Below are 103,500 nucleotides of genomic sequence, written 5' to 3' on the forward strand. Positions count from 1 at the left end.
GACAGTTACTGTATTATTGACAAATAATGTGTCATTCATGTGCTTGTTATGTAAAGTGGGAGACTGAAACAAAAGTATTGGGTAGATTGATATTGATTGAAGTTAAAGGTCAAGTCCACCCCAGAAAAATAATGATTTGAATATTTAGAGAAAAATCAAACAAGCATAAGGCTGAAAATTTCATCAAAATCGGATGTAAAATATAAAAGTTATGGCATTTCAAATTTTTGCCTATTTTTCACAAAACAGTGATAACTCAGTGACGTGCAAATGAGTCAGTCGATGATGTCAATCACTTACAATTTCTTTCGGTTTTTATTGTTTGAATTATAGAATATTTCAATATTTACGGATTTTAGTTGACCATAAGGACCAACTTGATTGAACCATATAGTATTAAACAATGCTAATTCCACATGTTCAGGGAGGAATTAATCGTATCACTTGACAATGAGGAGAAAATTAGAATATTTCATATAATGAAATACAAAAGAAATAGTGAGTGGATGATGTCATCAGTTTCCTCATTTGCATACCGATCGGGATGTGCAAATTAAGCGAAACTTTAAAATGTCATAACTTTCTTATTTTACATCCAATTTTGATGAAATTTTCAGTGTTATGCTTGTTAGATTTTTCTCTTTTTATTCAAATCAACTTTCTGTTAGGGTGGACTTGTCCTTTAAATGACTACAGCACATCCCGGAAAGAATATCCCTCTGACAAAGGGCTCAATTAATTCCAAAATATGGTAGTATTCTCAATTAAATGTTCAGGACTAGTAATGTCATATTCTAATTTCTATGAAAATTTTGTTGACCTCGCTTCAGCGGTTATCTGCATTGTTCTGAGCATGTTAACCCCCTGCCTTGTTACATCCAGGATCTGAGCAGGGACATTTCCCTGATCTATCCTGGCTGATCATCTAATCATAAACTTGAGCATGGACAGAAGGGCAAGAAATATCCAGAATGAAGTTGTTGTTTGATGACTGATACTAGGGAAATCAGCATACAAACCTGAAAGAAAATTTGAATGATGGATGAGTACTATAAGCTGTACAATGGAGTTGAAGCACAAGTCTATCTAGACTAAAAGCTTCAGTCTCTGTATTTGGTTGTTCTGCTGAACAGCGTTGGCTCCACTCACCATCGTAAATGTTGGAAATTGTTAAATAAATCCCCTGAAGCAACAGTTATTCCTGTCTAAAGTCTATCACACTTTGTGATAGCGAACATTATCAGTGGAAATTGACTTTTTTATTCTCACAAGTACATTTACAGAAAATTAACTTGACCTTAGTAAGTTGTGACGTGTTGTCTCCATCAGTGTGCATTTCACATTATCAAACTTGAATTGGACTGTCAAGCACTGCTGTTGCCTTATGAACATGCCCAAATTTGCGATTTGATGAGCTTTGTTAGATCATGGTTATTTTCCTGATAAGATCAGGGAATTCCCTGTTCAGATTCTGGATGATCCAAGGGGGTTGATAATTATGATAGACAATGCAGATCATACAGCAGTGCAGCATGCAAACTTGGAATGGGCTGACCACTGTTACATAATAGATTGTTTATTCAAAACCATTGAAGCGAGACTCATTGAATTTTTATAGAAGTTAAAGTTATAGAACATAAAATGAGATTCTGAGTTCTACTCATTTCATTGAGAATAATATTCAATTTTGGAATTGATCCAGCTGTATACCAGAGGGATATTTTCTTGGGATGTGCTGTATGTGAAGTGTCAGAGAAGAAGGAAGGGGAGGGGGAGAACCAGAGAAAGAGCAAGAGAGGGAGGAGTAAAGAGTGATTGAAAGTGGTGAGGGGGGGGGGGATAAAGGGGAGGGGGGCAATGAGAGGCAAGCAAAGGAAGAATGAAAGAGAGGAAGGAATAGAGTGATAAAGAGAGGGCTCATGAGGATGCCAGAAAGATGTGATGTGTATTAACGATGGGGACAAAGAGAGGGAACAATTGAGAAGGGAGCTGGACACCAACTCCAAGAAGAGAGAGGGTGGGGGGTTAGTTTTGGGTGCAGTGGCAAATGGCATATATTGTCTGTCTCTCACCCAGCTATCCTCACTATTCTTTACCCTACCACTCTCACTATTATGTCACCCAGCTATCCTCAATATTCTCTACCCTACCCCCCCCCCACTCTCATATTGTTTATCACTCTGTCTCTCACTATTACCCCAGCTATCCTCACTATTCTCTACCCTACCCCCCCCCACTCTCATATTGTTTATCACTCTGTCTCTCACTATTATATCACCCCAGCTATCCTCACTATTCTCTACCCCACCCCCACTCTCATTGTCTATCTCTATTATGTCACCCCAGCTATCCTCACTTTTCTCTACCCCACACCAACTCTCATTGTCTATCACTATTATGTCACCCCAGCTATCCTAACTATTCTCTACCTCCCACTCATCATTGTCTATCACTCTCTCTCAACTATTATATCACCCCAGCTATCCTCACTATTCTCTACCCCACCCCTCCCACTCTCTCTCATCATTGTCTATCACTCTCTCTCTCTCACTATTATATCACCCGAGCTATCCTCACTATTCTCTACCCTACCCCTCCCACTCTCTCTCATCATTGTCTATCACTCTCTCTCTCTCACTATTATGTCACCCGAGCTATCCTCACTATTCTATACCCTACCCCTCCCACTCTCTCATCATTGTCTATCACTCTCTCTCTCACTATTATATCACCCGAGCTATCCTCACTATTCTATACCCTACCCCTCCCACTCTCTCATCATTGTCTATCACTCTCTCTCTCACTATTATGTCACCCTAGCTATCCTCACTATTCTCTACCCTACCCCTCCCACTCTCTCATCATTGTCTATCACTCTCTCTCTCACTATTATATCACCACAGCTATCCTCACTATTCTATACCCTACCCCTCCCACTCTCATCATTGTCTATCACTCTCTCTCTCACTATTATATCACCCGAGCTATCCTCACTATTCTATACCCTACCCCTCCCACTCTCTCTCATCATTGTCTATCACTCTCTCTCTCACTATTATGTCACACAGCTATCCTCACTATTCTCTACCCTACCCCTCCCACTCTCATCATTGTCTATCACTCTCTCACTATTATGTCACACAGCTATCCTCACTATACGTTAACCCCCTCCACCCCACTCTCATCAGCATTTCTTTTCAGACCAAATGCATAAAATACATGAGCTCAATTTATGTTTATTACTAGTCTTTCTTTTTAATACAACATATAATTGGAAGATGATATATCCATAGGAACTTCTGAAAACATGAAAAAACATAATTCAAACAATACAAAAAAACCTAGTATGCAGTGTATTTAGCAGTTGAAATCATAGTCTTCAAGATGTCAATGGCAAATTATTATTTCTTTTTAGAAACTTTACAATAAAAAATGTGTTATATACAGAGAAAAAAGGACAAAGCAGAGCTGTCAACCTTCCAAAGTAAAAGTAGTAATCCAGAAGAGCAAAAGTCCTAATTTTGAAATTAAAGTCAGAGTTTCATATACGCCATGCAGTATTAAAAATTTTTCTGAAGAGATATAAAAAAAAATCCTTGAAAAGAAATAAATCCTCTCTTTTAAAGGCACAGATTCAGCATCATCTCTGCATGGTACTTTTGCATAAATCCACAATAAATCCACTAATAACCACAAGATCGAGTTAGTATGGAACATCTGATATTCAGAGCTTGTAAACAAAGATGCATGTTCATGTGAAAAATGGTCATTGGCCATCCCAAGATGAGCCCCCAAAAGTGGAATAAATAGGGTCAAAAGCAAAATTTGACATGAAAATCATAATATTCATGACATTTTACTAATAGTTGGCAGCACTGATAAAGGATATGGTCATGCATGGTTAAAAGATTCTCTTAAGGATTTCACTGAAAATAAAGCATATTGGCTTTTATTGGCTATCAATTCAGGGTACATATTCTAACCTCTATCCTTGCGTTTCTTGGGTTATACCTGACATTGAATTACAGTATCTACAGTAGGCCCAGTGGCGGACCGTGACCCGTAGCAGACAAAGCATTGGAGGGTCACTGTATTGTTCATGAACACAATGCTGTGCCCCTCCAATGCTTTGTCTCCTCCGGGTCACAGTCCGCCACTGAGTAGGCCCAATTTACGTGTAGATAAATACAAATTTTTACTGGCATAAGATTTATTGATACAAGAAAAAGCACAAAATCCACACTGTACTGCACTCGACCCAGGTGAGGTAAATGGTTACCTGGCAGGATTAATTCCTTGCATTCTCTGAGTGACGGTGATGGTAGCTCGAGCTAAAGCCAGGGTAATATCCTCTGGCAAAAAGCACTTTATAAATCCAGCTATTATTATTATTAAATTCTGTTTTTAATAAGTATATGGAGAACAAAAATTTTCCATGCTCTATTATAATATAAGATGATCTGTGACATGACACATAAATGGCAATATACTGCCTAAAACGTTTGACACAACGAACGTAGAGGGCAGCAACACTTTTGTTGGCATGCCTACCAAATTGTGGCCGTACTTCAATTGTATGTGCCTATCAAGTGGACCTTCCTAATAGCAACACTGATGTGTCTTGCTGTCCTCTATGTTCGTTTGTTTGACACAATTTTCCATTTTTTGTAAAGCAAGTTCAATATTCAAATTCAGCATTAAAGGGATACTCCGGGCTGAGAATATTTATATATCTAGAGTAAATTCACATGACAAGTTGCTGAAAGTTTTCTCCATGATATTCTAAAGTTCTCCACAACTTCCAGATATTTTCCTCATTACAGAAAACTGGGGACTTTACAATACAGTCTTAATCCTTCTGAAACACTTTTTACCAACTTTTTGTGATCAATGTTTTTTTTCAATGGAAATAATTAATGACATAATCTCAACAATAAATAACATTAAATTAAAGACTGATCAATTACAGTAAAAAAAAAAAAGCAATGAGAGAGTTATCAATTTTGGTTAAAAGTAGAGTGAGCATATCGGATTTGTCCGCGTGTCTATGAAATTTTGGTTTATGAGCAATTACTCCGGGGGCCGTTTCATTAAGCTGTTTGTAAGTTAAGAGTGACTTTAACAACTGGTGATCCTTTCTTGTGGTAAATGATATTCACCATTAATTGTTCATTGGTGATTATTTAGTGTGTAAGAAAGGATCACCAGTCGTTCTTAAAGTTGCTCTTAACTTAACAGCTTACAAATGAAACATCCACCTGGCTTATTAATATACAATTTCATAATATGGCTTAATTTCGTAACCAAGTTTCTGGGCCTTGCGAATTCAGTCTCAGAAGTTGAACCTGACTAGAGAGAAAATAGCCGCAAACCTATGCAGTGGAAGCCTCTCATGTTCTGGATTTATTTTGATAATGCCTCCAGACTGATAAGGTTGAATCACAAATTTGTGTGGATTTTTTCCAGTGTTAACATTAATATGACATCTCTTTCAGATGTACGTTTATGACTTTTTTAACTGAATTTCTTCCCAAAATGATGACATTCATAAGGCTTCTCCTGTGTGGGGGTTCTTATGTGTTGAGTAAGATAACATTTTCAAACGAATTTTTGCCCCAATACTGTCATATATGGCTTCGCTTTTGTGGAAAACTTTCATGTGTTGACTTAGCCTATTACTTTCGATAAATTTCTGGTCACAATATTGGCAATTATGAGGTCTTTTGTTCGTGTGAATTCTAATATGAACTTTAGATAATTTTTTTTGTTTTGGAATCGTTGCCACAATTCTGGCATTGCTAAGGTTTTTCTTTTGTGTGAATTCTTATGTGTACATTCAGATGGCTATGATATAAGAATTTCTTGCCACAACGGCACATTAGACAGTGTTTTCATCTTGGTAGAGTGCATCCAGAAGCTCCTTCACAAACTCAAATGGTAAAGCACCTGGCCTGGATACATAAAGTCTAGGATTTTGAGGGTACACTGATACTGGTAAACTACCACCTCACAGGAAAGATGATGAATGTATTACTGGTATTCAATGGAGAATAGTGGAATTCTGCTTCTACAGAATGATATCTCTGAGCAGAATATGTTGCAACATGCTTGAAAATGTCCTAGCGAGCACATGTGATCTGGAAACTCATATCTTGTGTCCACATGCAACATGTAATCAGAAGGGGAACTGATCTTGTGAGACCCAATAGTCAAGATTCTTGGATGAGCCATGTTTCACAACTGCATATCCCAAGGAAAGCAGTCATATGATCTCATGATGGATTTCACCAAAGCTTCCAACCAATTACGTTAACTACTGGTCTTTAAGATCAGCAGCTATGGTACCAAAGGGGTTCCCAACATCTGTACATGTATTTTTTATTTCCTCCATTAGATGACAGCTGTTGTTATAAACCGTATCAAATCTTATTTTATTGATGGCATTGGCATACAGATAGGTATGGGAAAGAAAAGGGTTAACGGTAAAATATATTATTTTCTGAATATTATGTCAAAATCTATCACAAACTTGGATTTTTGTAATAAAGATGTTAAAAGTTCTGCCAGCGAGCAAATTTTATGCCATATACTTTAGCGAGGCGCCTCATTTTTTTGTTCATTACACCACTGATTGATGGCCTCTGAGGAGACCAACAGGATAGTGTCCTGGGCACTTGTTTGTTCCTCATTTTGCAACAAAATGAATGAGGCAGCAGGAAACTCTTGATGCTATGTCTTTCTTATGTGAAGTCTAATATGACCATTTAGATTACTTTTTGAATTGAATTTCTTCCCACAATGATTACATTCATAAGGCTTCTCCTGTGTGTGAATTCTTATGTGTTGAGTGAGAAAATCCTTTCGACTGAAGTTCTTCCCACAGTACTGACAAAGATATGGTTTCTCTTTGGTGTGAACTTTTATGTGAATACCCCTGTTTGAACTTGTGGCGAATTTCTTGCCACAATACTGACATTGATAAGGTGTTTCTTTAGTGTGAATACTTATGTGTCTATCAAGATGACATTTTTGGTAGAATTTTTTGCCACAATATTGGCATTCGTGAGGTTTCTCATTTGTGTGAATTTTTACATGTGTTTCTAGATTACTTCTTCGGCTGAATGTCTTTCTGCAATACTGACACTCAAGAGACTTTGGGTCTCCATGCTCTTTATCATGCCTTTGTATCTCTTGTTTGTGATCTCTGGTGATGTGTCGACTTAGCTTACTACTCGTGATGAATTTCTGGTCACAATATTGGCATTGATGAGCTCTCTCATTCTTGTGAAATTCAATATGACCATTTCGACCATTCTTTGAGTTGAAATTCTTGCCACAATACTGGCACTGATAAGGTTTTTCTTCAGTGTGAATTAATATGTGTACATTCTTTTCTCCTGTATGAATTCCAATGTGTCTACTAAGATCATTTTGTGTGTTGAATTTCTCGGCACACTGTTCACATTCATAAGGCTGCTGCAAAGGGTGGATTCTGATATGAACATTTAAATTATCTTTTCGGTTGAATTTTTTGCCACAATGTTGGCATTCATAGGGTCTTTCATTTTTGTGAATTTTTATGTGTTTTTTTAGAGTACCTCTCTCACTGAATGTCTTTCTGCAATACCGACATTCAAGAGGGTTTCTGTCTCCATGCTCTTGTTTCATGACTTTGTCTCTCTTTTATGGATAAAAAAGATTTGCTACAATAAGAACATTCATATGATCTTCTTTCATGTTTTCGTTTATGATTAGCAAGACCACATTCAGATGGAAATCGTCTATCACAAAGATAGCACTGGAAAGAATTTGGAGAAAACTCTACTTTATCATCTTTAAGTTTTTCTCCATCTAAATGCTTGGCTAATTTTTTCTTGGAAGAAAATATATCATTACAATGAGAACAGGGAAATCGAAGCTCTAAATCTCCTGCATGGTCACTATGTATCTTATCACCATTAATTGAAACAAATGAAATTGTATTTTGAATGCATACATCAGGCTTCCTCTCAGTACAAATTCCTTCATGTTTCGCAAGGTCAGAATTAGAAATAAATGACTCCTTACAAGTCAAACATCGAAATATGTCTGAATTCAGTATACCAACATGATTTTGGAGATGTTTTGTAAGCTGGTTCTCTTCAGAAAAAGAACAATCACAAAAGAAACATTGAAGAAGCATTTTGGCACATTTGCCGGTTAGTTCAAGTTTCTTCTTACAGTGTGAACACACACTTCCTGTAGATTCCGTCTCACATTCACAAGATCCACTGTTTCCACCAAGGGCCCTATATCCTCTTTCTTCCTTATTTCGCCAAGATCCATATGCTGTGCATTGAACAAAGAGAAAAGCATACACGATTTTAAGTGTCACCCAACTAATGGTTAAATATATGAAGACTCTATATCTACATGTACCAATATGGAAGACTATAACTTTTGCCACATGGATAGGGTGCAAATATGCTGTAAGGAGGAGGAGTACTTGTTAAATTGTTTGCATTATCATAACCCTACAGCTGGATTTCTCATTTTTTCATCAGATCTTTTTCATTGTTTAACAGTGTTGTGTGTCTCAAGGTTGATCTTGGCCTCGAGGCCGCAAATTCATCCTCGAAGCCGGAGGTAAATCCTTAGCCTTGTCCTTGGACTTTATCCTCGAGCCAAGGCCGGTCGAGGCCACAAACATTTTAGGGTGAGCGCAACGAGTTCAATCTTCTTTCATACTTTCATTTGTTTTTCTATTTTGTTCTTGATGTCAAATTTGCACTGACAATGATGCGAAGGATACTTGACTTTGCAATGCACATGCGCATGATAGTACTGTAAAAAAATCCTAACTTGCACATTATGTGCCATCTGGAAACTCATGTCTTGTGTTCACATGCAACACGGCATAAGAAGGGGAACAGATCTTGTGAGACCCCATTGTCAAGATTCTTAGATGAGCTTTGTTTTACAACCACATGTCACAGGAAAAGCAGACAGATTATCTCATTATTGATTTCACCAAAGCTTTTGACCATGTTAACTACTCACTCTTGGTCCATGAGCTTAGCAACTATGGTGCCAAAGGAGTCCCCAAAAGGGGATCTCTGATCTCTTAAGTTATTGATGACAGTTGTTACAAGGATCAAATATAATTGTATTGATGGCCTGTCAGGAGACCCACAGGGTAGTGTCCTAGGCCCTTGCTTGTTCTTCATCTAGCTAAAAAAAGATTGATCAGGTACCTCTTGCATTATGGATTTATCATGAAAATGCGAAAGGACTGAATAGCTTAGATCACAATTTTGTATTGATTTCTTTCCACAAAGTATTAACATTGATATGATGTACCTCATGTGAATTCTAATATACAGGTAATTTAGATGACCTTTTTGTGCTGAATTTGTTGCTACATTGATTATATTCATAAGGCTTTTACTTTGTATGAATTCTTATTTGTTTAGTTAGAAAAATAATTTTGACTGATTTTCTTGCCACAATACTCACATACATGTGGTTTCTTTTTTGTGTGAACTATTGTGATGTGTTCACACTTAGCTTATAACTTTAGATTTTCTTTTTTTTTTGCTACAATGCTGGCATAGATGGGTCTCTCATGTGAATTCTAAAATATCCATTCAGAAATAGGATTTGTGCTGAATTCTTATATGATCATTTAAAATATCTTTGGGGTCTCTCACTTTTGTGAACTCTTATGTATTCTCTTTTAACAGATTACTTCATTGACTGTATTTCCGCCTTAAATACTGACATTCAAGAGGCTTTCGGCCTCCATTCCCTAAGTCATGCCTTTGTCTCTCTTTTGAAGATGTAAGACATTTGCTCCAGTAAGAACATTCATAAGATCTGTTTTTCATGTTTTCTTTTCTGATTAGCAAGACCACATTAATAAGGCTTCTCTTCTGTGTGAATCCTAATGTTCATTTAGACACCTAATACGTTCATATCTTTTTGTGTTGAATTTCTTGCCACAATAATCTCATTCACAAGATTTCTCCCGTGTGTGAATTTTAACATGTGTATTCAGAACCCATTTTCTGTTGAATTTTTTGCCACAATATGTGCATTCAAAAGGCTTTTCTTTGGTGTGTATTCTAATGTGTTCATTTAGATGACTGCTAAGTCTGAATTTCTTCCCACAATGTTTACATTCATGAAGCTTCTCCTGTGTGTGACTTCTTATGTGGTTATAAAGATTACTGTTTTTGTTGAATTTCTTGCCACAATACTGACACAAAAAAGGGTTCTCATTTGTGTGAACCACTGTGATGTGTTGATTGAGCTTAGAATTAGTGATGAACTTCTGGTCACAATATTGGCATTGATGAGGTCTTTCGTTTGTGTGAATTCTTATATGAACTTTTAGATCATATTTTGTGCTGAAATTGCTGCCACAATACTGGCAATGATAAGGTTTTTCTTTTGTGTGACTCCTTATGTGCACATTGAGCTGATTATTAAATAAGAATTTCTTTCCACAATACTGGCATTGATAGCGTTTCTCTTTTGTGTGATATCTAATGTGCCAAAAGAGATTGTCTTTTTTGCTGAATTCCTTGCTACAGTATGTACATACATAATTTTTTTCTCCTGTATGAATTATAATGTGTCTACTAAGACCATTATTTGTTTTGAATTTCTTGGCACAGTGTTTGCATTCATAAGGCTTCGCTTTCGTGTGAATTCTTATGTGTCTACTTAGAGAACTTTCTACTTTAAACTTCTTACCACAATATGTACATTCATACGGCTTCTCCTGAGAGTGAATTCTGATGTGAACATTAAAATTACCTTTATGGTTGAATTTTTTGCCACAATGTTGGCATTCATGGGGTCTTTTATTTGAGTGAGTCTTTATGTGATTTCTTAGATTACCTCTATAGGTGAAAGTCTTTCTGCAATACTGACATTCAAGAGACTTTGGGTCTCCATGCTCCTTTTCATGCCTTAGTCTCTCTTTAGTAGATATGAATGATTTGCTACAGGAAGAACAATCATATGATCTACTTTCATGTTTTCGGTTATGATCAGCAAGACCACATTCAGATAGAAATCGTCTACCACAACTTGAGGACTGGAAAGGTTTTTGTGGAAACTCTACTTTATCATCTTGAATTTTTTTTCCATCTAAATGCCTGTCTAAGTGCCGCTTGGAAGAAAATATCTCATTACAATGAGAACAGGGAAATCGAAGCTCTAAATCTCCTGTACCTTCACTACATATCTTATCACCATCTATTGTAGCCAATGAAATCGCACTTTGAATGCATTCATGAGGCTTCCTCTCAGCACAAATTTTTACATGTTTTGCAAGATCAGAATTAGAAAAAAATGACTCCTTACAAGTTGAACATTGAAATGTGTCTGAATTCAATATACGAACATGATTTTGGAGATGTTTCGTAAGCTGGTTTTGTTCAGAAAAAGAACAATCACAAAAGAAACAATGAAGAGGGATTTTGACAGATTTGTCGGATATTTCATGTTTCTTCTTACAGTGTGAACACACCGTTCCTGTAGATTCTGTCCTCTCACATTCACATGATCCACTGTTTCCACCAACAGCACATTCTCCTCCATCTACTGGTATTCTCTCCTCTTTAATGCTTGTCCCATCTATTTTCTTATAGTGTGAACACACAGTTCCTGTAGATTCTGTCATCTCACATTCACTTGATCCATTGTTTCCACCAACAGCACATTCTCCTCCATCTATTCTCTCCTCTTTAATGCTTGTCCCATCTATTTTCTTATAGTGTGAACACACAATTCCTGTAGATTCAGTCATCTCGCATGATCCATTGTTTCCATCAGGGACACAATCTCCTTCATCTATTCTCTCCTCTTTAATGCTTGTCCCATCTACTTTCTTACAGTGTGAACACACACTTCCTGTAGATTCTGTCATCTCACATTCACATGATCCACCGGTTCCACCAAGGGCCCTATCTCCTCTTTCTTCCTCATTTCGCCGAGATCCACATGCTGTAAATTGAACAAAGAGAAAAGCATACACAATTTTAAATGTTACCCAATGAATGATTCAATATTAAGACTCTATCTACATGTACCAATATGGAAGACTATAACTTTTGCCACATGGATAGGGTGCAAATATGCTATAAGGATTACTTGTTAAATTGTTTGCATTATCATATCCCTATGGCTGGATTTCTTATTTTCATCAGATATAACAAAAACTATTTCATATTGAACAGTGCTGAAGGTTTCGAGGCCGCAAAATCGTCCTCGGCCTCGGACATTATCCTCGGATCAAGGCCTTTCGAGGCCAGGAAAATATTAAGGTGGGCATTCCAAGTGTTGCTAACCACAATGGACTGGTCTCTTCTGGCATTGTGCAGACAAATACACAGAAATACACACAATTCACACGATGCATCTCCATACCACATGCACAGGATATAATACCACACTGCAGGCTCCAAGCAGAGAAACATTTGTCCTCTGCTCAAAGTACATGATTCTGTTGGCTCCAAATTCCAAATTTATTCGACCTCAGTGCTTGGATTTGGCGCAAGGGCCGATTCTCGTACATAAATGAGAGAGCATGGCAAAGACTCGAGCCCCTTTATCTCAGAATTGCCGCTGCTTGGTAGTCTAGTCTCCAGAGATTAGGGTCGGCTCCCCAACTCTTGCATTGAGAATCGGGTAGACTCCATTACTCGGAACAGGATTCTAAGCCTAGTGTCTGACTACAGAGTATATCTGACCAGAATATGTTGCAACATGCTTGAAAATGTCCTTACACCATTATGTGTCATCTGGAAACTCATATCTTGTGTTCACATGCAACATGGCAACAGAAGGGGAACGGATCTTGTGAGACCCAATTGTTAAGATTCTTGGATGAGCTTTGTTTTACAACTACATGTCACAAGGAAAGCAGTCAGATAAACTCATTATGGATTTCACCAAAGCTATTGACCATGTTAAGTACTCACTCTTGGTCCATAAGCTTAGCAACTACAGTGCCAAAGGGGTCCCCAAAAGGGGGATCTATGATCTCTTAAGTTATTGATGACAGCTGTTACAAGGATCAAATATAATTTTATTGATGGCCTGTCAGGAAACCCACAGGGTAGTATCCTAGGCCCTTGCTTGTTCTTCATCTAGCTCAAAAATGACTGAGCAGGTACCTCTTGCATTATGGATTTATCATGAAAATGCCAAAGGACTGAATAGCTTAGATCACAATTTTGTATTGATTTCTTTCCACAAAGTATTAACATTGATATGATGTACCTCCATAAGAATTCTAATATACAGGTAATTTAGATGACTTTTGTGCTGAATTTCTTGCCACAATGATTGCCTTCATAAGGCTTCTACTTTGTGTGAATTCTTATGTGTTTAGATAGAAAAATAATTTTGAATGATTTTCTTGCCACAATACTCACATAGATTTGGTTTCTTTTTTGTGTGAACTATTGTGATGTGTTCACACTTAGCTTATAACTTTAGATTTTCTTTTTTTTTGCTAAAATGCTGGCATAGATGGGTCTCTCATGTGAATTCTAAATTATCCATTTAGAAATAGGATTTGTGCTAAATTCTTATATGATCATTTAAAATATCTTTGGGGTCTCTCACTTTTGTGAACTCTTATGTGTTCTCTTTTAACAGATTACTTCATTGACTCTATTTCCGCCTTAAATACTGACATTCAAGAGGCTTTGGGCCTCCATTCCCTAAGTCATGCCTTTGTCTCTCTTTTGAAGATGTAAGACATTTGCTCCAGTAAGAACATTCATAAGATCTGTTTTTCATGTTTTCTTTTCTGATTAGCAAGACCACATTAATAAGGCTTCTCTTCTGTGTGAATCCTAATGTTCATTTAGACACCTAATATGTTCATATCTTTTTGTGTTGAATTTCTTGCCACAATAATCTCATTCACAAGATTTCTCCCGTGTGTGAATTTTAACATGTGTATTCAGAACTCGTTTTCTGTTGAATTTTTTGCCACAATATGTGCATTCAAAAGGCTTTTCTTTGGTGTGTATTCTAATGTGTTCATTTAGATGACTGCTAAGTCTGAATTTCTTCCCACAATGTTTACATTCATGAAGCTTCTCCTGTGTGTGACTTCTTATGTGGTTATAAAGATTACTGTTTTTGTTGAATTTCTTGCCACAATACTGACACAAAAACGGGTTCTCTTTTTTGTGAACTTTTGTGACGTGTTCACTTAGCTTAGTACATGTCATGAACTTCTGGTCACAATATTGGCATTGATGAGGTCTTTCGTTTGTGTGAATTCTTATATGAACTTTTAGATAATGTTTTGTGCTGAAATTGCTGCCACAATACTGGCAATGATAAGGTTTTTCTTTTGTGTGACTCCTTATGTGCACATTGAGATGATTATTAAATAAGAATTTCTTTCCACAATACTGGCATTGATAGCGTTTCTCTTTTGTGTGATTTCTACTGTGCCAAAAGAGATCGTCTTTTTTGCTGAATTCCTTGCTACAGTATGTACATACATAATTTTTTTCTCCTGTATGAATTATAATGTGTCTACTAAGACCATTATTTGTTTTGAATTTCTTGGCACAGTGTTTGCATTCATAAGGCTTCGCTTTAGGCTTCGCTTTCGTGTGAATTCTTATGTGTCTACTTAGAGAACTTTTTGCTTTAAACTTCTTACCACAATATGTACATTCATACGGCTTCTCCTGAGAGTGAATTCTGATGTGAACATTAAAATTACCTTTATGGTTGAATTTTTTGCCACAATGTTGGCATTCATGGGGTCTTTTATTTGAGTGAGTCTTTATGTGATTTCTTAGATTACCTCTATAGGTGAAAGTCTTTCTGCAATACTGACATTCAAGAGACTTTGGGTCTCCATGCTCCTTTTCATGCCTTAGTCTCTCTTTAGTAGATATGAAAGATTTGCTACAGGAAGAACAATCATATGATCTACTTTCATGTTTTCGGTTATGATTAGCAAGACCACATTCAGATAGAAATCGTCTACCACAACTTGAGGACTGGAAAGGTTTTTGTGGGAACTTTACTTTATCATCTTGAATTTTTTTTCCATCTAAATGCCTGTCTAAGTGCCGCTTGGAAGAAAATATCTCATTACAATGAGAACAGGGAAATCGAAGCTCTAAATCTCCTGTACCTTCACTACATATCTTATCACCATCTATTGTAGCCAATGAAATCGCACTTTGAATGCATTCATGAGGCTTCCTCTCAGCACAAATTTTTACATGTTTTGCAAGATCAGAATTAGAAAAAAATGACTCCTTACAAGTTGAACATTGAAATGTGTCTGAATTCAATATACGAACATGATTTTGGAGATGTTTCGTAAGCTGGTTTTGTTCAGAAAAAGAACAATCACAAAAGAAACAATGAAGAGGGATTTTGACAGATTTGTCGGATATTTCATGTTTCTTCTTACAGTGTGAACACACCGTTCCTGTAGATTCTGTCCTCTCACATTCACATGATCCACTGTTTCCACCAACAGCACATTCTCCTCCATCTACTGGTATTCTCTCCTCTTTAATGCTTGTCCCATCTATTTTCTTATAGTGTGAACACACAGTTCCTGTAGATTCTGTCATCTCACATTCACTTGATCCATTGTTTCCACCAACAGCACATTCTCCTCCATCTATTCTCTCCTCTTTAATGCTTGTCCCATCTATTTTCTTATAGTGTGAACACACAATTCCTGTAGATTCAGTCATCTCGCATGATCCATTGTTTCCATCAGGGACACAATCTCCTTCATCTATTCTCTCCTCTTTAATGCTTGTCCCATCTACTTTCTTACAGTGTGAACACACACTTCCTGTAGATTCTGTCATCTCACATTCACATGATCCACCGGTTCCACCAAGGGCCCTATCTCCTCTTTCTTCCTCATTTCGCCGAGATCCACATGCTGTAAATTGAACAAAGAGAAAAGCATACACAATTTTAAATGTTACCCAATGAATGATTCAATATTAAGACTCTATCTACATGTACCAATATGGAAGACTATAACTTTTGCCACATGGATAGGGTGCAAATATGCTATAAGGATTACTTGTTAAATTGTTTGCATTATCATATCCCTATGGCTGGATTTCTTATTTTCATCAGATATAACAAAAACTATTTCATATTGAACAGTGCTGAAGGTTTCGAGGCCGCAAAATCGTCCTCGGCCTCGGACATTATCCTCGGATCAAGGCCTTTCGAGGCCAGGAAAATATTAAGGTGGGCATTCCAAGTGTTGCTAACCACAATGGACTGGTCTCTTCTGGCATTGTGCAGACAAATACACAGAAATACACACAATTCACACGATGCATCTCCATACCACATGCACAGGATATAATACCACACTGCAGGCTCCAAGCAGAGAAACATTTGTCCTCTGCTCAAAGTACATGATTCTGTTGGCTCCAAATTCCAAATTTATTCGACCTCAGTGCTTGGATTTGGCGCAAGGGCCGATTCTCGTACATAAATGAGAGAGCATGGCAAAGACTCGAGCCCCTTTATCTCAGAATTGCCGCTGCTTGGTAGTCTAGTCTCCAGAGATTAGGGTCGGCTCCCCAACTCTTGCATTGAGAATCGGGTAGACTCCATTACTCGGAACAGGATTCTAAGCCTAGTGTCTGACTACAGAGTATATCTGACCAGAATATGTTGCAACATGCTTGAAAATGTCCTTACACCATTATGTGTCATCTGGAAACTCATATCTTGTGTTCACATGCAACATGGCAACAGAAGGGGAACGGATCTTGTGAGACCCAATTGTTAAGATTCTTGGATGAGCTTTGTTTTACAACTACATGTCACAAGGAAAGCAGTCAGATAAACTCATTATGGATTTCACCAAAGCTATTGACCATGTTAAGTACTCACTCTTGGTCCATAAGCTTAGCAACTACAGTGCCAAAGGGGTCCCCAAAAGGGGGATCTATGATCTCTTAAGTTATTGATGACAGCTGTTACAAGGATCAAATATAATTTTATTGATGGCCTGTCAGGAAACCCACAGGGTAGTATCCTAGGCCCTTGCTTGTTCTTCATCTAGCTCAAAAATGACTGAGCAGGTACCTCTTGCATTATGGATTTATCATGAAAATGCCAAAGGACTGAATAGCTTAGATCACAATTTTGTATTGATTTCTTTCCACAAAGTATTAACATTGATATGATGTACCTCCATAAGAATTCTAATATACAGGTAATTTAGATGACTTTTGTGCTGAATTTCTTGCCACAATGATTGCCTTCATAAGGCTTCTACTTTGTGTGAATTCTTATGTGTTTAGATAGAAAAATAATTTTGAATGATTTTCTTGCCACAATACTCACATAGATTTGGTTTCTTTTTTGTGTGAACTATTGTGATGTGTTCACACTTAGCTTATAACTTTAGATTTTCTTTTTTTTTGCTAAAATGCTGGCATAGATGGGTCTCTCATGTGAATTCTAAATTATCCATTTAGAAATAGGATTTGTGCTAAATTCTTATATGATCATTTAAAATATCTTTGGGGTCTCTCACTTTTGTGAACTCTTATGTGTTCTCTTTTAACAGATTACTTCATTGACTCTATTTCCGCCTTAAATACTGACATTCAAGAGGCTTTGGGCCTCCATTCCCTAAGTCATGCCTTTGTCTCTCTTTTGAAGATGTAAGACATTTGCTCCAGTAAGAACATTCATAAGATCTGTTTTTCATGTTTTCTTTTCTGATTAGCAAGACCACATTAATAAGGCTTCTCTTCTGTGTGAATCCTAATGTTCATTTAGACACCTAATATGTTCATATCTTTTTGTGTTGAATTTCTTGCCACAATAATCTCATTCACAAGATTTCTCCCGTGTGTGAATTTTAACATGTGTATTCAGAACTCGTTTTCTGTTGAATTTTTTGCCACAATATGTGCATTCAAAAGGCTTTTCTTTGGTGTGTATTCTAATGTGTTCATTTAGATGACTGCTAAGTCTGAATTTCTTCCCACAATGTTTACATTCATGAAGCTTCTCCTGTGTGTGACTTCTTATGTGGTTATAAAGATTACTGTTTTTGTTGAATTTCTTGCCACAATACTGACACAAAAACGGGTTCTCTTTTTTGTGAACTTTTGTGACGTGTTCACTTAGCTTAGTACATGTCATGAACTTCTGGTCACAATATTGGCATTGATGAGGTCTTTCGTTTGTGTGAATTCTTATATGAACTTTTAGATAATGTTTTGTGCTGAAATTGCTGCCACAATACTGGCAATGATAAGGTTTTTCTTTTGTGTGACTCCTTATGTGCACATTGAGATGATTATTAAATAAGAATTTCTTTCCACAATACTGGCATTGATAGCGTTTCTCTTTTGTGTGATTTCTACTGTGCCAAAAGAGATCGTCTTTTTTGCTGAATTCCTTGCTACAGTATGTACATACATAATTTTTTTCTCCTGTATGAATTATAATGTGTCTACTAAGACCATTATTTGTTTTGAATTTCTTGGCACAGTGTTTGCATTCATAAGGCTTCGCTTTAGGCTTCGCTTTCGTGTGAATTCTTATGTGTCTACTTAGAGAACTTTTTGCTTTAAACTTCTTACCACAATATGTACATTCATACGGCTTCTCCTGAGAGTGAATTCTGATGTGAACATTAAAATTACCTTTATGGTTGAATTTTTTGCCACAATGTTGGCATTCATGGGGTCTTTTATTTGAGTGAGTCTTTATGTGATTTCTTAGATTACCTCTATAGGTGAAAGTCTTTCTGCAATACTGACATTCAAGAGACTTTGGGTCTCCATGCTCCTTTTCATGCCTTAGTCTCTCTTTAGTAGATATGAAAGATTTGCTACAGGAAGAACAATCATATGATCTACTTTCATGTTTTCGGTTATGATTAGCAAGACCACATTCAGATAGAAATCGTCTACCACAACTTGAGGACTGGAAAGGTTTTTGTGGGAACTTTACTTTATCATCTTGAATTTTTTTTCCATCTAAATGCCTGTCTAAGTGCCGCTTGGAAGAAAATATCTCATTACAATGAGAACAGGGAAATCGAAGCTCTAAATCTCCTGTACCTTCACTACATATCTTATCACCATCTATTGTAGCCAATGAAATCGCACTTTGAATGCATTCATGAGGCTTCCTCTCAGCACAAATTTTTACATGTTTTGCAAGATCAGAATTAGAAAAAAATGACTCCTTACAAGTTGAACATTGAAATGTGTCTGAATTCAATATACGAACATGATTTTGGAGATGTTTCGTAAGCTGGTTTTGTTCAGAAAAAGAACAATCACAAAAGAAACAATGAAGAGGGATTTTGACAGATTTGTCGGATATTTCATGTTTCTTCTTACAGTGTGAACACACCGTTCCTGTAGATTCTGTCCTCTCACATTCACATGATCCACTGTTTCCACCAACAGCACATTCTCCTCCATCTACTGGTATTCTCTCCTCTTTAATGCTTGTCCCATCTATTTTCTTATAGTGTGAACACACAGTTCCTGTAGATTCTGTCATCTCACATTCACTTGATCCATTGTTTCCACCAACAGCACATTCTCCTCCATCTATTCTCTCCTCTTTAATGCTTGTCCCATCTATTTTCTTATAGTGTGAACACACAATTCCTGTAGATTCAGTCATCTCGCATGATCCATTGTTTCCATCAGGGACACAATCTCCTTCATCTATTCTCTCCTCTTTAATGCTTGTCCCATCTACTTTCTTACAGTGTGAACACACACTTCCTGTAGATTCTGTCATCTCACATTCACATGATCCACCGGTTCCACCAAGGGCCCTATCTCCTCTTTCTTCCTCATTTCGCCGAGATCCACATGCTGTAAATTGAACAAAGAGAAAAGCATACACAATTTTAAATGTTACCCAATGAATGATTCAATATTAAGACTCTATCTACATGTACCAATATGGAAGACTATAACTTTTGCCACATGGATAGGGTGCAAATATGCTATAAGGATTACTTGTTAAATTGTTTGCATTATCATATCCCTATGGCTGGATTTCTTATTTTCATCAGATATAACAAAAACTATTTCATATTGAACAGTGCTGAAGGTTTCGAGGCCGCAAAATCGTCCTCGGCCTCGGACATTATCCTCGGATCAAGGCCTATCGAGGCCAGGAAAATATTAAGGTGGGCATTCCAAGTGTTGCTAACCACAATGGACTGGTCTCTTCTGGCATTGTGCAGACAAATACACAGAAATACACACAATTCACACGATGCATCTCCATACCACATGCACAGGATATAATACCACACTGCAGGCTCCAAGCAGAGAAACATTTGTCCTCTGCTCAAAGTACATGATTCTGTTGGCTCCAAATTCCAAATTTATTCGACCTCAGTGCTTGGATTTGGCGCAAGGGCCGATTCTCGTACATAAATGAGAGAGCATGGCAAAGACTCGAGCCCCTTTATCTCAGAATTGCCGCTGCTTGGTAGTCTAGTCTCCAGAGATTAGGGTCGGCTCCCCAACTCTTGCATTGAGAATCGGGTAGACTCCATTACTCGGAACAGGATTCTAAGCCTAGTGTCTGACTACAGAGTATATCTGACCAGAATATGTTGCAACATGCTTGAAAATGTCCTTACACCATTATGTGTCATCTGGAAACTCATATCTTGTGTTCACATGCAACATGGCAACAGAAGGGGAACGGATCTTGTGAGACCCAATTGTTAAGATTCTTGGATGAGCTTTGTTTTACAACTACATGTCACAAGGAAAGCAGTCAGATAAACTCATTATGGATTTCACCAAAGCTATTGACCATGTTAAGTACTCACTCTTGGTCCATAAGCTTAGCAACTACAGTGCCAAAGGGGTCCCCAAAAGGGGGATCTATGATCTCTTAAGTTATTGATGACAGCTGTTACAAGGATCAAATATAATTTTATTGATGGCCTGTCAGGAAACCCACAGGGTAGTATCCTAGGCCCTTGCTTGTTCTTCATCTAGCTCAAAAATGACTGAGCAGGTACCTCTTGCATTATGGATTTATCATGAAAATGCCAAAGGACTGAATAGCTTAGATCACAATTTTGTATTGATTTCTTTCCACAAAGTATTAACATTGATATGATGTACCTCCATAAGAATTCTAATATACAGGTAATTTAGATGACTTTTGTGCTGAATTTCTTGCCACAATGATTGCCTTCATAAGGCTTCTACTTTGTGTGAATTCTTATGTGTTTAGATAGAAAAATAATTTTGAATGATTTTCTTGCCACAATACTCACATAGATTTGGTTTCTTTTTTGTGTGAACTATTGTGATGTGTTCACACTTAGCTTATAACTTTAGATTTTCTTTTTTTTTGCTACAATGCTGGCATAGATGGGTCTCTCATGTGAATTCTAAATTATCCATTTAGAAATAGGATTTGTGCTAAATTCTTATATGATCATTTAAAATATCTTTGGGGTCTCTCACTTTTGTGAACTCTTATGTGTTCTCTTTTAACAGATTACTTCATTGACTCTATTTCCGCCTTAAATACTGACATTCAAGAGGCTTTGGGCCTCCATTCCCTAAGTCATGCCTTTGTCTCTCTTTTGAAGATGTAAGACATTTGCTCCAGTAAGAACATTCATAAGATCTGTTTTTCATGTTTTCTTTTCTGATTAGCAAGACCACATTAATAAGGCTTCTCTTCTGTGTGAATCCTAATGTTCATTTAGACACCTAATATGTTCATATCTTTTTGTGTTGAATTTCTTGCCACAATAATCTCATTCACAAGATTTCTCCCGTGTGTGAATTTTAACATGTGTATTCAGAACTCGTTTTCTGTTGAATTTTTTGCCACAATATGTGCATTCAAAAGGCTTTTCTTTGGTGTGTATTCTAATGTGTTCATTTAGATGACTGCTAAGTCTGAATTTCTTCCCACAATGTTTACATTCATGAAGCTTCTCCTGTGTGTGACTTCTTATGTGGTTATAAAGATTACTGTTTTTGTTGAATTTCTTGCCACAATACTGACACAAAAACGGGTTCTCTTTTTTGTGAACTTTTGTGACGTGTTCACTTAGCTTAGTACATGTCATGAACTTCTGGTCACAATATTGGCATTGATGAGGTCTTTCGTTTGTGTGAATTCTTATATGAACTTTTAGATAATGTTTTGTGCTGAAATTGCTGCCACAATACTGGCAATGATAAGGTTTTTCTTTTGTGTGACTCCTTATGTGCACATTGAGATGATTATTAAATAAGAATTTCTTTCCACAATACTGGCATTGATAGCGTTTCTCTTTTGTGTGATTTCTACTGTGCCAAAAGAGATCGTCTTTTTTGCTGAATTCCTTGCTACAGTATGTACATACATAATTTTTTTCTCCTGTATGAATTATAATGTGTCTACTAAGACCATTATTTGTTTTGAATTTCTTGGCACAGTGTTTGCATTCATAAGGCTTCGCTTTAGGCTTCGCTTTCGTGTGAATTCTTATGTGTCTACTTAGAGAACTTTTTGCTTTAAACTTCTTACCACAATATGTACATTCATACGGCTTCTCCTGAGAGTGAATTCTGATGTGAACATTAAAATTACCTTTATGGTTGAATTTTTTGCCACAATGTTGGCATTCATGGGGTCTTTTATTTGAGTGAGTCTTTATGTGATTTCTTAGATTACCTCTATAGGTGAAAGTCTTTCTGCAATACTGACATTCAAGAGACTTTGGGTCTCCATGCTCCTTTTCATGCCTTAGTCTCTCTTTAGTAGATATGAAAGATTTGCTACAGGAAGAACAATCATATGATCTACTTTCATGTTTTCGGTTATGATTAGCAAGACCACATTCAGATAGAAATCGTCTACCACAACTTGAGGACTGGAAAGGTTTTTGTGGGAACTTTACTTTATCATCTTGAATTTTTTTTCCATCTAAATGCCTGTCTAAGTGCCACTTTGAAGAAAATATCTCATTACAATTAGAACAGGGAAATCGAAGCTCTAAATCTCCTGTACCTTCACTACATATCTTATCACCATCTATTGTAGCCAATGAAATCGCACTTTGAATGCATTCATGAGGCTTCCTCTCAGCACAAATTTTTACATGTTTTGCAAGTTCAGAATTAGAAAAAAATGACTCCTTACAAGTTGAACATTGAAATGTGTCTGAATTCAATATAACAACATGATTTTGGAGATGTTTCGTAAGCTGGTTTTGTTCAGAAAAAGAACAATCACAAAAGAAACAATGAAGAGGTATTTTGACAGATTTGTCGGTTATTTCATGTGTCTTCTTACAGTGTGAACACACCGTTCCTGTAGATTCTGTCCTCTCACATTCACATGATCCACTGTTTCCACCAACGGCACATTCTTCTCCATCTACCGGTATTCTCTCCTCTTTAATGCTTGTCCCATCTATTTTCTTATAGTGTGAACACACAGTTCCTGTAGATTCTGTCATCTCACATTCACTTGATCCATTGTTTCCACCAACAGCACATTCTCCTCCATCTATTCTCTCCTCTTTAATGCTTGTCCCATCTATTTTCTTATAGTGTGAACACACAATTCCTGTAGATTCAGTCCTCTCACATGATCCATTGTTTCCATCAGGGACACGATCTCCTTCATCTATTCTCTCCTCTTTAATGCTTGTCCCATCTATTTTCTTACAGTGTGAACACACACTTCCTGTAGATTCTGTCATCTCACATTCACATGATCCACCGGTTCCACCAAGGGCCCTATCTCCTCTTTCTTCCTCATTTCGCCGAGATCCACATGCTGTAAATTGAACAAAGAGAAAAGCATACACAATTTTAAATGTTACCCAATGAATGGTTCAATATGAAGACTCTATCTACATGTACCGATTTGGAAGACTATAACTTTTGCCACATGGATAGGGTGCAAATATGCTATGAGGAGAATTACTTGTTAAATTAAATTGTGTGCATTATCATATCCCTACGGCTGGATTTCTTATTTTCATCAGATATAACAAAAACTATTTCATATTGAACAGTGCTGAAGGTTTCGAGGCCGCAAAATCGTCCTCGGCCTCGGACATTATCCTCGGATCAAGGCCTATCGAGGCCAGGAAAATATTAAGGTGGGCATTCCAAGTGTTGCTAACCACAATGGACTGGTCTCTTCTGGCATTGTGCAGACAAATACACAGAAATACACACAATTCACACGCTGCATCTCCATACCACATGCACAGGATATAATACCACATTGCAGGCTCCAAGCAGAGAAACATTTGTCCTCTGCTCAAAGTACATGATTCTGTTGGCTCCAAATTCCAAATTTATTCGACCTCAGTGCTTGGATTTGGCGCAAATAAATGAGAGAGCATGGCAAAGACTCGAGCCCCTTTATCTCAGAATTGCTGCTGTTTGGTAGTCTAGTCTCCAGAGATTAGGGTTGACTCCCCAACTCTTGCATTGAGAATCGGGTAGACTCCATTACTCGGCACTGGATTCTAAGCCTGGTGTGCAAATGCTGAATGTTATTAGTTTCTCTAAAACACTGTTGAAACTGACAAAGGTTGCCCTAATTCTTGCTGTGATATACCAATCACCAATTGACACTGGTAAAATACCATCTCACAGGAAAGATGCTTAATGTATTACCAGTCTTCAAGAAGGGAGAATAGCAGGATCATGCCGACTACAGAGTATCTCTGACCAGAATATGTCGCAATATGCTTGAAAATGTCCTAACACCATTGTGCCATCTGGAAACTCACACCTTGTGTCCACATGCAACATGGCATCAGATGGGGGAACAGATCTTGTGAGATTCAATTGTTAAGATTCTTAAATGAGCTTTGTTTTACAACCACATGTCACAGGGAAAGCAGTCAGATTTTCTCATTATGGATTTTACCAAGGCTTTTGACCATGTTAAGTACTCACTCTTTGTCCATAAGCTTAGCAACTATGATGCCAAAGGGGTCCCCAAAAGGGGGATCTATGATTTCTTAAGTAATTGATGACAGCTGTTACAAGGATCAAATATAATTTTATTGATGGCCTGTCAGGAGACCCACAGGGTAGTATCCTAGGCCCTTGCTTGTTCTTCATCTAGCTCCAATATGATCGAGCGGGTACCTCTTGCATTATGAATTTATCGTGAAAATGCCAAAGGACTGAATAGCTTAGATCACAATTTTGTATTGATTTCTTTCCACAAAGTATTAACATTGATATGATGTACCTCCATAAGAATTCTAATATACAGGTAATTTAGATGACTTTTGTGCTGAATTTCTTGCCACAATGATTGCCTTCATAAGGCTTCTACTTTGTGTGAATTCTTATGTGTTTAGATAGAAAAATAATTTTGAATGATTTTCTTGCCACAATACTCACATAGATTTGGTTTCTTTTTTGTGTGAACTATTGTGATGTGTTCACACTTAGCTTATAACTTTAGATTTTCTTTTTTTTGCTACAATGCTGGCATAGATGGGTCTCTCATGTGAATTCTAAAATATCCATTTAGAAATAGGATTTGTGCTGAATTCTTATATGATCATTTAAAATATCTTTGGGGTCTCTCACTTTTGTGAACTCTTATGTATTCTCTTTTAACAGATTACTTCATTGACTGTATTTCCGCCTTAAAGTAGACACCCGAAGAATCAAAAGTATTTTATAATGCCTTTTTGTGGTCATCATTGTAAAGGGGAAGTATTACTAATCAGATATATAACTTCACTTTTCAAAATAGTTATTAGAGTTTGCAGAAATCAGCTCTCAAAAATGATTTATTTTCATGCCATATTTCTGCTTTCCACCAGTCCTCTTGCGAGCTCCAGCTGAGTGACGTCACACAATGAGCGGTGAGCAGCTGAGCTGACAGCAGCCCATTGAAGACGATCTTTCTAATAAGCGTTTTTGCTCTGAGAATTGTTTATTCCTCACAAGATCTGTCTTGTTATATAGATAAAAGTTTGAATTTACTGAACAGTGAAATAAAGTGCACATTTAACATATTTTGGTAACCGATATTTAGCATAGAAAAAATGATTTTTTTTCAAGAAATATATTTGAATAAACAAAGCGTTTTTTCACTAAGGAATCACACTTGCGACAAATTAATATTATTTTATTGTAATCAATATAAAGCATAAACATTCTTCTTAACGACTGAAAAAAAAATTATGAAATTTCACAATGTAACAAAGTCAGGAACCACAAAATAACTCGGCAATATCCAATGCGAAATGATTGAAATTGCAGTTGAATTGCCGTAACATGAATAGCCCACAGCAGCGAGTGGACTTTGTTTCATATATCTTAAAAGCCTAACATACAGAAGGAAATGGTCTGTGGCCAAATGTGATGGCCATTGTTTTGTCTTGTGCGAGGACCCTGGTTCAAAACTCGGATTCATTTGGATATTTTTTTTATTCCTTCTCGTCCCTACCCAGCTTTTTTTCTTGTGAAATCCTATTCAGACCTATATTTATCAAATCTTACTTAATTGCTGCTTTTGATTTTCAAGTTCTTGATTAGATTCTACTCTTATTTGGGATGGGAGGGGTAGAGGATGAGTCAAGTCCACATCAACTAAAAATTATTTGAATAGAGTAATTTCCCTTGTTTTTACTCAAAACAGTCACAAAATAATGATATGCAAATTAGTGTTGTCACTCACATCACATTCCTTTCTAATTTTTGTGGCATTTTGCTTTTTCATTCTTTGCAGATTTGAGGATAGGAAACTCTTCATCCGATCACAATAGGTTACATTTACGGAACTGTAACTCTAAATGTTATTTGGAGGAATTAAAATCCCTCCGAAAATTTTTCAGAAAATAATTAAAAATTAAATATTTAATCTACATGTCATGTAAATATATCAAACAACAAAATACAAAAGAACTTAGTGCGTGTGACATAATCGGTTAGTGTAATTTGCACATCGACACAGATGAGCATATCATCGTGTTATAAATTAGGCAAAATTTCTCAATGTTAAAATAGTAATTATATAAATTTGAATCAAAGTTTTTATGAAATTTCCTGCAATATCTTATTTTTCTTTAAATTCAAATGAATTTTTGATTGTGTGGACTTCTCCTTTACTCTTAATGTAGGGAATGCATAGCAATATTTACCCAGAAACAAAATTGTCTAAGAATATGCAAATCTGTAATTGGGCACATGTTCACTTTTCTTTCATCCAGGCCACTTCCTCACACCCACCAGGCTTACAGTCTTATAACAAAAATGATGAACCATCACACAACAGCACACAACATTCACAGTGCTTCACAATAAATATTTCACTTCTGTTCATACATGTACATGCAATAAATATTGTGGAAAACAAACAAAAGGCGTACCCATATTCAAATACCGTTTAAAAGGACAAATATATTATACCTTTCGAGAAAAATCAGCATGTTAGATATATGATAACAAAAAATAATTATAAGGCACTGCGAGAAACTTATGTTCCATTGCAAATCAAACGCAAGTCTTAAATTCTAATTCAAGCGTAATAAGGTCGCGTTGCAATAGCAATTCAACTACATGTTTGTCTTTAATCAAAGGACTTACCCTCGATTTGGGACGTGTGATTGATTAGAAAATTTCTCGCAAAATGCCCTAGTAACATTAAAATTGTTCTTTCGTTTTAAGTTGTGTGTTCTTATTTTCAACAAGCTGTATTCCTGTCCAAGTCAAATTTTTTAGTTCTCTCCAAAACTGTGCTCAAAATTATTTCCAAGATCGATAAAGATAAATTTTCTGTTGCATCATTATCAGTCCAAAACTTGCACCGTAGCTCCTTGAAAGAGTGAAGAAAAAATAGCTATATCCAAATCATAGTAAGAGGAATCTCCCAGATTGAAGTAGCGAGCAGAGACCAGAAGTCACCAGAGTCAGCAAGTGTGCAGATCTGTGTGTAGAAGAGTGAGAGAAAAAACAAAGAAGAAATAATTTAAATAATCAAATTAAAGTATGAATTTCATTATCTTGATGATTGATGACGTGCGGTGGCATGTAATTCCCGGTCAACAAATAATACTAGGTTTAGACACCTGAAAAATTCCACTAAAAACACTGGTGCTCTACCTCAAGTGATGTTTGTGTAGGCCCCACTCTGCTTCACTACTGCTACACTACCATACATGTACGCCACACCTACCCGGGTAGGTGTGTAGCATAGTGTAGGCTGTAGTGGTAGTGAAGTGGAGACTACGCGAACATCACTTGAGGTACGGTACTCTGTGTCATTACAAAGAGTGCATTTATCTTCATTGTTGAAGGCAATATGCATTCATATGTAGCAGCACTCTAATCAGAAAGAAACACCAGACTCTAGTTTTGGCAAGGAATCAGCATGATCAGGGTAACCACTGCTGAAAATTTGTCTTGCTTCATGACATCGGCATTATGGTGATAATTCTGTGTATCTGGATGTATACGATACAGGGCCCTCCTGAGCATAAACGCACTGGGTACTAGACCTGTGTATAATAAAAACTTAAACATTTGGCCTTGTCGTGAAAACATTCGGCCTTATCGTGAAATTTGGTGTTTGTGCGCTAGTTGTGTACAAAGTCAATGGAAGTGGATCACTGCCTTTGACGAAATAAACGGCAGTGAATGGACTTAGTCTTGAGGACGCAATGATGATGATTTTTTTTAGATATGTCATATATGACATAAGTTTTTTATGTAAAAAAAGACATCATTGCGTCCTCAAGACTAGAATGGACTGGTGACAAAAACTACGATAATGCCAAACATTCCTCTGAAACAGCAGATTTTCAGCCATGGTCCATGCCAGTGCTCCTAAATAATTTAATCGCCCGAGTCCTGACCAATTTATTTAGAAATCTGAAGAAAAATCTGCTGGAATTGTGCAAAAACATAATTTCTAAAATAGAGACTTGTTAATTTTAATAGTAGAGGCCTAGTCATGCCAAAATGCATGATTCTAAAATTAGATCAGATCTGCATCTGTCATCTGACCTGAATGCATCGTCAGAACAAGTACAGACTACTGTTTCCTAACATGCTTACCTTGACTTTTGACTGGATCAAACAGCGTAACCTGCAACATGCATCGGCAGCAAGTGAATGGGACCGTACAGCTTGGTGTTTTTCAATATTCAGAGCAACACAACGAAGACTGTCGAGTGGACAAAATCGGTCTTTCCAGTTCACAATTCAATAAAAAAATGGACAAAGTAACACAGTTCTGGTTCTCTTATAGTCTGAAGTTGTCGAAAACAGAAATCGGATATCACAACACATGAAGAAAACGGTAAATTCAAAGAAAAATAGAGACCAGGAAGGTGTATTATGCACAGAGAGATGATGTGCGAGTCGATCATGTGACGTCATTATTCTCGACTGTTTTCGATCGCGTGATTGTCTGCCTAGGGGCGGCTGGGGGGCTGAGAAGGGTCTCTATTAATTTCATTCCTTGCATTTCCACGACATCTGTAAGACTTTTTAGTGACATATATGTGTATAAAAAGACAAGACCTTTCCATTCATATATAATTTGTCTATAATCATCACTTTCGTGAATTTTCTTTGTGTGTATACTTTAAATACTGACATTCAAGAGGCTTTGGGCCTCCATTCCCTAAGTCATACCTTTGTCTCTCTTTTGAAGATGTAAGACATAAATTTGCTACAGTAAGAACATTCATAAGATCTGTTTTTCATGTTTTCTTTTCTGATAAGTTAGACCATATTCATAAGGCTTCTCTTCTGTGTGAATCCTAATATGTTCATTTAGATATATTTTTGTGTTGAATTTCTTGCCACAATATTCTCATTCATAAGACTTCTCCTGTGTGTGAATTAGAATGTGTTTATTTAGATTACTTTTTCTATTGAGTTTTTTGCCACAATATGTACATTCAAAAGGCTTTTCTTTGGTGTGAATCCTAATGTGTTCATTTAGATGACCGCTATGGTTGAATTTCTTCCCACAATGTTTGCATTCATATGGTTTCTCTTGTGTGTGAATTCTTATGTGGTTACGTAGATTACCTTTTCTGTTGAATTCCTTGCCACAGTAAGTGCATTGAAAGGACGTCTCTTTGGTGTGAATTCTAATGTGTTTATCTAGATGACCACTATGGATGAATTTCTTGCCACAATGTTTGCATTCATAAGGCTTCTCCTGTGTGTGAAGTATGATGTGTTTATTTAGACTACTTTTTCTGTTGAATTTTTTACCGCAATATGTGCATTCATAAGGCTTTTCTTTGGTGTGAATTCTAAGGTGTTCATTTAGATGACCGCTATGGTTGAATTTCTTCCCACAATGTTTGCATTCATATGGTTTCTCTTGAGTGTGAATTCTTATGTGGTTACGTAGATTACCTTTTCTGTTGAATTCCTTGCCACAGTAAGTGCATTGAAAGGACGTCTCTTTGGTGTGAATTCTAATGTGTTTATCTAGATGACCACTATGGATGAATTTCTTGCCACAATGTTTGCATTCATAAGGCTTTTCCTGTGTGTGAAGTACGATGTGTTTATTTAGACTACTTTTTCTGTTGAATTTTTTACCGCAATATGTGTATTCATAAGGCTTTTCTTTGGTGTGAATTCTAAGGTGTTCATTTAGATGACCACTATGGTTGAATTTCTTCCCACAATGTTTGCATTCATAAGACTTCTCCTGTGTGTGACTTCTTGTGTGTTTATTTAGATTACTTTTTCTGTTGAATTTTTTACCGCAATATGTGTATTCATAAGGCTTTTCTTTGGTGTGAATTCTAAGGTGTTCATTTAGATGACCACTATGGTTGAATTTCTTCCCACAATGTTTGCATTCATAAGACTTCTCCTGTGTGTGACTTCTTGTGTGTTTATGTAGATTACTTATACTGTTAAATTTCTTGCCACAATGTTTGCATTCATAAGACTTCTCCTGTGTGTGACTTCTTGTGTGTTTATGTAGATAACTTATACTAATGAATTTCTTGCCACAATATGTGCATTCATGACGCATTTCTTTGTTGTGTATTCGAATGTGTTCATACAGATGGCTAATGTGGTTGAATTTCTTCCCACAGAGTTTGCATTCATGAGACTTCTCCTGTGTGTGTATTCTTATGTGTTGAGTAAGACAATTATCTTGACTGAATTGTTTGCCACAATACTGACACAAAAAAGGGTTCACTTTTGTGTGAACTATTGTGATGTGTTGACTTAGCTCAGTACATGTGATGAACTTCTGGTCACAATATTGGCATTGATGAGGTCTTTCTTTCGTATGAGTTCTAATATGAACATTTAGATGACTTTTTCGGTTGAAATTCTTGCCACAATACTGGCACTGATAAGGTTTTTCTTTTGTGTGAATTCTTATGTGTACATTGAGTTGGCCATTATATAAGAATTTTTTGCCACAAAACTGGCATTGATAGAGTCTCTCTTTTGTGTGATTTCTAATATGCCAATCAAGCTGGCGTTTTATGCTGAATTTCTTGCCACAGTATGTACATACATAATTCTTATTTTCTGTATGAATTCTAATGTCTCTACCAAAATCATCTTTTGTATTGAATTTCTTGGCACAGTGTTTGCATTCATAATTCTTCTCTTTTGAGTGAATTTTTAGGTGTCTACTTAGATGACTTTTTGGGTTGAATTTCTTGCCACAATATGTACATTCATGGGGTCTCTCATTTGTGTGAGTTTCTACATTTTCTTTCAAATTACTTCTTATGTTGAATTCCTTCCCGCAATACTGAAATTCAAGAGGCTTTGGGTCTCCCTGCCCTTTTTCATGCCTTAGTCTCTCTTTTGTAGATATATAAGATTTGCTACAGGAAGAACAATCATAAGATCTCTCTTCATGTTTTCTTTTATGATTAGCAAGACCACATTCAGATAGAAATTGCCTACCACACCTTGAGCAATGGAATGATTTGTGTGAAAACTCTGCTTCACCATCTTGAAGTTTTTCTCCATCTAAATGCCTGTCTAAGTGCCGCTTGGAAGAAAATATCTCATTACAATAAGAACAGGGAAATTGACGGTCTAAATCTCCTGCACGGTCACTATGTATCTTATCACCATTCATTGAAACAAATGGAATTGTATTTTGAATGCATTCATCAGTTTTCCTCTCAGTACAAATTTTTACATGTTTTGCAAGGTCAGAATTAGAAAAAAATGACTCCTTACAAGTTGAACATTGAAATGTGTCTGAATTCAATATACCAACATGATTTTGGAGATGTTTCTTAAGCTGGTTTTCTTCAGAAAAAGAACAACCACAAAAGAAACATTGAAGAGGTATTTTGGCAGATTTGTCAGTTATTTCATGCATTTTCTTACAGTGTGAACACACAGTTCCTGTAGATTCTATCATTTCACATTCACATGATCCGCTGTTTCCACCAAGGTCACAATCACCTTCATCTATTCTCTCTTTAATGCTTGTCCCATCTAGTTTCTTACAGTGTGAACACTCAGTTCCTGTAGATTCTGTCATCTCACATTCACTTGATCCATTGTTTCCACCAAGGGCACTATCTCCTTCATCTATTCTCTCTTTAATGCTTGTCCCATCTAGTTTCTTACAGTGTGAACACTCAGTTCCTGTAGATTCTGTCATCTCACATTCACTTGATCCATTGTTTCCACCAAGGGCACTATCTCCTTCATCTATTCTCTCCTCACTAATGCTTGTCCCATCTATTGTGCTCTGCTGACGTCCAGATGCTATAGAAATTAGGGGGAAAACCCAAAATGATCAAGAATGGTCTTGTTGTGTTGATACAAGTGAAATCATTGTCTAGGAGCCCGTCTTACTAAGAGTTATGATTGATCCGATCAATCACAACTATGGAAAGCCAGCAAAGTCAACATATAAAATGCATGTGTATTCAAAAACTTTTCTAGATATACATGTATATCCATAAATTCATTGATTTCTTGACAATTTGGTGTGTTTTCCATAGATATTTTGCACATTTTCTGTAGAAAAAAATGATGACACACAGATGGATTTTCATAGAGTTACGAAGGATTGGATCAATCATTGCTCTTTGTAAGATGGAGCCCAGGAACTGTTATTACAGAACCTTAAACAGGCCTTCATTGTACGTATTTCAATCACATGAAAAACAAGTGATGTCATAATTTACAACTAAATGATATGCACAATGGCTGGATCAACCTGTTAAAAACCCTATTTAAACAACCATTATTTTGTTATTTTTTAATTTTGAATATTTTACATTTGATGGATTCATGGATAGCATCCGACAAAATCAATAAAGCCATTTTTCAGTGGTCATTCCTTATTTTGAATTTCACTCTATTTCATGATATGCCAAGATCATTTATGATCTCTATGCAAGGACTGTATGCCACAGGCCTAGTATGGCAATGACCTCACAGTTACACTTCGTAATTCTGAAGGTTCTTTATTCGAAGGTTCGTAATTCCGAAACAAGCTAATTGCCTATACCTCGATGTTCATTAATCCGAAAACATGAAAGGGTTTGTTAATCCGAACATTTGTGGCGTTATTCCGGAGGTTCATTATTCCGAAGCTTTGATAATCCGAAAACGAAATAAGATTCAATGTTCTGAAGGTTTGTTAATCCGAAACGAAATAAGGTTTGTTGTTCTGAAGGTTCGTTAGTCCGAATATGAAATAAAGTTCGTCAATCATTACATTTTTTGACTAACGAACCTTCAGAATTACGAACCTCATTTCGTTTTTGGATTAATGAACCTTCGGAATTACGAACCTCACTTTGTTTTTAGACAAACAAACCTTTGGACTTACGAACCTCATGTTGTTTTCAGACTTCGGAATTACGAACTTTCGGAATAACGAAGCTTTGGAATTACGAATGTGTGCGGTGTTCTCACAGGGGTCATCAAGTCATCTGATTACTCATACCCTTTATAGGAGGGGTGGAGCCTAGCAGGAGTGAGAAATGAAAAAAATTGCTAATCTTTGTTTTATTTAGAGAATTTCTGAGAAAAAAAATCAAGGCTAGAATATTGATGAAAAGGTGTTTTGACATTTCTAAAGCCCATTCAAATTAAATTCAAAATTTAAACAAGTGGAATGCCTCTGGCCGTCTCACCTGCATCACGCGGTTCAATATAGAAGCAGTGCTCACTTTGAATACTACTCTAACTCGCACAAGATGTTCAGTGATACATGGTTACTCTTATTTCCCTTTTTTATGAACTAGACCAATAAACTTACAGAGATATGATGGTTATTCAACAAAAAACACCAACATGGCCAAAGTTCATTGACCTTACATGACCTTTGACCTTGATCATGTGACCTGAAACTCGAACAGGATGTTCAGTGATACTTGATTACTCTTATGTACAAGTTTCATGAATCAGATCCATAAACTTTCAAAGTTATGATGGTAATTTAACAGATACACCCAATTCGGCCAAAGTTCATTGACCTTTGACCTTGGTCATGTGACCTGAAACGCGCACAGGATGTTCAGTGATACTTGATTACTCTAATGTCCAAGTTTAATGAACTAGACCAATAAACTTTCAAAGTTATGATGGTAATTCAACAGATACCCCCGATTCGGCCAAAGTTCATTGACCCGAGATGACCTTTGACCTTAATCATGAGACCTGAAACTTGCACAAAATTTTCAGTGATGCTTGATTACTATTATGTCCAAGTTTCATGAATCAGATCCATAAACTTTCAAAGTTATGATGGGAATTCAACAGATATCCCCGATTCGGCCAAAGTTCATTGACCCTAAATGACCTTTGACCTTGGTCATGTGACGTGAAACTCATGCAGGATGTTCAGTGATACTTGATTAACCTTATGTCCAAGTTTCATGAACTAGGTCCATATATTTTCTAAGTTATGATGACATTTCAAAAACTTAACCTCAGGTTAAGATTTCGATGTTGATTCCTCCAACATGGTCTAAGTTCATTGACCCTAAATGACCTTTGACCTTGGTCATGTGACATGAAACTCTAATAGGATGTTCAGTAATACTTGATTAACCTTATGGCCAAGTTTTATTAACTAGGTCCATATACTTTCTAAGTTATGACATCATTTCAAAAACTTAACCTCAGGTTAAGATTTGTTGTTGACGCCGCCGCCGCCGTCGGAAAAGCGGCGCCTATAGTCTCACTTTGCTTCGCAGGTGAGACAAAAAAAAATTGTTCAATCAGCATAAACTGCAATACATGATAAACAGCCAAAATACTGAAATAATTCATGTTCACAATAAAAATATAGAAAGTTCATCAATGGGCAACGTTAAGACAAAGAAACAAACCCATTATATAGGTACATGGAAGAAATTATTGTATTTAAAAAGTTAACATAAAGTAAAATACATTTCTTAAAAATATTATAATATAAAGCTATTCAAAATAGAATAACAGTGAATGTACAGAATTACTACATGTATGTAAATAAATACATTTCAAAAAGTGATAAATATTCAAATTAGATTTAAATAGAATTGAAATGGAGTCTAAAAAGTAATTTTTATGTAATTTTAAGACAGTGAATACTGATTTGAATTCAGTAAATCTATGAATATGGTATTGCACTTTTCCTGTAACAATCTGTTGGCAAAATGGCCAAGGAGCCAGTGTGTTATCGACTGTAGCAAATTTGTTTACCTTCCAGAGTCTCATTCTCACGTTTGATCCTAGTCTCTGAACACTGTCGGCCTTGCAGTACCGTCTGACAAGATAACTCAAGACTTGACATTTCAACAGTCTCTTTGTCTTTTGAGCATTGTGGGCCTTGGAGTACCGTCTGACAAGATAGCTCAAGACTTGACATTTCAACAGTCTCTTTGCCTTCAGTTGAATGTTTCCTCAGACCCTTGATAAGAATTCTACCATGACCAGGATACTGTTGATGTGATGCAGTGAAATGGGTTGGATGCAACCTCCTGTTCCTCCTAGACTTGTCAATGTGACAGCAAATTACCTTCAAAAAGGCAAAAGATGGAAAACCACTCACTATAGATAGATATCTGTCAACAATGAAATAAAATGTGAAACAATTATTGAAAAAATGCTCAGTTTTTGTGGCCCATATTGGGCATCCAATTTTTTTTTAAGTAGCGCAATTTTTCTCCATCCATTCCCTTGGCTCTGTCATTACCAACATGACCTTTGAGTAATTTTCTCAATTCGCTATACGGCAGTGTCATCAGAAAAGCATTCAATGAATTCATGTAGATGTAGCTAAGGCTGGGACTAGATGAAATTAAATTTCGATTGAATTTTTATATTATTTTTGACACACTTTACTTTTGACAAAATAAGTGACAATATCAACTGAAATTAGTAACATCTAAATTACATTGCCCAACCCAGTAACCCATGGTACCCTTCTCTCCTCACTTTATTTTTGAGCGTATTTACTACCATTTTAAAGACGTTAATAACGTGAGCAATGTGATATGCAAATGCGAGGATATCATTATTGCTATTGATACTTTCGCACGCAGTCCAAAGGAATTTTGGCGACCACGTAGATCTATTCATGACGTGATCGCTGCAACGAGATGGTTTAACCGTTGTAAACAGTCTATGGACAATTGCCACTGTGTTGAGAATATGAAGACTTTGAAATTAATTATTGACCATTTAAAAAATCTTTCTACTTTCTAGATCTAGAGTCTAGTCATCATGGTCATCTTTCAACCTTAACAACAAACAGTGAACTTTAGATCTAATGCACTAACTAACTTGAATAAGACAAGACTTGATCTCCTCGCCTTGGATAATGCAAACAGCAAAGCTTTAACCTTTAAAGTTTAACGTTAGGTCTATTCATAGCCGCGTATACTATAATCCGTATTGAAATCATTTGTTAAATTCTGATGTGTAAATCAATGCGTGCATTCACTAATACAAGGCTGGTAATACAATCACTCACTAGCAAGACTAGATTCTTAATGTATCAGTAGAGGCGCATGGCAAATATGGGAGACAAAAGCGTAATTTTTTCCACCCAAAATTTTTGTCTCACTGAGGTCCGAAGCCCGGTGTGAGTGAGTGTGTGGATGACAACAAAAACCTTATCAACAAAGACAACATGAACAAAACAAAAGTATATTGTGAATTTTTAAAGTAGACGATGAAGACGGGTAATTTTTCATGAGGAATCTGCTTATCACAATTTTATATGGCACCAAGGTAATCCTTTCTCAGCAAATGTAAACAGAAAATTGGTCTTCCAAAGGTGAAACTGGAGTGGAGTGGAGACTGTCTCTGAAATTAATTGCATACAATTTCCTTACAACTTACCACTCATTCTGCTCAGTGAACAAGGTCATGATATAACTTTGTTCTCCATTACATCTCCATGTGTGGCAAAATAAGGTTGGCAATGTTTGACTTATTTTCTCTTTTTCTTTGGGACAAATGCTTGATTTTTTTACACTGTCACTTTCCATTATAGCTATTCATCATATAACTTGGCTCTTAAGAAAATTTGATTCTTTGAATTATTTTTCTTAACTAAAAATAGAGACTGAAAAATGAAAATTTTCTTGGCATATTACTTTCCACCAATAGACGGCGTACACAAAAATATGCCAAAATTAAAGTATTTGAGCGCTCTGAAGAATAAAAAAATTATTGGCCTTATCGTCATCCAAGTCACTGGGGACAAACTTTCAATGGAATCCACAGTTGGAAGATTTTCAAAAGAAATCTATTGTTCGGGATAGCTTCTCACTGAACAGGGACTTCCTTCCATGCACCACCTGTTTTCCCATTGACACAATAACAACTGACTCGGACACTCTTTTAAACGAGAAAAATAGTTTTTTTTTCTCTCCTGTGGCTGTATAGTTTTCCAAGTTGATGAAACAATGATCAAAAACACTAAATAAAACAAAATGAATTACACTACAAACACTATTCAACTGTCTAATTACTCCTCGAGAGACTACCAATTTCCCCATAGTAGGGGAGTCAGATAACGAGTAATAGCATATTACTTGTTTTCCGAGTCCCCTCCTATGGGAGATTGGCAGTCTCAACACGGGAAGGGGACTTGGATCACAATGAGTAATTAGACAATTAGTGTTTTTAATGTGATTTTCATCGATTTTAATGATTCTTATAAAAATATATTCATTTATCATCTCTAGGAAACTGTCTAAATGTGGCAGAGTGGTTTTGAAGAGTAGGGAAATGAGGGGTAGAAGAATATCAACAGGTTAATTGCTGTTTTATTTTAGAGGGGGACTTGGATCATGAGAGTAGTTTTATACTGTTTTAATTCAATTCTATTGATTTTAATAAGTCATATCATCAAAAATAGGAAACTGTCTAAAAGTGACACAGTGATTTAATTCAGATGAAGGGGTACTTGAATCACGAGGAGTAATTATACATTCTTTTTACCTGACGAAATAAACAGACAGTTAAGATATGCATTTGATTTATTTAGCAAAAACGTGACAGACGAAATAAAGAAATAATCATAAGAAACATATACATAAAAAAGAGATTTATTTAGCATAAAAAGTATGAAATAAAGCTATACTGAAAAGGAAGTTGATGCAATTCTGATTTATGGAGACTGAAGAGGGATAGCCTACTCTAGGCCGATTTAATTAGTAAAAATATAGACGAAATAAAGCAAATGTTTTACATTGTTTTACATTGTGAAAAATTGTCTGTGGATCCGATTCACCGGGGAATTGGATCACAATAATGCCAAATTATTCTTAAGTTACAAATGAAACATAAATTGCGACTGTATGGAAATTTATATGGTCACAAAAATTATACATGTATGTAATGATTTTTTTGAGCGCGTGCACTGGACAGCTCGATAGCATTGGCATACCATGTCAATAGTCCCACTACTGTAGACTCCACACAGCCACAGCCGCACAGGCAGGATGGTTGCAGTCACTTGTCCACTGCAACCATCCTGCCTGTGGGGAATCTACAGGTAGGACTATGGTATGCCAATGCTGTATATATAGCACACACTTTAACAAATCAATTAAAATATCACTCTTGTGACCAAAATTACTATTTTCCATACAGTTGCAATCTATTTTTCATTAGTAACTTGGAAATAATTTTTGTATTCACTAGAGCGCTCAAAATCTTGAATTTTGGGCACATTTTTGTGTACGCCCTCTATTGGTGGAAAGTAATATGGCAAGAAAATTTTCATTTTTCAATCTCTATTTTTAATTATGAAAAAATAATTTAAAGGATTAGGTTCACATAAGAGCCAAGTTATATGATTAATAGCTGTTAAGAAAACTGACAGTGTAAGAAAATCAAGCATTTGTTCTATATAAAAAGAGAAAATAAGCCAAACATTGCCACCCATGGAGATGTAACCGAGAACAAGGTTATATCATAACCTTGTTCATTAAATGAGTGGGTACGTAGGACTGGTAATTGGTATAAACAATTTTTATATACCGCAAAATCGCCTCTAAAGCGGTTGAAAGAGAGGAAAATGAAGTATAAAGGAAATTGAAATACTCAAATAGAAATACTTTGCACACAAATGTATCAAAACTAATATTACAATTTTTTTACAACTGTCTCACCAGATCATGAATAAAAAATACCATCAAATGGGCCAATAAACATATCAGGTACTATCAGGTATGCCAATGCATTACAGAGCACACACTTTAAAAAATCATTAAAATATCAGTTTTCTCACCAAAATTACTAATTTCCTTGCAGAACTCAATTTATTTTTCATAACTTGGGAATAATTTCCAGAGTGCTAAAAGACTTGAATTCTGGGCATATTTTTGTGTACGCCCTCTATTGGTGGGAAGTGTGTATGGCAAGAAAATTTTCATTTTTCAATCTCTAGCCTATTCATATTTCAAATTAAGAAAAAAATAATTTAAAGAATCAAAAGACTTTAACAGCAAGTTGAATGATGAATAGATGTAATGGAAACTGTCAGTGTAAAAAAGACAAGCATGACATTTGACAAGCATTGTCCCAACGCCAACAAAGAAAAAACAAGCCAAAGACTGTCAAAAAAATGAAAAAGACAGTCAAAAGTCTCTGATACTGGAGATAAAGTCATGGCCATGCGCCTCTACTGTGTATGAATGAATTGAAGGTGGGGAGCCCTTTTCTTCACATCTAACGAAATCCATCCACGTTATTATGCTAGATCCCGTTATATAGGTAACCTCGCATGCAATGTGTGAGTGGCTATATCTATTATCGGCGCACGCAATCATTATGCACTAAAAGGCTATGCGGCTTTCAAAATTCTGTGTTAGAGTCATGACTATAGCACACGGGCTAAATCCCGGAAAAGCACACACGTTGGTTATCACAAACCGGTAGAACTTGAGCAATTAATCGCATTTCATTTGTTCATATTTGCTGCGTGATTTCGACCTTTCACAGTGTACACATTCATCTCATCGATAGATGGTTTTCTGTTTCTTTATGGTCGATATATTTCAACGTAAATTTTGATGTTTTAAAACCTTCTTTACCTCAACTGGGCTTTTCCTCCGCTTCCAGTTAAAGCTTGTTTGTTGTTCTTCCATAAACACGTGTCGAAAGCGGATTGTGCCTGCGCCTAGCGCGCGCCCGGCGCCGGCGTGCGGCCCACTGATATGATCTCTTTCAGTCTTTGGCGCCTGGGTGTACGTGTGGGGAAAGAATCCGAAGTGATATTATTAGGCCTAATTTGCTTTATTCGGAACTTGGTCCGGAACAACCTAGTGAAATTTGAAAATCATGCTTGAAAACCTTGGTATGTATGACTTTCTTGTAAAATACTCGTCGAAATTAAATTCAACAATGATTATACCGGTACCCGTACCGTACATTTTTTTGACATGACTTGTTTTCAATGGTTTTAACCATTTGTTCACTTGATACGGATACGGTGCGCGGTCGTGTTAGGTTGTACTCTCATGTAGCTCTCTTTCTTGACCTTCTTTAGGTCTTATATTTTGTATCTTGTTGGATTGTTCCAATCAATCCATTCAAACTTTTGTATATTTAAGGCATAGTATAGTCAAAACCATAAAATCGCAGGTAATTTTGCTGAAATTTCAGCACAAGAGATGCCAAGAATCTGCCAGTGTGTCCTCTGGTCCCATGCACTGATAGTGGTGTTGGCTGCCTACCTCCAGCTCTTCTGAAGTTTTTTTGGCGGGAAATTGAACTGAGGACAAGATTGGATTGACTTTTGAACCTCTTGCACATCAGACATCTGCAGCGAAGGCTTCTAAAAGCGAACCTCGAGGTAAAAAATGTCCATATTTGCTGTTCTCTTACCCAGACCTGTGTGATCTGAATGAAAAAAAAAAAAAGGAAAAAAAAAAAAAAAAAAAGTAGGCCTAACTCAGTCAATTGTAACTTGTATGTAAGCAGCTGAGAGTGAGACCTGAGTAACGTTAACGCGTTAGTCTGCCAGACTATACTCTTTACCACCATTCCTGTATTCTACTGCTTGAAAATATCATTGCCTGCACTCCTGTCTCCCTCTCTTCAATATAACACTCCCTCACTCTGTCTGTGCCTGCTTGCATGTCTCCCATCACCCGACACCTGTCTGTGATTGCATGTCTCCCACCCATCACTAGTTCTACAGTCTGTATTCGCAACTGCATGTATATACATCTACCTTTCAACACCCAACGTACTGTTTGTGATTGCATGTCCTGCTGTCTTCATGCTCCTGTTTGTGCTTGCATTTCCTCCCTTCTTCTCTTCTCACACCTTATCTTGACTCAAAAGCTTAACTATATAGCCAAAAGCATAAACCCTATCCCTTTTATAGTAGGCTGAGTGTATATTTATCCTGTCAGCAACTCTGCATGCTTCCAAATAGTCTTTCTAACGCTACGCACTTATCAAAAAATATTTCTATAAGCATGGATGACTGTAAAGCAGTTTCTAATCAGGTGCGCACTAATGGTGAAAGGGAAATCATGTTGTCACTCAACCATGATGCCTTGCTGTTTCTACGAGAAATCATGCTGAAATGTTTGGATTCACAGGAAATCAAAAGCTCACCTATTTTAAACTTTTCCAAACCAAGCAGAAGAGGCCGAAAGCAAGATGGTGAATGGGTTGTAGCATATAGGAAATCCAAGGGCAGGAAAGCCTCTCATAAAATGTTCAGCATTGGTATTCATGAGTCTGCTCAGGAAGTCAGGGTTTCAGGAATCTGCATCAAACTGTTCTCAGAAGACATGCTTCCACTAATGATCAAGTCATTGGATGATCTGCCTCAGGGAGGTCTTTCTTGTGCAATGGCCCGCTTTCTTACTCAAGACGTCCCAAAAGCCATAGAAAAGAGTTATGAAGTCTTACCACCAATCTACAAAGGCACATGCTACTGTGAACCAGATGACAAAGCAGCTATCTGCCCTAAATGCTCTGATCATGCATGTCAAGACACGATAGAATGCTGTGACTGCAATGAATGGTACCACTTTCCATGTACTGGACTCGAGGCTTTAGAATTAGAAGAGGCAATTGGAAATAGTTCAAAACCGTATTCCTGTCCAAAGTGCAGGCCGAAACTGGGAACAATGTTTCTCAATATCTCTACGGACACTAATGATACCTGTAACTCCAATGTTTGCCCAGTCTGCAGTGAAGACACAGGAGGAAACCCAGTTATCTGTGGGGTGTGCGAAATAGCATTTCACAGTAAGTGCTGCAACAGAGACCCAAGCTTGGATGCAGATAAGTCATTTACATGTTTCTCATGTACTGCTTTATGGAAAGATAATGAGAGCAAGGAACCAAGTACTCAAGAGTATGGAACGCCTATGTCTTCGAATGGAGATGGTACAAGTGAAAGTGATCTGAACGTCATGCCAATTATGACTAATATCCCGTCCACTACTAACAGTGAAATTGGGATTCTGCCCAAAGTAAAGATGAATGAAAAAGATCTTGTCACTGCAGATATATCTGTGCTGCCTGAGGTTAAGTCTGCCAGCGATAAAAGAAGCTTGATGGATAGTCAAACACAGACTGAGCAGGAGAATTCAGAATGCACACTCTGCAAGAAGAAAAGCTCTGAAATTAGTAAACTGAAAGCTGAAATCAAGAGTCAGTCTGCTTCCAATGATGTGATGATCTCAGAAAGCGAAAAACTAAGACAGGACCTGAAGCAAGCACAGCTGGAAATCGAAATGTTGCAGAAGAAGCAAACAAGTCAGGCTGACATCCTCAGTAGCAAGGAGCTGGATTTTATACGTGTAAAATCTAAGTCTCTAAAACAGGATTCTCAATTTAGAAAATTAGTGGCTGATAATGACTACCTTCGTGAACAATTATTGAAGAATGGCATACCCACAAACTTGCCGAAACATCACAAATCTCAAGCAGATACATTCAGGTCCCCTAATAGAGATCAGTCCTCGGAAGTAGACAAGACCCTGAATGACAATGCTTTGGATCGCAGTACATACAACATCCCAACAAGTAATAGCTTTGATCTTCTCGGGAATATTGCACCACATAGCCATGGCTCTACACATATTGATGGGTCAGGTGATGGGAGGAGTTCTACATTACAGCATGCGGGCAATAGTTCTTCTAGAACAGGTGATCAGCACTCGCCTAAAAGATATCCACCCCAGAACAGTGTAAACAGAAGTATGACAACCTTAACTTCCAAGCAACAGCAAAGCCCAAAAAAGCAGCATGGAGCAAGAAGAAAAGGGTCACCAATCAAGAACAGCAACTCGACAAAAGGATTGTTCCCTCAGCAGTTTTTGCCCGCTAGCTCCCGTCCGTCTGTAGTGGATCATGTGTCAATCCCCAGTTTGACCTTTGTTGGAAGAAAAGGACCCCAAGGGTCAAATGTATGGCGTAGCCCGGAAAGGAGAACTGAAAACCTCAACCGCCCTCCGCGTAGGAATTTACAGGCATCTTACCCACCTGTCAAGCTGCAATCAATGTCCCAATTCCCACCTCTACGGTCTAACAATACAGGTGATATACGAAAGGGGAATTCTGATAGTTCATGGGTAAACCATCCAACGAATCCCAATCAGCATGTTAAATCTACCTATGAGCTGCCCCCAAAACCGCACCCTCACCAATCCGGGTCTACCTCTAACTTGCATGAACCCCAAAGCTATCATCTAGACCTGAGGCTACAGCAAAAGCAGACAGGAGACTTCTCTGGAGCTCAATCTGATATCAATACAGGCATCCCCCCACAGGATCCTGTAACCTGCCCTCGTGAACCACCTCATATCAACCCACCACCATCGGTGCCTAACAACCCCATCCAGCGCAAGCCAAGTGAAGTACATAGAAAGCCTTCATCACCACCTCCAAATATGAATCATAGGGAAGAAGAGATGTTCACCAGTTCTTTTCATCAAAACTCGAGGCCTGTTCTACATTCTCCCTCGTCGAAACAGGTTTTTTACCCAGGCCGAGCATCAACGTCGACTCACATGACAATACTAGATGCGGCTTACCACTCACTGATATCCTCAATCCAACTACTAGCAGTACCAGATGTGTTGAATCAACCACATCTGTCACAGATGCTTGCCAACTATCACTACCAGATCCTAAACCTCACCCACACCAGCCTTCAGCTCCTCCAGCAATAGTACCACTTGAGACTATACGCCTCGGGACATTTAATGTACGCGGGTACAGAAGCATTGCTCCAATGCTTAGAAGGATTTTATTGAACGTTGACATTTTATGCATACAGGAACATTGGCTTAGGGAACATGATGTGCATAGCCTCCAAGAAGCAAGTAGCTATCATCATACACTAAGCAAGATTTCAGAATGCCTCACCAACCTTAATATTGTTCATTGGGGAAGAGGCAAAGGTGGAGTGGCCATATACATCAGAAAGAGTCTCATATCAGATTTTAAGGATATTCCGTGTCAATCTCCAAAAATTCTGGCAGCTAAGCTTAAACTTGCTTTTTCTGGGAAAGCAATACTCCTTATCAACTGCTACTTCCCTTGTGGCACCAGCTCATCAGAACTTACAGAATACCAGATATGTATGGCCAATATCGTCCACTTACTCGATACGCATCTCTCGTCAGCTGAAGAAACAGTCGCAATTATTGCAGGTGACCTGAATGTAGATACAGTTAATTGCAATACAAAGAAGTCCCTTGAGTATCTCAGACTTCTAATGTCCTCTCATCATCTCCTGAGTGTCACAGAAGCATTTTGCACTGGAGAACAATACACCTACCAATCAGACAATGGAAAGAAGAAGTCTTGTATTGACGGATTTCTCATACCTGAGACAACTCTCCCGCAATTCCAGAACCTTAGAAAAGGTGAAGAAGATCCCCTGAATACTTCTGACCACTTTCTAGTGACTGTGGAATATTGTGTACGGCAAATCCTTGCTACAGAGGAAGCCTCTAAGAGTGCTTTAGCTCAAGCAAATAGGATCTCTCGCACTAAAGTCAAGTGGGACCAGGTCAGCAGGGATAGTTTACTCGATTTGTACACCAATCCGCTGGAACTACTGGCAACTGATATTTTCTGCCAGATCTCTGACGGAGATGTCGACACTAGCTTGGCCGAGTCACTCCTTCAGGAACTTATTCATGCAATGCTGAGAACTTCGCTTGAACTTCCTCATAGCTATCCATCTCGTAAGAAAAGGGGGAGGACAGAATGGACTGGGGAAGTGTCAGAAGCCTACCAAGCAGCTCTTCAAGGATGGAGGCAGTGGAAGAAGGCAGGAAAACCCAAGTGCACTGAGATCCATGAGATGTACTTGAGATGCAAGAAAGCTTTCAGGAGTAAGTTCCGTCAGTCAAGAGCACAGCAGAATAGAAGGCTTCTTACTAGTATTGAGCACGCATCTAAAGCCAATACAAAGCTCTTCCATCACCTGATAAAGAAGCAGCGCCCTGAGAAGAGCAAACAACTCCAAACTGACAAGCTCCAGTATGATGGAAAGGCGTACCAAGGAGAAGCGATGCTTGATGGATGGAAACAGTACTTCATGGATCTGGCTCAAGCACCCCAGGAAAACAGCATAGATCTGCATTCCCATGAAACTGGCCATCACGAAAACAAAGAGTATTTGTCCTCTATGCCAGCCCTCGTCATCACATCAGATGAGCTGGATGAGGCGATAGGTAGTCTCAAAAAGGGGAAAGCGAGTGGTCTAGATGAAATAACCCCAGAGCACATACAGAACCTTGGAGAAACTGCAAGGAGACTGCTACTCTTTATCTTCAATGTGTTCCTGACTAATGCATACACCCCACTTAGTCTTAAGAGTGGAATTGTGATACCAATCCATAAGGGCAAAGGCAAGAGCATTCAGGACCCCAAGAACTACAGAGGAATAACCATAACATCCTCACTCTGCAAACTACTGGAATTGGTATTGAAGCCTCATCTTGAGCTTTCACTTCACCTAAGTGACATCCCGGATGAACTCCAGTTTGGTTTTCGGAAACAGCACTCGTGCATCCTCACATCACTCTGCCTGGAACTGATTATTGAGCTTAACACCATCAACAACCAGCCTACCTTTGTGGCATCATTAGACGCAGAGAAAGCTTTTGATAAAGTTTGGCATGAGGGATTGTTCCAGAAACTAGATGCATCATACATCCATCCACAGTATGTTCACATGATCAGGTCTTTATACAATGATCTTCACAGCCAAGTCCTTTGGGATTGCATCATTAGTGAGGCCTTCCAGACAGAGCAGGGAGTGAGACAAGGAGGAGTCCTATCTCCACTCCTCTACTCGGTATTCATCGACGACCTGATGAAAGTCCTCCGGGAAAAGAACTTGGGATGCAAACTTCTGGATAGGTACTCCGGCCTCCTTGTCCTAGCAGATGACGTCGCACTGATCAGCTCATCACCAAGTGAATTACAAGAGATGTTGAATGTTACCAACAGCTATTCCCAAAGTTGGAGGTACAAGATCAACCCTAATAAAAGCTGTGTAGTACCTTTCAACAATAAGGGTAAACATGCAATTCAGCTCCCGTCATGGAATCTTGGAAATGACACAGTACCAACATCTTCCCGTCATCCACATCTTGGCATCATAAAATCAAGTGACAAGAGAGACCCAACATAAAAGATCATCTCGAAAGGCTTACACACTTTCTATGCACTTACAGGAAGTGGAGCATACACAGGAGGCCTTCTACCACAACACTGTGCATCCCTGTGGAAGGTTTATTGCATCCCTCGTATGCTCTATGGAGCAGCTGTAGTACACCTCACGAAAGGAATGGAGAAAAGACTTGATCAGGCACAACATCAGCTGTTCAAGCAAATCCTTGGTCTGCCTAGAACAGCAGCAGATGAGGTTGTCTTCCTTCTCACTGGGCTCCTTCCTCTTCGTTCTCAAGTTGACCTTGAGAAGCTCCTCCTGATTGGACAAGCACTGGACCTCCCCCACACTAGATTTGAGTATAGGACTCTTCTACATGCTGTAGCCAAGACTACTCCCACTATCAAGTCCTGGCAGCTCATCTTGGACAAGTATAATCTCCCTGACCTTCACTCTCTTCTGCTCAAACCCATCTCCTACATCACTTGGAAGAAGATCTCAAATAGGGCAGTTACAAACAAGGTTAAAGATGAGGTACTGGCTGCTATTGAGTCAAAATCTACTCTTTCTTTGTGGAGGAACATAGATCTACCAGCGGCAAACACACTATACCCCAGCTCCAGTAGCTCCCAGTTCCTAAGACGGGCTGTTGTCATCAGGTCACAGTTAGTGAGTCAGACGTACCCAACTCAGTGCAGGCTCGTCTTGATAAAGAAGGCTACTTCTCCAACTTGTCGCCTATGTCATCAAGGTGATGAAGACACCATCCACTTCATAGCTAGATGCCATGTGTTTGACACTCAGCGTGATGAACTTCAAGAAGAAGTCAGAAAATTAGGCCTTCCTGCATCGATCTGCTCCTTATTTTCCCAAGACTGCTGTGAAGACTATGCTAAATCCATTCTATTACCTGTCCATCCAAAACTATCTTCTTCCATGCATGACAAGCTGACCACTAAACTCTTACTCTTCCTGCACAAAATCCACATCTCTCGTACCTCCTTTCTCTCTTCTCTCTCTTGAATGTGTATTAAATTGTATTGTATCACCGATACTACTCTGTGGAAGTGCTTTGTGCCCTTATAATCATTTATGCAACAATACAGCAATCAGCTGTAGATCTCCGGGATCAGCGGAGGAAGAAGAAGAAGAAGAAGAAGAAGACTGCATGCAGTGCTAGTCTGTGGGGTTGTTTGTTGTTGTTTGTTGAAAATTAATGGCGACCAGTCATATTTGACTATTATCGCCAACTCGTTAGGCCAACTATTATTTCTTTTCTTTTTTTCGACGTGTCTTTAAAAAAATCGTTCCTCTCCTTCTTTTTTTTTTCTTTTCTTTTTTATTATTATTATTATTATCATAAAGACTATCGTATCTTACAGGTTACAGGGGAATCTTCAGGTAGGACTATTAGGCGAGAGCGGCGAGAGGCCAAAATTTGGGACTTTAATCCCCCCGACTGGATCAAAGCAAAAACATGCATCATTTTGAAGGAAATTTTCTGAGTTTTTCAGAACTGAGAGTTAAAAGTGTCGCAGAGTGTAGCTTCACCATGGAAACCAGCGTTGAATAGGCCACGCCCATTTTTGTGATATATGCAAAGCAGCAACTTATTATTCAGATTTGTTAATTAATTATACTAATTTATATATAAATATAGAATTTTCAAGGATAAAATCACTACAGATTGAATGATATGATAATGCCTAGCAACCAAATATATATTTCATACATATTTGATTTAAAAATCGTTGCCTAGCAACATTATTTTCCCTAGCAACCATATTCACTTTTCAATATTCTTTAATTTTTTTACCAGATTAATTCATTTTATAATTTTTTAAAGTTTTTAATTTGTAAAAACTAATGAAAAAGGTAAATTTTGATGAAAAAGTGATAAAAGAGGAAGACTAGGATGTATAATGCTTATATGATCATGAAAAGTTACCTTATTGCCGTGTTTGATTAACCCTGCATGTGACGGATTATCACTAAATATATATGTTTGTGTGTATTTACGACTATATGAATCATTTAATGGATATTGTAATATTGTTATAAATCAAATAGATACCCTACTGTGTCATGTTATCTGTTCTAATCTAAATATTTGAGTATTCACAGATTTTTCTGTTACCTATGGAAACCATTTTATGTTGCCTAGCAACAGTATTTTCCCTAGCAACCATCACTTTTTGGTGAAATTTCAAGCCTGTAACCTCCACAAAATTCCTGTTTTTGGTCCTCAAAATGCATCTTATACTATTCTAAGCATTTATTGTGATGATGACAATTAATTTCAACCATCTGGCCAGGAAGTCAGCATATTGAGAGAGGGCATGGCTGTATACAGAAAACTTTTCCTTGGGGGTGGCAAGAAAGTCTCCAAGAAACAAAGCGAGGAAGCAAAGCGACTGGGTTTGGCAAGGGATTCCTTTTCATAGTAAATGGAAGGATATCATGCACACTTAGTGAAATTTGTGAAAATTTTCAGTTAGATACCCTGTGTCAAGTTATTTGTACAATCTAAATAATTCAGTATTCATAGAATTTTCTGTTACCTATGGAAACCATTACGTTGCCTAGCAACAGCATTTTACCTAGCAACCATCACTTTTCGGCGATATTTCAAGCCTGCAACCTCCCCCAAATTCCCTTTCTTAGTCCTCAAAATGCATCTTATACTATTCTTAGCATTGATTGTGGTGATGACAATTAATTTCAGCCATTTGGCCAGGCAGTCGGTATATTAAGAGAGGGCATGGGTGTATACAGAAAACTTTTGTTTGGAGTGGCAAGCCGACTAAAAGTCCCTGATTAACAAAGCGAGGAAGCACAGCGACCAAGTTTGGCAATGGACGCTTATTCATAGTAAATGGAAGGATATAATGCTCACTTTTGGTGAATTTTGTGAAAATTTTCAGTTTAAAAATGCATCTTTTCGCTGCGTACGGCCATGGTAGAGGAAATGAGTATTATTAACAGTATCATTTAGTTTGTTATTTGGAACATTTTATTATACATTTTAGGAAAAATAATATATATATCCAAGACCAACTAATAAGTCTTAAAGTGTATCCAAGACCAGCCAATAAGTCTTAGAGTGCCTGCCATGGGAAAACTGAAATATTTATCTTGTGGAAATATAGTGATTGTGAACTCGAAAGCTAAACTTGTACTTTATGAGGTTTCTACTAAAATATGTAAATCACAATGATCTATCAAAGTTTCTATCTGCAATTCTGGCAACTCTGTACATTGTGAACTCAAAAACTAATTACTTTATGAGGTTCCTACTAAAATATGTAAATCACAATGAACTATCAAAGTTTCTATCTGCAATTCTGGCAATTTTCCTGTGTTGTTGGAAGTTTTTTTTCTTTTTTGTTGTTATTATACCAATGGATGGGCAATAGGGCAGTTTAACACAGTAGTATACTTGCAGACCTTCAAACATGATTGCTGGTTTATCTGCACAACTTGATGAAAAAAACCTTTTCAATGATCACCTGCCATGATTTAAACACAGATCAAAAGATCCTCAGTATGTCGAATGTACCAACTAGACAACAAAAATTACTCTAATCTGTGCCTGTTGCTCACTAGAACCGATTAGTCTCTGTACATTAGTGGGCATTACATTACTGATTCCAGCAGTTCATTAGCAGGTCAAATATCTGTTTAAGTAGAATTAATTAGGTGTAAGCCCTGTTATTGTCTCATCAAGATAAATGGCAAAGTCCTAACCATAGAACTTATGAGTATTCCCATTTAAGTTCTTTCTATAACTCCAAACCAATCTCTCTCCCTTTCTCGAGAAGCCACCTCCGATCAAGAAAATGTAATTATTGGGGATTTCAACAGTCACAGCATTATCTGGGGGTATGGAGGAACCAACGAGATGGAGAACTTGTGGAGAACTGGTCAGATGCAAATCAGATTGCATCACCCAACAAAATGACCCTCTCCCGCACACTCAACATCAACCTATTTGGCTGAAGGTGAATGAAGCCATCACTCTACGCACACTTCCCTTTCACAGATGTTTCACCATGAAGAAAGCAATCTGGGAGCAGTTTGTCATAGATCCGGATAACTATCCACAGGATCTTCCAGCACTCCCTTCTCATTACGACACATTTGAAAAGCTATTGAAGAAATCATCAGAGAAGAATATTCCACGAGGATGCTGTACAAACTATTCTCCGGGCTTGACGAATGATGAAGCTGCTGTACAGTAAATATTTCAGGAGCTTTGAGAATGACCCCTTTGGTGCCGATACACTTGAATGTGGGGGAAATTGACAACTGCCATTATGGATAATAAAAAAGAAAGTGACAGTAATTTAATAAATCAATGGACATGACTCACAACAGCGAGAAAAAACGGAGAAAACAATTCGGATCCTTGAAAAACGATTCAATATATACCCATAGTGACCACCGACCAAGTGGCCCACTACCTTCTTGTGTACAGTCAAGGTAACCCTATTTATTGCCCACGAAGGGCCAACCTCCCTTAAATAAAAGTGCAGTGACAGTCTCCCAACTAAGAGTCATTTAAATTCACAAGACCATTCAGCCTGAACGTCTTGTCTGCTTGTGCTAGGCTATCAAAGGGAATAATTAAGAGCAACAAGGTACCTGGATTAGATGATGTCCTCTGTGAGCAGATCACCCTCCTTGGACCAATGGCTGCTGACATGTTAAACCACTGTTTGCATGAAGAAAAAAAAACAATGGCAAGAGGAAAGTTAGGGTAGTTGCCAAAGTCGAGCCAGGCAAAGACCCAATCAGAGTTACAGAAAAATCTCTCTACTCTGTCACACATACAAGCCCTTTGAAAAGCTCCTGCTTAACCGCATTGTTCCCTTTGTGACTGAGTTCTTCATTCCAGTAGAATCAGGCAAGTACTGAATCTGACTCGGTACATCAGATGGTTTGAGGAAGGTCTGAAAACTAGAGCAGCCTTTGTTAACTTAACTGCAGCTTATGAAACAGTTAATCGTGGGGTAGGCCTTCTTACGAGGAAGGTCATTGTGGTGACAAAGGAAGTCAAGTTGACAAGGCTAATTCAAAAAATGCTGAAACCGGTTGTGAATCTCAGTGGTTCCAGTAGCAAATGGTGGAGGCAGAAATGGTCTCCCACAAAGAAGTGTCCTTGCCCAACTCCTCTTTAACATCTACACAGACGACCAAGTAATCCGTCTGTATGCTACCATAAAGAGTAGATGATCTTTACCTATTGTGTGGCACAGTCCCCCAGATATAGAGGTATCAGCACGGGTGGAAAAAAGAGCAAAAAGATGTCCTTCTTCCACTCTCTAACTATGAACCTGACACAAAGAGACTGGAATCAAGACAATTTCCTTCACTTGACTGAATCCCTTGATAGCTATGCACACAGTCAAAGGATTGCCTAGGGACAAACCACCTCCAGTCTGTGACGCAAAAGCTTTCCATGTGACCTACGAATCACGACCCAGGTTCAAATGACAATTGGCCATCCTGGCTATGTCTTACATGGCTATGTATTACATATGGTCTGGAACAAAAAGGTGCAAAGTCCTTAATATGCAGTTCGGGGCTACAGCAGGGATGCAGACACTATCTACGACTGAGGAGAGGATCAGACAGTGCATCACCTTTTGGTCTGCCCCCCCCCCCCCCCCCTCCTACCAGAGCCGTGCGCTGCCAAAGATCTGGAGTCACTCAACCCAAAAGCCAGATCATGCTTGAACCCTCTACTACAAAGGACTTGTGTCGTTACCCGAGAAGATGGGCACAGCGCAAATATTGCCCTTTAAAATCATTCAGTACACTATGACCAAATGAAAGCAAAGGTGTGCAGGAGTTTGTCTCTCCAATAGGTGGCTTTTAAGGGGGTATGTAGATATTGGGTAAGATTGTTAGCATCAAATATCTTTGCTCTTTCACTGACAAATTGTAAATTTCCCCTTAAAACACTAACATTCAGAATATAGGCACCGTTTTCAGCAAAGTTTTGGCCTCACCATGGACCTAGGTCCATGGCCTAACCGACAACCCCATCAGGAACCAATTAAGTCCCTGTCCCCTCCGCCATCCAACAACCCATGACCAAATAATAATTTTTTCCCCCAAATGTCAGATTACCATAAATAGGTGTATTCTACCAGTCAGATAATTAATGACAGACTTCTTCTTAGCTCATTAAAGATGTCATGTCCTGATAATGGTACATGATCTACACATGTAGCTTTCCTGTGAAAAGACTCGAGTGCAGTGGCAAAGGCAGTGGCAGTTCAAAGCTCTGGTAGGGGGGTATGCCAAAAAAGTGTTGTATCCTGTGATCATCCTTACAGTTGCAGGAAGTTTCTGCAATCCTATTGTAGCCCCATGGGCTGTTCAACAAGATCAGGTAGGCCATTCTTCACTTGGACCTGGAGAGTAACGTACTAAGTCCGTAGGTGAGATTGTGCATCACAGACTGGAGATTGTTAGACCAGTGGGTGACGCTTTTATGCGAGCAGAGTCATCAAGGGATTCTATTGAGCAGAGAAAACTGTGTCTAGATGTGAGTCTCGTTGCAGGCTCATGATTGACGAGTGGAAAACTATGTTCTTGATTGTTTTTTTTCTTTCATCTGTGCTGATGACTTCTCTTCTGACGTACGGTGGGCGCAATAATACCTAGTAGGTAAAGATTACCCACTTTTAGTCACAGGCAGTCTGACAGTCAGTGATGGCTCTGCAAGCTCCATTCAAGATTTGGGGTCAATATTTAGCACCAAGGGCTGCGTACTCAGCAGTGCAGAAGCATAAAGTCAGAGCTGTGGTACAGAGAGATTTGGCATCTATCAATTCCCCATATATTTCCCAGCTTCTTCAGAATGATATTCCTTTGCTCCAAATTTTGCATTTGTTTTGGCAGCATGTTCTTTGTATGAAAAAATAACGGTCTACAATGACGCCAAGGTAGGTTGGCTTGTTACCACCTGACCCTCAGTTTTTGATCTGCTCTCTGTTCTTAAGGTGGAATACACTAAGTTTGAGTCTTTCTGGATCGGAACAGAGATGATTTATAGCACAGTAAGGAGTTAAACTTGCCAGATCATCACTGAGTCCGTTTTGGCACACTGAGGAGTGATTATTACTTTAGAGATTATTGTTCAATTCAATGTTTTTCTACTCCATTCAAGTAGTGATACAAAATTATGGCTGTAATTTAAATGTTCCAGCCTTATCATTTGAAGAATCATCATTACAAATGCAGATGCATTTGTATTATTAGTATCAGCATGTTTTACCAATACTGTAGATATATCATCCCAATTTTCAGTTTCAGATATTTTCTCAGAAATATTTCTTATACCATGGATGTGTTTGAAGATTTACATTGATCTAAATCTCCACGGAACGAACAGTAGCGTTAGTTTGAGCCCAACAATCATGACAATAGAGGCATCTGTACCTGTTTTCTGAAGCTTTACCCATGTCAACGTCCTTTACATATGTATGCATGTTGAGAGGAATCCTTGTCTATTCTTTCAGACATCTTTTTTTTAAACTGAGTATTTAAGGCATCAGTTTTTAACCATCGCAGTCACTGACACTATCGCTGTAGCAGAAAATACCCGAAAGACAACATCAAAGATTACATAAGCTGATATGCCTCCTCTCTATATTCTGGGACTTTTGTTGTATGCCCCATCCTGGTTGTCTCTATTCAGCAGATGTGTGCAAACCTCATGACATATTACATGACACTTAGACATCGAAAACATTTCCCACTTTAGTAAGCCTTTCTATCCTTAATGGTTTTATTGTCCTTTTCTTGGCCTGATCGGGAATGATAGCTCAGTCGATAGACATGATAGATCGGGGGTTTCGGATTCCGGTGACCTGGATTGATTCTCACTTGGTGTATTAGTGCTCTTTTTTAAGGCACATCCTCATCTCATTACCAGGTCTTGGAGAGGACATTAAGCCGTCGGTCCTCTAGTTGTTTGCTTACAAGCATTCATGCTTTCTTAGCAATCGGGTCAAAAACATCATATTAAGGTGGTGCCGTGGCCGAGTGGTCTAAGGCGCCTGACTAAGGCGCCGCGGCACCTATTCCCGTGAGCAAGGCAGTTGATCTACAATGCTCTTTCATCCTGCTTTCAAATAAATGGAAATGCTCTATGCATTATTGGTAACTAGGTGTGCACTTGTTTTAAAAAAAAAAATATTAAGGCTTAAGATCCCAAGTTTTCATACTTTCATCCTTCTGATTTCTTGACAGTTATCAGATTGAAAGTGACATAATAAATTCCCTGTGATTAAACTTCTGACACATATTAATAGTATTAAAGTTTCATCAGAAACTTGTCGAACTCACAGCTTTGGCATCTTTGGGCTACAACCTCAACACAGACACAACTTTGGAAGATGGATATGCATGGGTGATTAGGTACTATTTGACAAGAGAGATCCATTTGTTAACCATTCCATATTCACTCGAAGAAAGTAATCTACATGTAAATATGCAGCCAAAAGCCTTTGCCAATGACCTGAGTACTAGTATAGGAGGGCCCTGAAATTGAAAAAAAATATCTGTACAAGCCTTAGGTGAAGGCCCACTGTATGATCCAAGTTTTAATCAGGGACTGTGCCTAAATAGTAGTGTTGTCCATTTTATCATATCATCAATGCTATACCTACTGTAACAAACTAAAAAATAAAGAAAAATGCTATGTACCTAGCAACTATTTCAGTTTCAGTTTATGAATCATCCAAACCATATTATTCTATTTTTATCTGCAAAAACATTTAAATTTCTCTTTGAAGCTGCTCTTTTTTAAATGATAAAGTTTAAATACCATGCCCATGTTTAGAATAGGTAGACAAGCAATATACATACAAGGATAGATGATTTCTTTTTAGAAATAAGAGAAATAAAGGGATGTCCTTCAATTTACCATTGCCAGTATGCATGTAGGTATATTATTGTACAAATGGTACTGTACACTTAAAGGTGGATTATTTTCCCCCAAATTCGTTGGGGAGAAACATATCGTTGCTAAGGTAAATAGTGTTGCTAGGCAATGAAATTGTGTCATTACATAATGGTAAAATCCGGAATATTGTTTGCCAATCGATAACAAACTATGATATGTTAATTCTCTCAATATTTTTACTCTAAGGCACAACTTCATCAACACATTTAGCCGAGATGAAGAGTGGTAACATAGCCGTTGCTAGGGAATATTGTTTCTGGGCAACACATTTGACTCCATGGAAGCTATAAAATAGACAGTTTGTTGAATGATTACTGAAAACGAGTTTGTAGACATCTATAATGATAATTGTTTCAGGATTATTGCTCATAATGGACTATTTTCCACAGATTTGTCCAGGGAAAAGAGTGTTAATATAGTCGTTGCTATGGAAAATAGTCGTTGCTAGGCAACAAATTTGTATCCATGGATAATGTGAAATGGTCATTTTGTTGTTGTTCTATTGAAGACAAGATAATTGATCAGGAATTATTCACTCAATCAACGTTTTCTCCACAAAATAGTATAAAGTATGTGCCTTGTACGTACATGTATCTGTAACACTGTAGTCAAAATGAACAATAAAATGGCGATTTGTACGATGTGAAGGGGTGTGTCCGGTTGAGCATAGCAAATTAATTTAAGGTTCTCAATAGCTTGAATGGGGGTTTTCAGTTCTTTATATTATTTTTAAATAATAATTTATGTAATTTCATTGGTGTAACTTACTAGGTTTAATTCAACCTAGTTAAAAAGTTAAAAGTTTGGTTTGAAATGGAAAAATAAGTGGTTTCCTTAAGGAGCTAAATGGTTGCTATGGAAAGTTATGTTGCTAGGCAACAATTTCTGAGAAAATGTTCATAAAATTCATGCTAAGTTGTTTTTCAGTAATTCTTCTTACAATATATAGTAGATCTAGCCTTTGAAAATAAGAAAAAATACCTGATAATCTAAATTAATAGGTAAAAAATCAATATTCGTGATAAATATTCAATAAGTATCTAAAATGGGCGTGGCTTGTTCAAGGCTGGTTTCCATGGTGATGCTACACATTACGGCATTTTTAATGCCCAATTCCGGAAAATTCAGAAAATTTCCTTTAATTTGATGTATGATTTTGCTTTGATCCAGCCGGGGGGATTAAAGTCAAGAAATAAGGCACTTTTTGGCTTCTGGCCGCTCATCTATATGTACTAGGCCTATGCCAATGTTGTACAGAGCACACACTTTAAAAAATCGTTAAAATATCACTTTTGTGACCAAAATTACTAATTTCCATACAGTTGCAATTCATTTTACATTAGTACCGGTAACTTGTAAATAATTTTTGTATTCACCAGAGCGCTCAAAAATTTGAATTTTGGGCATATTTTTTGTACGCCCTCTATTGGTGGAAAGTAATATTATAATATGGCAAGAATTTTTTCATTTTTTGATCTCTATTTTTGATTAAGAAAAACATTATTTAAAGTGTCAAATTTAAATAAGAGCCAAGTTGTATTAATAATAGGTGTAATGGAAACTGTCAGTATAAAAAAAATCAGGCATTTGCCTCAAACAAAAAGAGAAAATAAGCCAAACATTGCCACCCTTATTTTGCCACACATTGTGTAGGTATGTTGCAAAAAAGTAAATCTCAGAAATAAGATGTTTTCTTCATGGCATCATTTAGGGCTCATCAAGACCTTTAATTTAACAATAACACCTCATTTATCTCAATAGCCCCAGAAATAAGAAAGTTATTGTAGTTTTAAGGTCATATAAATCGCCTATTCAATTATGTATTCCTTTGTTTTTTAAGCCAAAAGTTCTTAAGTGATCTTAACTGGGACCAAGCCAGGTGCACTAATAGAAAATGGCAATGCGCATGCATTTACATATGGAAGTGCCCCAAAACACTCCAAAAATAACAGACGCCGCCGAAACAGGGACATAAAAAAACACTTGGCGTCAGTAGATTTCATTAAAATTTCACCACAATATAGTTAAAATGTTGCTCTATCGGTATGAACACCTTTTAAAGTGGTATGAAACCTGTAAATGTGAATAGCAAGAGGTTGAAAGCAAGGCCAAAGTTCCAGTAGCACACAGAGTCCCAAGATCGCCGAATTATTTTTTTTTCAAGTCTAGAGAGCTGCTATAAACATTCAACTAAGTAAAAACAATGATGCCATGCGCAATAACCTTTCCTTGCACATGCAAAAACAATACAAAGCAATGCCCCCACAGTCGCTCTGCAATTCTAGCCAGCACACTCAGTGCCTCATTCAGAATGCACCTAGAGGGCGCTTTTGCAACATACCTACGACACATGACATGGAGATACAACTGAGAACAAGGTTATATCATAACCTTGTTCATTAAATGAGTGGTTTTAACTTTTATTCTTGACGAGATTGTTAGGGTTGAAGTGCAAAAATTGCGTGTTCCAGGCCAGGCAGCCGCAGCCCACCCAAGGGTATACCGCTTGCGCTTGGTATATATTAAGTTCCCAAGACCCGTATTTTACCCTTTTCGTCAGTTCCTAGACCCCCATTTCAGAATTTCGATTCGTGAGGCACGCCCCCATCAAAAAATAATTTGAGTGCCCCCGCCCCCCTGGGTAATGGTATATATGCCAATGGCAATGCTATACACAGCACACAATTTAAAAAATCATTAAAATATTACTTTTGTGACCAAAAATACTAATTTCCATACAGTTTCATTTTCTTTTTCTTTAGTAACTTGGGGCACTTGTTCACTGCTACCATCCTGCCTGTGGAGAATCTACAGGTAGGACTATGGTATGCCAATGCTGTATTGAGCACACACTTTAAAAAATCATTAAAATATCACCTTTGTGACCAAAATTACTAGTTTCTGTACAGTTGCAATTTATTTTTCATTAGTAACTTGGGAATAATTTTTGTATACACCAGAGCACTCAAAAATTTGAATTTGGGGCATATTTTTGTGTATGCCCTCTATTGGTGGAAAGTAATATGGTAAGAAAATTTTCATTTTTTAATCTCTATTTTTAATTAAGAAAAAAATAATTCAAAATATTGAATATACGTAAGAGCCAGGTTATATGATGAATAGCTGTAATGAAAACTGACAGTGTAAGAAAATCAAGCAATTGTCCCATAGAAAGAGAGAAAATAAGCCAAACATTGCCACGCTTATTTTGTCACACATGGAGATGTAACTGAGAACAAGGTTATATCATAACCTTGTTCATTGAATGAGTGACTTGGGGTACATTCACCCCAGGGGGGGCACTCGACCAAAAAAGTGGTAGGGGTGTGCTGCGGGCGAGACAAAAAACGGGGGCCTTGGAGCGGGCTAATTGTAAAAAGGAGGGTCCTCGGAACGGGCTTCTGAACTACAATTTTGTGAAAACGGGGGTCCTTGGAATGGATCGCCAGCGTGTGAGTACGTGCGTATGCACCCCTATGGATCGGGCATGCGTGCATGATGCAGCTAGCTCGGCCTCCGCCGGGTGCGCTCACGCTGAAGACGATGCATCAGACGGCGCTCGGCGGCCGCTTTTCACCAAAATTGCAGCAGATCAATGCGAACGGAACGGCGGAACAAAAAATATGCGAAGCTTTGGAGCGGATTTCTTCTTTCTCGATAAGAACAAAATGCTATGCCTTGGAGCGGCTTTCTTGTTTTTTTTTCTCAATAAGACAAAAATGCTATGCCTTGGAACGGAAATTTAGGTGTAAAAATGGGGGTCCCCTCCGCGGCACATACCCACTATGCATTATACACTGAGTGCCCCCCCCCGGGACATTCACCACACCGCTAGGGCGCTCGAAAACTTGAATTTTAGGCATATTTTTGTGTACGCCCTCTATTGGTGGATGGTAAAATATGGCACAATGATTGTAGTTTTTCAATCTCTATTTTTTTTAGAAAAAGTAATTTAAAGAATCAAATTTACTTAAGAGCCATATTATATGATGAATAGCTGTAATGGAACCTGACAGTGTCAAAAAATCAGGCATTTGTCCCAAAGAAAACGAGAAAATAAGCCAAACATTGCCAACCTTATTTCACCACACAGGGAGGAGTAACACTAATAGAAAGAAATGAGTGGCCGCAGCCAGGCCCAGGGGCCTGTTCACAAATCTCTCCACTAGTGAGTAGTGGAAAGATCAGTGGGCTTGTTGCATGAACATAATGAAAGGGTCTTTCGTAGAACCGTTTCACAAAGCCGATCATTTGAAGAATGGTCCTTAGACACCTCCAGATGTGTTCTACATTTATAAGCATGATCTTCGTTGCACACCGGCCGGCAGCCGCCGCCGTTGGCATTGAGAGAAAATGCGTTTACGGCAAACCACACTGACATATCACCTTAAAACATTTTGGGGGGTTATTCCATCAAGTCCATTTGATTGCATTTTATCTGGGATGGCACCAGGTTATTTGTTACGGTATATATTGGGGCTAGTTGTCACCAAATTCAGGTCGTCTTGCCCTGCAAGACAACCAAAAGCGGAAGTCATTTTAACTTTTCCGGGTAATAGGCCCAAATACTTTTTTAGTCACAATGGTTTTTTTTTATTCTCCGTCTTTTCCCCACTCTTTGTTCATTTTTTTTTTCAATTAAACTTGATATATCGAAATGGGCGGCAATCTCTCTGACCCCTCATGCTTTCTCATTAAATAATCAATATGAAAAAAAATGTATGGTTAAAAAGCGTGTTCATATATAATGTTCAGCAAAAAAAAAGAAAAAAACATGATCAATACAAAACAAAACAAAACTAAGCTACAAAGCGATTAAAAAAATTATCAAACCAATATGAAATATGTGTACAAGTGCATGTATTAGAACTGATTATTGAGAATGAAAAGCTAAAACTACAAGGCAAACCCCGATTTTGTAAATAAATCGTACACAAAGTGTATGGGATGAAATTAAGATGGTGTTTCCGGTCATTTTATATTTCAATTTTTTAAGCACTTTATAATTATTTTGGAACACAATTTTTTCTGGGCTTCACTTTTGTAACATTTCACAGACACAGGTGACAAGTGTGACCTTCTACCTCAGATTTATTAAAAGTCAAACCAATGTTAACCAATCACTAAGTTCATTGTTCCTATAATTTTTAAAAGATAAGATTATGGAAAGTCCGTTATCGGACCCTATGTCATGTTAAAGCAAATAGTCTCGACTCCTACTTTAAAATGTTGAACATATATATTTTTTATATTCTTTACCCGGGGGGGGGGGGCACTTCCATTAAAGAGTGGATACCATGCTCGACCACCTCAAAAAGCACCCTGAACACATATATTACATATCCTGAAAATGCACCCCTTAACAAGTATTTGTGTATAAAACCCTACCCTTAACAAGTATTGGAAACAAAACGATTCTATTGGCAAGTATTCCCTGAATTGATCCCTAAACAAGTACAGCGATATTTAATTAGACGTCGATCGGTCGTTGGTTTTAACTTTACCTACATCATTGGATTTAGTACAGCCCTATCACCTCCCACATCTCGCGCAAATCATACTCTATAACACGAAGTGTTGACTCTTTGGGCAAAAAGTACCTTTATAAAACTTTTTGTCTTAATTTTTTTATACCCTCGCAAATTTGACCCTAAACACATAGCTTCGTAGCGAAAATAGATTTCATTATTTTAGTGTCTTTGACACCCTTATTACGTTACGTACATAACATGCCGTTTTTTGTCGCGCATGGTATCCACTCGTCAATGTAGTGGCCCCCGGGATTCTTTAAGCTTATATTCTATAAACTTCCATAAAGTTATCATTTAAATATGACCAACGTTAATGATCGTTGTAATTTTTAGCATTGTTTCTGTAAATAAAATTTCCATTGCGGATTGATTTTACACATTTTTCTATTGCAAAGCACTTCTTTACCCACTTGGACATGCACTGCAATTTTCATATTTTGCTTGTCTTCAGTTACTCCTCATGCAAAGGCATGTTTATACTCTAAACACTCACATAAATTTCTTGCTTTATAGAGTCTGATATCTGACAAAATTAGACTTTTCACATGCAGCCTCTCATATTTTCCTTTTTAGTCTCGTACAATCAGACACGTTGATTTTGTTTACTCCATTCAAACCCTATTTTTACCTTAACAAATAACATTCAACGCATAATTTGCAAAATTATCATTATAAATAAGTATTCTATAAAAATCAGAATATTGAGCTAATACAATGTCAAAATTACTTAATTCATTAAATTTTCATGTCGGACAAGGGTCTCTTTTGTTGAAATATCAATGAAAGGTGTCTCTAAAAGGACACTGTTTTAAATAACAGAAATAGTAACATTTTTTATTTTATCCAGTTATGTTTGTGAATCTTTAATTTTTGTTCTCTTTTTACATCATAAAGTAAGCTTCATACATCAATCCTACAATCACTAATAATTAAAACATTATTTGACCTCCATTTATTGAAATATATGATTTTATGAAAAGTCGTCATTCTGAGATAAAAGTTTCAGGTGGCGATGAAGACTAAATATTTTTCCGATACTATCGATATCAAACGATGTCGCGGACTTGGAAGACAAAATTGCCTTCGTGAAATGGAAAGCGCTGAATTGTCGCCAATCTTCCTATCTCGGAAGAATGGTCCTAGGAGTTCCTACGTATCGCTCATCTCGTCATGCAACAGGCCCCAGGCCACTCATTCAACCTTGCTCACTTGCTCACTGCAACCATCCTGCCTGTGGAGAATCTACAGGTGTTATCATTACGAAAATTTCCCGTTTGATTCTCGACCTCACTTCGGACTGCAAACTGCGGTCGCATACCCCGTTTTGCGTTTGCAAATCTCAAACAACTTTTCCAACCCCGATAAACCCATCTTGGCCAGGTAATCCCCTTGTCTCGATTTCACCACCACGGGCCAGCTAAACGAGCGTTGAGCCAAGGACGAAATGATAAACAACAGCTGTGCTATTACGTAAGACTTGTCTGCCTGTAGAAGGATCTTCGGAATAAAATTATTGTATTCGATATTAATCACGTTTTCAAAGGCATATTACATTCAGACATCCAATACTAGTCCATTTTCAATTTCGAACGAAGAAAATCGACCTCGAAATAAGGAAAGTATGCGGAATAAAAATTACGGTATGCTTAGCATGCAAGGACCGCGATGCATCCCATCTAGTTTCTGTCCATACAGCAAGAAAATATGGGATGCATGCCGTTCACTCGCGCAACGATACAGTCTTAACGAAAGAAAGGAAGGAAGGAAGGAAGAGAGAGAGAGAAAGAAAGAAAGAAAGAAAGAAAAAGAAAGAAAGAAAGGAAGAAAAAAGTTTCTATCAACGCGTGTATACATGGAACTCCATGCACTCAACAGAATGCAATCCATCGTGTGTGGCCCCCTGCTGTGACCGTTGATGCTGGGGTGTATTATCTTCGGACCGAGGTCAAGAAACAGGTGTTTCTATACTTAAATTTCATGCTTGTTTTGAGAAGAGATTTGATGATAAGGGAAACTTGGGGTATACTGCTCTTAGACGCAAAATTTTCGTCATGTGGTATGCCAATGCTTGTCATAGCATCTGCAAAATCATTGAAATATCACTTTTGTGACCAAAATTACTATTTTCCATACAGTTGCAATTTATTTTTCATTTTAAACTTGGGAGTAATTTTTGTATGCCCTCTATTGGTGGAAAGTAATATGGCAAGAAAATTTTCATTTTTCAATCTCTATTTCTAATTAAGAAAAAATAATTTAAAGAATCAAATTTACTTAATAGCCAATTTATATGATCAATAGCTGTAATGGAAACTGACAGTGTAAAAGAATCAAGCATTTGTCTCGAGGAAAAAGAGAAAATAAGCCAAACATTTCCACCCTTATTTTGTCACACATGTCATGGAGATGTTTAAATAGTATACTAACCTCGCAATACGTGTGAGTGGGAGATGTAACAGATAACAAGGTTATATCATTACCTTGTTCATTGAATGAGTGCATTCAACTGTTGTTGGTGTGACTGTTACAACTTCCTGTGTGGTGAAATAAGGTTGGCAATGTTTGGCTGGGGGGGGGGGGCAAATGCTTGATATTTTGAAGAGATTGTTTGGGTTGAAGTGTGTGTACTAGGCAGCCAGGCCACTCATTCAACTGTTAGTATGACCGTTAGAGTGTAATGTTAGAGTCCTAACCAAGGGAGCTCCATGTCACGTGGCAAAATGAAGTTGGCAATGTTTGGGTTTTTTTCTTTTCCTTTGGGACAAATGCTTGATTTTTTTGGTGCTGTCAGTTTTCAATACAGCCAATCATCATATTACTTGGCTCTTCAGTAAATTTTATTCATTTAAATATTTCTTTCAAATCAAAAATAGAGATTAGAAGTGACAATTGTCTTGCCATGTTGCTTTCCACCAATAGAGGGCGTACACAAAAATATTCCCAAATTCATGTTTTCGAGCAGGTCTGGTGAATACAAAAATTACTCCCAAGTTACTAATGAAAAATAAATTGCAACTGTATGGAAATTAGTATTTTTGGTCATAAAAGTGATATTTTAATGATTTTTTAAATTGTGTGCTGTGTACAGCATCGGCATACCATAGATTACCCACAGGCGCATTTCCGTTTTACACCCTGGCGAAGGCATTTTCCGGAAAAGCAGCCAAAAAGCGACTAGTGAAGAGTCTACACACGTCGCTGGTTGCATGCAGCGTGCGACACAGGCGAGTCCACCACCGCAAGCAATTTGCACAGTTACTGATCAGAGCACAGAGTTCCTCGGCACTTCATGTACAGAGAGAGCGGCAGTCAGGAGTGAAATCCGAACATGCTTTTGCAGTCGCGTTGTTTATGATAGTTTTTTTTTTCTAAAAATAAATTATTAACTAAATGAATAGAATGACAGACAAAATCAAAATAAACAGATACTTATAATGGAAAGACAAATTGAAGTTTGATGGATTGATACCGGGATTGATACACTTAGAAGCTGCCGAAAGATAGATATAGAAGACTGATAAATAGATAGAGACAAGATAGACAGATAGATAGATAGAAATAGAGAGAGAGAGGTGGATAGATAGATAGAGAGAAAGAGATAGAGAATTTGAGAGACAGATAGATAGATGTTAGATAGATAGAAATATAAAGAATGAGAGAGACAGAGAAGATAGACAAATTAACAGATAGATAGATACATAGATAGATAGATATATAGATAGAGAGAAATAGAGAAAGACAGACAGATGGATAGATAGAGGATTTGAGAGATAGATAGATGAGAGATAGATAGATGTTAGATAGATAAAGAGGGAGAGAGACAAAGAATATTAACAAATTAACAGATAGATAGATACTTTAGTTAAAAAATAGATAGATAGAAAGAGAGAAAGACAGACAGATGGATAGATAGATAGAGAGAGAGAGATAGATATTAAATAGATAAAGAATGAGAGAGACAGAGAAGATTATTAACAGATAGATAAATACTCTAGTTAAAAAAATGGATAGATAAATAGATAGAGAGAAATAGAGAAAGACAGACAGATGGGTAGATAGATAGGGAGAGATTGAGAGAATTTGAGAGATAGATAGATGTTAAATAGATAAAGAATGAGACAGGGAAGATTATCAACAAATTAACAGATCTATACTAGTTACAAACATAGATAGAAGATAGATAGATAGATGGGGGAGAGAACTTGCGAGATGGAGATATGTTATAGATATATGGACGAAAAAAGAGAAATAGACAGACAGATGGATAGATAGAGGGAGAGAGAGAGATAGAGAATTTGAGAGATAAATAGATGTTAGATAGATAAAGAATGAGAGAAACAGAGAAGATAGACAAATTAACCGATACTGTAGTTTCATAGATAGATAAATAGATAGAAGAAAGACAGACAGATGGATAGAGAGAGAGAGAGAGCTGGAGAGTTTGAGAGATAGATAGATGTCAGATAGATCAAGAATGAGAGAGAAGAGCGACTAATTAACAGATAAATACTGTAGTTACATAGGTAGGTAGAGAGAGAGAGAGAAATAGAGAAAGACAGACAGATGGATGGATAGATAGAGAGAGAAAGAGAATTTGAGATAGATAGATGTTAGATAAATAATGAGAGAGACAGAGAAGACTATTAGATAGATAGATACTGCAGTTACATAGATAGATAGAGATAGAATTTGAGAGACAGATAGATAGATAGATGTTGGATAGATAGAAAGATAAAGAATGAGAGAGACAGAGAAGATAGACAAATTAACAGATAGATAGATACATAGATAGATAGATATATAGATAGAGAGAAATAGAGAAAGACAGACAGATGGATAGATAGAGATAGATAGATGTTAGATAGATAAAGAGGGAGAGAGACAAAGAATATTAACAAATTAACATATAGATAAGTTAAAAAATAGATAGATAAATAGATAGAGAGAATAAGAGAAAGACAGACAGATGGATAGATAGATAGAGAGAGAGATATTAAATAGATAATTAAAGAATGAGAGAGACAGAGAAGATTATTAACAGATAGATAAATACTCTAGTTAAAAAAATAGATAGATAAATAGAGAGAAATAGAGAAAGACAGACAGATGGATAGAGAGATAGATAGAGAATTTGAGAGATAGATAGATGTCAGATAGATCAAGAATGAGAGAGAAGAGCGACAAATTAACAGATAGATACTGTAGTTACATAGGTAGAGAGAGAGAGAAATAGAGAAAGACAGACAGATGGATGGATAGATAGAGAATTTGAGATAGATAGATGTTAGATAAAGAATGAGAGAGACAGAGAAGATTATTAGATATATAGATACTGCAGTTACATAGATAGATAGAGATAGAATTTGAGAGATAGATATATAGACAGATAGAGAGAAATTAAGACAGACATCAGCTGTCAGCATATAAGCTCAGCTGCATTTGCAAGTACGGTATGTTCTGCGGATAACTTCGGTGCGGACTTTGGATCGCGCGCCCAGCTGATAATGTAAACAAACGTAGACGTAGACTCTTCACTAGTCGCTTTTTGGCTACTCTTCTGGAAAATGCCTTCGCCAGGGTGTAAAACGGAAACGCGCGTCGCGGGCAGGATAAATGAACCCTTGAGTGAGTCCTACCTGTTGCTGTCAATTTTCCTACCTGTAGATTCCCCACAGGCAGGATGGTTGCAGTGCAGTGAGCAAGTGGGCCAGGCTAGGGGAAATACATCCTGCTGAAGAAAAGTTTGTTGTAAAAATAGTGGGAAAAATAATAACAAAATATTGGTGAAGGTTTGAGGAAAATCCAGAATAAACGGTGTGTCTCCATTATGATGAAATAAGTTTTTGCAGTATATAACTGTTGCAGTTAATCAGTTGTCAATCCAATTGTTTACGTTCTCGGTAGAAAACTTTGAATAAACCTAATTTCATATAATAGAATACAAAAGAACAAGTGGGGAAATGACATCAGCACACGTAATGAATATTCATAAAGACATGCCTAGCACTGTTTCACCAGAATAATGCAAATCTTTAAAATTCAATAACTTTGTTATTTTTTTTCCGATTTTGATCAAATTTTCAGCATTTTTCTATGTGAATTTTATTTATTGAGATATAAATATCTCCAGCCTGGACCATCCCTTTAATCACTTGAACAAACACATTTCTCAGTAAGACTTGGTTACAGAAGTGTAGTAGTTTGAACGATTTCTGTTGTGTAAAGTTTCCACAAAGATGATGAGAGTTTTTCGTTCCTCTGCAGCTCAACATTGTTGCTTGCTTATTAATAATCTAAAATTGAACTCATTGTTATATGCATTACGTGAATCCTGTGTTTAAAAAATACCCCACCATCTTATAACACAGGAACTCCATTGCCTTGCGTGCTGTGTCAATGGGACCTCAGGTGGGGTATTTGAAACCCCAATTTCAGATTTTGGGAGAGCTCTCGTTTAAACTGGGGTGGGGTTCATCTGACTGCTGATAATGCCTTGCGTGTTATAGTCAATGGGATCTCAAGTGGGGTATTGACACCCCAATTTCAGTTTTTGGGGAAAGTTGCATTTCTCGCGTTTAAACTGGGGTGGGGTCGATTTAGTGACTGCTGCTGCTGCTGATAAGAGCCGATAACACCGATGCCTGCCACCACAATAGGCTGATCAACAGCATGGAGTGGGATTGCAGCTGTCCTTGTTACGTAATAGTATAAACAAACTCTTCAGAGCTTCCTGGCTGACATTAATCTTGAAAGAATGAATTTGTATTCTATTTGTTTTAGGACATTAGCATATCTAAAAACGATTCGGAATTTAGATGAAGATCGACATGAAATTTTGTGAACGATGCAAAATGACCCACAATTGCCGAAATAACAATAAGTTTAAAAAATCACCCTCTCTCTCTCTGCCAGGCCTTATGAAGGTCACTTCTCCTTGGGGGAAGGTGGATTATCTGGGAGAGTGCGTGGTTGTTTACTTAAGGATAACCATTTTTGTTGATATCGGGGATGGGGGGGGCGAGTGAAAGTAGCTTGGAATTTGAAATTGGGGTGTCAGATGAGATCCATTTTTAAACACAAAGTTTCGTAATGTGTATTTGTCATTTGTCTTTTCAGAGTTTCGTGAGGTAGTGAGAGCAGCAGGGATAGGATTCTTCTATCTGCTTCTCCTGATGCTTTTCCTCCTTTATTTTGGAGATGACCTCCAAAAGATATTCTACACTTGGTTCCCTAAATCTCATCCTTTCCACGATGATGCTAAACAAAGTGAGTGCTTTGAGATATCAAAGTTCATTGATGTTCAGTAGTTTGTCAAAATAGTATTCACCCAAGTTAGTTTCATATTATGTCCTTCTGCATACTTTTTGTCAAAATGATAATCAAAATCAGAGTTTTCCAAGGTGAGCACTGCATGACTTAATACTGCTGTGGATACATTGATCCCTTCTAAATATATGATCTTGAGGTTAAAGAATTATGAATTGTTTCACTGCAATATTTATTACATTGTGGCCCAGTGGATCGGTCTTCTGACTTTGAAATAGAAGGTAGTGGGTTCGAATCCCAGCCATGGCGTAATTTCCTTCGGCAAGAAATTTATCCACATTGTGCTGCACTCGACCCAGGTGAGGTAAATGGGTACCTGGCAGGAATTTATTCCTTGAAATACCATCGCGCTGTAAAAGGCTGCGGGGCTAAAGCCAGGGTTATAATATCCAATTAAGGGCATGGGGACGCATTTAGCAGTGATATACCGGTACGCTATATTTCTTGTTGGTATTGTTATTATTAAAGGTTATCCAACAATAGTAGGTTGTGAATTTTTTTTGGGGGGCTGAGAGTTATATTTTGTGTTCATTATTATGTTGTTTATAATCCTCTCAGAAGCTCCAAACAGTTCTTTTTGTTGTTCTCTTGGAAACACAGAACTTCCTCCTGAGGAACTTGTAAATCAACAGAGAGCTGTGAGAGAGAAGATACAGGATGATCATACATCAAAGGTACAGTAAATAAATACTTCTCAGGGCTGAAGATGCCTATTTGTTTGGCTTCTACATGTATCCCCAGTTGTTGTTTGTCCGGACAGGTTGTGTGTCTCGACAATCAACTTTAAAGAGCTATTTTAAAAGGTATCAAGCAAAGCCTTATAAATTTTTGGTACAAAATTTTAGACAATACTACAGAGAACAAAATGGAAGAAGATTACAACTATTGAATTAATATTTCTTTGTTCAATCCAGAGATAAAAAAGAAAGCTTCAAGATTTGAAGTGTCCGGACACCCAATCTCCCATCATGCCATTATTTACCCAGGGTATTCTCTTCAGTATAAAACTGGTTTGAAAACAAGCCCAGCACAGTAAAATACAATCATAAAAAATATAACACAGGAGAATTAAAAAACATTATAACACATAGTAAACTATCGCATATGATACAATATATACAAGACCAGAAAATGCTTAACACAGTACAATATACATGTATAGTAACTTGAAAATTTATCCTGCTTTTTCCCCCATGGGTGCTTTATATAGGAATTGTACAAGATAGTGAAGGGTCCTGCCCTAAAATACTACATATTGAAGGCCTGTTTTCTGACATACACTGTGAAGTTGATGTTAACCCTTATAAAAAAAATTGAATGGTATACCATTGACTACCATTCATCATACACCATTGATATACCATTGGAATACCATTCGCACAGCACCCACCATACACCAATGGTATACCATTCAAGCCTCAATGGTATACCATTCAAACTAATTTAAATAATTGGGACGTTACTATTACCATATTCATGAGCACCATTTACCATTCATATACCATTGATCAAACACCATTCACCATTGATCTACCATATGGCCACTATAGACAGGTTTACCATTGACCACCATTCACCATTCAGCCACCATTCACTGGCCTACCATTTACCATTCAGCCACCATTCACTGGACACCATTGGCCTACCAATTGCCTTACACCATACACCATTCGCCTACCATTGACCATACACCATTCATGTACCATTCACCATCCGCGTATCATTCACCGTACACCATTCGCGTACCATTCAACATACACCATTCGTGTACCATTGAGCGCTCACCATTCAACTACCATTCGCCGTAAACCGTTCACCATTGATTGACCATTCACTTTACACCATTCTACCATACACCGAACACCATTGACCTACCATTTACAGTACACCATTGGCCTACCATACACCATTGAACTAATATTCACCGTACACCGTAGGCTTACCATACACCATTGGCTTACCATACACTGTACACCATTGACCTACCATTTACCATACAATACTGTCATACCATACACTATACTATTAGTCAACCATTCAAATAACACCATTGGTCATACACCATAGACGACAAGTGTACATTCAATGGTAGACCAATGGTAGACAGTAGAACAAAGATGTGCAATGTATAGTAAGCCAATAAAGTACAGTGAATGGTAGACCAATGGTGAACAGCATATCTCTGGGGCTAATGGAAAGCTTAATAATGGAATAAGTACCCCGGTATACACAAGAAAAAAATGAAAGCAGTTATTTCAAGAACGTCATTAAATTGCTTTTACTATAAGAAGTTTAAGTACAGCATAAATGGCACAGAGTATTCACAAGTATAGACTTTATGATTAAAGCACATAAGTTATTAATATATATGACTTAGCTATTCGTTGATATCTCTGTCAATCTTGCTATGAAAAAAATAAACATGTATCAAGACAGATCGAGTTTGAAAAACACAACAAATGAAGACTAACATTTCCAAAAATAAACCTGTTCTCTCTTATTGCTTTTTACATGGATTGCGTACTTGGCAAAACCACTGTTCTGCATACAAACCTGATACTTGATGTTAAATCTGTTGTGTGTAATTGCTTTCAACAACATTAATAAACATTTTTTTACTAATAAGTTCAAGTACAAAAGAGTATTGACAGGTATGGCATAAAAGCACCATATTATGAATACATGTGACTACGCGACACTACAAGAGATCAATGATTGCACTCCACATAGATATTATGTTAATTTTCCTATAAACAAATTTACATGTAAGACAGAATTTGGACAACAAACTAATGAACACCAAATTTCGAAGATTAAACTCAAAATGTGCGATAGCCTTCACATGGCCAAATGAATAAAGGGTACCACACCTAGAAGAAATGAAATATCCCCAAAAGGGGGCAAAATAGTACCCCCAAATTGTTCTCTTTTTTTCTTTTCACCTAAAAAGATATATCAATGGCGTGTTTCTACAAAGAATTGTTAAAAAGTATTACCCGCCTAAGTATCCAGAATCCTGGATAAGTTTCCTGTAGAAACAGACGCGATGTGGTTAATTGATAAATTGCATCGCACAAAATACGGTTTCTCATTTTTCTTTGAGAGGTGGTTATTGCCATGTTAATCCGTTTAACTTTTCTGTAAAACATAGGGCAAAATAGCATGCATGTCTGGCTTAAGTGCTTGAACCCAGAAGTGCGATCTCACAGTATACATATATTCTGGCCTGTTTAATCTCGCCAGCTGATCGCGAAACACGTATACCTGCTACAATGAGTGAGATCTACCATGAATTTTGAAAATTTTCCTAACGAGACATACCGAAATGCAATGTTGATGTTATAGGTTGAATTTTCCGATTTCTGCCCTATTTGCTAAGTGAAATGCAAGTTAATCAGATTATTCGGTCCGTAGAAACAGGTTGGTTTAAGAGCGATAAGAATATTCGAGTCCGGAAAAGATAAACTGTTTTTAATGATTTACTGTAGAAACACCCCAAAAGTTTATAATAAATACAATAAAGATACATTAAGAAATAAATAATATATCACACATAGAAAGAAAATATAATGAAAATAGGGAAAGAAAATTATTCAATTTGGAACACTAAAAAACAGAAAAAATAGAGACCTCTTTTTGCAAAATATATAGAAAATAATATATACAAGATACCCACTTATTTCTTTTCTGTCTATTTTTGCTGTGCTGAATCAGATGAATAACTCAACTATGTGTGAGAAATAATATGATTATTGTCTTACACAGAATCAGTAGTCGATTGTAATTTTTTACAACCTAGCTTGGACAAAATTTGAATTCATATAATACAAAAAATATATAAATTGTGATTTGTTATATTCATGAGGACTTGAAGAGAACAGTTTTACCAAAAAATAACAACTTTAATTCGTCATAACTTCGTTAATCCTCAACAAATTTTGATGAAATTTTCAGTGCTTTTTGTTTGTCTGATGCACACTTTGAATTATATCACATAACTTTCAGTCTCGAGTACCTCTAGCCCTTCAATCAAATGGGTTGGACGACCGGTTACATTTTACACATAAAATAGTTATGAGAATGAAGGGGACCATAGAAAGAAAGCATAGAAGAGGGGAGATTTTGATAGGGAGAGAATGAATCAGAAAAACATCATGCTGAAAATTTCGTTAACATCTAATAATAACAAAGTTATTGAATTTGAAATTTTAACAATGTTTTGGTAAAAACTAACCTAATGTACACATGATTGTCAGGAATATTTGCTAGGCTTATTGTATGAAATGAAATCATAATTATTTCATATTTTCATACATGTGTGTATGATATGTCCCAAGTATCATATCATTTCCAGCAATGCATATCTTCACATTAAAGGTCAAGTCCACCACAGAAAATGTTGTTTTGAATCAACAGAGAAAAATCAGGCAAGCATCATGCAAAATATTTCATCAAAATCGGATGCAAAATTTCGCTTATATTTCACAAAATAGTTATATGCACAATTTACCCACATGCATATGAGAGAATCGATGATGTCCCTCACTTTTTGTTTTGTTTTTCATTGTTTTACTTCTACAATATTTCAATTTTTACAGATTTGACAATAAGGACCAACTGGACTGAACCAAATAATGTTAAGCAATGGTAACTCCACATATTCAGTGAGAAATAAAACTTTATTTCAAAGGTCAATGGGGAGAAAATTATATTTCATATTTAAAAAAACAAAAGAAAAGTGAATGAGTGATGTCATCAGTTCCCTCATTTGCATACCGACCAGGATGTGCATATAACTATTAAGTGAAATTGAGTGAAACTTAAAAATGTCATACCTTTCTTATTTTTCATCCGATTTTTATGTTTCATTTTTCTCTATTTAATCAAATCAACTTTTTGTTAGGGTGGACATGTCTTTGAAATAAATTTTCACTCCATTTTTTATAGTCCTCGGAGGACAAAGTGTAAATAAGCATGACTTCTAGTAATAAAATACAAAAGAACAAGAGGGGATATGACATCAGCTTGGGTACGTCGTGGTCTAGTGGTTCTGACTCTCACCTTACAAACAGAGGGTCATGAATTTGAGTCCTAGCCATGGTGTGTTTTTTTCTTGAGCCCGAAATTTATCCCCACTATGCTGCACTAGACCCAGGTGAAGTGAATGGGTACCCGGCAGGATTAATTCCTTGAAGCTGTAATAAGAAATATTGGATGAAAACAATGCAAAGGACAGTATATTAGCTAAAGGTTCAAAACATCAATGCTTGTCGTGTGTTTAAGCTTTCTTTAGAAGTTCTTATATTTTTTAAATATCGAGAAATTTGCAGTATACACTACCATTCAATTGAACGGTACCAATTAACAAATATCAACATTTTGTAAAATATGATAAATAAATTTATGTTTAACCATAGATGGGAAGAAAATAACCTATTATCTAATGGGAGGCCCCAATGATGACAAATACCACAACAAATGAATACATGAGGACAAAGTGTCCACCCCTCAGCCAACATACTGATTTTTTTTCAGCTATGCCACTGCAGGAATACAATCTGTTTTATCTCATGAAGCTTTGCAATTTTTCCTACTGAAGAAAATTCTTACACACATACCTTTCATAAACTCCATTTTTTTCTTGTACACGGCACGTTTTCTGTGTTCAACACCCGTCGTGTCATTCCCATGTAAGGCTGGACCATCTACCTTATCATCCAGTGTATCCGTCGTCCAAACTTTGAAAATGAAATAAAATCAATTTAAGTGTTGTAAAATCTGCATGTATGTGCAGATACAAACAAAAATAGAATACTGATATAGTAATAGAAAAAGAATGATCTTAGAACTTTAATTTTAGAGATATTTTTCATGGATCTCTGATTACCAGCCCACAATTCAGGAATACAATAATAAAATGTGATATTGTTCAGCTTAGTTCAGACAAGGCTGTATTATAAATGTGCATGCTTTATACTAGTAATAGCTATGTCATCTGAAATCAAATTTCCAGAGCAGCAATTTTCAAAAGGAGGGTAATCGATGACATAAATTCCATTTCCCTGGTATTGACAATCCCAGAAGCGGATCCAAGTGGGCACATTTGACCTGGGGTCCGTTGTATATTTTGAGTTGCAATAAATCGCAACTCTAAATATCATACGCAACTTGATTTTCAACCAATCAACAGCGCGCATTTGGGACTTGCGATTGATTTTTTGACCTGGGTTTAAACGCAACTCTTTCTGCAATGGACCCCTGTGCCCCCACCTTGAGAGCAAGATAAAAATGTGGCTTTCTTACACAAGTGTCCCCCCCCCCCTTCGAAAGTTACAGCAAATATTTATATTGAAAATATTGTCTCATACAAGAGTGAGGATCTCTTTTTTGGTTTGCTTGTTATATAAAATTTCCTTGGGAAAATCTGCCCCACTACCCCCTTTGAGAAATCATGGATCCGTTCATGGACAATCGTATGCCAGTGGATGAATTCCAGACATTGTTTTAGGCAAGTTTTTATCAGTAAATAAATAAAAACAGATAAAATGTGATCACAGGACAAACTTAAAAAAGGATAAAATTTACTTTAAAAATTGATATGCCTAGCCCCATGAAATGATCTAATAATAACCTCCCGCATAAATGCTTCACAAGTTTCACACCAGCCAACTTCGAGCAAAACTCCCCACCAGAAATTGTCGTATTTGTCTACACACGTTTTGAGGTCAATACACAATATGCCCACCACTTTTCAAAATATTGCGGATCGCTTGGATTTGCCGTCATGTTGAAATGGACCGAAGTTATGCGACCAAAAGATTCGCATGCGGCATGCTGGCTGTTTGTTCGCCACATGTTAGCATGATTTGTTTGCTAACTTCAGTCCCAATAAACATTACAGCGAATCCAATCCGCGAAGTGATTTCTACGGATTAGATCAACCATTTGTCAACGCCTCGAGATCTAAGACTAAATACAGCCGTTCCCGATATTTTGAAAAGAGGTGGTATTAACATCGAAATGTGACTGAGAGACCTGTCATGACATTTGGGAACAAATTTTGGTGATGAGGTATGCTGGTAATCGGCCGGTGCAAAACTGCATTAGCGCCACTTTTCTCTGCATAATTATTGCAGCCTCTGTAGAAAAATTGAATAGGAATCGTTTGTCACTCTGTCCAGTCACAGTTCCACACACAAAGTGCACATTTCACCCTATGTGCGATGAGTGGTGTGTACAGTGTAACTTTATAGGGGCTGCGTAGTCTTTATCATTTTTCAAACTTTAGGACCCTACGTAGCCTGATCAGAGGTCATGTTTCACCTCCATTTTATCTCATTTACCAACATCTATCAACAACAACAAATTATAGACCTAATTCCAAAACAATATTTGTCGGCAAGTTTTCAATTTCAGTGAATTACGTTGTGCAGTGCAGTGTTTCACAATTAACGCTTTGACAGTCTTGACATTAGCATTAACAAATCATTCATTCATGAATTCAACGTATTCAGAGATGGTTTTTGTAAAACATTGACAATAAACATCAGGCAATACGAGCGAATTACTAATCTATTCCATGCTCGCCGAGCTCAACTCAGCCAACACAAAGCATAAGCACTCCCTATCGTCATAGCCACGTCCCGGCCAGTAGAGCAGCGGCCAGCGCCAACGGGGCATGCAATGGCGGTGGCAGTGCAGTGCAGTGGTCGTGGCAGTACACCGACATCTAATATTTTGAGACAATTTGAGAAATAAATCAAAGAAAATTGTTATAGAACTTACTGTTTAGCCTTCTACAAGTGACTTTGAAGTCGCTGTCCGAATCTGACCCGTGTTCCTTTAGTTTTTGATGAATTATCGACCGACTTATCAACAGCAAAACGGCGGTCCCGGTAGATGGAGTTTTCTTTTTCAAATATTGCAATTGGCGGTTACACGTGCGCGCGCGCGTACGTGCGTGCGATAGAGCTAGCTAACAAGCAGCCAAGCGGCCCTGCTTGCCAACGCGAAAGGGAGGGGGGGGGAGGGGGGTGAATTAAAACCAAATCAGGGGTGTCTTCTTTTTCCTCTCGATTGGCTCTGGGTTGGAAACCATGATGGCGTGTCACTGTTTTCCTTGGATCTTGGAATCTATGAAAAAAGTTTTCGATCCCTTCACTTTTTTTCCTGTATTCTCTTATTTTCTTTTTTATTTTCGTTGTCTTTTTTCTTTTCTGTTAATCTTTCTTTTCTTCATTGCCTTTTTTCTTTTCTTGTTTTTTCCCCTTAATATATATTTTTTTACTCACTCCTCATCTTCCCTTTTAATTTGCTTTTGTAATGATAGAAATTGAGATTTCATTCAGTAGATTTCTTTTCTGTTACATTGTACTATACCCTGATGGCGGCAGGGAATTTTGATAGGGGTGAGGGAGCAAGACCATGTGGATAAATCATTTCAATCAAGTAATGATCGGCCTATAGAATATCTCTCCTCTTTATAAACGCTGTCCACAAGTGGGAAAGAATAATTAGGGCCTAAATAATAGAATTAGAATTTTGAAAATATCATTTGTAAAAAAAAAGAGAGAAATAATTCATGATTGGAAGCAGCTATAATAGTGTACAAATGGGTTCAGAGGGGGCTTTTGACGTTGCAGACAGACCAAATCAGGGTTTGCGGATGGGAATTTGATAGAGGTTGGGGGACCAAGACAACCAACAGTGAATTCATTTTGAGCAAAATATGGGGCATTGCAAGAAACTTGCAATCGAAGCAATCGAATGCAAATTAATTTCAGACTCCAAAATCATGAGAGTCATACTTTTCATTGCAAACTTGCAACTGATCCATAAAATAATTTGCATCTGATCGAATTTTGGGATTGATTGCAAATATCTTCTTGGAACACTCAATATATAGTTTTTTTTATAAAAAGCGGCCATAAACAAGCAAAATTATTATAAAAATAGAATAAAACTTATTAATTAAAAATCAAAACCCTTATCAAAAAAGATTTCATTGACCGATTGATTTTATTTTTGCACCCATTGCATCAGATTTAAATTTAGAAAGTAACATGTACAATTGTAAAATATAACAAATTTATAATGTTGTATTATAACCACTGGATCAATAATATTTAAACACATATAGACCTTTTACTTAATAAGGAAAAAGACAATTTAAAAGAATGCAAGATACCATGTTTACAATCATGAGCGATTACACTTGATTTGGGGAAGCTGCTCGCATAAAAGTCACAGCTCAAATATTTAATTAACTCTAAATACCTTTTAATCTTTGATATATTTTCTTTAAATCTTCGGAATTATGATAATGGGTAATGCAACTGGGCATACCATTCACCATTAACATTAATGGCATTCATTAGGCAAACACCACTAAGCCACTATGGCTTTACAATTATCCAACATGATTATATATACCACTAGGCACATACTACTAAGACACCATATTGGGTATATGGTATACCATTGATACGAATCATACCATTATAGAGGCACATACTACTGAGACACCATTGGGTATATGGTATACCATGCAGTCATACCATTAGAGGCACATACTACTCAGACACCATTTGACACCACTGAGACACCATTGGGTAATGGTATACCATTCACCATACTAATCATACCATTATACATGTTATAGAGGCACATACTACTGAGACACCATTGAATACCACTGGGACACAATTTGGTATATGGTATACCATTCATCATACCAGTCATACCATTATAGAGACACATACTACTGAGACACTATTGAATACCACTGATACTCCATTGTATACCAGTGAGACACCATTGGTGTACGGTATACCATTGATCATACCAATCATACCATTACAGGCACATACTACTGAGACACCATTGAATACCACTGAGACACCATTGTATACCACTGAGACACCATTGTATACCACTGAGACACCATTGGTGTATGGTATACCATTCATTATACCAGTCATACCATTAGAGGCATATACTACTGAGACACTATTGAATACCACTGAGACACCATTGTATACCACTGAGACACCATTGGTGTATGGTATACCATTGATCATACCAATCATACCATTACAGGCACATACTACTGAGACACCATTGAATACCACTGAGACACCATTGTATACCACTGAGACACCATTGGTGTATGGTATACCAATGATCATACCAGTCATACCATTACAAGCACATACCACTGAGACACCATTGAATACCACTGAGACACCATTGGGTAATGGTATACCATTCGTCATACCAATCATATCATTAGTCACATACCGCTGAGACACCATTGGGTATATGGTATACCATTTACCATTAAATAAACTACCAATTACCATTAAGAACTTACCATTGAAACACCACTTAAATACCATTCGCGTACCATTTACCATTCAGATTACCATTCAACTACCATTCGGCACCATTCAAATACCATTGGCGATTTTTATAAGGGAAGATGATGTGCTATTTTGAAATTTCAGGGCGAAGATCAGAGTCTTTACCAATTTTGTATACAAAATATAAATGCTATGCTGCTTATCCCACCCTTATACTGAAGGAAATCTGCAGTTTATTCAATAGATACTGAAGGGAAAGATGGCAGACGAAATCTATGGATGTGATATTACAAGGCCTGCATGGCCCCATTGCATACATTGAATTGAATTGCTTCGCAGTGGTCACTTTCATGAAACCTGGATTTTGATTGGCTGTTGATCATCATTACCAATGTAGTCACCATTTGATGGTGAAGTTACAGTAATGATAAACAGTAATATCTTTTATGCAAAGGGACATTTTTTTATACTTGGGGAACATTTCAACCAAATTTGTGGTCTGATAGGATGTCAGATCCGACAACTTCCCTTGATTTCGTTTTTTCTGAGAAACACTGCTACTATGTACTGTCTGATAAAACAGGACTTGTCAGATTAATTGCTCCCCAGGAGCCCCTGCTTCCATCAGGTTTTATTCATTGATCAAAAAGTTGTTTTATATTTAGAGTCTATTCATCATCTGGTATACAGGAGTGAGGTAATCCTGTAGATCTCCCGGTCGTCAACAAAAGTCATAATGGTTAACAAATTGAAAACTGATACATGTTGCGTGTGTACGGGAATGTCGTCATGATACATGGACTGTTTGCTTTGCCAGATTTTATCCAAGCTAGTTTTGAAAGCGACAAGATTACGTGCAGATATAAGTGATTCCGGCAAGGCATCACATGAAGTAATAATATGTATGGCACGCTGAAGTAACTCCCTCTATTACCTTTTTTAAAGCAATCATCTCTTTCATTTTTTAACCAGGCTGAGGGCTTTAGTGAGAGGATATTGAAGCCTAGGGAGGAAGCAAAGAAAGCGGAATTAGAAAAGGAATTCTACCGGTTTGCAGGACCAGCATGGAAGGGACGAGGAGAACGCACAGGGGTAAAGAATATTTACAAAGTTTCTTCACATGATTATGCAGAGGCGGATCCAGGATTTTCCAAAGGGGGGGGGGGGCAAATTTTTCGGAGGAAAAGTTTGACAAACCCTCCCCCCAAAAGAAAGGTTTTTAACCACAAATTCAGGATGTTTCTTACTTGAAAAAAATTTTACAAGCAAAAAAATAAATTAATAAAAAGGTCTTCAATTTCAAAGGAGGGGGCATTTTTACATTACAAATTTTAATTCTGCTTCTCAAAAGGGAGAGGCACGCGCCCCCTGTGCCCCCCCCCCCCTGGGTCTGCGCCTGTAATTTTGGTCTTGGTTTTCTTCCCCTCTTTCTCTTCCTCCTTATCCTTTTCCTCTTTTCATTTTTCATCATCATCTTCTCACTTTTCTTGGTTATTATTGATCATTTTCTTCTTCCTCTTCTACTTCTTTTTTTCTTCATCATTCATCTTTCCTTCTCCCTCCAAAATATTCCCCTTGAAAATCTAGCCCAACTGTGTATGAAACACCCTCTCAGTTGCTTGGATAGACAATGATGAATGTCACGTCATTTCAAGAGTGCAGTTCCAGGAGGAGATGAATCCACCCCCTTCCTTCACAAAAAAACACTTCCTAACCAGATTTTTTACTGGTGTCTATTGAATACATGTTTTGGAAGGTACAGGTTTTGATAATCCCTCAAACTCTGAATTGATAATATGTCAATGGACAGATTGATAGACAATCAAAAAATGTCCATGTACTTACTGCTAAAAAGTTTTATTAAGAGTTGAATTAAGGAATAAGGACTGTTAAGATTTATATTTTTTTATTCCTTGGAAACCTCAATCAACAGATTTTGATGCAGTATTGCAATTAAATTAAAAGGATCCTTTACTCCTTGCAGTCAACTGTGAAATGATATTTTTCTGGATTAATCTTTGAAGTTTGGAGACGATGATCCTTCGTCTGCTCACCAAGAAATCGGACAGGCTCTTCGAAGGAGAGACCTTGAGGGGACTGGCCGGAATGCAGCTGCAGCCAGGAAGCTCCCTGAGTCGGTGACCAATCCATTAAAAAGAGTCCCAGCTGAACCCCTCAAACCGAAAATTGTAAGTCAATCATTATAAAATTAACAACTTAAAACAACACATTTAGGCCTGCAAGCTACTCCTATTTTTCCAGGAGTTACCCTGTTTTTAAGATTTTTTATCAACCAAAAAGAGGGACACTCTGTTTTTCCATTCATTTAAGATAAACAAATAAATCAGCCCATACATGGATTTGTGTGGTTGGGTATGGGTTAAAGAGGAATATAGTTTTTCAACACTTGTATTTACTCAAATGTTTAAGTATAAGAATGTCAAACATGTCTTAATTTAAAAAAAAAGAAGTGAGGGAGACACCTGACATTGAGCAGAAAATTTTGTGCCTCGCGGAGCGAGACTATAGGCACCACTTTTCGGACGGTGGCATAAGGGCAATCAAGTATTACTGAATGTCCTGCTTGAGTTTCAGGTCACATGACCAAGGTCAAAGTTCATTTAGGGTCAATGAACTTAGACCATGTTGGGGGAATCAATATTGAAATCCCAACCAAGCTTAAGTTATTGAAATAACTTCTTAACTTAGAAAGTATATGGACCTAGTTCATGAAACTTTAATGGGTAATAGTGTATCACTGAAGATCCTGTCTGAGTTTCAGGTCACATGACTAAGGTCAAAGGTCACTTAGAGTCAACAAACTTTGACCATGTTTGGGGTATTTGGGAATTGTCATCATATCTTTGAAATTTTATGGATCTAGTTTATGAAAATTAGACACAAGAGCAAATAAGTATTCCTGAACATCCTGTGCGAGTTTCAGGTCACATGACCAAGGTCAAAGGTCATTTAGGGTCAATGAACTTTGATAATGTTAGGGGTATTTGTGGCATTGTCATAACTTTAAAAGTTGAAAACAAGGAAAATACTGAATTGTCAAGAAAACAGTGACTGTATGAATAAACATAGATAGTATTTTGAACAAACATGCATTTTCGACATTGACGTATCTTGTTGTATAGAGATGTGGAAATAAGTGAATTTGAATTTGAAAATGTTTAATTTTATGTCATATTTTTTTATTGTAGGTCATAACATTGCCAGATGAACCAGAAATTGGAACACCAGAGGTAATATTGATAATAATTACTATTATCAACCACAGGTAGCCACTTATAGAGTTTTATGTGTATCCTAATACATGTGTCGTGCCACCAACGTTCATTGTCTTGAGAGGTTTACTGATTGGACAACCTCTCATGGATCAACACAAAAAGTGATGTCACAATAAGGATACAACTTTGTTGCTTACTAAATCGGAATAGCATTTTTGGTCATAAAAAGATGAGTTCTGTACATGTCCTCTGTAAAAAAATCTGCCACAGAAAAATCTTTTTGTATAGCAGATTGTTCAGCATATTCAGATTTCCAAACTTATTTTTGGAGTTTTTGAAATATTTCCCCTTCCTACTCCCTCAGAAGTTCAACTATAATGCACACAATTTTTTAAAAATGACATTTCTTTTTTCTTTTATTTATCGACAGTGCATAACTATTGCATTGAGGGGTACGACTAGTAATGTGAAAAGAAGACGGTTTTTATTCACAGAAAAAGTTCAGGTCAGTACAAGATATATTGTTGAACATTTAAAGCATATTTTTGTTTTATTTGTTTAATAAAGTTTTTATTTTCTCATAATACTTTTTAATGCCACATAAAGGCTCATAATAGCCCTCTGTTTTGTACATACTGGTTTGGTACGATTTAGCTTCTGTTAACTTTCATTACCCTGATGTTGTTTGAAGGTTTGCATGGTGGCATGTACAATTGCTGATGTGGTTTACGGTACACCATGTGGAGTGTTATAGAAACAGTGGATAGAAGAAGAGAAGAAGTGGATAGGCGAGAAAGTGGAGATTTGAGAATAGAGTATTCTTTCTTGAAAATAGTCCTGAAAAGGACTGTAAACCAGAAGGAATGTTGTCTCCTGAAGACGGACAGTCAACCTGTCCGAAACGTCGAGTCTCTCTACTACTCATCATCTCTACTCGCCGACTCAAGCCAGCATCTCCTCATCAGCTCTACTTCTCAAGCTGTTCTCACTCAACATTCCTTCTGGTTTACAGTCCTTTTCAGGACTATTTTCAAGAAAGAATACTCTATTCTCAAATCTCCACTTTCTCGCCTATCCACTTCTCTTCTATCCACTGTTTCTATAACACTCCACATGGTGTACCGTAAACCACATCAGCAATTTCATTACCCTGTTTCCTTCCACCTTGATGCCACAGTGTATGCCACATATAGGCAGTTACGATGATGTCACTTGTTTGGTTAATCAATAAACCATATGATACATTGACCAGTTTTCATCATCAAACCTAAGTGCCAATTGTGGTAATGATCTCAAAATGAGAATGTCCCAGCTGATTCTGGTGAATGTATTATTGCTGAGAATTCTTTTTAGCAAAATGAGCTTGGCATTCCAGCCAGGGCACCGTCTTACGAAGAGTTGCGATTGATCCATTCAATCGTGACTGTATGGAAAGCCAACAACACCATAATTTCTCATACAGGAAATTTGCACAATCTCCTTAATATTAAAAGCAAAGAGAATCACACTGAATTTTCAAGAGAATGATGAATAATAATACCAACATGCTTATATAGCGCATATCACTGCCAAATGCATCCCTATGCGCTCCATTGGATATTATTACCCTAGCTTTAGCCCCGCAGCCTTTTACAGCGCGGTGGCATTTCAAGGAATTAACTCCTGCCAGGTACCCACTCACCTCACCTGGGTCGAGTGCAGCACAACGTGGACGAATTTCTTGCTGAAGGAAATTACGCCATGGCTGGGATTCGAACCCATGACCCTCTGTTTCAAAGTCCGAAGACTAATCCACTGGGCCACAACGCTCCACAAGATGAATGTATGAAAATGCATCATACCGGTAATTATCGAGTAAATATTTTGAACAAACTTTCATTTTTGATGTTGCTGGCCGTCCATAGTTATGGTGGATCGAATCAATCGCAATTCTTTGTAAGACAGGGCCCAGGTATTCATGTAGGTTAATTTCCTAAGTAATGATAATAATAGTACACTATCTCCCACTCATGTTTTTTCTTTCTAATCTTCAGGTTGATGAATTTTTTTAGCTCAAGTAGATTTCATGATTTTCTAAGGTAGTTTTATATATATGTACATGTTTATGTAAATGTACTTTACCTAGATCTACGATGACATGGTGGCTATTACACAAGATTTGGAAGACATTCTCATGAAACTTTGAATATATAACACTCTGTTTCTCTCTGGATTTATGGTGGAAAGTAAAGTTAATTTCGATGGCGAAATTGGCGAGTGTTACTAGATAAATAAACTTTTGATGGTATAAAGAGATGACATGGGATACATTGAAGTAAAATTCCAGAGTATTTATTTTTACCTCCAATCTCTTGACAGTAGAGAAGGTAATTATAATAATGTAATAATACTCGAGACAATAATATTGAAGATGCTGATATTCAGGATGATATATATGTAGAGAGAGATGAAATAATATTTAGAAATTGGTGACTCTGTTACCGGCCATAGGTTTGGCCTGGAGTTAAGACCACCGGGAGGGATGTGATCCGGAGAGTCACAGACTCAAGAATGACCCATAGTGACAATTTGTCAACACTTATATCCAACTATTGCATGAATACCAAAATGTAAAATTATGAGTAGTAATTAGCAGGGACAAATGAATAAAGGATTCCGACATTGGCCCAAATCCTAACCATATGAAAAGGTCTATGAGCTCTATTTAAAAAGTTGGAAAGGATTGCTACTTATGAAGAATAAGTTGATCTTTGTATTACAGTCAAAAGGAGAGAAAGAGAGAAAAGTCAGTTCTATTATTTTCCAGTTGTATTTGTCAGAGTGATGTGATATATACGTGCAGTGATAATCGAAGGAAGGCTTTCTGGGTTTTACTTATATGAATACAAAAGAGAATAATTAGGTGAAGATTACTGGACAGATCAGAGCTGGTCAGAAGCACAATAGAGAGATTTTAGCTACTTAACAATAACTTAAATCTCACCTTGCTAATCAACCAAAGCTAATTATAAATTATCTATGAGCAAAATAGTATAATTATCCAAACTGAGTAATAAGTATATTTTTAGTCTTACAAATACATTAGTTTAGCATTAAGATCACACTGTAATTAATCCAGTATCATTTTCTTTACTTCCCATTATTTCAGGTTTTACTAAACTGGATGACTAAGCTAGGATACCACCAGAAGCTTTACACACTGGTCACGACCTACCCTCGACAGGATCTATCCCAGCATGCAGCAGAAACACTACAGGAAGTTGGGATCTATCACGATGTCTCATTGGTAGTCGAAGAGATTGAGCCTGATGAAGAGTCATAGGAAGCACTTTACATCGATTCACATTCCATTTATATGCATTTTGCATTACTCTTTATGATTCTTTGTTATCATTATTGAAGAGAGATATTTTGTTCTATTTCGAACATTTATTTTAGGTTTTAGGGAGAGTTTTATTATATAGTATACATGTACATAGGAATTATTTATGTAATATTTGATGGTCCAGAATGGTAATCCACGAGTTAGGACCAATATTGCACAAATTGTGCAATATTGAATCATAGATGTGTGCGAAATTGGCTCCAGCAAATGGAGTGCTTCATGGAAATCCCCATGGACCCCACCCCCCATCCTCAATACGTCTCAAAGAGCCCAGTCCTTTATGGTTAAGGCACAGGCTGTAAAATATTATTGCGTGAGGACATTGTTATGTCATAATCAATTGATATTGACGCAACCACGATCATGAGTATGTATGAAAAGAATAAGATTATCTATAATGCCCTATTACATATAACAAAGTTATGCTGATGATAATGCTTTTGATTTTTGATTGCCAATGAAGTTTTTACTATTCACTTGAATTTTCTATGGTCCTCCGTCTTCTTCAGGAGTTTACTTTACTGAAGCCAATTAATATCTTAAATGGTCATTGTGGTGTTTGTCTCCACATCATTCCCAGGGGCACACAACAGAGTCAATAACGGAGACTGATTCAACAAAGTGCCATTTCACTTCAACTTTGCCTCATTCGTCTTTGTAGCCTCGTCAGTCAACTTAACTATACAAACTCATCCTGCTGGCTTTCGATCTTTCTTGAACCGTGAAGATGTGACAGAAAATCTGCATTGGCATTTTGCTTAGCAGTACGATATTTGATATTTCGTACACATATCCTGAAAGCAAAATGATGCTGCAAGCACAGGAATCCCTTTCTTCGGTCCCAAGAGAAAAGTCAATGATTTGGGGTCAGTCGGAAGTGTAAACTTCCTACCACAAAGATACTAATGGAAAACTCTCACACCGTACACAATGGCAAGCTCTTCCTTTTCTAGTTCAGTCTCAGCCTTAGTCAATTTTCTAGAGGCATAAGCAATGGGTTTGTCACCCTCTTCCGTCACATGGGAAATAACAGCCCCTATCCCGTATGGCGACACATCCACTACCAGAGTTAACTCTTTGCTTTTATCAAAGTAACACGGTACTTGATTAGAGCTTAGGATCTTCTTGACCAAGTCAAAGGCCTCTTTGCAGTTGTCCATCCAGTCGAACACCTCCTTATTCTTCTTCAGCTCATGTATAGGTTCCAAAATAGATGCCAAAATTTGGAATGAACTTCCGATAATATCTTACTAGTCCTATGAAGGACTGTTCTTCTTCTTCAACATGCAACAGTGAAGGGTGCAACCCTTCAGCGTCTACAACGTGACCTAGGTACTCCACAGAATTCTGAAGGAACGCACACTTGGACAGCTTGAATCTTAGTCCTAACTGGCCAAGCCTCTTTAAAACCCTTACCAGGTTGGAGGCATGTTCCTAGTCACGTGACCTGGTGACTACGATGTCATCCAGGTACCAACCAACTCCTTGCAGACCATGTAGCATCTTATCGATGCATTCCTGGAATATTGCCGGGGCTGTACTCTCCCCAAAAAGTAACCTTGTATACCTTGATAATCCTAGATGTGTGTTAATTGTAACAAATCATCTTGATTTTTCCTCTAAGTCAACTTGTTGATAAGCATTCTTCAAATCAAGCTTTGTAAACTTCCTCCCACCTTGCAGGCGAGCAAGAAGCTCTTCATGTCGAGGCATAGGGTATTCTTTCACTTCTAACTGTGGGTTAATGGTAACTTTGTAATCGCCACAAAGCCTTATTCTACCATCCGGCTTTCTGACTGGTACAACAGGAGCAGCTTAATCTGAAAGCTCCACTGGTTCTAGTATCCCTTCTTTCACTAACCTATTATTTTCCTCAGCTACTTTGTCTTTGAGTGCAAAAGGAATAGGCCTGGGTTTAAAGAACTTTGGTTCTACTCATTTCTCACTTTCAATTTGGCTTGTACCCCTTTAGCTCTCCCAACATTATTGTCAAGGACATCACTGTTTGCTACTATCTTCTCTATTCTATCTTGTGTTGAACTACACTGTGACACATGGTGGACATATAATATTTCTTTCCACTGCAGACGAATTGTCCACAACCAATCTCTACCCAGTAAAGTTGAACCATTATTCTTTACAATTAATGGTTATCTCTCTCTCTGACCATGGTAGGTAGCATCTACCTTACAATTACCCAATACAGGTATCTTCTCTTCTGTAAATGTCTTGAGTTTTACTCCACATTTACTCTACCTTTACTTTCTGCTTGAAATGTTTTTAAAAAACAGCTAGACTTATGATGGAAACACCACAGCCTGTATCAACTTCCATCAGTATTTTTGTACCTTCTATTTCAACATTAACCATGATAGGTTGAACACTTTTATCTACCTTATGAACTCCAATGTGATCTTCATCATCACATGTGTTTGACTCTGAACTTCCAACACCACTTGTTTCTACCTGATCACCCTCTACCTGGCTTACCGCTACTGTTTAAAGTCACATTTCTCTGTTTTATTACCTGCCTGGGAGCTTCTCACACTTTGGATTCTGACAGGGCACAAAAATCCAGATCGTCGGTCGCCATTTGTGGTATTTGTCCCCACATCATTCCCAGGGGCACATGACAAAGTCACTTACGGAGACTGAATCAACGAAGTGCCATTTTCTTTCACTCATTGCAAGACCTTGCAATATACCACAATATTGGCCAAGGCCTTGGGATGATAGAAAGACCGGAATTAAAAGTACCTTGGGAATGATAATTTACACAGTCATCTTTATGAGCAGTCAATACTTGTATACTGGCAATTTCATCCTCGTCATCAAAAGACGTATAGACTTCAAAATAAAGAAGATCTACTGTGACTGGTAATTTTCACTTTGTATAGTCCAGGTCCTGATTGGGCTCTTTCAGCTCCATTTGAACTTTCATTTCATTAGTAACCTTGACCATACAATTTGCCATCTTTCTTCAATTTACTTTTCTTTTTTTTTAATTTGCACAGTCTAATTTTTTTTCCATGCATTATGAATTTGTTAAATAGTCACTCCTTTATAGTAAATTCTGACTTCAACAAGTCAGTACTGCTGCTATATATAATCATGGACCTAGTCAGAGTAGTAGGTCCATGATATAATGAAATGCATAATGCAGGTGAGACCTATTTATGAATATGTAATCAAGTAGAACGGATGTCAAAAATATTCATACAGTTTGTTAAATTTACAGTAAGTTTCAAAGGAACGTGATGAGGCGATTGATTGCTGGTAATTGTGATTGTTAGAGTTTTGTTTTTAATTTTGGGTGGATCTGATTGGTCTTGGGTTGTGTACAATTGGGTAGTATTATTTGACATCATATTACCATTGGTGGTTAGGTTTTCTCACATCATAAATCATAGTCATGAAATAAAATTATGCACATGTTGAGGATTGTTATTGTTACGCGATCAATTATCTTATTCTATAACAACTCGGACACATTTATATGACAGAGCATTGAAATAATTTTCTAAATTTGGTATTAAATGCCTTTTTCAATTTTCATTGCACACTGTAACTTGTGTTTTTTTTTCTCTTTCTTTCTTTTAGATTGATAAGAAGAGAGAGGTCTGTAGGTGACAAAGAGAGGAGTGGTAGAGAGAGAAAATGAAAGAGAATTGAGAGAAAGAGTAAGAGAGGGAAAAGTTTTAGTGTGTGCTCATACATGTACATGAGAAAGAGAGAGAGATGAAACAGAGAGAGGAGGGTGATTAAGAAAGGTATAAGTGTGTGCGTGAAGAACAAAGGTCTATCTGTGAGAAGAGAGAGAGAAGGAAGGGGGGGGTACCTGCAGTGCACTTGTTCATTCGGGCATTTTCCAGATTTTATAAAAAAAAATATTTATCAAGCCAATATGATTTGAGAATCGACCTGTTCATATAAATTCCTGCACAGTTGACAATAGTCTGTGATCATGATCCATTAATCCTAACTTTCTACCTCCCCCCCCCCTGCCCCGGCAAAGACAATAGGGATATGCCATTAACAGTTTTATAGGAAATTCTTGTTGCATTGTGTTGAGGGTTTGTGTTGACTCCATTTGTACTGTATCGTTAATGGTTTTTGTGTGTGGAGAAAAGAATAAGCCAGTTCGTAGTTCCTTTCTGCGCATGATCAAAAGATTCTACGCATGATCAGAAGAAGGTCATTTGTACTAAAGTGACATGGTGCTTTAAAATCTAATGAGATAAGCACCAACTTTGATGTCTTGATGATTCATATATTCTTTTGAATTGTCGTTTTCATTTACATCCACAAAAAACAACAATGCTTCCACGAACGACTGGTATTCCACAGTTTGTCAAGTTCATTGTGCAACATGCTAAGATATGCATTCAAAGTAGGAATGCAACAAATACCTTCATAATTGTTCATTGGTGTGCTATTCTAGTCACCTGGTCTATTCAATTTCTTCATCCTGCTATGTAAGTCAAGCTTACGTAAGATCTTGCTTTGAAATCTGCCTATCATGATGAAAGAAATGAAAGGTCATTTGACCAAAATTGCCCATGAAGTAACTACGAACTGGTCTATAGCTGAAACTCGATGCGAGAAATGAAGTATGTATGATGCACTTGAATCGGTTAGGGAGTCAGGTAATGTTTTAATTATCAAGTGATGCTCAAATGTTTGAATGTTACATGGGGATGTTTTATTCATACCTGTACTCCTTAAGATATCCAATGCACCCCTTTTGCATGCATGAAACCAATGTTGCACCCTTTTAGAGAACTTCTTTAAAGGTCAGATTACATTCCCCATCTGAATATTGAATTTCAGGTTTATCTCCATGTATGTATGTGCCTCGTTTTTCCATTATCTGTTATGTGCATCAATTAGGGGCAGATCTCTTGAAGAGCTTTTTGGTGTCTTAGCCGTTATGGCAGTAGCTGTGGAAATGTTGATTTTGATCCTGTTATACCAACATGCTAATTTACATAATAGTGGCAGTTACCAAAATCATATTTTTATACGCCCGTCTCAACGGGACTTATTACAGTATCATGCTTGGTGTCTGTCCATCCGATAACTTTTCTTTGTAAACACGATAATTTCATTTTAACTTAACCTAGGCTTTCGTGTGTATGATACTAGCATGGATCTCAGGAAGCTTAATTGATTTTGAGGTTAAAGGTCAAGGTCACAGGGACATATTTTCATTTTATCCTTCTGCAGTCCTTTTGAACATGATAACTACGTACAGGTTAACTTAATCTAGGCTCATATAATTTGGTGTGTATGATACTTAGTCAGGGGCCTTAGCAAAATTTTGGGGACAGGATTTACAAAAGCGCCATTTTTTGCATGTGGGTCCCTGGTATCAAAAGCATTAATTCTAGATAGGGTGCCCCGAAATCGGTGAAGGGCACCCTATTTTAAAATGCTAATTTATGCAAATTTTATGCAAAAAACTCATAATTCACCATATCTCAATAAAAATAATTTTCAAATGCCCAATTTTTGTGTATTTGGGTCTTCTTTTGCTAAACATTCAACTGCAGGTCGATTTTTATAAAATTGGTGAGTATGAATCAATTTTTAAGGTTAATTTATGCAAATTATATGCAAATCACATGTAAAAACACATGTATTATCATATATCGACATATAGAATTGTCAAAATCACAATTTTTTTTCTCCACATGTGTCACTGGTACCAAAAGCATTAGTTCTTGATAGGATGCCTCGATATCAATGACTGGAATCCTTTTTCATAGGGCTAATTTATGCAAAATTATGCAAAATCACACTATTCACCGTAAATTACTGTATATGTATAGTACAGACCGAAACTTTTCTATAGAAGCCTATTTCTTTTCTTTTTTTACGGGGGGTATTTGGAATTTATTTTGACGGGGCATAAAATCTAGATTGATTTCTGTACAGTTCCTGAATAAGAATCAACTTTCAATTTTAATTAATGCAAATTTATGCAAAATTTATGCAAATATGTGTAAAACTCATCAACTATCCTATTTTGAGGTTTTAAACCGAGGGACAAGCACAACACTATGCATAAGAGACACTGTTACACAATTCATTCATTATGATGACTTTCCATGCGACCAGAGGAGAGCATCATGTTTAAAATGCAAATTTATGCAAATTATAAATCATGTGCATACCTGTGCATACCACTTTCACAATTAAAAAAACCCAAATCATATGAAAAAGATAAACAGTAATTCATCTTTCTTTTCAAAGCAATTAAAAAAACTCATAATTCACCATATCTCACTAAAAATAATTTTTAAATGCCCAAAAGAGTTTGGCCCCTTTTCCACTGTTAATACCCACTGGAATGGGACTAATTTATGAATTTATGAATGAATTGTGTAACAGTGTCTCCTATGCATAGTGTTGTGCTTGTCCCTCGGTTTAAAACCTCAAAATAGGATGGTCGATGAGTTTTACATATATTTGCATAAATTTGCAAAAAAATTAGGTCAGATTTCTTTCCCAAGTAGAGTTTTCCCCTGTCAGAAAGAGGAGGGTATATGGATGGTTCTCATGGCAGAAAAAGCTGTCCAAGTCTGTCCCTCTGACAACTATATGTACATTTGTGTTTTTAGAACAGGGACATATCAGATTTGAGCAAAGAGACCTGATCCTTCTTTTTCTGTCGTCCCTTGATTGAAGGTGACCTGAATAATTTCAGTGATTTTTCTTTATTGGCTTATGAATTGATCTCTATCTCTAAAACAATTTTAGGCTGAATCAGAGTTGAATCTGTCTGGAATAGGTCCCAAATTATAGCTATCGACTTCCGAAAATAATTGTCCAAATGCCTCCCCAAAATTATTTCAACCGAATTCCATCCGAAAAAATGTTTCTTGGCCACATTCCGGAGTATTTTGGAGGATATTCGGCTGGTTTTAAAATTTTCAGAACAAGCAGAATCTCTCAAAGAATGTTTCCGTTGGGAAGGAGAACAGAATAGTCCCGGATCCTTCCGAATCGATTCCGGGAGCTCCCCGAATCCGAGAAGAATAAGTACCGAATCCAGGCCATTTTGGGCAGAATTGATCCGAATTTGTTCGGGAGAATTTGGATTTGGTGTAACACTTTGCTTAAAGCTAGGGTTAGAACGGAACCGAATCAGCTGCGAATCCATCCGTATACACGTATTCTGGTGGTTTCAGGAATATTCTGTTTGCCTTCGTAAATGCAAGAAAATTCGGGAACATTCGCTGAAAAATTCATTTTGAAATGTTCAAAATCAGCCGAATACCCTCCAGAATATTCCCGAATGTGACCACAAGAAATTCCATTCGGGCCACATTCGGGATGTATTCCGATGGAATTCGGTTGGATTTTTGGAGGCATTATGTGAAGATTAAGACCTATTCGTATCAGTAGTAGAGTAATTAAATGTCCGACTCTTGCCCCCCCCCCCCATATCATACGAATCATTACTCGAATACAAAGAATAATATAGACGAGTGAGACGAATTGGCCAGAAATTAGAAAAATGGCATCAAAAAGCTGACGAATATAGATCTTTTCGAAAGAATCTGGCACATTTTCGGGAAATTTTGTGGCTGTACTTTGCAAATTCTTGCATAATCGTTCAATTCGGGTCGTTATTCAGGTCATCATTTGGCGATAATCGGAGGATTCGGGCTAAATTCGACTCGATTCTGGCCGCTCTGGCTCGATTTTTGCCACTGTTCTGGTTGGCATACGGCTTTATGCTTTATGTAATATATGATTAGTCAATGGAATACAGCTTCATACATGAATTATTGTTAATTTACATAATATAACACGTTTTTGCATGGAAGCGGGATTTTCAATACCATACAATTAAAGATTTTGAACTGAGTGATAGAGGTACTTCAAAAGTTTGGCCCCTTTTCCACTGTTAATACCCACTGGAATGGGACAAATTTATACATATAAAATATTTGCTAATTTATATAAATTAGCATATTTTGCTTGAAGACGGGATTTTCAATAGCACGTTTGATAGGGAAAATTAAATCTATGGATCTGACAGAGATTTTCTTTAAGTTTGGTTTGGTTTCTTTTTATTCCTTTTACTAATTTTCATTATTCATGCATAATTTAACTGCTAATTTACATAAATTAACATATTTTTGCATAAAGAAACGATTTTCAATATCATGTTTGACAAGGAAATTTAAAGCTATTGACCTAAAAGAGACTTTCTTAAAGTTTGGTATCTCTTTATTTACTTTTATTAATTAATTCCTATTGGCATATGGCTTCATGCATAAATTACTGCTAATTTACATAAATTAGCATATTTTTGCATAAAGTTGCAATTTTCAACACCATGTTCTGTGGGAAAAATTAAAGCTATTGACCTGATAGAGACTTTCCTAAAGTTTGGTATCTTTTTTATTAACTCTTATTTATTAATTCCCATTGGCATATGGCTTCATGCATAAATTACTGCTAATTTACATAAATTAGCATATTTTTGCATGAAGATGCAATTTTCAACACCATGTCCTGTGGGAAAAATTAAAGCTATTGACCTGATAAAGACTTTCCTAAAGTTTGGTATCTTTTTATTAACTTTTATCAATTAATTCCCATTGGCATATGGCTTCATGCATAAATTACTAATTTACATAAATTAGCATATTTTTGCATGAAGATGCAATTTTCAACACCATGTCATGTGGGAAAACTTAAAGCTATTGACCTGATAGAGACTTTCCTAAAGTTTGGTGTCTTTTTTAAAAAAACTTTTATTAATTAATTCCTAATGGCATATGGCTTCATGCATAAATAATGCTAATTTGCATAAATTAGCATATTTTTGCATGAAGATGCAATTTTCAACACCATGTTCTGTGGGAAAAAATGAAGCTATTGACCTAATAGTGACATAGGGAAAGTTTGGTGCTTTTGTAAACTCTGTCCCCAAAACTTCAAATTTAAGGCCTAAGGCCCCTGACTAACTAGCATGGATCCCAGGAAGCCTATTGATTTTGAGGTCAGAAGGTCAAAGGTGAAGTTGCCATCTTCCACTTTTCTTGCTTGACCAATAGCTCAATTTTCCGCATTACAGATGGGCGTATTTATATGTGCTTACCGTAGCGGCACTCTTGTTTTTATTGAAATGGGTCCCGGATGCAACAATATAGCACCAATGTATGGAGCCCATTCTTGCTCAAATATAACAAACATCCCTTATAACTTGGACCATCTAATTAAGCACATGAGACTTGTCCAAAGTTCCGTTTTACAAACTCACTGTCACAACAATATTTTGCGTAACATCTTAATGAGTTACGACTGATCCAGAGTCTTTGTTCAGACAGGCGGCCCCCAAATGCTGTTTGTCCTCTGACCTGTATGAAAAGAAATCCCTCTCTGTGCAGATCATTGCATTCGCCCGACTGACAGCCATATGTACACTAGCATGTCTGTCGGGTTCAGACATATCTGAATGAAAGGGTTTTTCATGTTTTTTTAAAACAGAATGCTGCATTTCTTGTACCCCCTCCCCCTTTCAGCCTTGCTTTCTCTCTGCTTCAGTCTTCTTTTCCTTCTCTTTATTGTAGAACCCCCTCTCTTTCATGTCTTTGAAGGTCTCCTCTTTTTCCACATTTTCTCTCCCTTTACATTCACCCTCTCCCTCCAACCCCTTTATATTTCAATAGGCAGTTTTCAAATTTTCCACGGAGACACTCTCTGCAACACACCAATTCCTTTGAAAATGCAATTAAAATCACAAAGGAGAGCTGAAAGGCTTTGGTCGAAAGTTGGTGGACTGGGACAGCAGATCAGCCGAAGATTTGCACCGGACGAACAATTGCAAATGTGTCGTCCAGAGTTGAGAGATCCCAATGCTGTCCTGGGGAGCGTTTCATGAAAGGACTTGTCAGATGTTTTATCCGACAAGTCCCATTTTATCCGACAGTTACCATAGTAACAGTGCCTCTCAGCCAATAAGAATCATGGAAAGATGTCAGATCTGACAACTTGTTAGACAAAAATGTTGATGAAACGGTCCCCTGGTCCACCAACTTTCAACAAGAGCCTCTCAGCTCTCCATTGTGATTTGACTTGAATTTTGAAAGGAATACATGTCGGTACGTTGTAGAGTGTCTCCGTAGTGAATGGCTGAATGCGATAAGTCCAGACTGTCCCTGATGCTCTATTTCTCTGTCATGTGTTTTCATCTGCTTCTTTTCCGTCTCTCACTTATCTCTTCTCCCTTTCTGTCTCTCTCATTTTCCCTCTCTTTTCTCTATATCCAAATATCTGTCTCTCTCCCTCATTTCCAGAAACTAATTTTCATTTCAATTTCTTTTACAGCTCTGCCTAGGGCATGGCAGCATCATACAATGTATCAGTAGCGTACGCAAGATTTTTTAAAGGGGGGGGTTCAAGCTGAATGAAATGTTGAAAGCAAAAAAAAAAGGCTTTAAAAAAATTTAGGGCGGGTGGTATAAACAAATTTAAGTGGGGGGTTGAACCCCTGTAACCCCCCCCCCTGCGTACGCCACTGCAGCACATCATCAAAATATAACCCCCATTTTTAGAGTCAAGACTAGAAAACACTGACATGCGTTCTTTAAATTCCATTTTAATCAAATTTCATGTACAAGTAAATAGCCTCCATAAATTTCTTAGTACAGAAATACTCTCTATATGTCCTGCACATACACTGACATCTTTTAAATAACAACCGAACGAATAGTAGTGATAATAATCATAATAATAATAATCCACCTAATATTTGACTCACATCAACAGGAACAATATCTCTATAAATTATTTCACTTTTCTTCATTGGCTATTGGGAGTCTAAATAATTCTGATTTCTCTAAAAACATTTACACATCAGCATGTAAAACACATTACACCTGGACAACATGTGAATCACAGCTCTACAAAATAAAATTACTTTAAAAAACAGCATTGTTAAAAATGAAAGTGCTTCTGGCATATCAACTCTTCACTATACGTAGCACTAGGTGTTCAATTTTTATACCTTTTTTATAATAGGAAACCTGTATAAGATGAATAAGCAAGTCATAATAAATATAAGGCAACACAAAAGATAAAATTAAAAAAGGAAAAAACAAAATGAAAAGGACATATTGGTAAACACTGCTGTATAATGTTTACCATGCCTACAAAACATATGATATTTACATGGATAAAGACAATGAAAATATCATGGGTGAATAGAATATTCCTGATCTGACTGAGTGCATAATTATCCATGGTATATAAACATTTGGTATTAATTTGAATTAACTTGTAGTACTTGTTTTCACTGTGTGATGAAATACAAAATGTGCAGAATTAACATAAATTACAAAACATGAAAAATAAGCAATAAATGTTTGTAACACTATGTATAGATACTTAAAGAATACACAGGGAGCAGAGTGAAACTTGAATGTACATGTATCTGAAAACAATTTTTGATGAAATGTGATGTTTGTATTGATAATATATAGTGAGAATATGACATGATTCAAATGCAGGACTATCATCACATCAAAATTCTCAAGAAATATAATAATTGTACACACAAACTCTGCTATAAAACCAAAGTTCTTTGGAGTAAAGTCAGCATACACTGCACAAAATGTCAGCATTTCTAGCAGTTCATGAAATAAATCTATACTTAAGTTGCATATATCTCAGATCACACAAACAATTTTTTTTTTTCAAAATCATGTAAAGCCTCTGATCATTCATGCACTGTAAAATAGTAAACTTAGAAAATGAGATGAAAGGTGCTATGCTGATTATGCCATTCAAACTTTAAAACCAGAATTCAATGTTACATATGCATTTGTAGAATAAACCAAATAGAACACAATTAAGCTATTACCGTATCTTAAGGCGCATAAAACATCACAAGTAATATATTGACTTGTGAATTAATGAAAGTGCATTCCTGGTATGTTATCAGTAATGGATTAATGAAATAAGTTGATTCAAGGCTCCAAGAAAATGAAGTACATGTATCCTCTCATTCAAATACTGATGATTCTGTTCTATGTCATTTACATGTAATGTGTGGGGTTTTTCGTGCAAATTTGTGCCTCAATTAGCCATGTTAACAATCAAACTAATAACCTGTTCAGAGTAATTAGAGGGGTAATGGGCCACTCATATCACTTGATTTTAATACATAACACTGGTGATATTGTGTTTCCATAGTATTTGTCATATTCACTGTTTGATTGTAACTCTTTGTGCAACAGAGCCCAGAAGCACATTACTCATGTTGTATTTATCTCATGAGTTCTAATCATCCTTCTGGGGCCTGTTGCAGAGAGTTGCAATCAATCGCAACTCTAAAAATCATGCGCAGTTTGATTTTCAACCAAATTTTGGGGACTTTCGATTGATTTTTTGACTTGGGTTTAAACGCATCTCTTTCTGCAACGGACCCCAATACATTTAAATGAGATTCAACTTGAAGTGAACTGCAATAAACATAGAGGCAAGACATGGCTCTCTGGACTGCTGAGCACTTTGAAAATCAACAAAGCCAAAAACATTTCTTTCCCCCTGCACAAAGTCATGGGAGAGTGAATAATATTTTGTATTTTCAAAGCAGTGTTTGCTTTCCAGTTTTGCTTGTCTTTTTTTTTTTACCTTATCTACATGTACTAGTCAAAGATCAGGGAAAATGAGAGAAACATAGACACACAAAGAGACAAAGAAAGGGGTAGAAAGTAGTGAGGCAAAAAAATAATAAATTAAGCATGAAAAAATGTGAAAAGGAGAGAGAAAGAGAGGGAGGGAAGATGAAGGTATGATTACACAAGCTAAGAATCACTTTCATATGCGAACACTTGGAGCCTCAGCACAGGCACAATATGGATAAAAATCACAGTCGAGCAGAACTAGTATGAAGACTGCATTCTTAAGTGCACAAATGTAATGTAGTATTATGACAGACATGAACTTAATCTTCATTTTTGAGCCTTTAGATCTACACAAACAGAATGATGACTTGAAGGAGAACATATGAATTTTTCAAGGTCAAGGTTAATCTAATCTTGAACAAAAAAATTGGCAACAGTCATATATTTTCTTTTCATTTTCATAATTTGAAGATAAAATAGGTATGGATATAACATGAGTCAAAATATAATGGAAAGGTTGCCAATTTGCATGTTTTAATGAAATAGTGATTTTATTGTTTTAATGTTTTCATTACATTGCCAAGTTGGAGAGTGTAATGATTAGCATTAAGAAGCATGCCATTGCTTACATGTACCGGTAAGTATTTTTTCTTTTCTACTGTAACTCTCATCATTCAGAATAAAAAAGAAACTGCAATAGTGTTTGATAAAAAGGAGACATATCTGATACGTATTGATCAGAGTTTGGCTTGACAATACCTGACTCACTCTTATAACAATTTGCGTGTTTACATGTAGATAAGCAAGGGAATTACACATCAATAAAATTCCTATGTTATTAGTATACCTGAATGTAACCATTGCTTTGATTCAATTGCAGTCTGATAAACTAACACAGACGTATCAAACCCCTTTATTGGACTAGTTTGTTTACTGATGATCAAGATGACAAATGTTTGTTGATGGACTTTAGATTGTATGCAAATGTGATCATATACTACGCTGTACATTAGACTCTGGAATCTGGGGAGTGTTTCACAAAGATTTAAGTATGATGGTGGGCCCCAAGTCTGCGCACCTAACAATTTGAATTAAGATTTAATATGAAGTCCTTCTTATTTCACAAAATCTTTCAATTAATAATGTTCCTTATATTATTATGAGTAAGTGTACCAAATTTCTCATGAAAAAATGAAAGAAAATATAGGATTTTCTTGAAAAAACCTCGGGCTGTCATTTTCAGATTGAAAAAAAAAATGGTACCCCATGTCTGATCACTCATTCACTTTGCACACGATTCAGGGATTCAGGCTGCATTTTGAGGCCGTCACATGAAATGCCCGAAATTCGTTATTTTCCCATCATTTTGAGTCAGATTTTTTATGAATACCTGTCTATGTATGCATGTGTAAAGTTCGTACTCGTTGCGTATCTTCTCTTACTAGAATCGCGCAGATACGCGGGTGCGCAGACTTGGGAGACCGCGCAGACATGGGGGAACTGACCATATGACTTTAATAAGTCGCACTTAAATACTGCAACGTACAATCTTATTGATTAATACACAGTAGTGCGTGTCCTCTTGGCATGATCTGACCAATGCGGTCATGCCCGTTATAATGCGTGCAACTGGGCATTCAAGTGCGACTCGAAGTCATAGTTAAATCTTTGTGAAATGCCCCCCTGGACTAGCAAAGGCAGATTTATTTATCGTCTGCACTCAGGGAATGATATTGCATATTTTGGCATCAATTGATTTTGATATACTAACAAAATATATTGCTAGGTGTACACGCTATCTTCATACCGGTTTAACTGATTGAAAAGATGTGTAATATACCGGCTTGACTGGATATTGGGAGATTTAAAGTCCGGTGTTGACCTTGGTGTTGAAATTTGGATTGCTTTCCCTAGCTCCAAAAACATATTCAGAGTTTGTAAAACTGATCCAGATCACATTATTGACATCTCAACAACTAGTGAAAGACATTTCGGGACCATCTTCATTTTATGTTTGGTGTTATAATTGTGTAAAACACCAGAAAGGTCAACACTGCACTTGAAATTACCCATTGAAAACAACATTTTTTTCAGGCATTTGTTTTATAATGGTCAGCAACTCCTTGAATAAAATGATCTAACCTTTAAAAGGGCAAAGGGCAGATAAATTATTTTTACAAGATAATAACAAAAATAAGGTGAATATAGATATAAATTTGACACAAAAGAAGGGCCCTAATCAGCTGTTAAAACTTTGACTCACTACAAGTCAAATAAAGTCATGGACATCTACATGTTAGATAAACATTATAGTATTTAAATATAGTATAGTGCTTTTTCAAGGTTCTACATTTTGAATACAAAAAAGCTGTGGTGCATTAAAGGCATATTAAAGCATAAACATCTACTAAATACTTTATTATGAATTTGTAAAACAACACCCTTAATATGTTATAAAGGTGAGCTACCCTAGAGAAATTAATTAGTGTGCTCTTGATTATATGATTTCAATCACATGTAAACATTTACAAGCAAGTCATAATTAAGTCATTAGTAATGGACTGTTGTATACATGTAAATTTACCGCAGTAAACCATCAGCTTTACATCAGCATATTAAAGTGCATGTTTAAAAAACCCAACATGTATTTTTTTTATTCAAGGTAACGCATGAGAAGCTATTTTAAAATGAAAATAAATGTTGAGATTTTTTTTCTTTTAATTTCTGTTAATCCTTAAAAGGCCCATATGACTTGCATGTTAGAGAATTTAGTGATGAAGTGTGTAATAAACATTAAAAGACGCATCAAACAAATTTAGTCCCCTTCCATCTTATCCCCAGCACAATTACTGTCCCGAGAAGATGATGAGTTCTAAGGATTTTAAAGAAGACAGATAAGGGAACAGATTATGTCCTTCTACATGTACATGTATGTCTTCAAAGGAATGAATTGTTATATTGGTTTTTTTTAAGTCCTTGAAAATTTGAAATACTAAATAAAGCTGGCCAGAGACAATGAGCATTTAGAATGACATTTCCTATGAATATATATATGTTTCATCTATGTCATACGTGTCTCAAAGAAAAGACACATGAAAAGGTTAATGCATGTGGTACATTACATGTGTAATGGCAGATTTTAATCTAAATGTAATCATTAATTTCAATGACCATGCACGATTAGAAAATTAAGATGATTTTTTTGTGTGTGTGGGTGTGTGCAGTTTATACATTCATAACTTAGTTCTAAAGCATTCCATTAAAAACATTTTTTTTCAATTATTATTATTGCTTGACCAATAGTATGGACGGTGAAGATAAGTGCAAATATTTATCAAATAAAACACTAAATTCGCAGGTGATCACCAATCACAAATAAGCCCTGATGGTTTATAACTTTACCAAAGATTACAGAAACACTTTAATGATAGATATGAGTGTAAAATAATAAGTAAAGTGACCTTTCAAACCATACATGTACATGTACTGTAGGCATTAAAGGGCAAAAATGAAAAATAGCTCTCTAAGAAATGCAAATTACAAATAAATACATGGAAAAGATAATCCAACAGGAATAAAAAATACTTCTTTTGTCACAAACAAAACATTTACAAGCTCAATTTCTAATACAAGGAATAACATATCCCAATGAAGGTTGCTGAATACAGTTAACTTTCAACACTAAAAAGGTGATTCGTGCTAAAGCTCTTTACTTACATTTAAGAAAAAAAATATGACCGATATTGGTAAAATGCAAAATGCACTTTGGATAAATGTGTAATAGCGAATTATTAAAGATGCATGGAAGTTCAGAATGCAAGCAATACTATGAATTTTATTTGCTTTAAAGTACAACATTTTCATTTTAATACAAGGTTCATAAGTTATTGAGTGTGTTATAGATGACACTAAAAGCCAGAATCTACTACTGGTACTCTGGAATATTAATGTAATACTTGAACCACTTGATCATCATTCTTCTTTTGTCAAATATTTAGGGTTAGATACTACATGGCAGCTCCTTGTTTGCACAAAAGCAAGCTAGGTTTGAATGAGACAACCCAATTTCAGAATTTCTTCATACATGCAATTCATGCATGTTTGTGTACATATATGCCTGTAACATGTTTTTTTTTTTAATGGCATTTCTTAACCTCATTCAGAACACTGGAACATTTTAGCCATCTAGAGTATGCCGACGTACGTACATGTAGGCTATGGCATGCCATTTTCTTAATCCAATTTCTTTATATCAAGAATTGCCTCATGTTAACACAAATAATTACGGTATCCATATAGAAAATCGAAATCATGATATGTTGTGTTGGAAACAAAATGCAAATCTTTTTATACCAAGAAATTGGATTTAATGGAGAAAATGACTGGCCTACACTGACAGCCTTATATTAAGGAACTTCCTCCATCTTTTGGCTATTCAAATCATCTCCACTTTTTTTTTTGCTGGGCAAGCAAGAATGGGGGCTATCCCACATAACACAAACCAGTAAAACCAGAAAGATTATCAAAGCATTGACAGGTATTATCTGTTCGGCTAAGGCCCACCAACATGAACATGTATGGTATGGGACTAAGCATAAATTGACAGTGTATAATAAGTGTATGAAGTTTCAGTTTGAAGACTGTCCAAACTACATGTAAAGCCTATGCCTTGCTTAAACACTAAGCAGAGCATGATTGAAACAAAGATCAATCAGCAAGTAGATCAGCTCTTCACCATTCTATCTCGCGTTCTACATGATGGAGTTGACTAAAAAGTTGAGCAGCTTCGATAGTAATAAATATGTTTGAATAAAAATCTTCAATATCTTTTTCTTGAAAGGAGCATAAGTGAAGGAAAAGTAGCAAAATGCTTGAATAAATAAATCCAGAAAATTCCTGGAAATGTTCCATGACGTCTTTCA

The 103,500-nt window shown here is 37.0% G+C and overlaps 2 protein-coding genes across 15 annotated transcripts; one reads left to right on the forward strand and one right to left on the reverse strand.

Annotated features, from left to right (window-relative positions):
- Nucleotides 1-7,633: 7,633 nt before the first annotated feature.
- Nucleotides 7,634-40,620, reverse strand: LOC121431729 (zinc finger protein 271-like). 14 transcript variants are annotated; one of them, XM_041629413.1, is made up of 8 exons: nucleotides 40,547-40,620; nucleotides 35,697-36,012; nucleotides 32,376-32,762; nucleotides 23,335-23,823; nucleotides 19,392-19,880; nucleotides 15,449-15,937; nucleotides 11,506-11,994; nucleotides 7,634-8,328 (listed from the first exon to the last, which is right to left on the reverse strand). In XM_041629413.1, exons 1-8 carry the CDS (start codon nucleotides 40,598-40,600, stop codon nucleotides 7,634-7,636), a joined length of 3,408 nt encoding a protein of 1,135 aa, XP_041485347.1. In that variant the 5' UTR covers nucleotides 40,601-40,620. The 14 variants fall into 14 exon arrangements, with proteins under 14 accessions (XP_041485347.1, XP_041485339.1, XP_041485338.1 ...); XM_041629416.1 differs by having other exon boundaries at nucleotides 8,236-8,328; nucleotides 11,884-11,994; nucleotides 15,462-15,937; XM_041629405.1 differs by having other exon boundaries at nucleotides 8,102-11,994; nucleotides 32,499-32,762.
- An 83-nt stretch (nucleotides 40,621-40,703) lies between these two features.
- Nucleotides 40,704-89,486, forward strand: LOC121431561 (UBX domain-containing protein 8-like). Its single transcript, XM_041629078.1, has 8 exons — nucleotides 40,704-40,809; nucleotides 68,740-68,889; nucleotides 69,550-69,623; nucleotides 80,283-80,402; nucleotides 81,335-81,499; nucleotides 82,520-82,561; nucleotides 82,977-83,051; nucleotides 85,695-89,486. Exons 1-8 carry the CDS (start codon nucleotides 40,794-40,796, stop codon nucleotides 85,866-85,868), a joined length of 816 nt encoding a protein of 271 aa, XP_041485012.1. The 5' UTR covers nucleotides 40,704-40,793; the 3' UTR covers nucleotides 85,869-89,486.
- Nucleotides 89,487-103,500: the final 14,014 nt, after the last annotated feature.

This window comes from Lytechinus variegatus, chromosome 18 (assembly GCF_018143015.1).
Source record: "Lytechinus variegatus isolate NC3 chromosome 18, Lvar_3.0, whole genome shotgun sequence".
Lineage (NCBI taxonomy): Eukaryota > Metazoa > Echinodermata > Echinoidea > Temnopleuroida > Toxopneustidae > Lytechinus > Lytechinus variegatus.

What these genes read in the sequence shown, in the direction of transcription:
- LOC121431561 (XM_041629078.1), top strand. An exon ending in AGGATGATCATACATCAAAG is followed by an intron (nt 69,624 to 80,282) that starts GTACAGTAAATA and finishes TTTTTTAACCAG; the next exon opens with GCTGAGGGCTTTAGTGAGAG. An exon ending in CAGAAATTGGAACACCAGAG is followed by an intron (nt 82,562 to 82,976) that starts GTAATATTGATA and finishes ATTTATCGACAG; the next exon opens with TGCATAACTATTGCATTGAG.
- LOC121431729 (XM_041629403.1), bottom strand. Translation starts at nt 40,600, where the DNA reads ATGGAAGAACAACAAACAAGCTTTAACTGGAAGCGGAGGAAAAGCCCA. An exon ending in GGAGGAAAAGCCCAGTTGAG is followed by an intron (nt 36,013 to 40,546) that starts GTAAAGAAGGTT and finishes GCCTTTTTGAAG; the next exon opens with GTAATTTGCTGTCACATTGA. An exon ending in TGAGAATGAGACTCTGGAAG is followed by an intron (nt 32,763 to 35,696) that starts GTAAACAAATTT and finishes TAATTTCTATAG; the next exon opens with CATCTGGACGTCAGCAGAGC.